Raw genomic sequence first — 141112 nt, 5'->3', positions numbered from 1 at the left:
CCAGGTAGGGGCTCTGGTGACTGCCCTCAGCAGGCAGGAAGTTGCACAATGCTGACCCCACCAGCCTGTTATGGAGCAGGACAAGGGGAATCCAGCCCACCCCTCCTTGCAGCTAGAGGGGGCGGGCATGGGAACCCCTGGGGACTCACAAGAATAGGGAGGGCTCTGGGATGGAGGGCGGGCTCGGAAGGGAGGAGGGAACAAGGAGGCCTGTGCTTCACCCTCAGCTAACTGGTCAGGCTAGTTCAGCTGCAGTGACCTCTACAGGGAGGCCGGGGGCAGAGGCAAGGTTGGGTTAAAAAGCAAAGGGGCTGGCTCCCTGGTCACACTCCTCCGCACACCCTTCTGCTGCCTCCGGGGGGCGATGGAGGGCCGCACGTGGCGCTAGCTCACGGAACGTTCACACTGCGAGAGGGAGGGTGAAGGGGAGAGGAAAGGCTCGCCAAGTAGGTCACAATCTCCCTCACCCTGCAGGACAGTCTAGGCTCTGAAGCGTGTGACTGAGCAGGAGGGCGCAGAGAGCTCCACAGGCCACCTGGCCTGGTTCCTCTCCAGTGCTGCAGCTAGGAGTCAGCCCCAGGGAAGGACAAATGGGCAGCATGTGCTCTGGTGCTCTACTGAGAGCTTGGGAACTGTTGTTCCAGATCAGTGCCAGCAGAGGATATTCCTTCTTCTGACCCCTCTCTGCTCAGTAGACAGTCAAGGGGCTTTTCCTCCTGGGCTGTGAGCCATCTCCATGCTCACTGGCCTCCACAGTGCTGCGCTCCTCTTCAGTGGGGTCCTGGATCAGGGGTCAAACAGCTTGAGGTCAGATTTCCAAGCCAGGATCAGTGCCAGAGGTCAGAACTTGGGTCAGGTTCCAGGTCCAGCGCAAGGAGCAGAATCCGGGGCACAGCCAAAGTGGATGCCCGGAATAGAGTCAGCCATGGCATCTTACAACAGATCCTCATTTTTGCTTAGACACTTCCTGATATGCTCCATGGGCTTTTATGGGGTCAAGGGGCCAATCTGGAGCCTCCAAGGAGACTGCCAATTGAGCCTTTCGGTCAGGACTTCCCATAGCATATATCTGCTATGGTTTGTGAGTCACAGGGAGTTACCAGTTTACAGCTGCAACTGAGTGATGTGGGGGCCTCCATGGCCTGATAGCTCTGCTGACCTGAGTCCTGCCAACCAGGGCTTAAATTCTCAGAGATTATTTCCTGGATCCCCTCTCCCCCATTAGGTGTTGGGGGGACTTGTGGCTTTACCCCACAAGCAGGGAGGTGCCAGGGCTCCCATGGATTTGAAAATATTTACTGGAGGTCTGCTCTAGACGGCTCCCGCTGAATGTAAGCCCTGCTGCCAACCCTTCCAAGGATTGTGTTGCAGACCGTGGGAACTCCTGGTCCCAACGTGCAGGGCTGTCTCCTTATCTTACTGCACACTGGGCCTAGAGCCTGCATGGTGAAGCTGGGGACAGCTATGGATGTGTGGGAAGCTGTGGATGAGCTGAGCCCTGGTGGCATGTCAAGGTGACTGCGAATGAAGCAGGCAAAGGAGTCAGCAGAGATGGTTACCCCGAGGGCCCCCACCCACCCCAAAGTGCACAGCACATGCTCCCTGGCTGCCTACAGAGTCCCACAGTTATTGTGGGTGTCTCAGTACGGTGACCATGCGCCTGCAGGCAAAAAGCTGCCCAGACCCTGCAGCCCTCGGCACCTGTAGGAAGCAGAAGAGGGAGAGCTTTTAAAAGACAAGGAGAATTGTGGCATTGGGTCCTGTGGCAGAGCTGCCCAGGATTTCCTAGGCTGGCCAGGGTGCTCCCTGCAGCCTAGGAAATCCTCCATACCAGACAGATTGTTATTATTATTGTTTGTGTTACCGCAGAGCATGAGAGCCCACCTGAGTCATGCAGGAGGACCCATCGTGCCAGGCGCTGCAGGGCAAACCCAGTGCCCCACGCACGTGTGGGATTCCCTGCGAGCTGGGGACCTGGCACCTGCAGGACATACACCAGCGCTGCACCTGGCTGTGTGCTCTGGTGCCATCTAGTGGACGTCACCACAATCGGGACCTATTGTAATAAGGAGGAGGATATGGAGGTACTGTGGGAGGGAGGGGGCGTTTTTAATTGCATGAGATTTAGAACCATCTGTAAAGGAGACACTGGTTTGCTTTCTGCTCCCTGTGGATGGCCCACTGATGCCCCTAGTAATTGCACACTCCCTCACTGTGTGCCCAGTGCTGTGCTGGTGCTCTGCAAGCAGCAAGTGTTTGGCAGCATTGTTGGTGAGGTGCTTGAAGCAACTGCACCTGTGAACTGAGCCGGGGAGCAGAGCAGGGACCCACTGTGGCCCTAACTGCAGCCTGCCAGGAGCAGCACTGGTGTGTGTTCTGTAGGTGCAAGAGTCAAGGAGCCTGCGGGGAGACTCCTGGGTGGGTCAGCATTAAACGCCTTGGGCTCTTGCTCCTGACTGTCGAATCCCTTCAGAGAGGGAGTTGGGCCCAGATGCAGACAGAGAAGCAGAGGAGAGGAGGTGTGCTGGGGAAATGGGGCTCCCATGGATGACCTGAGAGTCCCAGGATTTCCCCACTGATCCCAGGATATCGGTGGGCTCAGAAGGCCATGTCCCTGGGTTGGCTAACCCCATAGCCTTTCCTTCAGGAGGGTGAGCTAGGAAATCCAGGGCCTTCAATGCAAATTTCCTGCTTATAATGGCCCCTCCTGTGGGTGAGGACATGGGAGTTTCGCTGCCATCATCACCACCGTCATCATCCTTCGGTATCGTCACCTTCAGTCCCCTTCTTCCAGAACAGCTCTGCATGTCAGAGCCAGGCAGGTGTAGCAGGAGGCCCCAGGCCCATTGCACCATGGCTATAGCTGTTACCTAGGACAGTGCTCTCCAGACACCCCAAAAAGCCCAGTGGCCGTTATGTGTGTAACCCTTCTGCCCGTCAGAGTTGGCAGCAACAAGGGCCGGGTTCAATATCTAGGGGATCCATTCCAATAACACAATGCAAACCGGCTCGAGCCCCCACCCAGTGACCTGGGACACATATATACCAGCCCCGCTGGGCGCCTCCAAGAGGCAATACTTCCCCTCTCGCAAGCACAGAGTCTGAGTGTAGCAAAAAGCCTTTTAATAACAGAGAGAAACAATGTGGCATTATGTTGGGGAAACACCACCAATGGCATTCATAACACAACCCATGAGCAAAAAACCCACCCCAAGCAAATTGGGGCATGCCCCTTTCCCTTTGGTTCTTGAGTCCAGCAACCCCAAATCACCCAAAGTCCCAAAAGTCCAATGACCCAAAAGTCTCTGTCCCTGGTCAGGGCAGCCCCAGAGTTCAAAAGTTTATCTGCAGAGCTTTACCTCCCAACCTGGGTGGAGATGGGACGGGGGTAAGAGGCACCTTACATAATCTGAAGCTGACTGCCCCACAGCTCCATAGGCCTTCGCTTCGCCAGCCGCCCCATGAACTCCTTTGCTCAGCTCCACGGCCCACAAGCAGCTCCCACCATCCTATGAACTGCTTCACCAGCCTGTCCACCAGGCACTCCAGCCGTCCCGCAAACTGCTCCACAATCTATCTTCAGGCTCCCCCACTACTTAACACAACACTCAGTGATTTCAGCTCTTAGTCAGTTCAGCTCTTTGGTGAATTCAGCTTGTAGTGGGGGAGTCTCAGTGCTGGTGCACCATTAGCCCAAAGTGAGCTCAGCAGCCTGTAACTAGACTCCTAATGGAATCAAAATTAGCTCTGATATTCCACAGTGGAGAAAGGAGGAAGTGCAATTAGCATGTAAGGCCCTCACCAAGGGGCCCATACCACCAAGTATTAATACTTATCCCTAGCCTCTTTTAATTCACAGAGTTTTAAAACCCATGACCCTTGCCTAGCGAGTGCTACTTAGTTGATGGTGAGTCCCTCCATCATAACAAAAGGCCAAGTACAGTTCTAAGCACAGTTCCCATAATCAGGGTAATAACAGTTTATTCTTCCTGCCCCAATAACAGAGACACTGGGGATCCCACAGCAGCCAAAGTGACCATTTGGGCAGCTATGGCCTCATTCTAGGCAGGGTGGGTGTGCCTATGCAAATGAGATCAGCCCCTCAAGTTCTTTTCCACAACTTGCCACACCTCACCACCAGATATCAGGGTGGAGCTCACCCTGACATTGCTTACATCTGCAAGAACATGGCTGCCTTGGTAGCTCAAGCGTAAGCAGAGACACTGGGCCAAGTTCTGCCCTCAGCTACGTCCGTGGCAGCCGGCAGGAGCAGAGACTGAATATCCCAGGGAAGAATTGGGCTCAGAGGTGTGGGATGTGAGGGGCGCCATTTAAGGAGGATCGGGGGGGAAGATACCCCCCATTTCATACCATATTTGGGTGAAGTTTGCAGCAGGAGTGAAGATGCTGCCCCTTCTCCCCCTGCTGCCCTGCTCCGCTGCTGTCTGCAGCTGCTGCACTGCCTCTTCCCCCCACACCATGGTCCGACACTAGGTACCAAGCGCCTGCCTCCTGATCTGCTGCACAAAGCCGGGCAGGGGCTGATGTTGGGGTGTTCTTCTCCCACTGCCCATCGTGTACCCAGGTGGGCAGAGCGCGCTCCTCACCCAGCCCCTCCCGCACAGAGATGGTGCCATTGAGTCAACTAGGGACAGAGCGTATGGCTGGCCACACAGCAGCAGCATCGCCTCGGACACAGCCCTTCCCTGCACCCTGAGCTACCCACCTCGCTACACACAGCACCTAGCTACCCCCTGCCTGGACCCTGAGCTACCCCCTCTCTGCACACAGCCCCCAGCTACCTTCTGCCTGTACCCTGAGCGGTTTCAAATTTTTTGAGCTGAGTTCCCCCTTGGAGTTATAATTTTGGTTGCACCCCTCCCCTGTTATCTGCAAAACCCCCGAGTTTTCAGGTGCCTAAGTAGCCTGTGGAATCACAGTTAAAATTGCCCCCCCACTCTGATATGCCCCCCCCCCACAGGATGTCTGCCCTGGAGCCCCACAGCTCCATGACAGTGAGGCTGTCCAGTGCGTCTGCTCCCCCTGCCCAAACAGATGAATTCTGCTTGGTGCTGCGGAGTGGGACGGGCCCAAGATCCTGGCTAAAACCCCAGAGGGAGGGAGGGAGGGTTTCATGCCTCAGCCCAGGTTGAGAGTTTAGTGCTGGGCATGTGGCTCAAGTCACTGGTGCTACTTATGCCTCTGATCCCACTAATACCCCACAATGCTGCTGGGGACCAAGTCACTGTCCATGTTTTCCTTGTGTGCCACCTAGGATGGCTCTGCCAGCCCCTCATGGCGGAGGTGGGACTTCCTCCCTCGCCCAGGAAAACGGCCCAGTGGTGCCATCGCTCATAAGTGTATTGCGACTCCCGTTCCTGCTGTGGGAGCTCATGTGATGATCCCTGTGGGCAGCACCCACCTGCACTCAGCTGCCTCCCCCTCTTTGCTCCCTGCAGCACACACCTGCTTCCCCATTCCCCCAACCCCTTCCCTCGCGACTGCCCCCACCCCAGCCCTATTCCTGGCTCCCTTGGGCTCCTGCTTCCCCACCCTCCTGCTGGCTCAGACCTCGCTGATCATCCCCCAAACCTCACCTGATCCCAGTTCCCACCTCTCCTGTACCTCACGCTGACCCGGCCTAGGCAGGCATCTGCCATCTCCTGCAGCAGGAGCCAAAATCTTCTTACTTGCAATAACTGTGCAAGAGCTGGCAGCGTTGTGATTGTGGCCAGTGGCAGATTAATGATTTTGCCGCCCCTAGGCCCTGAAATAATTGCTGCCCCCCTACAGCAGCTCCCCGCCCCAGCTCACCTCCACTCCGATTCCGCCTCCTCCCCTGAGTGGGCCGCCAGGTCCTGCTTCTCCCTGCTCCCTGCCAGTGCTTATGCATGAAACAGGTTTGCGAAGGAGGGGGCAAGAGGGGAGAATGCAGCGCGCTCAGGAGAGGAGGCGGGGCCGGGGCGGTGATTTGGGGAAGGGGACCAATAGGGGCAGGGAGGAGGCGGAGAAGGGGTGGAGTTGGGGCGGGGCCGGGAGCGGAGGGCACGAACTGGCACCGAGGGAAGCAGCCTTTGGCTGCTATTATAAATTTGCCGCCCTTGGCCTAGGGCGTGGGCAAGGCATTCAAACATCCAAAAACAGACTAAAAACCATGGTTTGATTTTTCTCAAGAATCTCAGGATTTGGGGTGGTCCAGCTCTTGGGGCAGGCTGTACTGAAAGCTCCTCTGTGAATCTGGTCTCAGCATCAGGACAGTCTGAGGCCCAAGGGAGTCCATGTTCTCCTGCTGCTTCTCCATCTCCCAGCCTCTGGGATCCTGCCACCCCTTCTCTGCACTGTACAGGCCAATGGCACCTGGGGGTTTCAAAGCCACCACTGGCATTTTCACTCTGCAAGCTCCCATCACTCCACCAGGGATACGCCAGAGAGAGGGCTTGATGGAGGCATCCTACTTAGGGTGACCGGTGTCCCGATTTTATAGGGACAGTCCAGATATTTGGGGCTATTTTTATATGGGCTCCTATTACCCCCACCCCCTGTCCTGGTTTTTCACACTTGCTATCTGATCACCCTAATCCTGCCTCCTTGGGGGGAATCCACCATCATGACAAGATTGACTTGGACTGACTATAAGAGGGGTGTGCTAGGGATGGTGCAGTGAGCTGAGAATGTTATCTACCCCTACCCCCGACACACACTCTGCACTTTGCAGGGAGGAGGGTAACGCAGGACCTGGATCCTACCCGCCCGCCCCCCGGGTTGGTGCCTCTGGTGAGTCTGTGGGGACCATGCCGGGCACACACTCAGTGGTCAGAGGGAGGGAAGCAGCCCTAGTGCCGAGTGCAGGCAGGAAAGTCTCTCAGCTCCTCCATTACTGTGGTTCCATCTACTAACTGCAGCATCTGCATTGAGCCCCCTACCCTGCCAAGGCAGGACGATTCTCCTGGTGCAAGGGGGTGGCTGGCGGTCGGGTTGGCAGGAGCCACGCCACAGTTAAGGCTCTAGGAGTTTCTGTTAAAGCCACATTTTCAGCGGGCACTAAAATCCACACAGCTCAGGGTGAAAATGGCTTGGCCAGGTGATACCCCAGGGTAGAGCTTGGAGCAAAGTTTGAGGTCATTCAGTTAAGCAGTTTCTATGATCCAGCCCCCTCCCAAGGCCTGTTTTTAAAGAGGCCTAGTTTGCACAGAGGTAGGGGGGAAAGCACCAGACCCTGAGAGTTGGCAGCATCACCAGGCAGAACCCTGCTGATTTTGGTGGAAATTGGAAAATCAGAAATGCCCAGTTTTCACGGATCCTGCCCACTGAGTGCCCATTTGGCACAGAGGCTGCAGGGGTTCTGTATCGCCCCCTGCTGACATCTATCCATATCACAGGCAGTCGCTCAATACAGCGCTACCTCTTTTTGGGTGAGTGGCTCGGCAGTTTCCACTGACCGGAGACATTTGTACCAACGGTACAGAGTACTAAGCAACACAGCCTGGGTGGTGGGCAAGGAAGAGACAGAGGGGGCAGGAGGGGATCCAGGCAGCTGGACCTGGCTGAGATGATTCCTGTTGGCCCGGGGGCGGAAGGGTGGGTCCCCTCAGCCCCCACAGACTGGAGACTGCTCTGAACTCTCCAGCTGGCTATGATGCCATAGGGAGTCAGTGGCAGCGGAGATGAGAACACTTTGCATGGGTCGCTCTTCCCCTGCCTGGCCTCCTAGCCCCTGGAACTGAGGGCTAGAGGGAGAGGGGCCGAGCAGCTGTCTACAGCTGGGGAATTACACCAGGGGCAGAACAAGCTAGAGAAACTCACCCTACATTTCTACATTGGATTAAATTGGCATTTAAATAAAACTGCCTTCCCAGCTAATGATAACTCACAGCCTGCCCTCGATGTATTCACAGCTCTGAGCACACCAATAGCACACTGTCACGGGCTACCCTCAGCACTGGGGCGCCTCCTCGTGGCACATCTGGGGATTAGCTCTCGACTGCTCTGATGTCCCCTCCTTCAGTCGCTCGCCCTGTGGTATCTCTCTCTCTGCCACCTGTCTGTCTCCCTGACTCAGCCCTGCAGCTTGGTAACTATATAGCCCCACTTTGGGGGATCAGAGCTATTTTGTAGCTGTTCAGTGCTCTGGGAAGCAATAGTGGAGACAGAGCTGCCGGGATCCAGCCACAGTTGGCGAAGAGCTGCTTCAGAAAGGGAACACACAGTGCCTATTAGATCCCCTTAGTCCCCAGAAATCTCCAGCAGAATGGCCCTTGTGTTCGCCCTCTCCTGTCTGAGATCCCCAGGCCCCTTTCTTTTGCCCAACCTCCTACGACCTCCTCCTCTCCGATCCTGGGCTAGTCTCTGCCTGGATGTGGCTGGTTGGAGCACACAAATTCGCCTCTTCCATGTAGTTAACAGCCTCCTCTTCTCCCTCAGTGATGGTCCCTTCTCTCTCACCTGCAGCTCTGGGCAGCTCTTCAGCACCACCAACCTGTTCGGTCCCCGAACCTGCTTCTGCAGCTAAGTGGTCTTCTCTGGGTCCCTCCTGTCACAATTTTGTGCCTCCCTATTAGCCCTGTCCAAGTCCAAGGCATGGCTTCTCCTCTGGGGCAAGGACCCTTGGCTGTTACACCGCAGAAGGCCCATCCTCGGGCTTCTCTTGTCTTTTATCCCTTGTTGTCACTAGTGCACCAAGGATTCCCCCCTCTACAGCCCTGTCATCACCTTGGTTGACTTGTCTTTTATCTGTATTGACTTCCCCCTGATACCAGAGAAACTCCATCTTCCAGTCCCCAGATCCCTGGCTTCCATTTTCAATAAGCAAGAGTCATTCCACCCCAAGATGGAAGCTGCAGGTCACAAAGCACTAAATACGGAATTGGCAGGATTTTGGGAAAGCCCCATTGGCAGGGAAAAGGTGGTAAGCAATGATTCAGTAGCTTATCCCCCCTACTGTAAATAACGGTCACAGGCTATAAATAGAATTGGCAATTAGAAGCAAGTCTAAAAATAGAATCGACCATTAGGAATAAGGGCTGTGAGTTTAAAAAGAGAATTGGCAATTAGCCAAAGAAGGGAAACAAGGGTGGTGTCATGGATCTAAAAATAGAACTGAGAGACTGGTGTAAAGGTCAGCTGTCAGCGGACAGTTGAGTTGAGTTGGCAGTTGAGAAGAACAGGCAAAGGACTGCAGAGACACAGGCGGCCATGCAGGGAGAGAGGGAGAGAGAAGGAGCAGAGGCCCGAGGAGAGACAGTGCAGCACAGGCAGCATAGGATGTCTATCCGACACAGTTAGAGGTCTAGTATCGTGTTAGCGTGTATGCGTGGGGTAATAAAGATGTGTGGGTGTTAAGTGTGAAAGGAATTTATATACATAAGACCTAAAGACTATTTAAAAACTGCTGTCTGCACCCTGGGACCAACTGATCAGCGTAAGCAGGGTGCATCACTTAGGATCATCTCAACTGCATGTCATTGTGGTCTGGGGTGCTCTTTAACTTGTTGTAAGGGATTTGTGGATCATCAGGGGTTGTTATTTGCACCAATAAAAATGTGCCTTGTTTTGGAAAGAATGCTGCTTGTGTCAGTCATTCCGTGTCATCCACGTATTTCCCTAACAGCCTGGGGACCCATACCTAATGAGAACAGATTAGTTATAGACTGGGAGTACCCTAAATCTGTTTTTGGGGTAACACCCTTTCTCCACCCTCTCCGTCAGCCATGGCCAAATAAACGAATGCCTTCTTCTGACCTTCCTTCAGGATCTGAAGGTCTGCTAGAGAGAAAACGTTCTCCTGTGCACAGAGCCGTCCCTCGGTGCGTGTGGGGCCTGGGACAGATCAGCCTCCCCGTTAGACTCCTCGCCAGCCACCCGGCACACACCCCTGCCCGCCCGCCACTCTCCTCCTTGCCGTCTGCCCACCTGCCTTCCGCTTGCCTCCCCGCTAGTTTCCTCACCTGAATATTGGAACAAATGGCATCCCGATCGTACATCGCTCAGGATGCTGGACAAAGCAATAAATATTGGGACAATCCCGATTTTACCGAAGCATGGGGCCCCCCAATGCACGGGGCTCAGAGCAGTTGCCCCGATTCGCCCTACCCAAGGGACGGCTGTGCCTGTGCATCTCCAGCACATGTACAAGACTTGTCATCAGCATTTTGCAGGTTAAAATGTTAATAGGGAAGCTGTTCTTGGGTTTTGGCATAAGATGGGCCTAGTGACCTGTGATATATCAAAGACAGACAGCTAATATTTAGGGCTCCAGGTTGTGATTAAAAAGATATAAATTAGATGAGATGGAACAGCTAAAATTTAAGAGCAGGGGAGGGGAGTTAATAAATAACTTTCTAGAGAGCCATCTAGGCAGGATTTATGGATGTTCTTTAAAAAGGGAATTAATACCACCTCTGCCCAACATTAGTGCTTGAATGGTTTATCTCGTTTGCCCATCTTTGGAATGTTTTATCTGTTTAGATTGCAAACTCATTAGGGTTGGGCCCATTTCTTCTTATGTACGTTTGGATAGTGCCTAGCAGCTCGATGGGGTGGATTGGAGCCTTTGGGTGTTCCTGAAAAGCATACATCAGTAGCAGTCAGTTGTGCAAGTCTATTTCTGAACTATTAGCTAAATAAGTGAGACAGTCAAACAAAATTTTGGAGTGGTACCTCTATTTATGAGAATGTATTCTCTGCTGAGGGTTGGGGAGAGCAGCTGCACTTCCTCAAAACCCACAGGCGCTAGGGCCTGGAGTCCCAGGCCTCTCCACCTTCCTCGGGGGTGAATGAATAATACCCTCCAGGGTGTTAACAAATTGACTTTTTTTTTAAATTGTAGTAATTGATACTTTATTAATAATTTACTTATATTACAGTAATACCTCAAGGTCCAAGTCAGGTCTGGGTCCACTGTGCTAGGCACTGTACAGATTTGTAGTGATTGACAGTCCCTGCCCCAATTGAGCAGGATCTCTGTTCAACAGAATGCAAAAGGAAAAAGAAAGAAACAGAGCATATGAGGGAGTCACATAAAACAAAAGGGAAAGTGAATTTAAAAAAAACCTAAATAACAATCAAGCCAGAGAGATTTGAGCATGAAAGTGAACAAATAGAAAGGGGAAGTAAATATTCATTGGTGCTAATGATGAACAAAAGGAAACAATACTAAAAAGGATGCAGGGCATATGGAAGTCACCAACAGAGCCATGCAAAACTTTTTGTAACTACAGGAACCTTTCATAAACTAAAGCTGAATTTTTGGCAAACCAGGGTGAGGTTTTGAGTTAATCTATCAGTCCACCTACCTACACACATGGTAAATATGCCTTCGCTTTCATAAGCAATGAACCTCATAGTCTGCAGGTCCTGCCTTGAACTGGGAACTGTGTTGTGGGGGGAGGATAGCTCAAGGGTTTAAGCATTGGCCTGCTAAACCCAGGGTTGTGAGTTCAATCCTTGAGGGGGCCATTTAGGGATCTGGGACAAAAATTGGGGATTGGTCCTGCTTTGAGCAGGGGGTTAGACTAGATGACCTCCTGAGGTCACTTCCAACCCTGATATTCTATGATTCTAACTGGGAAATAACAGGAGCACCCGATGTTCTAGTGGAAACTCCCTAGCCCTTTTATTGTATTGCTGCACCAGAGCCCCCTGAGCCCAGGACAGATTGCTATGTGCTCTACCCTTTCTCTCACCTAGAGAACTTACTGGGGGATACTGGTAGTGCGCATAGGGTGTGCGTCCCAGGATTCCCTAACCAAATCTAGCCCTGGGGCTGTCTCCCAGAAAGGAGCTCAAAAATGAGAGAAACTGGTGGCACCTCCCAATGGCACACAACAGACAGGGGAGCAGTCAGGCCCAGTCTTTAGCCTCTATCCCTGCAAGCACATTTATCATTGGCTTACACATCTTGTTGAACCTTTCCACCACTGTCTGCGCTGCCAGATGGAGCTACGGAGAGGCTTTACTTTCAACTATCAGAGGGGTAGCCGTGTTAGTCTGTATCCACAAAAAAAACCGAGGAGTCCGGTGGCACCTTAAAGACTAACAGATTTATTTGGGCATAAGCTTTCGTGGGTAAAAAATCCCACTTCTTCAGATGCAACATACTTTTAACCTCTCTGAGTATTCGAGATATGAAATTAATTCCCTGGTCGGTGAGGACCTGAGGGAAGGTCAACCCTGGAAAATAGCTGGACTTGTTCCCATGCCACCACGAAAGCTGTGGTATGTTGTTAGAGAACCATCTCAGGATACCAGCTGGCATAGTTCAATGCTTCTCAATCAGAGGTATGTGTACCCCTGGGGATAGGCAGAGCTCTGCCAGGGGGTACCTCAACTCATCTAGAGATTTGCCCAGTTTTACAACAGACTACATAAAAAGCACTAGCAAAGTCAGTACAAACTAACATTTCATACAGACAATGACTTGTTTATACTGCTCTATATACTATACACTGAAAAGTAAGTACAATATTTATATTCCAATCAATTGATTTTATAATTACACGGTAAAAATGAGAAAGTCGACAATTTTTCAATAATAGTGTGCTGAGACACTTTTGTATTTTTATGTCTGTTTTTATAAGCAAGGAGTTTTTAAGTGAGGTGAAACTTGGGGTATGCAAGACAATCAGACTCCTGAAAGGGGTACAGTAGTCTAGAAAGGTTGAGAGCTACTGGCATAGTCAACCAGGACCAGGATGAACTTGTGTCCTTCGGTGCTCTTTGCTAGGGGCCTCCTATATCAATTCCCACCCTCCCAAAGGGGATTGCAAAGAGTGGGTAGGGGCATAGGTGCCGACTCTGCAGGTGCTCTGGGGTTTCCATGGGGAAAAGAAGAGAAGCAGAGGGGCTATGACCAGCTCAGTGACCACCAGAACAGATACCAGTCAGGTTAGCAAAGCCCAGGGTGCAGCAGGCTGACCTTGCACCTAGCACAAGCACTAGTGACAGCACCAGGGGCAAGAGGTGGCCTGTTTGATACTGAGAGACCAGGGTAGGAGGCTGTATGGTCTCTTAAGCAGTCTAGAGAACATTAGCCTATAGGCCTAGGCACTGGGCACTGGGGACTGTGACAGCTGGACAATTTCCTGCAATATCATAATGAAATGTATTGAATTAAGTTCCGTCTTCTTGAATTGGGTTTAATACCTTTGGGGTCCATTGTATTCAAAATGCAGTTGTGAATGTTATGGTGGAATTGTGTGTAATTCCTCTAGGAGGAGGCGCAGGGCTGGATTTCCAGTTAGGCAGAGTAGGCACGTGCTTAGGGGCACTGGCATTCTAGGGGCACCTTACCTCTCTAAAACCGTGTGCAACATGAAGGTCAGCTGTAGGTAGGGGAGGCGCTGAAGATGCTGTGCCTAGGGGCGTGTAAAGTGTAAATCTGACCCTGAGTGGGGGGTTACTAATGTAATTCCTCTGGTTATCAGCCAGGCCCGGAGAAGTTCCCATACTCTAGTTCACACTGGATTCTCCAGGGGCCAACACACAAAGAGGATTTGGGAGAAATAGTGTGAGTTTAAACTGACTCAGGGTCTTCTTTCTGATATAGCAAATAGAGAGAACCCCAGTCCATGGAGGGGCCCCGGGATGAGTTGGAAGGTCTTTGGCCAACAGAAGCCCCAAACAACTGGGTGCTTGTTCTGAACCACAAGGACACCTCTTTGGTGGGGTGCTGGACCGCTCCTCCCAGAGCCCATGTTAGGGCTGGGGTGGACGCTGGGAAGCTTATTAGCATGCGTGTTGGTTTTGATTGTTTCTAACATGTTTTCTCTCTATGTAGTGCTTTAACCTTAGGAATAAAATAGGCTTGCGTAGGAAGAGCTGTGTGGTGTCTGTAACTGCAGGCAGTCACACTGGTAGCGGTCTCTGATGGGAACCAGCAGGTATGCTTGGGTGGACTGTCTCTGCAGGAATAACCCAGTCTAGGCAGGGGATGGTGCAGCCTGGAAATACTCTGCTCAGAAGGGGGAAAGATGCGGGCATCAGAAAAACTGAGACTGGGTTCCTTTGCTGGGCCACTGTGGGGAAATACAGGTGTAGGTGCCCTGAAACCAAGGCCCCTCCATGGTAGAAGGGAACCCCAGCAGGATTTTCGCAGGCCTATGACTTGGGATTTGGGAACCATAGAACCAGATCTGGGGTGCCCTGCCCACAGCTGGATCTCTAGCCCTGTATTAGGGGAGAGGAAAACCCCTTACAAATGAACACAAAACCACACACTGGCACTAGGGGCTGGTCCCTATGACCCAAAACTGTTTCTAACTCATTGACTGGAGTTCAGGTCCAAGCTGAGGGCATCTCATTAGAGTTACCATAAAACAAGGAGAGGGAGAGGAAAGCCCTGGGGTGAAGGCACGGGAAAAGAGGTTTTCTCTGCTGGGACTCAGCACAACCAGAAGAGTGGATGAGGCAGAGGTATCAGAAAGGCTGTCCCGGGCAGCCAGAGCTGCAGATGAGGGTGTCCCAGGCTGGAAAAGGGGTTGGCTCTCCTCTGAGCTCTGCCTCCTAGTGGTGCCTGGGCAGCCACTTGCCCGCCTGGGCAGCCGGCCCATGTGGCTATGATTGAATGTATGTAGTAACTGCTCCGGTGGTTCTCCATAAGATGAACATCCCAATTTGGATGGTGAACCCTCGTTATGATTGGACCAGAGGGAACTGCCCTGGCTAGCTGCCTGGGGACAAGGTGAGGGCCCTATATGCATGCACACACCCTGCCTGCGTCTGGCAACATCTGGGAGTCTGGATGCATTGCATTCTTGCATTGGCCAGTGGCTGCTGTGTTCTCAGCATTGCACCAGGTGGGGCTATTGCTCCAGGCTCTGCTGGTGCCTGCTCCACTCAGTGCCCAAGATATGCCTATGCTGGAGCGGGGAGATGTGTTTGCCACTCGAGGAGATGTGCCTACATGAGCTCACACGGCTGGATGGGCTCACCACCCCAAGTAGATCTCCTGTGAGCCCCTAGGGACACACCCAGAGAACTACCCAAGCAGCCGCCCGTGCCACGCAGCTACGTGTCTACTTTTAGCGCGCGAGCTCACTGAGAGCTTGAATGGGTCTGTCTCCTAGAGCTGGGAATCATACCTCCAGCTCCAGCACAGATGTACCCCAAGGAATGGGGATGCTGGCAGTGCTGAGGAGGCAGCCCCCAAGAGCCCAGCAGGGAGATCCCTGCCGGGGGAAGTGATTGGCATGTCCGTGCCTGGAGGCGGCAGCACGGGGAGGGGAACCTGGGGATGGGTACTGAAGAGGGTTACTCTGCCAAAGGGGAAGGAGAGGCCTGGGTGGGGGCAGCAGCACTGCACTGGGTGCAGGGAACACAGAGCAGGGTTTTGGAGGGAAAGGGGGATCCAGGACTCAGGTGGTGAAGAGGAAAACAGGGATGAAGAGACTCAGAATGACCCCTCCGAAGGGGCAGGGGAGAAGGGAATGGCAGTACCCCGTGGCCTTTCAGAGGGCAATGATGAAGGCAGCTGGCAGGATGATGTACCGTTTTGAGAGCTGAAAACTGTTACCTAGTCGGTGCCCCTTTCCCCTCTGTCAGCCATCCCCTGGACCCGGGGAGAGGTGAGTGCCCTGTACCCTTCTATCACCTGTCCCCTGGGCCAGGGAGAGGTGGGTGCCCTGTGTCCCCCGTCACCCATCCCCTGGGCCAGGGAGAGGTGGGTGCCCTGTGCCCTCCTGTCAGCCGTCCCTGGGCTGGGCAGAGGTGCCTTTCTGTCAACTGTCTCCTGGGCCCAGGGAGAGGTGGGAGTCCTGTGCCTTCCTGACACCCGTCCCCTGTGCCAGGGGGGAGTGGAAGCCCTTTGACCTTCTGTCGCCCATCCCCTGGGCTGGGGAGAGGAGGGAGCTTGTGCCCTCCTGTCACCCGTCCCTGCGCCGGAGGGAGGTGGGTGCCCTGTGCCCTTCTATTACCCGTTACCTGGGCCGGGGAGAGGTGGGTATCATGTGCCCTCCTGTCAGCCATCCCCTAGTCCTGGGGGGAGGTGGATGCCCTGTGCCCTTCTGTCAGCCGTCCCCTAGGCCGGGGAGAGGTGGGTGCCTTGTGAATTTTTCACACCCAGAGCAGCGTAGCTGGGTGCACTTAAGTTTTGAGTGCAAACCTGGCCTAAGTGATGTCAGCTAAACCCACAAATGTGTGGGCACAAACCAGGAGTCCATTTCATTAAAACACAAATCAAGCCCTGAGTATATTATCAATCCACAAATGCTGGTCAGATGCCTCCTAGCTGCAGGGACACTCTCCAGAAGAACAACACCCCAGCAGGTCAGAAACTTTTCCAGTAGTGACTTTTGATTTTACTACCCCTCTCTTTAAGACACAGAATTGGAGAAAAATAATTAATTTGCTGATGGTTGAAGAAGTGTCGCACTGAGTTTCCCAATTGGCCAAGTCACGGCCTTGAGGGAGTTTGAGAGAATTTTGTCTGTAGCCACCATATCTCTCTGCTGGATTCTAGAGGTGACAAGCACTTTGTCCAGAGAACAGGCTTAGGGAGGGGCAGGGAGAAATGACAGGGCATGTGTGAAGAGAGGAGAGGAATTTTTGTAGTGCACTAAGTAACAACTTGACTATACTCAGCTAGGGTGACCAGATGTCCCGATTTTATAGGGACAGTCCTGATTTTTGGGTCTTTTTCTTATATAGACTCCTATAACCCCCGACCCCCTGTCCCAGTTTTTCACATTTGCTGTCTGGTCACCCTATACTCAGCAGAGTAGGAAATATGCAGCCCAAGCCCTAGCACAGTGGGGGACAGCAAATGGGCATACCAATAGTGAGCAGAACACAGCACTAGCAGACAGAAATAAGAGCATTGCAGTGACAGCAAATAAAGCGAGCCGGGGAATTGACTCCCAACACAGAAATTGCCTGTATGCTCTTGAGGCTCTAGCATACCTGTTTAGCATTAGTCTAACCATTACCTTGGTTAACCTCTGATCTAAGATCTGGAAAAGCAGGTGGTCTGGGAGAGAACACACTTAAAGAAGAACATCTGAATTTGCACTGCTCCAGCCCCAGATTAACTTAACTGACTCAGGGCTCCCAAATGATGTGCTGTGTAATGTTTAATACCTGGTCGGTAGCAGGTCTAGAGTTGGTCAAAGTCTCCTTTACAGATAGCAGGCCTGAGTCTCCACTCATGTACACTGGTGTAAATCAGGAGTAACATTACTGAAGTTAATGGAGTAACATTAGTGTCAAATCTGGGATGAAGGCAGAAGCAGACCATAAAATCAATACAAGTGTGGCCCATCTTTTGGTCTGAGAACCTCTCAGGGACGGGGCCTGACGCTTGTAAATACTTGCTGAGCAGTGCGCACCAGTCACTCAGAGCCTGTATGATGTGTGATACAGCATGGCCAGAGGGCAGCAGGAGCGGGCTAGAAGGGAGCCTTATTCCCTGGAGACGGAAGGAAGTTTGCTATAGATTAATTAGAGCACCTGAAGCCAGTCACATAATAAAACCCCCCTGCTTCAATCAGACAAGAGGAGGAGTTGAAGCAGAGTGGATCGGTGTTGGAGCAGAGAGCAGTTTGGAGGAGTTGAAGCAGAGTGGATCGGTGTTGGAGCAGAGAGCAGTTTGGAGGAGTTGAAGCAGAGTGGATCGGTGTTGGAGCAGAGAGCAGTTTGGAGGAGTTGAAGCAGAGTGGATCGGTGTTGGAGCAGAGAGCAGTTTGGAGGAGTTGAAGCAGAGTGGATCGGTGTTGGAGCAGAGAGCAGTTTGGAGGAGTTGAAGCAGAGTGGATCGGTGTTGGAGCAGAGAGCAGTTTGGAGGAGTTGAAGCAGAGTGGATCGGTGTTGGAGCAGAGAGCAGTTTGGAGGAGTTGAAGCAGAGTGGATCGGTGTTGGAGCAGAGAGCAGTTTGGAGGAGTTGAAGCAGAGTGGATCGGTGTTGGAGCAGAGAGCAGTTTGGAGCAGTTGAAGCAGAGTGGATCGGTGTTGGAGCAGAGAGCAGTTTGGAGCAGTTGAAGCAGAGTGGATCGGTGTTGGAGCAGAGAGCAGGTTGGAGCAGTTGAAGCAGAGTGGATCGGTGTTGGAGCAGAGAGCAGTTTGGAGCAGTTGAAGCAGAGTGGATCGGTGTTGGAGCAGAGAGCAGTTTGGAGCAGTTGAAGCAGAGTGGATCGGTGTTGGAGCAGAGAGCAGGTTGGAGCAGTTGAAGCAGAGTGGATCGGTGTTGGAGCAGAGAGCAGGTTGGAGCAGTTGAAGCAGAGTGGATCGGTGTTGGAGCAGAGAGCAGGTTGGAGCAGTTGAAGCAGAGTGGATCGGTGTTGGAGCAGAGAGCAGGTTGGAGCAGTTGAAGCAGAGTGGATCGGTGTTGGAGCAGAGAGCAGTTTGGAGCAGTTGAAGCAGAGTGGATCGGTGTTGGAGCAGAGAGCAGTTTGGAGGAGTTGAAGCAGAGTGGATCGGTGTTGGAGCAGAGAGCAGGTTGGAGCAGTTGAAGCAGAGTGGATCGGTGTTGGAGCAGAGAGCAGTTTGGAGGAGTTGAAGCAGAGTGGATCGGTGTTGGAGCAGAGAGCAGTTTGGAGGAGTTGAAGCAGAGTGGATCGGTGTTGGAGCAGAGAGCAGGTTGGAGCAGTTGAAGCAGAGTGGATCGGTGTTGGAGCAGAGAGCAGTTTGGAGCAGTTGAAGCAGAGTGGATCGGTGTTGGAGCAGAGAGCAGTTTGGAGGAGTTGAAGCAGAGTGGATCGGTGTTGGAGCAGAGAGCAGTTTGGAGCAGTTGAAGCAGAGTGGATGGGTGTTGGAGCAGAGAGCAGTTTGGAGGAGTTGAAGCAGAGTGGATGGGTGTTGGAGCAGAGAGCAGTTTGGAGCAGTTGAAGCAGAGTGGATCGGTGTTGGAGCAGAGAGCAGTTTGGAGGAGTTGAAGCAGAGTGGATCGGTGTTGGAGCAGAGAGCAGGTTGGAGCAGTTGAAGCAGAGTGGATCGGTGTTGGAGCAGAGAGCAGTTTGGAGCAGTTGAAGCAGAGTGGATCGGTGTTGGAGCAGAGAGCAGTTTGGAGGAGTTGAAGCAGAGTGGATCGGTGTTGGAGCAGAGAGCAGGTTGGAGCAGTTGAAGCAGAGTGGATCGGTGTTGGAGCAGAGAGCAGTTTGGAGCAGTTGAAGCAGAGTGGATCGGTGTTGGAGCAGAGAGCAGTTTGGAGCAGTTGAAGCAGAGTGGATCGGTGTTGGAGCAGAGAGCAGTTTGGAGGAGTTGAAGCAGAGTGGATCGGTGTTGGAGCAGAGAGCAGGTTGGAGCAGTTGAAGCAGAGTGGATCGGTGTTGGAGCAGAGAGCAGTTTGGAGCAGTTGAAGCAGAGTGGATCGGTGTTGGAGCAGAGAGCAGGTTGGAGCAGTTGAAGCAGAGTGGATCGGTGTTGGAGCAGAGAGCAGGTTGGAGCAGTTGAAGCAGAGTGGATCGGTGTTGGAGCAGAGACCAGGTTGGAGCAGTTGAAGCAGAGTGGATCGGTGTTGGAGCAGAGAGCAGTTTGGAGCAGTTGAAGCAGAGTGGATCGGTGTTGGAGCAGAGAGCAGGTTGGAGCAGTTGAAGCAGAGTGGATCGGTGTTGGAGCAGAGAGCAGTTTGGAGGAGTTGAAGCAGAGTGGATCGGTGTTGGAGCAGAGAGCAGTTTGGAGCAGTTGAAGCAGAGTGGATCGGTGTTGGAGCAGAGAGCAGGTTGGAGGAGTTGAAGCAGAGTGGATCGGTGTTGGAGCAGAGAGCAGGTTGGAGCAGTTGAAGCAGAGTGGATCGGTGTTGGAGCAGAGAGCAGGTTGGAGCAGTTGAAGCAGAGTGGATCGGTGTTGGAGCAGAGAGCAGTTTGGAGGAGTTGAAGCAGAGTGGATCGGTGTTGGAGCAGAGAGCAGGTTGGAGCAGTTGAAGCAGAGTGGATCGGTGTTGGAGCAGAGAGCAGTTTGGAGCAGTTGAAGCAGAGTGGATCGGTGTTGGAGCAGAGAGCAGTTTGGAGCAGTTGAAGCAGAGTGGATCGGTGTTGGAGCAGAGAGCAGGTTGGAGCAGTTGAAGCAGAGTGGATCGGTGTTGGAGCAGAGAGCAGGTTGGAGCAGTTGAAGCAGAGTGGATCGGTGTTGGAGCAGAGAGCAGGTTGGAGCAGTTGAAGCAGAGTGGATCGGTGTTGGAGCAGAGAGCAGTTTGGAGCAGTTGAAGCAGAGTGGATCGGTGTTGGAGCAGAGAGCAGGTTGGAGCAGTTGAAGCAGAGTGGATCGGTGTTGGAGCAGAGAGCAGTTTGGAGCAGTTGAAGCAGAGTGGATCGGTGTTGGAGCAGAGAGCAGTTTGGAGCAGTTGAAGCAGAGTGGATCGGTGTTGGAGCAGAGAGCAGGTTGGAGGAGTTGAAGCAGAGTGGATCGGTGTTGGAGCAGAGAGCAGGTTGGAGCAGTTGAAGCAGAGTGGATCGGTGTTGGAGCAGAGAGCAGGTTGGAGCAGTTGAAGCAGAGTGGATCGGTGTTGGAGCAGAGAGCAGTTTGGAGGAGTTGAAGCAGAGTGGATCGGTGTTGGAGCAGAGAGCAGGTTGGAGCAGTTGAAGCAGAGTGGATCGGTGTTGGAGCAGAGAGCAGTTTGGAGCAGTTGAAGCAGAGTGGATCGGTGTTGGAGCAGAGAGCAGTTTGGAGCAGTTGAAGCAGAGTGGATCGGTGTTGGAGCAGAGAGCAGGTTGGAGCAGTTGAAGCAGAGTGGATCGGTGTTGGAGCAGAGAGCAGGTTGGAGCAGTTGAAGCAGAGTGGATCGGTGTTGGAGCAGAGAGCAGGTTGGAGCAGTTGAAGCAGAGTGGATCGGTGTTGGAGCAGAGAGCAGTTTGGAGCAGTTGAAGCAGAGTGGATCGGTGTTGGAGCAGAGAGCAGGTTGGAGCAGTTGAAGCAGAGTGGATCGGTGTTGGAGCAGAGAGCAGTTTGGAGCAGTTGAAGCAGAGTGGATCGGTGTTGGAGCAGAGAGCAGTTTGGAGGAGTTGAAGCAGAGTGGATCGGTGTTGGAGCAGAGAGCAGGTTGGAGCAGTTGAAGCAGAGTGGATCGGTGTTGGAGCAGAGAGCAGTTTGGAGGAGTTGAAGCAGAGTGGATCGGTGTTGGAGCAGAGAGCAGTTTGGAGGAGTTGAAGCAGAGTGGATCGGTGTTGGAGCAGAGAGCAGTTTGGAGGAGTTGAAGCAGAGTGGATCGGTGTTGGAGCAGAGAGCAGGTTGGAGCAGTTGAAGCAGAGTGGATCGGTGTTGGAGCAGAGAGCAGTTTGGAGCAGTTGAAGCAGAGTGGATCGGTGTTGGAGCAGAGAGCAGGTTGGAGCAGTTGAAGCAGAGTGGATCGGTGTTGGAGCAGAGAGCAGTTTGGAGCAGTTGAAGCAGAGTGGATCGGTGTTGGAGCAGAGAGCAGTTTGGAGGAGTTGAAGCAGAGTGGATCGGTGTTGGAGCAGAGAGCAGTTTGGAGCAGTTGAAGCAGAGTGGATCGGTGTTGGAGCAGAGAGCAGTTTGGAGGAGTTGAAGCAGAGTGGATCGGTGTTGGAGCAGAGAGCAGGTTGGAGCAGTTGAAGCAGAGTGGATCGGTGTTGGAGCAGAGAGCAGTTTGGAGCAGTTGAAGCAGAGTGGATCGGTGTTGGAGCAGAGAGCAGTTTGGAGCAGTTGAAGCAGAGTGGATCGGTGTTGGAGCAGAGAGCAGTTTGGAGGAGTTGAAGCAGAGTGGATCGGTGTTGGAGCAGAGAGCAGTTTGGAGCAGTTGAAGCAGAGTGGATCGGTGTTGGAGCAGAGAGCAGTTTGGAGGAGTTGAAGCAGAGTGGATCGGTGTTGGAGCAGAGAGCAGTTTGGAGGAGTTGAAGCAGAGTGGATCGGTGTTGGAGCAGAGAGCAGTTTGGAGCAGTTGAAGCAGAGTGGATCGGTGTTGGAGCAGAGAGCAGTTTGGAGGAGTTGAAGCAGAGTGGATCGGTGTTGGAGCAGAGAGCAGTTTGGAGCAGTTGAAGCAGAGTGGATCGGTGTTGGAGCAGAGAGCAGTTTGGAGGAGTTGAAGCAGAGTGGATCGGTGTTGGAGCAGAGAGCAGGTTGGAGCAGTTGAAGCAGAGTGGATCGGTGTTGGAGCAGAGAGCAGGTTGGAGCAGTTGAAGCAGAGTGGATCGGTGTTGGAGCAGAGAGCAGGTTGGAGCAGTTGAAGCAGAGTGGATCGGTGTTGGAGCAGAGAGCAGGTTGGAGCAGTTGAAGCAGAGTGGATCGGTGTTGGAGCAGAGAGCAGGTTGGAGCAGTTGAAGCAGAGTGGATCGGTGTTGGAGCAGAGAGCAGGTTGGAGCAGTTGAAGCAGAGTGGATTGGTGTTGGAGCAGAGAGCAGTTTGGAGGAGTTGAAGCAGAGTGGATTGGTGTTGGAGCAGAGAGCAGTTTGGAGGAGTTGAAGCAGAGTGGATTGGTGTTGGAGCAGAGAGCAGTTTGGAGGAGTTGAAGCAGAGTGGATTGGTGTTGGAGCAGAGAGCAGTTTGGAGGAGTTGAAGCAGAGTGGATGGGTGTTGGAGCAGAGAGCAGTTTGGAGGAGTTGAAGCAGAGTGGATGGGTGTTGGAGCAGAGAGCAGTTTGGAGGAGTTGAAGCAGAGTGGATGGGTGTTGGAGCAGAGAGCAGTTTGGAGCAGTTGAAGCAGAGTGGATTGGTGTTGGAGCAGAGAGCAGTTTGGAGCAGTTGAAGCAGAGTGGATTGGTGTTGGAGCAGAGAGCAGTTTGGAGCAGTTGAAGCAGAGTGGATTGGTGTTGGAGCAGAGAGCAGTTTGGAGCAGTTGAAGCAGAGTGGATTGGTGTTGGAGCAGAGAGCAGTTTGGAGCAGTTGAAGCAGAGTGGATTGGTGTTGGAGCAGAGAGCAGTTTGGAGGGAAGCAGAGGAGAGTTTGGAGAAGTGCTGCGGTGGGCTAAGAAGACCAAGACCCTAGGTAAAGGGACACCTAGTTTGTGCAGAGGGAGGGCAGGAAGCCCCACAAGCTGAAGGGCAGGAGAGGGAAGTAGCCCAGGGGAAGAAATCGCTAGTTCAGGTGGTTTACCGCTATTCCTAGGGCCCCTGGGCTGGGCCCTGGAGTAGAGGGCGAGCCTGGGTCCCTCCCTCTCCACTCCCCTCCTCTAGGACGCTAGTGGGGCAGTTAATACCTCAGTTCAGGGGCAAGAAACGGTGCCCTGAACCCCCCCGCTCCAGAAGAGAAAGCGTGAGACCCATCATAGTAGTGCCAGCAATTTGCCACAGTTGTCTGAGATGTGTTCACGCTGATTAGTGTAGTCACGTTGTGGGTGGAATGTCATTGAAGTCACATGGCCTGGTTTCAACTCCTGGAGGAAAGGAGAAATATTTTATAATATAAGAATAACTCCTACTGTATAACTCTCTTCTAGTCTGAATGTTCAAACTAATAATAATTCATGCTAAAATCTGTGAAAGGGTTCCATTCTTAAATGCTTCCATGAATTCTCAGTGATTGTCCACATATGTGGGAATAACTAATAGCTGATTACATTAGCTGAGGATCTGTCCCATGGCCTGGAGAAATGTGCCAGCTGCATTGTGGGTACATGGTGGTTTGGGCAGTTGGGGCCCACAGTGGCTGTGGTTGTGTAGCTAGAGGCATTTGAAAAAAGGTGTGATGCTGCCACTCAAGTGTTTTAAAAAGGAGCATTTTTAAATGTTGCTTCTACCCAGTCAGTCAGTGCTGTTCCCAGGTGACTTTTCCAATGTTAGAAGATTCAGTTGGAGTCCAAAGCAGAATGTAGAACATGATGCCTCAATTCAGTCGCTCAGCTGTGAACAACAGATTCAAGTGAACAGGTCGGTGCAACCTTAGCTCTGGAACCCCTGCTGTGCCTTACCGGTAAAGCGCTGTGGCCCAAGGAGAGGAACAACCCAGGGGACAGCCTTTCACTTGAAAGCAAGTGTCCTGTCACCATTTTGTCTCCTGTCCCGATATCACTTTCTTTAGCCACAAGCTCTCTCATGGATAAAACGGGAGAGCTTTGGTTGGGCCTGGAAGGCTGCTGAGAAGAGATGGGGTGAAGAGAGGCTGTGGGTGATGTAAGTGCCTAAGTGACATGGGAGCCCAAGTCCCCGAGTGTCAAGGGGACTCGCTCTGGACTAGGGTGGCAAAGGTTCAGCACTCAGTTAAAAACCAGGGCAGAGAGGGTCCTGGCTAGGAACACTACCCGCACTCAGACACAAAAGGTTTCAATTTTGGCTGTGTTTGGAGTGGAGCAGAGAGAGAAGCATCACAGCCAAACCCTTTTTCACTCCACATTCCTACCCAAGGGGAGACTTTGAGTCCTTTTGGGATTTCAGGAACATTGGACAGTGTCATCCCAACAGAAAGCAGAAACCCAAGAGGCGGAGGAGAGATTCATGGTCTGGTTACCACGAGCCAGCCTAACTGCACATGGAATCCAGACCACAGAGCCACAAGGACAATGGGACCAGCCTTGGTGTGGGTACTTTATACGAACACCCCTGTTTGTTTATTTTGCTATTTTGTTTTAAACCAGCCAGCAACCCATCAAAGACTAAGCCTAATCTAGGCAGGCGTTGGGAGGTAGCACAGGGTGGAGGCAAGAGTCAGGGTCAGAGTCAGGCTGGGACTGGAGACCAGGCAAATTCTGGAGTCACAGCAGACCAAAATCTTTGTGGTTGCCCAGACACCTTCCTGGACAACCCCTGGAGTTATGTAGGATGCTAGGCCAATCAGAGGGCTGAAGAGTACTGTCACTCTCGCTCTCTGGCATGGTACTTTCTGCAGCACCTACTCTTCACAGTGCTCCCTGGCTATAGCTTTGTTGATCTCCTAGTGGCACTGTGGGAGCAGCAGCTATCACAGACCCAGGTTCCAGACCACACGCTGTTCTACCACCCAGCTCTAGTCTTGATTTCAAGTCTTTAGTTACAAAAGGTCAGTTAACAGCTAAGACCTCCCACATGCTGCTGCAGATGCTCTATTGAAATGTATAGCTATCCTCCAGACTGCCAAAAGAGGTTGAAAATGCTATAGAAGATCTTCCCTTTGAGCTTTTTTCTTCAAAGACTGATAGTGTCACACATGCCAAAGGACTCATGTACCTATTCTGGCTACCATTTACTTGCTATGTCTTTGGAATGCACCAAACAGATCATCTGAGCTTGCATTTCTCACACAACCACCAATGGTCCATAAAGGACTCAGTCATCAGATCTGTACTGCACTGATGGGGTGCCCCCCTGATTTGTTGGCAAAGAAGTCCAACAAGAAATGCAAGACCTTCTGTTCCAGGGAGATCAGAGTCCCAGTGTTCCAGTTCTCAAGGGAACACTTTCCTAATTCCTTGCCCTATTCTAAATTTATTCACCAATCCCCTTGATCCTAAAAGTATTAAGGAAAATCAAGCAGGACAAAGCTCATGTCATTCTGGTGCTCCAGCTTGGCCCACACAGTATTGTTACCTAGCTCTTAGGAGCCTATCTGTGTCCCCTCCAATCATTTCACTTCTGCTTCTGGACCTCATCAATCAGAGGAACAGGTCCATCCTTCACCCATCATTACATCTCACAGTGAGGTGACTGTCTGGTTAACAGTCTTGGGAAGATTTTGTTCCATAGGTGTGCAGAAGATTTGAGTTCAAATTAGAAAACACTGCCCAGGTATGCTGTGAAATGGAAGCATGTTCCTGTGTGGTCATCTCAGCACAATCTTTCTCGAGCAAAAGGCTTCGATTCCTGACATCCTTGAATATTGGCATTTTTTGCAAACCTCTGGCCTGCCAATACATTCACTGTAGGTTCACCTGCCTGCTAATTCGATGCATCATCCACACCACTACAAGACTACACCATTTTATTCTCATCTGCTGATGAGCAAGGTTTTAAAGGAATTTATCAGTTTTTCCTCTAATTCAAAAACCTCCTCTATCAGGGGATTTCAGTGTGGTCCTTGCCAGGTTGAAGGGTCCTCCGTTTGAACCATTGGCTTCATGTTTACTCCTTCATCTATTTCTTGTAGCAGTTACACCAGTATGCAGAGTCAATAAACTCTGATGGCTGGACCACTATACATAATCTGCCACAGGAGCTCTATCAAAGTTGGGTGATGCACCACAGAAAACTCTCTTGCTCCAGATTTGCAGCTTTGGGGGTTGGTTTTTATTTGCGTACTACTCCTGCCTCATCCTTGCAGACCGTCTGAGATAACAGAAGCCAACTGACTCTGGACTGATGGAAGGCTCAAAAGACAAGATCATCCTGAACACTGGAGGAGTCAGAGATGAGATGTACTGCAGGACCCTCCAAGCCCACCTGGGGGCCAAACTGTGCAGCTCTAACCCCCACACTTTCACCCTGTACAATTACAACCTTAGCACCAAAGAATTCCTTCACAGGAGCGCCCAGCTCTTTGTCTAGGAGGTGAGCTATTATAGGACCAACACTCCCACTGCCCTGTAAACACCTGCAGGTCCATCTTAGAAGAGGAGCTGGCTTTCTGGGAGATGAGTGATGCGTAGCTGGCACCATGCTGCTGGGTTAAGTTGAACAACTAAGAGCCAGCCAGAGTGGTTCAGTGCCTGGCATGAGAATGAGCCTGTTGCAGTCCAGATGGAAAGAAGGGATTTTGGGTGGCAGCCAAAGATCTGGCCTACCTTTGAAAAGACCTAATCTCCCCCATAGTAATTTCCCCCTACTGTTACTCACATCTTCTTGTCAACTGTTTGAAATGGGCACTCTCATTACCACTACAAAAGTGATTTTTCCTCCCTTGGTATCCTACTGTTAATTGAATGGTCTCATTAGACTGATCTCCCACTTGGTAAGGCAACTCCCATCTTTTCATGTGCTGTGTATTTATACAGGCTACTGTATTTTCCACTCCATGCATCTGATGAAGTGGGTTTTAGCCCACGAAAACTTATGCCCAAATAAATTTGTTAGTCTCCAAGGTGCCACAAGGACTCCTCGTTGTTTTTTTTCAGTCTGTGAAAGAAGCTTATTGGAACATCTCTGAGGGTGAGATATTACCTGTAATCACTTTCTTAATTTACGAGGCTTAGACTTGCATGCTTTTGCTTTATTTTGCTTGGTGACTTACTTTGTTCTGTCTGTTATTACTTGAAACCACTTAAATCCTACTTTTTAGAATTAATAAAATCACTTTTATTTATTAATAAACCCAGAATAAATGATTAACCGAATTTATTTGGAGTTTGGATCCCGTTGGGAACTGGGTGTCTGGGTGCTGGAGACAAGTAACCTGCTGAGCTGTTTTCAGATAAGTCTGCAGCTTTGGGGGTGTGGACCCGACCTTGGGTCTGTGCTGCAGCAGACTAGCGTGTCTGGCTCAACAAAGCAGGGTTCTGGAAGTCCCAGGCTGGCAGGGAAAACAGACTCAGAGGTAATTCCAGCACGTCAGATGACAGTCCCAAGGGAATCTCTGTGACCGAACCCGTCACAGAAGATTTTAGAGGCCAATAATAATAACAACAATTTGCATTTCTGTCCTGCCTTTATGGAAACTCCTCATTTATGGAGAGAGCCTCTCTACACACCGCATATTCCCATTTTGCAGCTGGAGAATCCAAGGCACCAAGAGCCACTGACTGGGCATGGTCACACAAATCTCCTGTGTCTCCCCAACAACAACCCCACCCTTCTCCCCTAAAAATCCTCCTGAGCCATGGGAGACACGCACACCCGTATTCTAGCACAGTGCTGCACTCCCACGCTTTCATGCACGCGTACACACACACACGTAATTCTTTACCTCCAGACAAGCAGATGTCATCTTGATTCAACCTTCTACAACCTTCTAATGATGGATAGGGGGCCTGAGAAAGGCAACTAAAACAACAAATCTCTCATTACTTTTCAAATTCTTCTGCTAAAGCTGTTGATATTCCCCAAACCCTTCTCCCCCCCCCCCACCTCAGCAAATTAACCCTTCCAAAATAGACACATTCATGAGCCCAGAGATAAAGCAACAGTGCCCAGGATGTTCTTGGGGGGCTGATTTCCAAAGGAGATGGTATTTACAAGACACTGCAGGGGATCCCCTGGGTGCAGCTGGAGAACTGTGGGATGGGCACTTGGTGGGGTTGAGATGGATAAGTTGCGCCCTCCATTTTGAAAAACATGTCAGTTCTGACTCCACCGTGCTACAGCCCTAGGTCCTGGGACCCCAGAGTTTAGCGGTGCTGTCAGAGGGAACAGAGCAAGCAACTAGAAAAGGGCTTGAAAGTAAGCATCTAAAACAAATACAATTAACTGGCTGTGCTTACCAAAGAGTGCAGCTGCAGGTGTGTGTTGATCTCCAGTGCCTGAAGGTACCTGAGAGCCTGGGACAGGAATTTGTGGATGATCTGGTGGTTATTTTGTATCCAGGAAAAGAAGAGGGAAGAAATGCACAATATGAATGACACGGCACATGCCCCTTCCACAGGCAAGGGTCCAGGAAAATGAAAGCACATGGCCAGGGCTTGGAAACACCCAGTACGTGCCCACATGTGGTACCGGCACCTCTCTGAGGTTACTGCCTTGTTCCCCACAGTCTCAACTTTCATTTTTTTAAAAAAGTCTTCAGGTCTTATGGTTGTGGAGAAAAAGCTTAAAAACCCAATCTGAGTGTAACTGACACAGAAACGAGCCAGCAAACAGCCTGGAAAAACAGCTCTGTGAGATGTGAACTGCCCCATTCCTCTCCACGAGGGGTGAGTCCACGTGCCTAGAGATGATCATTTAAACATCAGCCATGTCCCTGTTTCACTGGTCATGTGTAGAAAGGGAAGCAGAAATCTCAGATCTCCACAATTTGCAGTGAGCCCTGTCTCATTTCTATGCCAGAAGCGGGTGGCGTCCGGAAGATACCATCACTTATTTTCCCCTCACTCTAGCAGAGGCCAAACTCCCAGGAGCCTAGCAGAGCCCAGGGCCTCTCCTTGGCAGACCAAGCAGCCCATGCTACCATATTACGAATAGCGGCACAAGCTACTGGAAGCAGCAATTCATTTTGGCAATTCACTTGGGTGGCACCTATTTGTGGGCGGAGCGTGGAAGGGTCCGACCACCTCCCCCCACTCTGCCCCTGACCGTGGCCCATCTATTTACTGTGGGGTATTATAATAGTCCTGTAAAGGACAGCACAGTTCTTATACCCTGAGGTCAGCTCATGAAGAGCAGCTGGCTGGGGCTGATGTGGAGTAAGACAGGTGATGCTCGTGGGCAGAGGAAAACATTTTGAAGAGTTTGCAGCTGCACTCCTGTCTCCTTTGGTGGTAGACTCACACCCACATTTGGTCAATCCGTCTGAGTTCAAGAGGCTCCTGGATTCCTGGCTGACAGTGAGCTCTCCCGTCTCAGCAACCTCAACCTACACTTCCTCCTGCCTCTGGCTGGCTAGGAGACTCCATCCCATTCTGGCAGAGGATGACCTGGCCTCAGATTTTCATGCCTTCATCACCTCTTGGCTGGACTTCAGCAGCATGATATATTTGTCCATGAAGCCTTTTGCAGTTAAGAAACTCCAGCTAGTGAGAACACTGCAGCGTGTCTCCTCAGCAACACAGGCTACTGCGAGCACATCACGCCTGTCGTCCACTCACTATCCTGGCTTCCAATAGAATACAGAATCAAGTTCAAGGTCTTGGTCTTTATCTTCAAGGTGCTCCACGGCCTGGGCCCTAGGGTGTCTAAAAGAGTCTAAAGATCCGGGATGAGACTGTGGTCAATAAAGTGGAACTCTCTGCAATAACGGTAAAGTTTGTCTGTGCAGGAGACAGAACTTTCTTTGGATTTGGTCCAAGACCATGGAATGAATTCCCCTAGGAATGAAGGACCACCCCAAACCTCCCCACCTTCGGCTCCTAGTACCTGGGGCATTTCTTTGACCTGCCTTCTCTAACGTAAATACAGAGCATCATCCGTATTATGTAGTCCTGCCTTGAGTGCAAGGGACTGGTCTAGATGACCTCTCAAGGTCATTTGCAGTCCTAGACTTCTATGATTCTATGCATATTTTTTTAAAAAAAAACTACCAAAAGAAGACTCTCCACTGCACACACTTCTCTTGGGGAGAGGATGAGAGAACAAACAACATGTGACAGATGCTAGTCACACTACTTACTCATACTGCATAATTGGAAGGTGCTTGGATATTGTGGCGGTGAGAGCGGTATAAGAACCTACAGAGAATAGAATACAATAGAATCTCTAAAAAGACAGCCTGGGTTGGGGAATCAGGCCTCTGAAAGACAGAATAAACAGGAGGAGACAACAAGCCATGTTCACCCCAGAGGTAGCTCCACCAATGTCAGTGAAGTTACATGGGGGAAAGACAGTCCCCAAGACGTTCTATAACCAAAGCAGAGGTTACCTGGTAGTGCTGGGTGAAATGAACAAGGCGAACAGGCAGTGACCAAATGGGGACAAAGCATGTCCCCTGGGTGCTCAGTGTGTGGGCTTAGAAAGGTGGTCTGGGATGGGGATGGATGACAACACCCATCAGCCCTGCAGTCGCCATGCAGTGCTAGCCAGGTACACCCAACTCATGCACAAGGCATGGCCAGACGTGCTGCAAGCACTGCCCATTGTGCCCATACAGGTTGTGGAGCATCTTCAGATGAGCCCACTGGAGAAACACTCTTCAGAGGAACAGGGACAGTTCACATCCCTGAAAAACAAGGGGAGACAAGGAGGGCTCCCCTATGAGAGCGAAGAAAGGTGCTGGGGACAGCTCATCTCCTCCTGGACGTTGTCATCCTTCATTTCCCTTCACAGGAGATGCCTAGAACTTGTTCTGCACTTGTTCTGTGACGAAGTGGGACTATTCTTAATCTTTTCTCTGAATAGTGTGGGGGTGCCTCAGTTTCCCCTATGCAGTTCTTAAATATCTAGGTGGTAGGATAAGGGTGTATGATCATTGCAGAGCCCTAGAGGGCAGGTGTGTGCAGGGGTCTGGACACTGAGAATAGCCAACACCCTGTTTCCTGGCAACTGATGGCCTGAGCCTTTCCCCCCTGCAAGGTGAGAGCTAAAGGGTTGGAGAACAAAAGAATCAGGTGACCTGCTGGCCCGGGAAAGGGACAAAGAGGAGGAGGGGCTGGAAAAAGTTTCATTTGGGGCTGGCTGGGGACGAGGAGTGAAGTGCAGACGCGGTTCTCTGGCTCACTGCCCCCCAAAATGGACCCGGCTGAGGGGTCCTGTTCTCTGTACCTACAAGCTCTGTTTTAGACCATGTTCCTGTCGTCTAATAAACCTCTGTTTTACTGGCTGGCTGAGAGTCACGTCTGACTGCGGAATTGGGGTGCAGGATCCACTGGCTTCCCCAGGAGCCCACCTGGGTGGACTCGCTGTGGGAAGCGCACGGAGGGGCAGAGGATGCTGAATGCTCCGAGGTCAGACCCAGGAAGGTGGAAGCCGTGTGAGCTTTTTGCCCTGAAGACAATCTGCTCACAGAAAGGAGACTTCACCAGAGTCCTGACTGGCTTCATAGGGAGTAGTTCCAGAGCATCGCCCAGGGACTCCGTGACAAGCTGCACATGGAGATGCAACTGAGAACTGGCTATCTCCACTGCTCAGTCCTTCTGCACAGAGAGATAGCATCGGAGGGATATTGCAAACTCTGTGGACTAAAAGGGGCCTCAGGATCATGCTGCCCTCCATGTCCCTGTTTCCCTATCAGAAGACGACAATGTCTGGCTGGGTATTGGGAGTTTGCCCAGGATCTCAAGAGAGGAAAGCAGGGCAGCCCCACCCTATTGCCAGAAGGATGTGAAGAGAGGCCAATATCTGCTGAAGGCACAGCTCAGGTCCCTGCAATAAGTGACAGATACAGGGCCCTGCTAGCTGTTGTTGTGAACTGTTGGGTTATGCAGCCAAACGCCAGTTGGAGGGATTGGCTCTCTGAAATAAATAGCCAGGCCTCTTTCCCAGAAGATGGTTATTTCCCATGTCTCCTGTTGTGTGGGAGAGGGAGTGTGACACTCGGCTTTTCATCCCAATTTGAGATGGGAGGAGGTTTTTATTTATTTATTTATTTATTTATGAAATCGTAACATTTTTTGTGAGATGAAAAATCTGTTCTCCAAACAGCTCTGAAAATAACTTTTGGGAACCCTAATGGGCCAAAGTCACCCTGTGATAGCGGAGCATCTCCACACCTGGCTAATGGGAACGAGTAGCTCAGACAGGTCAGCTCCTTTCCTGGGGAGTGGCTCTGAGCCAGCAAGGACACGGGCCTCCGCACTGCTTTTCTGGCCAAAACATCAGACATGAAGCTCGCTCCCACAATGTCTAGCTGGAAGAAAGCCAGGAAGTTATGCGATGGACTCTTCTATGAAGAGTTTGTTATTATGTCTCTCAGTCTGTAACAGGGAGCAGGGTTTAACCCTGGCTGGCTGGAGGGATGACCCAGCCTCTTAGCAGAACCCTGCAGAACCAAAGCTGCTGAGCGAGTTCTGCTGACTCCCTGGGGCAGGGGCAGTTTGTTATCCCCAGCAGGGTATTAGAGGTGGGTGTGACTCTCTGGTGCCAGGAACTAGAGGCAGGGAGGGCCTGCAGGGAACCCTAAGACCAGCCGGGACTGAGGAGAAAGCTCAGATTGAGGGCCATGTTCATTTCCTATTATTAGTGTGACCAATAAAGCCCCACCCGACCCAACACAGGACTGAGCATGCACTTACACAGCAGCTGTGTACTCTATTTGGAGAAGGGCAGGAATGTCATCTGCTCTCACGCCTTCCCAGGGGCACCAGCCAAAGCTGAAACCAGCCAAAGCTGATTCCTTTCCCTACAGAGCTTGCCTTCCTACAGCATGGATAAATCCTTCTCCCAGCTGAGAGCACCAGGGGAGGCAACGCAGTCAGACTCCCCTCAAGCTCCTGCTGCCTCTACAAGCATAGACTGAGAGCTCTGCTGTGGTCCATTGCTAACCCTGCCACTGACCCCCTGCAGCCTGGGAAAACCACTGATGCCTCTTTGTGTGTCAGTTTCCCCAGCTCTACATTGGATGTCATTCCCATCACACCAGTTGGGAGAGGGGAGATCCCTGTGGGAGCTTCAGGCAAAGGGGATACATCAATGAATTCTGCTAGGGATCTCATTACGCCAACCTCATTAACATGGGTGGTTAGGATCAGGTGGGGATGGGCACCAGCATAAACCCTGAGAGAGAAACGGAGCGTGTGCACATCTCACAAAAGTAGGGTCACAGCCAGCCTGGCTGTAAAGCACTGATGGGGGTTGGGTGAACAATACTCTGCTAGACATGAGGGAGGCTTGGTAGTTTAGTCTAGGCTGGAGAATCCATATTATGATTTTATTTTACCTGTATCCATTTATGTCCAATACTTCGCCTTGAACTCTCTGATCTATTAGATGATCGTATACTTGCTTTGGCTAGAGAGGAATGAAAGTGTTGTGAGTTAAGCGGAGCAATGATCCGAGGTGTAACTGGTATTAGAGTGTGCTCCTTCCTTACGAGCAGCAAATCTGTGACTGGGGGCTGGATGCTCCAGGCAGATGCCTGCGGGAGGGAGTTGGGCCTGCGAGACCGAGAGAGGAGGGCATGTGTTGCCGTGGCCAGTGGAGTGGGGAGCTGACCCATGGCAGGTGCAGACAAGGCTCCCTCTTATAAGGGCAGGTGTAGCCAGGTGCCCAACCGCCCTGGGAAGTGTCACATGCTCCCACGCCAGCTCTGCTGATGCTCCTCAAACCCAACCTGCTATCTCACGCCAGGACTCCCCTGCACCCTACAGGCCTGCTAATCCCTCCTCATTCCTGACCTGCTGGCCTTGTGCTTAGCAGCTTCCCCCCAGAGGTACCCCCTGACTGCGGGTGTGTGATGGGCACCAGGAACTGAGACCTCCAGCTGCACACACAGCCATTTCCTCTCCAGAGGGTTTCACAGGCAATAGGGAATTCCTCTTTCTCACCTAGCCGGGAGCTGGAGCCTGGGCTGAGGAAGACAGGACCCGGTGCCATCTGCCCTGCCCCTGCCCCTGCTGGCCATCCCTCCTGCTGCAGCCCCATGTGTGCATCAGTGCCATTCAGCTCACGACTAGCACAGCACTTCACATGCTACACAGCCACCTCCCCTGGGACGGCTCTGGGGGGTGCGGGAGCAGTGTTTCAGGCAGGGTGTGCCAGGCTTGCAGGGGGAGATGCAACAATGGCACAAGGGCCTGGCACAGTGTGCTGGGTGCAGGTGCTGTGCGGTGGGTCAGGAAACCCCATGCCCATGGGCTGGGCAGCAAGCACCATGTTGAGGCGGTGGCTACGCTGCCCCAGCTCTCACGACCTCCGTGGGGCAGTACCAGGGGTGAGCACCCCCTCCAGCCCCACGTTCTGCTTTCCCACAGAGGGCGGAAAGGGCTCAGTTGCCATGGCAATGCCACAGTGCCCAGCGCTGGAAAGCTCCTTTCCCGGAGGAGAGAGATGGGCTCGTTCGGGGCAGTGCCTAGGGACTGGGGCTCAGCTGCCAGGCTTCCTCCTCTCATTCCCTGTGGCCCGTCATCGCCCCAGGAGTTTTCAGCGCCAGATAGGGACAGGGACCCCCAACCAGCTGCAGGGAGACACCGATTAAAGCCCGAAGAGCTCAGCCTGCACGGGGCATGACAGCTCCACACAGCCTCAGGGCGAAGGCACTCCGTGCCCTGTGAATCACAGTGAGATTTGGGCCCCGAGCTCTGCCCTGCCTCTGCTGAAACCCTCCTGAGGCTGAACATCCCGGGGGCCCTGTGCATGTGTGAGTGACCCAGGGCTTTGCAGTGTCATTCTCCCAGCTGGGGGGCCAGGCCTGCTTTCGTGGGAGTGCCTATTAATCAAAGGTGATCGCTCAATGAGATGAGTTGGGGGGTCTCAGGCCAGACCCTAGACACAAGTGTCTGCCCAAATCCATCACCAAATGGCCCCCACTTGGGCTGTCCCAGCAGAGAGGCCAAGAGCTAAATGGGTCACAGAGACGGAACTCCCTTCTCCGCCCTGCAGCTACCCCTCTGGGGCAGGCCTGCGGCTCAGTGGCGGGCGATGGGCCAGGGGAAGCTGGCCCTGCCAGTGCCTGTGCTGTGTGTGAGTGACGTATGAGTACAGGATTTCAGGCTCCCAGGGAGTAGGTAGTGCCAGTGGTGGGGGAAGTTAGTGTTCCTGGACAATTTCCAGGGTCGCAGACAACATTATCCAGATCGTCACAAACATTCCAGCCCCATCTCGCCCAGACTAGCTGTGGGACAGGAGACTGGACCTCAATAATCAGCTTTGCCTGAGAACATTGCCCAGGCAAGAAGTCCAGCTCCAGCCCTCCTGCTGCTGGGGAAAGGAGGGTGCTGGGTTCTGCTCCTGTTTGGGGGTTCAGCATTTCACACCTATCTAATGAGCCAAAGTGTCACCCAGCTACTAGTAGTGTAAGGATAAGGCCTTTGTGTGCAGCCATATTGTAAGGCTTGTAGCTATATTGTGAGGCCTAAAACCTAAGACCTTTGTCTGCAGCCAGATTAAAAGTGCAGCAGCCATTAGCTGAGAAGCAGGACATCAAATCCTCACATTCCGTCTAAACTACATTAAAACAATGTAATATCAGGCTGTTAAGAAGGAGACCCCATCCTAATGGCACCCACTATCACCGGATAAAGAAACAGATCTTAAGATGGTTAAAGAAAATGTAGTTTGATAGCATCCTGTCTGGCAAGAAATCACTTATCAATAGTGGTGGTTGTGAAATCCTCATTTCTTTATTGTTTTGTCATTATGGTCCCCACTTCCCTATTGTTTATCTGTATGGTCTCTGTCTGGTTCTTTGATGGTTTCTGTCTGTTACATATTAATTTTGCTAGGTGTAAATTAATTAAGGTGGTGGGGTAGGATTGGTTAGAGAGTTTTGTTACACTGTGTTAGGATTGGTTAGTAAAATTTTAGTAAAATGATTGGTTAACGTATAGCTAAGCAGGACTCAAGTTTGACTATATAAACTGGGGTCCAAAAGGAAGTTCTTTGGGAACTAAGTCCAGGACACAGCCCCAAAGATCAGAGCTGCCAGACCTCAACACTCTGCCAATGACAACGTGCAGAAATTGGAGTCCCCCAGATGGACCTGATCCTGACTGGCCAGCACGGAAAAGTTCATCTCTCTTATTGGGAGTAGTGAGCACTGTATGTGTAACATGTGCAGTCTGTTTTGGTAACTGTTAATAAATAGAGGATAAGGCTATTACTGTGTAAGGCTCTTTCACTGGTAAAGGTCTTGCAAACCCGCAGAAGGTTACGCTTGAGCCCTGGGAACAGGGTAAGTGTGTGTGCCCTAGAGTGTAAGGTTATGCCTGAGCTCTAGGAACTGGCATAGACACCGACTTCTACTGGTGCCAGTGGGTGCTTGACCCCCGTATGCTCCCAGCCCCTCCCCGACTCCACCCCTGCCCTGCCCCTCCTGCCTCCATTCCAACCCCTTCCCCAAAGTCCCTGCCCCAACTGCGCCCCCTCCCTGCCCCTATTCCGACTCCTTCCCCAAATCCCCGGCCCTGCCTCTTCCCCTGAGCATGTCACATTCCTGCTCCTCCCCCATCCCTCCCGGAGCTTGCTACAGCTGTTTTGGCGGTGGCAAGCCCTGGGAGGTAGGCGGAGGAGCGGGGACACAGCGTGCTCAGGGGAGGGTGAGGAGGCGGAGGCGGAGGGGAGGTGGGGTGGGGAGCTTGGCTGCCGGTGGGTGTAGAGCACCCACTAATTTTTCCCCGGGGGTGCTCCAGCCCCAGAGCACCCACAGAGTCAGCGCCTGTGGGAACTGGGTAAAGGTGGGTGCCCCTAGAGTGTGAGTATTACAGAGAATTTTGTGTAGGTAACAGTAGGCAGTGTCTTCTCTTCTCTCCTCTCCGGGCTTCTGGCTCTGCAGGGAGGGGAGGGGAACAGTGACTCAGCTCAGCTCTGTGTGATTTTCTGTGCAGTTTCCCCAGGGCTGGTTCGGGCCCCTCATAGTCACACGTCACCCGCAGAAAGCTGGGCTAATCCTCAATCTGCTGCAACTCACCGTTTGTTTGATTTGAAACAGGATCAAGCAAATGTATTGACCTCTCTGCCTTCTCAGGAGCAGTGTCTCCAGCAAGTGGGGAGATCCAGTGCCTTGGAGGCTAGTAGGTTCTCCCCTGGCGGTGCTGGCTCCTCAGGGCTGAGACCGGTCAAGTCGCACACTGAGCATAGTGAAGCAGCTGTGGCTGAGATGCACACAGAGCCAGGCACGACTGCGAGCGTGGTGCTGGTTTCCCCACGCTCCCGTATCAAGGTGGCACAGCCCCACTGTACCCCTAAACTAAGCACTTCTCTAGCACTTCCCTTGCCTGGAGCTCAGTGCCCTTTGCAAGGGTATCTGTTACCGAAGTGAGGTGCCAGGGCTGCACAGAGAGTCAGTGGCAGGGCTTCCTTGGCTCGAGGGTTCCTACACGGAATTAATACATTTATTATGAATAGTTTGTTCCTGCTCTGTTTCTATTTTTGCCGCCTTGGGGGCCTGCTCCTCACAGGCCTCTGTGCCAAGGCATTGCTACGCCACGTTATGGAGCATACAAAAGCAGCAGCTAAGGGCTCAGTGCAGGGTTGGCCCAGACCTTCAAAGTTATTTAGGCTCGTAACTTGAACCAGGTGGACATTAGGGGCCTAAATACCTTTGAGAGCCTGGCTATCTGTGCCTGGTTTCCAGCTTGCCTGAGTGATTTCCCCAGAGAGGAGTGGGCAGGAGTGTCGGGCTCTGATGGACCCTCCTCTTTGCAATGCTCCACCCCAGGGGGGTTCCGGTCACTCACAAGCAGCTGGTTGGTTGCCTCAAAGTGCTGCTGTCTGAGCAGAAACTATTGTGGGGCTTGAGGCTGGCTCAGGCCCCTACCCCAGACCTGCTCCATTTCCCAGGAAAAGAAAATTTGCCTTCACTGAGCCCGCTGTTCTCCCAGCCTGGGATCACTCTCAGTCAGAGCCCTGGTCTACACTAGGACTTTAGGTCGAATTTAGCAGCGTTAAATAGATGTAAACCTGCACCCGTCCACACAATGAAGCCCTTTATTTCGACTTAAAGGGCTCTTAAAATCGATTTCCTTACTCCACCCCTGACAAGTGGATTAGCGCTTAAATCGACGTTGCCGGCTCGAATTTGGGGTACTGTGGACACAATTCGATGGTATTGGCCTCTGAGAGCTATCCCAGAGTGCTCCATTGTGACCGCTCTGGACAGCAGTCTCAACTCAGATGCACTGGCCAGGTAGACAGGAAAAGAACTGCGAACTTTTGAATCTCATTTCCTGTTTGGCCAGTGTGGCAAGCTGCAGGTGCTCATCAACACAGGTGACCATGATGGAGTCCCAGAATCGCAAAAGAGCTCCAGCATGGACCGAACGGGAGGTACGGGATCTAATCGCTGTTTGGGGAGAGGAATCCGTGCTATCAGAACTCCGTTCTAGTTTTCAAAATGCCAAAACCTTTGTCAAAATCTCCCAGGGCATGAAGGACAGAGGCCATAACAGGGACCCGAAGCAGTGCCGTGTGAAACTGAAGGAGCCGAGGCAAGCCTACCAAAAAACCAGAGAGGTGAACAGCCGCTCCGGGTCAGAGCCCCAAACATGCCGCTTCTATGATGAGCTGTATGCCATTTTAGGGGGTTCAGCCACCACTACCCCAGCCGTGTTGTTTGACTCTTTCAATGGCGATGGAGGCAATACGGAAGCAGGTTTTGGGGACGAAGAAGATGATGATGAGGAGGAGGTTGTAGATAGCTCACAGCAAGCAAGCGGAGAAACCGGTTTTCCCGACAGCCAGGAACTGTTTCTCACCCTGGACCTGGAGCCAGTACCCCCCGAACCCACCCAAGGCTGCCTCCTGGACCCAGCAGGTGGAGAAGGGACCTCTGGTGAGTGTACCTTTTAAAATACTATACATGGTTTAAAAGCAAGCATGTGAAAGGATTACTTTGCCCTGGCATTCGCGGTTCTCCTAGATGTAGTCCTAAAGCCTTTGCAAAAGGTTTCTGGGGAGGGCAGCCTTATTGCGTCCTTCATGGTAGGACACTTTACCACTCCAGGCCAGTAACACGTACTCGGGAATCATTGTAGAACAAAGCATTGCAGTGTATGTTTGCTGGCATTCAAACAACATCCGTTCTTTATCTCTCTGTGTTATCCTCAGGAGAGTGAGATATAATTCATGGTCACCTGGTTGAAATAGAGTGCTTTTCTTCAGGGGACACTCAGAGGAGCCCATTCCTGCTGGGCTGTTTGCCTGTGGCTAAACAGAAATGTTCCCTGCTGTTAGCCACAGGGAGGCGGGAAGGTTGAGGGGGTAGTCACGTGGTGGGGGGAGGCAAAATGCGACCTTGTAACGAAAGCACATGTGCTATGTATGTAATGTTAACAGCAAGGTTTACCCTGAAAGAGTGTAGCCACTGTTTTATAAAATGTGTCTTTTTAAATACCGCTGTCCCTTTTTTTTTCTCCACCAGCTGCATGTGTTTCAATGATCACAGGATCTTCTCCTTCCCAGAGGCTAGTGAAGCTTAGAAAGAAAAAAAAACGTACTCGCGATGAAATCTTCTCCGAGCTCATGCTGAACTCCCACACTGACAAAGCACAGACGAATGCGTGGAGGCAAATAATGTCAGAGTGCAGGAAAGCACAAAATGACCAGGAGGAGAGGTGGCGGGCTGAAGAGAGTAAGTGGCGGGCTGAAGAGAGTAAGTGGCGGGCTGAAGACAGGGCTGAAGCTCAAATGTGGCGGCAGCGTGATGAGAGGAGGCAGGATTCAATGCTGAGGCTGCTGCAGGACCAAACCAGTATGCTCCAGTGTATGGTTGAGCTGCAGCAAAGGCAGCTGGAGCACAGACTGCCACTGCAGCCCCTCTGTAACAAACCGCCCTCCTCCCCAAGTTCCATAGCCTCCACACCCAGACGCCCAAGAACGCGGTGGGGGGGCCTCCGGCCAACCAGCCACTCCACCACAGAGGATTGCCCCAAAAAAAGAAGGCTGTCATTCAATAAATTTTAAAGTTGTAAACTTTTAAAGTGCTGTGCTTAAAGTGCTGTGTGGCATTTTCCTTCCCTCCTCCACCACCCCTCCTGGGCTACCTTGGTAGTCATCCCCCTATTTGTGTGATGAATGAATAAAGAATGCATGAATGTGAAGCAACAATGACTTTATTGCCTCTGCAAGAGGTGATTGAAGGGAGGAGGGGAGGGTGGTTAGCTTACAGGGAAGTAGAGTGAACCAAGGGGCGGGGGGTTTCATCAAGGAGAAACAAACAGAACTTTCACACCGTAGCCTGGCCAGTCATGAAACTGGTTTTCAAAGCTTCTCTGATGCGTACCGCGCCCTCCTGTGCTCTTCTAACCGCCCTGGTGTCTGGCTGCGCGTAACCAGCAGCCAGGCGATTTGCCTCAACCTCCCACCCCGCCATAAACGTCTCCCCCTTACTCTCACAGATATTGTGGAGCACACAGCAAGCAGTAATAACAGTGGGAATATTGGTTTCACTGAGGTCTAAGCGAGTCAGTAAACTGCGCCAGCGCGCCTTTAAACGTCCAAATGCACATTCTACCACCATTCTGCACTTGCTCAGCCTGTAGTTGAACAGCTCCTGACTACTGTCCAGGCTGCCTGTGTACGGCTTCATGAGCCATGGCATTAAGGGGTAGGCTGGGTCCCCAAGGATACATATAGGCATTTCAACATCCCCAACAGTTATTTTCTGGTCTGGGAATAAAGTCCCTTCCTGCAGCTTTTGAAACAGACCAGAGTTCCTGAAGATGCGAGCGTCATGCACCTTTCCCGGCCATCCCACGTTGATGTTGGTGAAACGTCCCTTGTGATCCACCAGAGCTTGCAGCACTATCGAAAAGTACCCCTTGCGGTTTATGTACTCGGCGGCTTGGTGCTCCGGTGCCAAGATAGGGATATGGGTTCCGTCTATGGCCCCACCACAGTTAGGGAATCCCATTGCAGCAAAGCCATCCACTATGACCTGCACATTTCCCAGGGTCACTACCCTTGATATCAGCAGATCTTTGATTGCGTGGGCTACTTGCATCACAGCAGCCCCCACAGTAGATTTGCCCACTCCAAATTGATTCCCAACTGACCGGTAGCTGTCTGGAGTTGCAAGCTTCCACAGGGCTATCGCCACTCACTTCTCAACTGTGAGGGCTGCTCTCATCTTGGTATTCATGTGCCTCAGGGCAGGGGAAAGCAAGTCACAAAGTTCCATGAAAGTGCCCTTACGCATGCGAAAGTTTTGCAGCCACTGGGAATTGTCCCAGACCTGCAACACTATGCGGTCCCACCAGTCTGTGCTTGTTTCCCGAGCCCAGAATCGGCGTTCCACAGCATGAACCTGCCCCATTAGCACCATGATGCATGCATTGGCAGGGCCCATGCTTTCAGAGAAATCTGTGTCCATGTCCTGATCACTCACGTGACCGCGCTGACGTCGCCTCCTCGCCCGGTATCGCTTTGCCAGGTTCCGGTGCTGCATATACTGCTTGATAATGCGTGTGGTGTTTAATGTGCTCCTAATTGCCAAAGTGAGCTGAGTGGCCTCCATGCTTGCCTTGGTATGGCGTCCGCACAGAAAAAAGGCGCGGAACGATTGTCTGCCGTTGCTCTGACGGAGGGAGGGGCGACTGACGACACGGCTTACAGGGTTGGCTTCAGGGAGCTAAAATCAACAAAGGGGGTGTCTTTACATCAAGGAGTATTTCAGACAGGACTTCACGGAGGGTTCCAATAAGAAATGGTGCACCTAAGTTATCGTTCTTATTGGAACAAGGAGGTTAGCCTGGCCTCTGATTGATACATGGCTAGATTTACCTCGCTGCACCTTCTCTGTGAGTGACTGCAGTGTGACCTAGAGGAATGAGTCCCCTAGACAGGGGAGGAGGCAAATGAGTACAAAACAAATCTGGTCTATTTCTTGTTTTGACCCACTCCATCTATCTTTTACATCTTTGGCTGGCAGCAGACGGTGCAGAAGGACTGCATGCCATCCACATCTCATGGCTGCTCGGCAGAAGATGGTACAGTACGACTGCTAGCCATCCTCATCTCTTGCCTGCCTGGCAGAAGATGGTACAATATGACTACTAGCAATCCTCATCTCTTGCCTGCCTGGCAGAAGATGGTACAGTACGACTGCTAGCAGTCTGTATCGCCTGCCTGCTCACCATAAGACGGTTCAATAGGACTGACTGCAGGACTAAAGAGAATGACCTGGTCAAGTCACTCCAAATTTAGTCCCTGCACCTATGTCTGCTCAGGCGCTCCCAGCCGACGTGGCCAGGAGCACCTCGGACACGACGAGGACGACTACCAGTCGTATTGCACCGTCTGCTGTCAGAAGGCAATGGGTTGCTGCTACTGTGTAGCAAAGCCGTACCGCATCTGCCAGCACCCAGGAGACATAGGGTGACGGTTACCTGAGCGGGCTCCATGCTTGCCGTGGTATGGCGTCTGCACAGGTAACTCAGGAAAAAAGGCGCGAAACAATTGTCTGCCCTTGCTTTCACGGAGGGAGGGAGGGAACGGGAGCCTAACGATACGTACCCAGAACCACCCGTGACAATGTTTTAGCCCCATCAGAGTGCTCCATTATGACTGCTCTGGACAGCACTCTCAGATGCCCAATTGTTTGCCGTTGCTCTGATGCAGGGAGGGGCGACTGAGGACACGGCTTACAGGGTTGGCTACAGGGAGCTAAAATCAACAAAGGGGGTGTCTTTACATCAAGGAGTATTTCAGGTAGGACTTCACGGAGGGTTCCAATAGGAAATGGTGCACCTAAGTTATCGTTCTTATTGGAACAGGAAGGTTAGCCTGGCCTCTGATTGATACATGGCTAGATTTATCTCGCTGCACTTTGTGAGTGACTGCAGTGTGACCTAGAAGAATGAGTCCCCTAGACGGGGGAGGGGGGGAAACAAATGAATACAGAACAAATCTGGTCTATTTCTTGTTTTGATCCACTCCATCTATCTTTTACATCTTTGGCTGGCAGCAGACGGTGCAGAAGGACTGCATGCCATCCACATCTCATGGCTGCTCGGCAGAAGATGGTACAGTACAACTGCTAGCCATCTTCATCTCTTGCGTACCTGGCAGAAGATGGTACAATACGACTGCTAGCAATCCTCATCTCCTGCCTGCCTGGCAGAAGATGGTACAGTACGACTGCTAGCAGTCCGTATCACCTGCCCGCTCACCATAAGACGGTTCAATAGGACTGACTGCAGGACTAAAGAGAATGACCTGGTCAAGTCACTCCAAATTTAGTCCCTGCGCCCATGTCTGTCCAGGCGCTCCCAGCCGACGTGGCCAGGAGCACCTCGGACATGACGATGACGGCTACCAGTCGTACTGCACCGTCTGCTGCCACAAGGCAAGGGGTTGCTGCTACTGTGTAGCAATGCCATACCGCGTCTGCCAGCACCCAGGAGTCATAGGGTGACGGTTACCTGAGGGGGCTCCATGCTTGCCGTGGTATGGCGTCTGCACAGGTAACTCAGGAAAAAAGGCGCAAAACGATTGTCTGCCCTTGCTTTCACGGAGGGAGGGAGGGAACGGGGGCCTGACGATATGTACCCAGAACCACCCGCGACAATGTTTTAGCCCCATCAGGCATTGGGATCTCAACCCAGAATTCCAATGGGCAGCGGAGACTGCGGAAACTGTGGGATAGCTACCCACAGTGCAACGCTCCGGAAGTCGACTCTAGCCTCGGTACTGTGGAAGCGCTCCGCCGAGTTAATGCACTTAATGCACTTAGAGCATTTTCTGTGGGGACACACACACTCGAATATATAAAACCGATTTCTAAAAAACCGACTTCTATAAATTCGACCTTATTCCGTAGTGTAGACATACCCAGAGTCTGCCCACAGAACTACCGAGCCAAGCCTGGTACCATTCCAGCCCCTGGTCGCTCACTGCCTCCTGCGGTGTGGAGTGATAGAGATACTGTCACCTTATGTGTAGTACCCACATTGGCCTGTAGGAGGCAGTAGGCCACATGCTAGAGCATGCAGGGACCCAGATTTATAGTGGCTCTTAGATAGCTTTGCTCCCAGGCGCTGAAGAGGGTGACCGGGGGGCGGGGGAGGTGGCAGAAGCAGGTGGGTGGGGTGCTCCCTCTGGTTCCCCATGTCCATTTCCCCAGGCTGCTGATCACTACACGAGCTCCCTGCCCAACATCAGGTCACATGCAAGGTCCCTGCACTGAGCTTCAAGGGCCTCAATGGCAGGGACCCCTGAACCCCCTCTTCCACTGGAGATGGCGGAGCAGGGGCAGTTGCTGCGGGGGATGAACATGAGCAGGGTCCCCAGCTTGCCCTGCCCACCCTCTCCATCTCTGCAATGGGGGAAGAGGTGACAGCTGCATCCAGAGCTGCTGATGGGAAGTAAGGCCCTACGAGACCTGAGCCAGGGTATTTCCTGAGGCATGGCTGGGCCAGGGCCAGTGCTGCCCTTTACATGAGCACCCCCAGCCACTGTGTGCATCTCGCTCCATTGCCAAGCCTGGGGTGTGGGGCACGCAGGGTAAAACACTGCCCTTATTGCTGTGAGCACTGGCAGTCTCTCCTGGCTGCAGCCCGGGGCCAGGGCAAGGCAGGCATCAGTGCAGTGAGCTGGGGGGCTGGGGGAAGCAGGAGCTGGGCCCTGGAAGAGCCAGGTGGGCCCTTCCCCCTGAGATGAGCATGGAGGACTCTGATTCACACAGCTACTGGTTCCCCCATACCGAGTGCTCCCAGCCGCTCCTCCTCATCTCCTGCCTCTGCCAAAGCTTCCCGGAGGTCACCCATGCCTGCCCTGGGCTCACCTTACCCAGGGCCCCCTGGAACCTGGGGCTAGCCCTGCGTGCAGCCTCCCCTGCTGCCTGGGTGGGCAAGAAGGGTCACTCACTCCCCAGGGCCACTTGGTGCATGCGTCCCTGCTGAGGCTGCCAGCAGCTATTGCCTGTGGGAGGGCACCCCAGCTCCTCCCCCATGGGCTGCCCAGCAGTTCCCCAAGGTCACTGCCTCCCCTGGAGGTGGGTGGACCCCTGCCCAGTGCCCCTGTCTGCTGGCTTGACAGCTATATTGCCCTCAGGTGCGAGGCTGGGGACAGGGCTGCTGCCGCGAAGTGACACACGAACACAAGATCTCTGGGACCTTGCCATAAATATCAGAGATCTCCAGGGATGGGGAAGAAGGAGCCCACTCTCCCAAAGACCCTGCAGGCCTGGTACCACTCAGGCAGGTCCCAGCCATGCACCTGGGTGGGCTCAGGCACAGGGCTGAGCGCTCTGTGCCACACTGGCTGGGATGGCCCTGAGTGAGAGCGGCAGGAGGCTGAGGGGCTGTGATGGACCCACAGGTGGGAGGCTCCTGGGGGAGGACCTGGGGGCACTTGGTGGGCTGGGCTCATCCCCGTACCACTCACCCCAAGTGAGACCCCGTTGCCGATGGCTGGGCCTGTGGAACTGACTTAGGAGAGGAGTGAGCAGCTTGCTGGGGGAGGTGGCAGGGAGCAGTCAGCGCCGTGGGAGTGTTTCGGTGGCAGGAAGTGCCGGGTACCCAGCTCCGGTGCTCCAATGTCTCAGGACAGCAGAGCCCCATCCCACCTCTGTCGCTGACCTGACTCTGTCCTGCTCCCCCCTGTGCAATGCCTTGGCCCACTGGCATCACCACAATCAGAATTGGGCCCATTGGGCAGGGACATTTGAGGGCTGATCCTGATGACATGCTCCTGGGATAAATCCAGAATGGAGCACCCCAGGTCAGTGGCATGGCCCTGGAGTGCCCCTGAGTGCAGCCTTTGGCCCTAAACTTCTATGGCTTTGACGGGCTCCACTCTCCCTGTTGCTGATCCCCCAATATGCCCCTACTCCCAGGGGCCAATGGAGCTGCCTGGGAGGACAGCCAGAGCCACTGCGGGTGCTGGGGCATCAACAGGCCCTGGGCATGAATGGCACAAAGGCTCAGGAGAGGTGAACTCGTCTTGCCAAGGCTGCAGGCCCTGGCATAATTCCAGTGCAGGGGAGAGAGCTCTCCCATTCTGCCATTTCTGGCAGCACACAAGGCCTGGGCAGTTATCCCGCCCGCTCCTGGCGGGGGCTGATGGATGACGTCAGATGCCTCCTGTGCCCAGAAGGCTGGAGGAGTAGGCAGCAGAGACAGGTGCCTCTAAATATCACGCTACTGACGGCTCCAGTTAATATTAGCAGCCAGTGCAGGCAAAGAGGGGGTTTTCCTGCTTCGCAGCATTGCTAGGATGGGCTCCCCCAGAGCAGATGGCACCATTACACAAACCACACAACAGACGCCCACTTTAAGGGGAGAGCCATGCAGTGGGGATGGGCCAGAAATGCAGCTCCCTCTTGATGCCTGGGGCTGCCGGATCCTTGTACACTCATTGCAGATGTGGGGTGGGTGGGGGTCAACTCCTCAGGCCAGTCCCAATCCCAGCCCGGCCCAGGGAGCTGCTGGGTGTGTGTGGGGGATCACTCTGGATTTACACTGAGGAAGTTGAAAGAAGGATCTGGTTCAAAGGGGATGCCTTAAACACCCCCCTTGTCCTCACAACACCTTGCCCTGCCATTCCAGAGAGGGCTCCCTACTGATGGGTGACCCACAGTGAATGGGATGAGCCCTGTGTAGTGCCCTTCACCATAAAGAAGAGCCAGGACTGAGCTGTGATGCATAGAAAGGGGCTGTGTCCTGAGACTGCTGAACACACACAGGCCCTGTCATTCCTCCAGCACCCAGCTCCCAGCCTGGCATCACCACACTCAGCAGGTCCGGAGCGCGCTGGGGCCTAATGCTACCAACCCGAACCAAACAGCCCTGGGCTGAATGCTTGGGGCCAGGCCTAGAGCTCACTTCTGTGGGGTGGGGGTGAAACTCTCAAGGCGCCCAGAACCCTGAGCCAATGTTACCCCCTTGCCTCAGCAAGAGAGAGCTTTGCTGGAGCTTAACCTGTGTGTCAGATCCCTGCCACGCCTGTCTCTCCACCTCCCCAGCAAACTCCTTGAGACTCTGCCAGGCTTCACCATGCCTTGCAGGGACCAGTCAGCAAAGCCCAGTGCCCGAGCTCCTCCAAGACGTCTGTCTCTCTGCAGCGCCAGCCCCATCACTGGACACTCACAGGAATTCCTATGGCCACTGCACAGCCTCTTAGTCTAGCTGCGAACCCCCGTGGTACTTTAATATACAGCACTGTGACTATTTATAGTAAAACTAAGAACACATTTATTAACCAAGGGCAGAGATGTCAGTGATACTGGGCTGGTTACAAACAAAAGCAACACAGCTCATTTTTTAGCAACTGACCCTTAACTCCAGCAAGCTACAGTTTGCCTCAGCAGCATTCTCACTCATCCAGCTACCAGCAATTCCAGCCCCTCAGGTGGGAGGATCCACCATTCCCAGACCCAGGGGGTGCTGATCCCTTTGTCCCATCAGCGATGGACCCAAGGAGGCCCCATCCTGCCCTTGTATTGCCCAGCAAACCTTTGAAATAGATCCTTTGAAAAGTAACCCCATACAGAGCTACTCTCCCCTACAGCTTGTTCTTTGCAGTGCAGGCGTCAAACCCCTTCTTCAGCATCTCGTCAATTGGCTTGATCACTTTGTTTATCTTAAATGCAAATGTCCCTTCACAGTCCTTTGCTTGTGATCAAGCCCTGCTGTTGTCTCATCCGCCTGTCAGCTCAAGCCAGGCAGGCAAGTAAATCCATAGACCTTTGTCTAGGCCAGGCTTGTTGATCGACTGTTGTAAGAAGATATTTCCACACATACATAACTCTTTGTACACCCCCTGTACATACACCATGCCATGCTATTCATGACCGGCGTGTGACCCGTTCATATGATACCTTACCAGGCACTGTCTGGCTACGTATTCTGACAGCAGTGTGCTGGGTGTGCCCTTTGCCCACTGGCATAAAGGGGCTTCTAGAGGGGCAGTGGATCCAGGCAGTCAGGGAGCAAAGCCTGTGAAGGGCAGGGTCTCAGGAGCTGCTGAACCAGAATGGACCCAGGCCCCACAACAGAGACACAGACATTGTGCTGTATGGCCTCTGCCACTCCAACTGCACCCCCACCACAGCTCGGCCCTGTGCACTGGGGCTGCACTCCTGTCGCTGGTGGGGGCGGTGGCCCCTCTAGCCAAAGTGACTTGCACCAGCACGAGACCTCAGATTTCAGGCCGAAAAAGTGTCACACTGACAGTGGTGCAGGGCATCTGCACACAGGGCGTGTGTGGGTGCAGCTACAGCAGCGTAAACACAGCCAGACCCAGAGTCTCTGTGAGTCAGGCCCAGATCCTCAAAGATATTTAGGTGCCTAACTCCCATTGGGTGAGGCACCTAAATACCTTTTTGGATCTGGCTCTTACTTCCTCCCCCCCTGACAAGCTCATCAGCCTTTCACCTGCATCCTCATCCCACTGCCACAGTGGTGAGCTGGAACCGGTTCTTAAATTTAGAAGCCCTTTTAGAACCGGTTGTCCCTCGCGGGACAACCGGTTCTAAAAGGGCTTCTAAATTGAACAACCAGCCAAAAGTGGCTCCTTAGGTGCCATCTCCGTGGGTGCTCCGGGGCTGAAGCACCCACAGGGAAAATTTGGTGGGTGCAGAGCACACACCGGCAGCGCCCCCCCGTGCCCGGCCCCAGTTCACTTCACCTCCACTCTGCCTCCGTCTCCTCCCCTGAATGCACCGCCCCGCTCTGCTTCTCTGCCCCCCCCAGTCCTGGCTTCCCATGAATCAGCTGTTCGCGCAGGAAGCCTGGGAGGGCTGAGAAGCAGGAGGTGGCTTTGCGCTCAGGCCCAGGGAGGCAGAGGCGGAGTGGAGGTGAGCTGGGGCGGGCGCAAGGAGGGCCGCCCGCGCCGCAGCAGGTAACCTGGGGGGCGCACAGGGGAACCACTCCCCGCCCCAGCTCACCTCCACCTCCCTGGACCTGAGTGCGAAGCCACCGCCTGCTTCTCAGCCCTCCCCGGCTTCCCGCGGGAACAGCTGATTCGCGGGAAGCCGGGGGCGGAGGGGGGTGGAGAAGCAGAGCGGGGGCGGCACATTCAGGGGAGGAGGCGGAGGCGGAGCGGAGGTGAGTTGAGGCCAGGCGCGGGGCGGGGAGCTGCCGGTGGGGGCTCTGCACCCACCAAATTCTCCCCATGGGGGCTCCAGCCCCGGAGCACCCAGGGAGTCGGTGCCTAAGGTGCCACTTTTGATGTGATTGGTGGGGGGAACGGCTGCTCCCCCTGCTCCCCCCCAGCTACGCTCCCCTGCCCCTAGGAGCCAGAGGGACCTGCCGGATGCTTCCTGGGAGCTGCCCCAGGTAAGCACCGCCGGGACTCCCCACCTTGGCCCCCGGCAGGTCCCTCTGGCTCTTAGGGGCGCAGTGGGCACCCACTACGGTTGCCCACGAGACCCTCCTGCCTGGTTCTCGGGGCAGTCAGAGGACAGGGGAGGGGGGTTGATGGGGCAAGGGTCCCGGGGGGGTGTCAAGGAACACAGGGGTTGGATGTGGCAGGAGTCCCGGGGGGCAGGGCAGGACCCCCTCGTGGGGTGAGGAGGGAACTGGTTGTTAAGATTTTGGCAGCTCATCACTGCACTGCCACCTAGGCCAGAGCAGGGCACCGAGTCTCTCAGGCTACTCCAGGCATCAGACGTCGTGTCTCCATCACTGCAGGGAAAGCAGGGACTCCTGAACTCCAGGCATGGCAGAGCAGGGCCGCGGCTGCAGGAACAAAGCTCTCATGCAGGCCTCACTCTCTCTTACCCACTCACACAAGAAATCAGTGCCAGGACCCAGGCCATTGCTGTAGCCACTGAACCATGCTACCTCTACCTGGTATCACACCTCCAACACTGTATCTCACAGAACACACATGCAAGGGGCTTCTAACGCGGCACTGGACCGGATCCTATTATTTCTTTGCAATTGAGCCCATTAGTCTGATTGGAAATCCCCACCAGATGTGATGGTGAGAGTCACCAAAGTGTTTGGACTAACAATTCTCAGACTATTGGTTGTTGGTGAATTCTTTGTGGGTGTTGGTGAATTCTTTATTTCCCGCACATGAGCCTGCGAAGAGTTAACAATGCTTAGAAGGGGGGGGGGCAATTAATCTAATAGGCCACACCTGAGGGGAATTAAACTGGCTAAGCAGCCCCCGATTGGGAATAGAGCCCAGCTGAGAAGGAGCAGGCAGGGTTATAATAAAGCCAGGGTATTGGCAGCAGATGGTGGGCTTGGGCTTACTTTCTGGGCTTTAGAGAGAGAATGGAAGAAACCCTGGGAGAGAGGAGAAGCTGTGGGACCCTGCGCCTGAGGGAATGGCATACTCGGTAGGAGAAAAATTTGAAGGCGCATAGGGAAATAGAAATAGGACTTGGGAACAAGCAGACCATGGGTGCAAGTTTCCCCCTTCCAGGCTATTCAAGTCCTAGGACACATCACTGAAGTTATTCCAACAGAGCCACACAGTTACTTGGGGGGAGCATAGCTATGTTTTCTCCAGCTTGTTTCACATAGAGCTATACCTCCCTGCGCCAGGCTGGGAGGGTGACATGACAGCAAATTCACTGATGATTTAGGGCCAGATGTTCAGCTATTGTAAATCACCATAAACTCTGCTCTGCGTGTCCCTCAGGATTAATGTCTGATGATGGAGCAGAATCTAGACCTTATGATTGGGATTTTTTGAATTTCAGTTTTTCTATTAATTTTTTTCATTAAAAATAAAATGTTTATTGATCTCCCCCCAAAATAACTTTCAATTAAAAATTTCACCAGTTTCTATGGGGTTTTGATACCCTGTAGAGCTGGTGGGAAAATTTCAAGTTTTGAAAAAAAAAAATCAAAATGTTAAAAAACAACAGCAGCAACAACAACAAAAAAACAGTATACTTTCTGAGCTGGGGGTGTGGAAGGGGGTATCTGAACTATTTTCCTGGTTTTCGATCAGCTCTGCTTGCAAGTCCATGTTTCAGATAAGGAGGTAAGAGTAGAAGACCACAATAGTCCCTTCTGGACCTATAATCTATGGAGCAATTACTGGTGTATGGTGGTGGTACAGTGCAGTGATGTGGCCAGGGCTGCATTCATAAGGGAACAGCAGAGGCTGAGGATGCAGAAGTTGCTGGCAGTGCACTCTGACTTGCTGCCCAAGATCAGCTGTCAGAGCAAAATGGTGCTACACCTCGAGCGGCTCTGTGCTTGCCACCCCATCAGCTCCAGGGCTGCAGATGCAGTGTGAGTGCCTGGGCAGTAATGGCGGCTCCTGTCTCTTCTGCCTCATGTCTGAGTGAGAGTCTGTCTACACTACCATCAGATATGTGACTGCAGCATGTGTAGATAGACCCAAGCTACCTTGGATCTAGGTAGCACCAGTAACACTAGCAATGAAGTCATGGCAGCATGGGCTAGCCACCCAAGTACATACTCAGGATCCCAGAAAGCCTGGGACAGCCTGTGGCTTTAGCTTCACTTCTCTTCTTGGAGCTAATGAGGTGAAAGCTAGCTCAGGAATATCCACGGGTGCTGCAGTCACCCCTCTGAGGCAGTGTAGACAGGCTCATCCCTGCTATTGCTGGAGCCTCAGGTCATTATATGTAAGTGTCCTCACATTTTGCTGAAGCATCCAAACTAGGTTCTTACTGGCCTATTTGTGACACTAACTCCACGGCTCCAGCAAGGGACTCCTGTTGGCCTGCCAGACACAGCGTTGGGAGAGCCTAGCCCAGCTTCCCCTCCAGGCCAGCATAATGTCCCAAGTCTGCACCATCATCACAATGATGTGGCAACATGGTGTCATGACAGCAGAAGGCAGAACATGCTGTGCCTGGAGGCGATAGCCCCATGTTCCAGGTATGCTGAACGTTCCTGCTATGCCCAGTCCCAGTGGGGGACTTGACCGCGTCGTTCCCACCCTGCAGATATTCTGTGCCGCTTGCCATGCCCTGGAGGCTCCAGGATCATCCCATCAAAATCAGGAGTCTCCCACGTAACTCAAGGTGAGGGGCAGTCCTGGGGAGCTGCCAAGGGAGCCATGGATGTGGGGTTGCACTGGGGAGGTGATGGGGTTTGAGGCATTTCTTAAGGGGAGTGGAGAACAATAGAGACAGAAAAGAAAGGGGAACACACTGGCCACTCTCAGTAAGCCCCATCCACCTGAGAGCAGCCGCACGGTTACAAACCCTCCCCATTGCCACCCGAACCTGTCCTACCCTCAGATCCAGGACAATGTCATATCAACTCTCTCCCCAAGGTGGCAGCAGCCTCCCAGAACTTCTGCAGGGAATTTGCCTCTGTCCGACACTGGTAAGAACAAGGTGCTCCCTGTGGCCAGAGGGAACCATGCCAGGCTATATACATAGGACATCCCAGAGCAAGTGACCTGAGCAGCGCACAGCCCTAGCCAGGGGCAGTAAATCAGCACCTCTCTCCCCTGTTCCCCCTGCATGACTCTCACAGGCCATTTCCCCTGGTTACAGGAACTGCTTTCCAATGGGAATTAAGATAAAACCACTCGGCTGCTTGTTCTGCTTGGAAGGCCCAGTTTGCCAGCAGCAGACTGGACAATGTGTTCTCAGCACACCCCAGCGCCACGCTCCACATGCAGAATAGGCCCAGGTGGGAGAGAGCAGGGGAGGTGACCCTGAGTTCCTCCAGCATCAGGACCTCTGCAGAGACAGCCACCAGCTTCACTTTATCTAGTGGGACCAAGCTGTCACATCCTGAGTGTGAGTGATGACATGACGTTGCCTCTCATGGAGCCGAAGCACAGATGGGAATTTGTGGAGCAGTGGGCTTTATTTTTTGCAGATGCAAATTCATGTTTAGTCCAGCCTGAGATTCCAGCCTCCCATTGCTATTCCCTGAGCTCCATAGCACCTGAACAGCCCAGCAGGGGGAATGGGACACTGGGATCTGAATCTAAATAGACAAGACAGACCCAGGGATGTGGGTGTGTGTGTTCCACAGGTGCCTGACCCTGTGTGTGTATGGGAATATATAGAATCATAGAGCTGGCAGCAACCTCGAGAAGTCATCTAGTCCAGTCCCCTATGCTCATGGCAGGACTAGGTATTATCTAGACCATCCCTGACAGTGTTTGCCCTGCCTGTTCCTTCTCAGCTGAGCTCTGTTCCCACTAAACATATATAGATTGATTACTTTGTGTGGGTGGGTGTAGACAGCTAAGGCCATGCATGCCAGGGTTCTCCTACCCATTCCGGCCAGGTTTGAGAACACCTGTTCCCCCACACACCCCAGCCTGCAGAGCAGGGAAGACGATCAGGCAGGGTTAAACTTTCATTTACTAGTGCTTTTCTCTCTCTGTGTCCCCCAAACAGTGCATCTGAGGAACATGGCAGGCAGACACCACAAGCAGAGTGTACTTGCTGTACTGGGAGTCACCACAGGAGGTGGGGGAGGGACTGCATGCAAGAATGAGTCTGTACGCGCCCCTAGACAAATGTGTGGCTGTGCATGTGAATGGGTCTTTGTACTGTGTATATATTGGGGGGGTGGGGGGTTGAAAGACTGAATATTTCTATGCTACTTAATGTGGATGGGGTTGGATATTGCTGTGAGTATATGAGGGGGCCGTGTGTGTGAATGGGTATGTAGGGTGCATGTATGGCCATGTATTTAAGTGGGTATATATGGTAAATGTATGGCAATGCATATGAATAGCTGTATAGGGTACATGGCTGGCTCTGGGTGTAGATTAATGGATTTCAAGGCCAAAAGGACCGTTAGATCATCTAGTTTGACCTCCAGCATCACACAGGCCAGAGAATTGAACCCAATTGTTCCTGTGAGGCTCCCCATAACTTGTGTTTGGCTAAAGGAGATCCTGCAGAAAAGCCTCCAGGCTGGCTCTGAAGACAGCAGGAGCTGGAGAAAGCACCACTTCCCTGAGGAGTTTGTTGCAATGTTAATTACCTTCACTGTTAAAAAGTAGTGTCTTGTTTCTAATTTGAATTTGTCCGGCTTTGAATTTTAGCCATTGGTTCTTGTTCTACGTTTTTCCACTCGCTTAAAGACCCCTTTAGCATCCAGTGTATTCGCCTGACAAAGTTCTTTATACACCATAGTCAAGTGATCTTGATCTTTTTAGAATGCTAATAGATTGAGTCTTTAAGTCTCTCACTATCCAGCATTTTCTCCAACCCCTTGAATAATTTTTGTGGCTCTTCTCCGCATACCAAAACTGGACACAGCATTCCAGTTTCAGTTGCACCAGTGCCACATACAGAGGTAAAATCACCTCCCTGCTCCTACTCCCCTATTTGTATATCCCAAGATCACTTTAGGACTCTGTGCCACAGCATCACACTGGGAACTTGTGTTCAGTTTCTTGTCCTGTATGACTCCTAAATCCTGCTTTCCAGCACACAACCACTCATCCTGTAGGAATGGTTTCCATTCTTTGGTCCTGGAGATTTGACCTTGCATTAGGCTGTATTAAGAGATATTATGTTTGAATAGGCCCTAGTTATCCAGAACGCTCTGTGCAACTGCCATGTCCTCATCATTGTTCCCTGCTCTGCCAATCTCTGGGTCAGTCACAAATGTTATTAGCAGAGATTGTACAGTTTACTTCCAGAATAGTCTTGGGCCCATACCTCTCCCTGCAACCCCATAGAAGCACCCTCATTTGATGATGATTCCTTATTGATAGCTACTTTTTGAGATCTGTCCATTAGCCAGCTCTTAATCAATTTTACATGTGTTTTATTGCTAGTTTTTTCATCAAAATGTCATGAAGTACTAAGTCAAATACCTTGCAAAAGTCTAAGTTCATTACATCTACTGGGTTACCTCTATCATCCAGACTTGTTATCTCATCACAGAATGAAATCAGGTTTGTCTGACAAGATGTATTCTCCATGAAACCATGCTAAGTGGCATTAATTATAGTCCCATCCTTCAATTCTTTATTGATTGGGTCCCATATCAGCTCTGCCATTATTTTGCCTGGGGCTGATGTCAGGCTACAGGCTAAGTGTCCTATAGTTACCTGGGTCCTCCTGCATGCTCCTTTTTAAATATTGACACAATGTAAGCACTTTCCCAAGTCAGAATTTCCCCCATATTCTAAGTTTTATTAAAAATTAACATCAGAGACCAGAGGTCCCCTCTGGCAACCCTGTGAGGACTGCTTATCCCTAGCAGATATTGTTTAACATCCTCCTTAGTTACTAATGGACTGGAAAGTATATCATCATCCTCATGTGATATCAGTACATTGTCCTCCCTCTTTCCAAATGCAGAACAGAAATATTTATTGAACACTTCTGCCTTTTCTTTATCATTTGTACAGGTCCTAGCACAATGGCATCCTGTCCCACAACCAGGACTCCTAGCCACTATGGTAATACAAATAATTTGTTTATTATTAACAATTTTACCATAATGATCTAATAATTGGCCTATACCATTTCTAGGATTTCTTTTGTTCGTGATATTCTTTTAAAAATCCCTCTTATTGTCCTTAACCCTGACAGCCATGGATTTTTCCCTGATATCTGTAGCTTCCCTTATCAATTTTCTATACTGCATAACTTTCAGCTTATATTGATTGCCATCTACTTTTTTTTTCTATTTGTTGTATATAGTTTTATATTCCTAATTGCTGCCTTCACTTCCCCCCTTAACCAGGATGGGCTTTGAAACAAAAGGTCATCTTCTTTCATGATTATGAAATTATGGCTTTTTGGCCATCTAATAAGCTCCTCTTAAACAATTTGCCCTCCCATTTTCATATTTTTCTGTCTAAATATTTCCCCTCAATCAATTTTGCTCCAAATTTTCCTCAGCATTGGGAAATTAGCCCTTAATAAGCACCAAGTGCTTATAGTGGTTAGGACTGTCTTCTATTTTCACATAAGAAATCTAATCACATCATGATCAATGGTCCCTAAGTAACCACCAGTAACTTTCAGTTCAGTGATCAGTTCATGCTTATCCCTCATGGTGAGATCCTATTGAGTTACTCCATGCTGGGTGCAATGAGTTTGGTGTTAGAAACTCATCTCTAATTTTTAGAAACTCCAATTATGTTTTACTACCAGCCAAGAAACCTCCAGCATGTCTCTCAGACTGGAGTCGTCCATGATCACAAAATTTCAGGCCCACACATTACAGATTGGTGCTTAAGGAACAACACATCCTCTCCTTTAGTTAGATTCAGTGGTCATTCCAATCCTGGCTTTTCAATAATGCCAATTATAGCTATATTCCCTCAGCAAGGATAATTTCCAATTATTCTTTCCTGTTACCTAGACTCTTATCACTGTACATAAGGAATTAAAAGATGTCTATTCTTCACCTTTGCCACCTTGGTTCAGTATATTCACAACACCCTGAGTTTGGTTCCATTTGTTCCACATTTGCCCCCTTAGCCTCCTTCTATTACACCATTAGTTTAACCCCCTCCTGGTTTCTCCAGCCAGATTACCAACCCCGCATTCTGAGATGCAGGCAGTCCTGTTCGTTCAATCCTGTCCCACTGGAATATGCCCCAGTGTTCCACCAAACCAGAACTTTCACCTTCACACCAGCCTCTTGGCCAGTGGTTCACCTCCAGCATGTTCTGCCTTCTGCTCCTGGGACCGGAAGAATGACCGAGATCACTTGGACTTTCCTCTTCTTCAGCTCCCCTTTGAGATCCCTGAAGTCTCTGGTATCTGTGGAGTTCCCTGTGATGCCCTCTTACTGGTTCCAATGTGCATCACCCTGGTGGAGACTTGCCAGTCACTTGCAGAAACGCACCCAATCTTACAGTGACTCTTGTGTCTTTACTCCAGGGAACATCACACCCTTCTGCTGTCCTTGTGTCTCTTGCTGAATTCTCTGTCATTCTTCTTAACACGGTCCCCAAGGATTGCCTGTCTGCCTAGGGGGTTCCAGGACCTCTCTTGGGCATCCTTGTGGTATAACAGAAGTAGCTGCCCTCTGAGCCCCGCAGTTCTTCATTCTCGGTCGCTGTGTGGCGGTGATTTCACACTTGTAGCCAAGTTCTCTTTCCTCTGGTGATTACAAGCGGGCAGGGAGGGTGTGCCTGTTTGTATGTGAAGTGTGAATTCCCCCTCTGTACCGGGAAGGCGAGACACCCCGCTCCGCGCTGTTACAGTCACTTCCCTGCACAGGGACCAGGGTGGCATTCGCCGCGGCTGGGAGCCTGTCGGTGCCAGGCACGCGGGGGGGGGTCCCAGAACCCCCTCCCTGCTGCCATGCCAACCTGGCTCCATGCAGAGCAGGAGGGACCGTGTCTTCCGGCAGCACCCGGAATGTCTAGCACGCAGCCTGGGGCGGCAGAGGCTGGCGGGCAAGGGCGGGGGGGTGTTTGCCTGGAGGGAGGGGCTGCCCCGGCCAAGGGGAGGCGGGCAGACGGCAGAGCTCAGCCCCATAGATGCGCTGTGTGCCGAGGAAGCCCGGAACCGCCCTGCCTGCTGCCCACCCCTCGTGGGGCCGCTGCCCCGCTCCGCCGGCAGGGCAGGGCGTGGGGGCTCGGCGCAGGGGTTGCCCTGTGCCCCGGCGGAGCTGTCCTTCCCTGCTCCCGGGCGCCCGGCCAGCGGGACTCCCGGCGGGGTGTGCGGGGGGAGGGCTCTCCGGGTGGAGGCGCCTTCGCCAATCAGCTGCCCGGGCGGGGGAGCCGCTCCCGCGGCGGGGCTGGGCGTGTGCACTGGGCTGACTGGAGCCGGGCGCTGATCAGCCGCGGTGGCTATTTTCCTCCCGTGGCGCTCGGGGCAGCAGCGGGGCGGCGCAGGGCCACTGGGGAAGCGCAGCGGGCTCGGGCGCCCAGGGAGCCGCTCCGGGCGGTGGGTGGACGGCCGCGGCCGGCTGGGTGCCCGCGATGGCCTCAGAGGAGTGCCGCTCGCCCGTGGGGCTGGACTGCTGCAGCTGCTGCCTGGACCTGGCCAACCGCAGCGGCCTGGAGGAGGGGGCCGGGGGCGAGAACAACAACCTGGGCAGCCCCACGGTGAGCAACTTCCGGCAGCTGCGGGCGCAGCTAGTGTGCGAGAACCTGAACGCCGACAAGCTGAGCAGCATCATGCGGCAGGACTCGCTGGAGCCCGTGGTGCGGGACCCCTGCTACCTGCTCAACCAGGGCATCTGCAACAGCAACATCGACCAGACCCTGCTCTCCATCCTGCTCCTCTTCCACAGGTGAGGCCGGGCGGGGCGCGCCGGGGTCCCTTCTTTGGCTGGCCAGGACGCACCGCTCCTCCCGGGGTGGGGCCCAAGGAAGCCCTGGGCCCACAGAGATTGGGGACCGCGGGCTTTGGTACATCTCCAGGGCACGGCCTGCCTCGTTAGGCACCTGCATACCTTTCAGAAAGTGCCTCTCCGTGGCCGGTGTCCGCTGAGCTGTCTCGGATCGGGGGCAGGAGCTGATCCAGCGCCCCCAGCCTGGGCTTAGCACTGTGGAAATCACTTCGGGCGGGGGGAACCGCCCAGCAGTGGGGAGGCCGCTGTCCTGGCGAGCCCGGGTGGGGGCTGAGAGTGGCGGATCTGGGCCCAGGGGTGTGAGTTGTTCACTCCGTGTTGTTAGTCGGTCCCTGGGGCGGATGCCCGGCAGCCTGGCGGCTGGGAGCGCTGGGGCATTGCGTGTATGCAGCCTCGGGTTGAGGTTACTGTCCGGCTCCCCCCTACGCACTGGCCACCTGTGTGATTCCCAGGACATGGTGCGCCTGCCTCCAGTCATGCTGCCAGGCCCACCCTGCTCCTCTGAGCTGGGCTTGGCTCTCGGACCCGCCGCTCGCCCTTTCCTAAACCTCCCCTGCGCCGCGCCTCATCACCTGCTGGGGGAGGGGGAACTGAGGCACACGGGGCGACCGCGAGAGTGAGTGGCAGAGTTGGGGGGAGAACCCAGGAGCCCAGGCTATCCCTGGCCTGCTCTGGTAGCTCGCCTGCAGCCTGTCTCTGTGCTCTCTCTGTTCTCTTCTGAAGTGGGTTATATCCCAGGAAAGCTTATGCCCAAATAAATGTGTTAGTCTTAAGGTGCTACAAGGACTCCTCCTTGTTTTCTCTGTGCTCCCTGATCAAACCGCCTTGGCCAGAGTGATGTTTCTGGGGTTTGAAAGGCGAATTCCCAGGCGGCCATGGATCCAGCTGTAGTAACTGTGTCAACCCTGAGCAAAGGTGTTTTACGGCCAGCCTGTGCGCTCCGGGGCACCGGCCTGTTGGTCTGTGATCAGGGCTCCTTGGCTGCGCAGAGATGGGGCTGACCAAGTCCCCTCCCTGTATGCGTATGGGTGCCCTGCACAACCGCATCACTGCCGCACCAGCGCAGTCACGTCACAACCCTAGGAGTTTCATCTGGTCCCATTCACCCGAGAACTGGGTGGCACCTCTGGCCGAGATGATCCTCAGAGACTGGTGTGAGAGAGGAAAATAGCTGGGGGCCGGGGGCGACACTGGGCGGGCTGTGGCTGTTTTGCAGGCTGTGTCTGAAGCCCTAGGGAAGGTGATCTGTCGTGGGGAGGTGGGGGGCAGCATTCCCTGCCATCTCTCTCTGCCAGGAGCGGGGGGAGAGCTATCTGCCCTGACTCAGCACTTCCCTCGCGGAGCATTAGCTCTTTAACCCTCCTGTGCCAGAGTTGGTTTCCTTTATACAGTCTGAGGCACAGGTAGGGCCGGTATTTGTCCGAGGTCCCAGCTGGAGACAGAGCTGGGCTGGCTCCATCAGGCCAGGCTTCTGTAACATTCCTGGGGATCTCACCTGAAGGAAAAAGGAATCAGGGCTGAACCACCTGCTTTGCTGTGTCCCCAGGGGGTGTTTAGGGGTGGACTGGGGGTGCAAGTGTGTGACATGGTGGCGTGTGGGGGGTGTTACAGCTTCCCCTGGAACCCGACAGGCCTGATCACACCCTCATTAGCAGCTGTGTTAAGGGGGGCCTGGCTTTGTGTTCATTATAAGGTCTGGGGGATGTTCCCCTCCCACAGCAACCTGTTGTGGGTAAGTCAGAGTTGGGCAATATGCACATCTGTGCTCCCGCACACCAGCATCTGGGTAGCACCTCTCCCTGCCTCTGCAGCAACCTCCCCCTCACGCCTGCTTACATCTGCATGCATATGCATTCCTGCATGTACACTTACAGGTACACACACACGCAACCCGGCATGCAGGGTTACATGCTTACACAAACACTTGTGTAAGCTTGTATCTTCATATGCACATGTCAATGTACATACGGGTGCACTGGGACACACGTGCCTGCACAACACACGCAAGCAGCCATGTGCCAAGCTGCACGTGCACATGCATGTTTCCACCTCAAACCAGTGTGCACGTGGCTCCTCATGCCTGCGCCAGTGCAGGACCAACATCTCGCTGCTGCCTGGTGGAGTTGACGGGGTTGGCAGCCAGTCAGAGACTGAGGCAGGCTGCTTGTTCAGAGCCACCCTAGTGGAGTCCCTCTTCCTGGGGCTTACATAAGTGGGGCTAGCACTCAGGTGGCAAAGGCAGGAGCTGGGCTGGGAGCCAAGGCGAGAGGCATTCCTGCCCACGCCCTAATGACCATGCCTGCGGGAGGCAGGAGCTGCCTCTCCTCCATCACAAAACCAATCAAGAGGAAAACGGCAGGGAGAAGAGTGAGTTCTCTCTCGGGGGAAACCGCCATCCCATAAACCTGTGGGCATTCTGGCTGGGGAAGGGAAATGAGACACTGCCTGGGCCCTTGGTCCTGGCGGGGCTCAGTGTAGCCCCACCATGTAAGAAGCAGGGTCTGGGCAGTGCCAGCAGCTCCTGGCATCACCTTCCTCACACTGAATATTGCTTCTACTCACTCTGCTTCATGCTCACTGCTGTTTAGATGGGAGGATGGTTGGTGGTTACTACAGGACATGCCTAGGAGCAGGACTCCTGGGTTCCATTGCTGCTCACTTACCAGCAGCCTTGGTCCAGTCCCTTATCCTCACAATACCTCAGCTTCCTCTTCTCTAACACTGGGATGATGATCTTGACTCCTCTCCCAGGGGGCTGCGAGGCTCAGTTTGTTCCTGTGTGCAGCATGTGGATGGCAGGACAAAGCATTCCTAGTGTGCACTGCCTCTCTGACCAGGCTAACATGCCGCTAACATGCCCCTGCATCATCTGAGCCAAGAGGGCTCCCTGCTGCACGCCACCCCGTTGTTCTGTGGGCACCTGGGGGTGATGTGCTTGAACAGGACGGGAACTGCCTGCATGGAGTTGAGGCCCAGTGCCCGGTGCACCACCCTTGGGCATCTAGAACTGTGCAGAGGCCCAATACCTTTGTTTGTGGCTGTTCTGCTTCAGCCTGAACTTTCTCCTCCTGGCTAATGAGCCCAGAGAACTGAGAGCCAGTAGCGTGGCAGGGCTGCCTCGGGGGTGCTGGCTGAGGGCGCGTTGATAAACCACCTGCTAGGGACACACTAGAGTTGAGGCCCACCTCCGTGGCACCTTTGCTCCCTAGAAGCACTGGATGGGTTTATGGCCTTTGGTAATGAGGATTAATTCCCATCCTGGCAGGGGACAAGAAGGCCTGTCAGCAGCAGAATATCCAGGATGATCAGTAAGGTTTATGGATACACGACGCCCACCCTTGGGTAAACTCGGGCAGGAGACAAGGTGGGTGGTGCTCGCCACAGGCACAGGAGTCAGTTGGAGTGGAGTGGAGGGGCTTGAGCAGTGGAGCTGGGATCCAGACCGTGGGGGAGGGGTTGGATCAGCTTGGGATGGAGAGAGCCCCTGCAACTGTGTCTGGAGTGGGGCAGTTCAGTTCTAAGTGTCTGCCCCCATCCATGCTCAGGACACACACACACCACACCCCACCCCGCTTTGTACAGCGCTCCGAGCCTGGCACTGGGATGGCTCTGCGCAGGCCTCTCAGCCCAGATTCTCAAAGGGAGTCTGGCTTCTTCTGGCATTGATTTCAGTGGAAGTTAGGGCCTCAATGAAATCTCTTTGAGCATCAGGGCCTACCAGCCTGGGAGGTACTGGCCAGGCCTCATCGCTCTGTCCTGGGGGTGTTGCTTCCAGAGGAAGCAGGGAAAGGCAGGCCTTCACACCTCCGCCAAGCAGATGGGGAAACCCTCCTGCCTGGAAAGTAAGCAGGGAGCCCTGATATGTTTCACGCCCATGTGCACAGGTGTGTCAGTGAGGGCACGAGGCTGTTCCCTGGCCTGTGGCTCTGAGAATGCAGGAGAAGGGAGCTCAGCAGCCAGTCGCTTCTCTGGTTCTGTGGCTCACCCCAGGATCACCCATCCCAGACCCAGCTGAGTCTGACTGCGTAGGCAGCAGCATGGAGGAGTGGAGGGGCAGCATCACCCCTTGAGACACTTATGACCACATGACTGGTGGTGGACAGTGGAGTCTTGGCCCAGCTCTGACCATTGGCTCTCTGTGAGTTGTTTCAGGTGTTTTGGGGTGAAGGGTTTAAGCTGGAGCCTGGGCGGCGGCATGGAGCTGGAAATGGGGTCCCCAGACCAGCCCTAAGCCCCACCCGATCTTGTCACAAGCCAAGCTAGTGTTTAGCACTTCTTCCCCCAGCCCCTCCGCACAGCATTGGGCTGCTGTGCCCTTTTTACCGGGGTGGGCAAGTGACCTGAGACTGCCTTTGGCCCAGTGCCTGCCCCCACCAGCTCTGCACCTCTAGAGCTCAAGGACTCTGGCAGGCCTGATTGGCTTCCCCTGGCTCTCGCAGAGGCCTGGATATGCTGTGGCTGGCTCCACTGTCTTGGCTTCTGGCTCCCACCCCAGAGCCAGGCTCTGGGCTTGGCTCTCTGAGGGCCCTGGATCTGCTCAGAGCTGTTGCGACACCCTGTTCTCGCTCCAGCTCCTTAGAGTAATTAATGCCACCTGGGCCTTTTGTAAGGAGCTAAGGGGTTGCAATGCAGCAAGAAGCAAGTGGATGCCAGTTTGGGGGCTGCGTGCACACAGTCCTCCTGTCCTGGTGCAGGGAGGGGAGTCCTTGGGGAGACGCCCATCCCAGCAGGATTGTGTGATCAGCTCTGGGCAATATGGAACCTGAAGGATAATGAGAAATGTGAGGGAATTGAGAGAGGAGCAACAAGAATGATCCAGGGGACAGAGGGACTGGAGCAGAAACCTGAAAAGAGCTAAATGCCTCAAACATGTCAAATCAGCCAGGGAGCATGAGCAGGTGTAGGTGAGTGTCTTCAGAGAAGCGGAGCATGTGAAGGTAGAGGTGCTGCCTGGTGAATCCATGGGGCTGTAATAGGATAAAGCTGTGCGAAAGAAATTGTGGCGGGGGCCAGAGTTAGATTGTGGAACTGTCTCCCAAGATCAGGGGTGGAGGCCTCCTCACTGGAGACCATACACTCTGCCCTGAACAGAGCCTGGATGATAGACTGCAGGAGAGACATAACAGGGCGTTGACATCTCCTGAGCCTAGCTTGCAGCTAAGATATAATCATTGTGTGGAGCCATTAGCCCTTAGGTCACTGGCGTTTTCCAGCCCGCCAGCCCTGTGCTAGATTAGGGCGCATTCAGTGCACATCCGCAGTCTCCAAAGGGCCGAACTGTCCATTCATGCAGCAGCACATGGGGTGCCAGTGGGCTGGGGCATCAGGTGCTCCCCTGTTGTGCTCACTGGGTGGCCAGCTGCACCACTTGCTCCCATCGCTTTTCTGCACCTTGGGTCCTACTGAGGGAAGGATGCAGGAGGAGATGGGCAGGGGTAGCAGCGTTTAAAGGGCAGCATAGAGCTGTTAGGACTGGGACAGCTACAGCAAGCACATTCCAGGAAGGCATTGGGGGGTTGGCGAACACGTGTGTGGGAATGAGCTGGAGTCTGCTGCGTTCAGTGAGCGGCGGCTGTTCCTGTTTGCTACCGAACGGCAGGAGTCTCTCCCGGCCTTGGAAAGACCCTGCGCCTCCCTACCCTGCTCCCTAACCCCAGCCCCGCCACTGCTGCGCTCCCAGTAGCCCGGCACAGCCAGCCCACTCCCGCCTCTGATCCGGCTCAGCGCCCGCTGGCAGCGGCAGCGCGGAGGGGATCGCGGGGAGCGGGTCTGGCTAGGGCCGTGCCCAGCCCGTGTGCAGCGCGGGCAGGGCTGGTTCGGGGCGGTGCCAGGCCGGGCTTCCAGACTCCAGAGATGCCAGCCCCGCCCCCCCGGCTCGTGCAGGGGCCTCTTCGGTACGGCCCGGCTGCTGGGGCTGGGCGGGGCTCCGGGCACGTGGGGCGCCAGGCGCGGAGGCTTCTTATTCAACAGGGCGGCCCCTGCCGGAGCCAGGCGCTGATTGGTGGAGGTCGGGCTGCCGGCCGGGGAGGGCGGCACGTGTACAGCATGCGGGGGCGGGGGAGGGGAGCGCTGAGGGGCGGGGCCGGCCAGTGACAGGCAGCTGGTGCTGGGGGGGATGTCAACCGTGGTTAGCGCTGTGCAGACCCCTCTACAGCCCGCTGCACCTAGCAGCACCGTGTGCATGCTGTGCACGCGCCTCCACCCGCTGCAGGGAGCAGAGCACACCGAACATGAGCAGCACACGCCACGCCCATGGCACACATAACGCAAACCACAGGGCAAACACCCCTCCACCCAACACATTATATAGCATCATGCACTGCCCATTCAACACTGCACCCTACGCACACACAGTTACATACATTACACATGCTGCCCATTACATGTGCCACGTTGCACAAAACTGCACATTCTGTGCTACACAGTGTGCCACAACGTGCAGACCCCAGTGCAGACCCAGCACAACCCACTCTGCCCATTCAACCATACCACACTGCACCAAGATACAGGAACAACTCAGGGTATGCCAAACAACACACTGCACAGTGTAAAAACTACACATACCACATTCTGCACCCACCAGGCAACACGAACCACTGGACATGACTGTAGAGACATGCGTGCACACACGCAGGATTTCAGTACACACATCGCACTCTGTACAACAGACCAAAACCAGGCCGGCATTCCACCAGCAGTCAATAGCCCTGTCATTGCAGCGATTCCATACGTACGCATCTCATGGGGCTCATCGCTGGTGGCACCTCTTCCTGGCCAAGCTCTGGTCAGGCATTGCGCCCTCCTCTGGCGACGCTGCAGCCCCTCTCACTCCAAGAACCGCAGCCTCCTCTTTGTGACGCTGCTCACTCTGGTTGGGTCACCATACGTGTTCCCTCCTTCCAGGGTATCTTGACAAACAGGCTCAGGCAGTCTTTCTGCTCACCACCCCATCAGTGCCCCTTCATCAGCAGCTGGTAGGGGGACCCAGACCCGTCCTCTACCCCCGGTCCCGGCTCAGGGGCCCTCTCATTGGCAGCCAGATTTGAGCTACTCCAGACCTTGCTGCTTTTCCCCTGAGCCTTGCCTACTACTCTGGCTCTCCTCCTTCTCTGGACTCGGCAAGCCACACTCCCTCCTCCCAGGGATTGTAGGATACTTGCCTCTAGCCCCAGGCACCCCTCCCTTCTCCCAGGGAGTGACTGAAGACTCCTTCCCTCCAGCCCCTTCTGTTGCCAGCTTCCTGGCTTGTATAGGCCCTGCCTGTTCCTGCCCAGCTGAGCCTGTTCTTCAATCCCTGCTCCCTGACTCCTTCCCCATGTGCAGTCTGGGCAGTTAATTGGCCCCCGTAGCCATCTTAGCCCCTTCAGGCCTTGCGTGGGGTGAACACCCTGTCACAATGCTCACTAAAGCAATGATGGCCCAAGGCACAGCGGGCGTGTGAGACACCTGGCTGGGGAATCTGCCACTTGTCCTTTAAATTGCCCGGGCTGCTGCAGGGGGCACCTAGTGCTCTGCTCCATAGTCCCATTTTCCTGGCCAGTGCTCTCCGGATGGAGATGCCCCTCATAGCTGGCAGAGTTGGGGCTAAGAACCAGGCCCCTGGGTAACGGTGAACAGCTGATCCTGGTTACCTAGAGGTGTGCACTGAGCCCGGCTGTTCCCCAGATCTGGGTTCTGATCTGGCCCATTATAGTCAGACGGCTCCCTGTCCCTTTGCTTAGATGGTTCTAACAATGCGTGATTCACCCTAGGGCTGGCATACACCCCCAAACTGCAGGCTGTATGCTAACGGCACGCTGTGTGCACAGCCCCCTGACACCTCATGTCCGTATGCCTTCCTGGGGCACTGAACCCATCGTGCTGTGAGGGGGAGTTCCCCGGAATAACCCAACTTCCTGTAAGGAACCCCCATCCTAGCAGGACGGGAGGAGTGTTAAAGGGCCAGCACTGTATTTGTTTTATACTTGGAAACCTTACAAAGGCCATTTGTCTCCCACCCCAGCCTGGCATTTTCCTCTGCCAGGATTCAGCTGGTTAGAATGCTGCACTCCTCCCAGCGTAACCCCAACCACTGGGGGTGTGGTGCCTGGGGATCCACGCAACAGCTCCACCAGAGAACCCCACCAACCCCAGGCATGATAGTGGGCACCTAGAGCCGTAACCACTGTGGATCCCTCTGCGAAGGTGAGACCCAGGGCGTGCAGCCAGAAGGCAGAGCGGCACGGACACCTAGGGGGGAGGAGTGATGCAGCTGTGTGCCCCTCTGCACTTGAGCAAAAAAACGACCTTTGCACACCATCCAGGGGGACAAGGGGGCTGCTATAAAGCTTTTATTGGCCCAGATCACCTGGAGGAGCTGTGAGCAAGCCATGCTGGCTAAAGTCACCCTGTCTATTTATACTACCCCTATCAAGACTGTATCTGAGCACACACAGCCATTAACTAACTTATCACCACACCACCCACGCAGCTCGCCCAAGGTCCCCCAAGGAGCCAGGAATGATCACCTCACAGCCTGTGCTGGCACTTTAGCCACAGGGACAGCCTTGTTCTCAGGTGGCCACCCTGCCTCTCCCATGCTGGGTTCCTTGTGTGCAGTTGGTCATTGTGTATTTAGATGTGTATGGGGGGCGGAGGGGGAAGGGATGAGTATACCCAGTGTGTGGGCCCAGCACATGGAGGAAATACATTGAACTAAACTAATAGCCCCTCCCTGCACCACATTGCATGGGTAACCTAGTGACGGGCGGAAGGAGAGCCTGGCACCAGACTCCACCTGGCTGCAAACTTGGGCCCTACTGTGCCCATGCCCTGCAGCTGGAAGGCTGGCCTTGGGGCTAAAGCACTGGGCTGCCATTCAAGAGCCCCAGGTGCAACTGTGGCTCTGCCACTGACTTCCCCAGTGAGTCCCTTCCCACTCTGTGCTCAGCGCCCCATGTTTTGGACATGAGAAGAAGCTGCTTCCCCTGGTGGTGGGTGCTGCGGGCTGGTCAGTGATGTCTGTGGAGAGTTCGGTCATAGAGCCATGGGGGGTCGCAGAAATGCCTAGAGGCTCATGCTGCTCTGTGGGAGCTTTGGAGGTGATGAAGCTGAGCCCTTCTGTGGGGGGCAGTGCTATGGATTCTGGTTGTATCCTCTCCAGGCACTTTGCCCGCACTAATGAACCTTGCCTTGCTGTGGCTGACATTCGGTGTCCGGAGGTCCCAGGCCGACAGCTGTCTTTGTCGCTCACTTGCTGTGAGGCCATGGCTGAGTCACATTCAGCTCCTGCGCCGTGGGCACCCCAGGGTAAGGGTGCTTTGAGATCCCTAAGTGGACAGGTGTTGTGTGTGTGGGGGGGGACATCATTCTACTCAGGTTTCACACAAGGAAATGGAGACCCAGAGAGGAAGTGACTACGATGTGTATGGGGGCATACAGTTCTGTTTCCTTATCAGCTGCGGCAGAAATCCTATCACAAAACTACTGCTGTTTGCCCATTGCCATGGTCTCTGCAGGCTGCCCCTACAGCTGCAAGGACCCATGGAAGAGGGGAATGGAGCTTTGCCAGGACTTGCACCCCGAGACAGCAGCATGCTAAGGAACTGCAGGGAGCACCGTGCAGAGTGGGGGAGTTGTCTCTGCTGCCCCAACCCACCCCTGAGCAATGAGAGGTCCTGAACTGAGCTCCTGGGGAGCCACAGGTCCCCTTCAGCTGTGCCCGGAACACGCCGGAGGAAAGAGCCCCCCAAGTCTGTCTGTCTGTGCTGGAGACATCATGGGCCTAATTCTCCACTGCTTGCATCTCGTGTGTAATGCCAGGTGGGTGTCAGTGCTGCACAGGGCTTCGCTTCCATTTTACGATGGTGCAGGGCACTGGGAAATCCGGTTCAGTACATCTAGGCCCCCCTGGCTCTCAGACTCAGCGAAGATTAATAAGAACTAGTATTTCACCTTTCCATTCCGGTAGGGTCTGGTGCTCCCTCTCAGAATTGGGACCCTATGTGCCAGGCACCGTACAAACACAGATGAAGTTCTGGCAAAGACACTGCAGAGGTCCACCAGAGAGCATGCAGAGCCAAATTCCCACCCTGGCCCATTGTTCCTTTGGCCTTTCTCTGTCTAGTTTACAGGGTTGCTTGTTGCACTTAAAGAAAATGGCTCTGGGATGCAAATCCAGGTGACACTGGTGTAAAAGGAGATCTGCCCCTCCCCCAGATTTGCATGGACGGTGCAGATTTAGGACAAGCCTATGTGATTTTTGGGGAGACATTTGTATAAAGTCAAGCTCCGGCCAGTTTGCTTTAGCTCTACTGAAAATATCCCGGAGGAAAACGGCACTGCCCAGGCCTTATGCATCAGGTTCACAGCCAGAAGGGACTTCACTTACAGGGACCCTCTTGCTTTAACACTTCTTTGTCTATGCAGTCCCTTGGCAAGTCAGGGGTGGGTGGGCTAGAGCCAGGCACAATGTAGATGCCGGTAGTGTCAGCATCTCTGAGACCTGGCAATACACCACAGGACTTGGCAGGTACGCTCCCTGTCCGGGTGCCCCCGACCCCAGCTCTGACCTGTAGCTTCCATGCTGTCCTAGGTGTTCCGCCCAGCTCTGCTGATGTCCCTAAATCCTCACCTGCAGCTCCCGCCCCCCACTATTCCAGCCCTGGCTCCCCACATACAGCTTGGCTTACAACCCTCAATCCTGATCTTCTGCATCCCCTGCTACTACAGTGCTGGGCTCCCCCATGGAGCTCTGCTGATGCTCCTCAGTCCCAGTTCCCACCCACCCCTGGCCCATGCCAGTCCTCAGCAGAGATTGCTGCCCCTGCTCAAGCATGTGGACAAACTGGCAGTTGTAAACTCGGGCGAATGGGATGACATTCGTCAGCGTTTGCAGAGGCTGCGGCCGTGCTAAGTGTTGCTATTAGTACTGGATTTCCATGCTGCTCCCCAGAGAGCTGCCACTCCTCCCAAGTCTGTCATCCTGTGTCCTGCCAACAGGGCCTGCAGCATGTTAGAGCCCTGCACTGTCTGGGACTGGTGGTGCTGTGAGAGCTTCCTAGGAGGGTGTGCCAACCCACAGCTCCACCTCCGCCCCGATGGGTCTAGAACAACACCACCACTCAGCACATCCCCTCCATAGGTGGGAGTCTACTACAGGTCGCTGCCTCTTACAGAGGGGGAAACTGAGGTATGGGGTGGGCAAAGGAACACATGGAAGGTTGCAGATCAGTGGTGGAGCCAGGAACAGAGCCAAGCAAAGCCGGCTGCCAGCCCTGTGCTTTAACTCCTAGACCATGCCTGGAAAACTTTTACTGTGGTGCTGCAAGAACCACCCTGCTGCCCCTATGGCGCAGCTTGGAAATCGCAACATGTTGCCCACCCGCACAGCTGAGACCCCTCAGCAGCAGGCCAGCTTCCGGGGGATTAGGAATTGCAGTGTCACTGAGGCTATGAATAGGGTCTAGCGTGAGCAGCGAGTGAGCCGTGGCAGCAGCCGGGCGGGGGATGTGGCTATAGATGGATCACCTTGTGCTGAGGAGTGGGAAAGTGCCGCCCCATTTGGGATGGATGTGGCTGGTACAGGCGAGTGCTAGCTAATAAATGAGTGGTCGTGTGTTAGCGCAGCTTGTCACCCATGATAGCCACTGCCACCGCCCCTGGTGCTCATCTGTTATCCTGTGAAAGAACCAGGCCACAGGCTCGCTTGGCAAGGGGAGAGGACTCTGCCCAGGAGGGCAGCGGGTGCTGGGCGTGCCGAGAACAGTTCATCTCTCTGACTTTCCGGGGACTTTGCAACTGTTTGGTTTGGCCTGTGTTGGAGGCAGGCCCCGCACAGTGGAGCTGGGCTGTGGATTGGGTACAGAGCTGCCTTCTGGGTCTAGGCATTGGCTCAGTCCCTTCTGCGTGGGGGTGGGGGTTGCTGCTAGATAGGCACAAGCTGCCCTGGTGTTGACTCCCACCTGGTACGGGGCAGGGAAGGTCCCAGACAGCATCTTTGCCTCTCCCCTCTGGGGATCCCCTCCCTGCACGTGCACCCCGGGAACGCCCTGGTCACCATGGAGGAGAGCTGGCTGCACTCCCTGGATCTGGGGCCCACTATGCAGGGGCAAGCAGCTGCCCGGCCCTGAGAACAACAAAGGACCATTTGAACAGCATGGGCCATGAACCAAGGATGGGGACGAGGTGGGGGAGGGAGATAGAGAAACTGAGACAGGCTGGCAAATGTCAGGGCCTAGACAGGGAGCCCAGGGTGTTCTGGAGAGCAGCGTGGGCAGGGCAAACCCTGTCAGGCACAGGAGGGGAAGGGTGGGGGGAGGGCATTGGCTGGGGGCTCTGGAGACTTGGGGTTGATTCCTAGCTCTGCCTCCAGGCTCCCTGTGTGATCTTGAGCCCATTACCTGTGTTGCTCTGGGCCCCAGTCCCATCTGTGCAAGGGGGAGAATGCGGCTTCCAATGCCCGGGGCTGGGTGACTGGGAAAGTCTCCCATGGGCATCAAGTGTCCTCCAACGGCTCGAATCCTGTCCCTGCTCAGGTCCTTCAAGGGAGGCCCAGGACTTGCACGCCTAAGGTGTCCAGGCTGGGAGCGACTCTCACTTCCCCGTTTTCAAGGAGCACTTTCTGTCAGTGGCAGTACACGTGTGTGCAAATGTGCTCTCCCCCAGCTACGCACGCACGCAGCCCTGGACACACGGTCACACGTAGGCACGCCCAGGGGCCTGCTCCCCAAAGGACAGCATGCAGCCTGTGGTCCGAGCTTTCCCACCCAGCCAGTAGCAGGCGTGACTGCACCTGCTCGGTCCCAGACACGTCAGGTCACTGGAGGCTGCTCTGGCAGGACGCACCAGAGATCTGAACACTTTGGCAAACCCTATGTGCCTATAAGAAACCCTTCCATGTTTGTTGGGGTTCCCCCTGACTAGTCAGCAGCGGGGGTGCTAGTCAGTACAGTGCCTTCTCTAAGCAGCTCTGTAAGGTCCATGAACGCTGCTGAAAGTGCCGGCCCCTGTTGTGACCATGGCCGCAAAGCGCCTTAGGGCACCAGCTTTCCTGCTTGGGCTCTGAGCATGGCTGTGCAAAGAGCCTTTGACTTTTGGGGGGTGTGGGTGTATGTATGCGTGCTTGCACTCGCTAGTGCTCACACCTGCAGGTGGAGTCTGTGGAGGGACTGGGGGAACCGTTCTCCGTGAACAGTTGACAGGCTGAAGGCCCCCCCTTTGCTCTGCTGAGTTATCTGCAAGCAGGTTGCATGGTTTGTAAGTTTCTCCTCTCTCCTGGCTAGGAGAGGAACAGGCTGGGTGGGGAACTGCAGCTAGTGGCATTTCTGTGATGAGGCTGCTGGTCGTGTTTGGCCATAGGTTGTTGCTTAGGGCCGCTGGTGTGGACTAAGAAGCTCCCTTTCTCTCTTTGTGATCTACCTGCTCCTAGCCCATTGATAAACCTGTTGTAGATAAATCATTGTGTGAGGGCTTCTGATGGGGTCGCCTGCAAACTTCTCTGCCCTGCTCTGGGGAAATCTCACTGTCTTCATGTGAGTGTTTGTGAATGAACAAACACCAGAGATTATGGACAACAGCGAGGGAAACTGGCAAGGTTCCTCACTTGGCAATTCACGGATACTTTGTGCTGCCTGCTCCTGGCTCTAGTGTGAGAGATACCTGTATGCAGGGTGCATGGTGTGTGCATGTGTCATTGTAGTTGTGCTGGTGCGGGTGTGTTTATGTACATGCCATGTGAATGGTGGGTGTGTATGACGGAGATGGGTGTGCAGGGCACATGTGTATCGTTCTGGTGCTGCTCCTGCAGAAGTGTTGCTCTCCCTGAGGGGCATAGTAGGTAATAAAAGGCCCAGGAGAACAGGCAGCTGTCTAGAGAACAAATAAGACCTTCCTTTATGAGTGTGTTCTATTCTGGAGATCAGAGGCGCCTCCACAGTGTTTGTTCATTAGTCATTGTTCCATGTCCAAGCAGGCGCTCGGAAAATTGCAAATCTGACAACTTCCCGCATTCACAAATCCAGCCCCAAGGAGGAGCCATGGGTAGAAAACCAAAAGCCGATCTCTTTCCGCCCTGTGCCCCTGCATCTCAAGCTGCTGTGCTAGTACATCTGATTGCCTTTCATTGGAGCCGTGGGGGCTCGGGTTTCTGGAGCAAGTCCTCTTTTGGCAGGATTACCCTTTAATCCTGCCTTTATACAGCTTGTGATCTGTCTGGGTCATCACCCATCCTGGAGCCTGCGGCATGGCCCAGAGCTGCATACCTCCTGGGCTGCCGCCCCACAGGACACTCACCGTGTGTGTGTACACGCGCAAGAGTTATTAAAAGGCTGCACGCTGTCCCCGGGCCGTAGCTCGCTGGTCGGCACGGAGGTATATTTGTGCAGAGTAGCACATTGCTGGACGCAGGACAGAAGTTTGTCATTCTCTCTCTCTAAATATATTTCAGGGGATTTTGCTGTCCCGGTAAATGATGACCCAGGGTGGGGCAGTTGAGGGAAATTACTCCACAGGCAGCTCTGAACAGCACAAATCCTGGGGCCGCATGCTGAGCCCCTCGCTCATTTTTTTGCTCTGGGCAGACTCCCACTGCATTCAGTGAGTGCTTGAACCTGAGGCGGGATACAACATTTGCCCTTTGTTTGCGGGTCCCCCAGCCGTTTAAAACACTCGCCTTCGACTGGCAGCCCTGACCTGACCAGAGTCCGTCTTGCTGTCTAGTGGGAGCCTGGAAAGCCGGTTTCCCTCCTGCATTCGTGCTGGCGTGAGGGGGCGTCTATGTCATGCTCCGTGGTTTCAGTGTTAAGTGTAGCGTTCGCCCTGCAACCTTGTGAGTGGAGGGGAAGCTGTTCGTGGGGTGCTCTGACACCGGGACACCCAGGGGTCTCTTGGCAGCTGGATGTTCACCAGTGGCAGGAGGCTTAGAAATGCCAGCGCTCGTTAAACCCGTTAGTGTGATAACCCGGCAGCGAGTGCTTTAGAGCTGTTTAGGACATTGCCCGGGTTGGGGACTGGAGCTTTATGAGGCAGCAGGGATAGAGCTGCAATCCTCTCACTCCAGAAGCTTGAGCAAGGAGAGACTCCCCATTTGCAGCCAGGGCTTGACACATGGTTGTGCAGAACCGATTGTACCCAGCAGAGGGCAGCGGTGCACACACCCTTGTCCAATACAGTTGACCATTTATGGGAAGAAATGCGCCTCGCTGGGTGACATCTGGGAACACGATGCCGAGCGGCTAGACGCAGTGCAAGGCAGCGGGGGCCAGCAGCCCGCCCCATGTGGGCTGGACCGTGGCTCTTTGCCAAGCTTGGGGCTTTCCAACAGACGCTACAGGTACAAGCCCAGCAGATGGCTTGTTGTGTTGTGTTGTTAAATGTCAGCAAGGGAAGAGTTTTAACTCAGTGTCCCAGCTTAAAATACCCAGGATTCTTTGCAAAGGCCAAGCAGGATATTAATAACCGGCTCAGCCCTGGTGCATGCAAAAGGGAAGTTTGTGCGTATCCTTGGCCGACCTCTTGCAAGGAGACTCAGCTGAGCGGGCCAGGACAATGGCCTGCGGCTCTGTCGATAGATCACAGAGCCACCTCCAATTCTGGCCAAGCTCGCTGAAGTGCCTCCAGAGGCTCAGCCTGATGGAGCCCTCAGGTGCTGGGATGAATCTCTTAGCCTGGCTCAGATTGGGCTGGAGAGGTTCTGGGAACAGGCTTTCAGACAACAAGTGAGGCTTTGATGCTGCCCAGTGGCTGGTAGCTGCCATATTGAATCAGACTGTCTCCAGCCAGTGTGGAGTCGCCATGTCCTGCATGCACTGCTGCATGGGGGGAGCCAGAGCTGAGCCTCTTGCATGCTTCATTCCTTATTTGTCCCCGCTTCTCCCTGCACAAAGGGGATTGCTGGCCACGCTGGGTGACTCATCCCCATGCTGGCAGCGGCCCAGGAAGCAGTGAGCCAGACGTTATGCAATGGGAGGACTCGTTAACAACACACCACTGGAAATACACCACTTATGAAGCGGCATGCTCCGCCCTCACACCTGCCGTGAGCCCTTCCATCCTGCTGGCCACTAGGTGCCAAGATGCACCACCTGATGCCTGGAGAGCCTCCAGGATTTGGAATCAGTGTGCTTAGCCACCCAGGGGGAGAGTCTCTTCCAGCAGGCCTCTGACCAGCGAGAGCAGTGGGCATGGCGGCGGGCGCAGGGAGGCAATCCTGAGTGCCCCTGATTAGCACTCTCTCTGCTTGGTGTGCAGCCTGTGAGGGCCCTAGTGAAACACGTCTGGTACTGGGCTGATGTCCTGGTCCGAATGAGTGTCTGCTGGTTCTGGAGAGCCTGCCACTGGGTGCAGGGGGCAGTTCCCAAATTAGAGGCCCAGGCTGGGATTCAGGGGCATCAGTGGGTGTGGGGATCCAAGGATGAAATAGTGGGGCCAGAGGGGGAGCTGTGGGGTTCAGGAACAGTGACAGAGTTGTGTGTATGGGTACCCAGGGGTGGGAACTGCAGGTTGGGATTGAGAGTGTCAGCAGAACAGTGGGGGAGCCCAAGTCTGGAGGAGCAGGGGCTGTGGATCGGGATTGAGGGGAACCAGCAGAGCTGTCTGCTTTTCCGTCCCTTTCTTTGTACAGCCTGGCACTACTGCTCCTATCTCACAGGCACCGATCTTTGCCAGACTGACTAAGAACCCCAGAGCCGCACGAAGCTGTTGCTGGTGCTTTGTGCTTGGCCATAACCTTTGAAGCATCAACAGAGGAAAGAAAGGTTTCAGAGTAGCAGCCGTGTTAGTCTGTATTCGCAAAAAGAAAAGGAGTACTAGTGGCACCTTAGAGACTAACCAATTTATTTGCGCATAAGCTTTCGTGAGCTACATCCAATGCATCCGATGAAGTGAGCTGTAGCTCATGAAAGCTTATGCTCAAATAAATTGGTTAGTCTCTAAGGTGCCACTAGTACTCCTTTTCATTTTAGAGGAAAGAAAAGAGATGGAATTTAAGGGTTTGCTTGAAAGCTGGCTGGCGTGGGCTGGGAACGCAGCAACCTGGGTTTGATCAGTGGGTTTCAGTTCCCTGTTCTCTCCCCGTGCTGGCAGCTTCCTGGCCTCTCTCTTCTCATTATATAACATGCTACCCCTCAATTAATGGCACGACTGCTCCCCGCACGCTGCAGAACAGCAGCTGCCGGCGCTAAGCGTGGCTCTGTGCCTTTGGCTTACTAGTGCAAATTGCTTGGTGGTTCCTTCCTGGGGCACCAAGGGCCCTGCCTGGGGAATGGCTTCCTCTGGGGCATGTCTTCCCTCTGGGGCAAACCAAACAGCTGAGAACCGGCCCTCTGCCTGAGAACCGGCCCTCGGGCTGCTTGGCTAGCGTCTGCTCTGTCCTAGCCCGGGGGCAACACGGGCGTTTCCCCATCACCATGCGGGGCAGGAACCTACCTAGGAATCACTGGGCCTGTAGCCTAGGGCGTGAGCAGCATGGACAGTGCTGGGAGTTTGGATTTGATCTGAGTAACAGCAGGGGGCAGTGCTCGTTCTTCATCCAAGCCTCTCCTAACACGCCACTGCCTCTCTGGATCTGACCAGGCCAGGGGGAGGCGGGTTGGACCAGCCCCCCACCTTGGCTCCCCTGCCACTGCCCCATCTGAGAACCCCTGCTCAGTGCTCCAGGAGAAGGGCCCTGCCAGTGCGGGCGAGTGACTCGCTGAGCATCTGCTCCCATTCGTGCTCCAGCATCCCACTGGGAACAAGCAAACACCCAGTTACCCCTTGGATCCTAGGCTTTCCGTGACCCCCTTGGGCTGCAGGGAGCTCAGGCCTGGGACATCCTCCAGGGAATTGCTCACCAAGCTCTTTAACCCAGGCTTAGCTTAATTTAATTTCCTCCCCATGTTGCTGACCAGCTGTTATTTGCATAAGGCCCTGTCCCTGGTGGGTCGTGGCCAGTGGGGATTGAACCTGGGACCTCCAGATCGGAATATAGGAGGCAGAGGGGGAGGGCTGGGGAAAGCCCCCATCTCAGTGTGTGACACTGTTGTGTGGAGCAGCTCTGACCTTCCCTGTTCTCGTTACATGAGATGACCCGGGTCCGGTGCGCCGCTCTCCAGGACACTGACCTTCGAAAGCAGCCTGTTCTGTTCCAAGAGTGAGATACCCGGAGTGGCGAGGAGGGTTCTGGGCAGGGTGATCCCAGGAATCTAGGGCTTGCCGTGTTCCAACAGGCAGCTGGGCATTGTGGCAGGCAGTGAGGGGGGGCAGGGCATGCTGGGGGTGCCTGGCTGAACAGTCTTGGCCGTGGGATCCCATGGGTTGTGGCCATGCTGCCAGCAGGGCTGGGAGCCCCACTGTTGACTGTGGCTCGGGGGGACATGCCCCATTGTGCTCTGGCACCATCAACCAGCGCTGCAGTGCCTGGAGGGGGCCGCCTGCATGAGACATCAGGGACCTGCTGAGTAGGGCTCACTGGCAGAGCGTGTGCCTGACCCCTGGTCCCCTCACCCGTGGCCTACCTTAATCCCCAGGGCCCTGGAGAGGCCCCAGCAACAGGGACCCTTTCCCAAAGCTCCTGACTCTGTCCCACTTTGCCCTCCTAGGCAGTGCCAGGCCCTTTCTTGAGGCCCTGGGATGAGATTCTGATTCTGTCTGAGTTTGGGCCAAAGGATCGGGTTGGTTCTGATCAGAGCCCCAGGGGTTTGCGACGTTCTGGTCTGGGGTCCCACTGCGGCCAGTATAGAGATTTTGGTATCAAGTTGTGACCCGGATCTGAGCCGCCCTGGGGGCTGGGGTCCGGCGCTCTGCTGCAGGCTCATCTTCTGGCCGGGCCAGTCGGCCTGTCGCTAGGGCCACAGTAGGAGTCAGGGCCTAGGTGTCGATGAGCCTTGGAGGATCTGGGCCTAGATGCCACACCCCTCACCCTGTGGTCCATGCCCAGGACAAACCCTCTGCCATGGGACCCAGCAGCCTCCTCCCATGTGGGATCCCCGATCCTAGGACCGGCTCTCACATGGCAGGACAGGATCCAGTCAGTTGCCTTGGGAGTCCAGTAGATGCAGGCTCAGGCTGGCAGGCGGGCGTGAAACGGCTGTGTGCTAGCAGGGCCATTAACATGCACAGCATGCCCTTCCGTCCCCACCAGGATGCTGTCGGGGGAAGGGGGGGGGAAGGAGGCTGAGGTATGGGGGGCTTCCTAGTTACAGCACCAAGAAAAGGGAAAGAGCTGGGGAGGGGAGGGGGGGTGCTGTGGGGGGAGGGCTCTGGCTGGCACAGCCACTCACCCACACCCTCTGGAGACCTAGTCCTGGAACCTGCCACCTCTCCCAGCCACAGGGGAAGCAGGGACCCCCCCTGCCCAGCAGGGGGCAGCGCGTGCATGGGGGGGCCAGGGGGGCCACTGGGAAAGTGGAAAGCAAGAGAGCAAAGCCGCAGCTCTGTGCAGGCCTGTTCTGCGCGCACATGCCAGAAAACACAGAACTGGGAGTACTGCCAAGTGCTTTATCAAAGGAAGCAGCCTGCCCAACAGCTGGAGAGGGGAGCCTGCCAGCTGTCTCGCTCCCCCTCCCACAGCCTTTCAAACACAACAGGTTGGAGAAGCCCTGGGTCTGCGGTTGGTGCCAGCCCCTTGCGATCCGCTGAGGCCGTTGGTGAGAGCGAGGCTGCCAGACTAGCAGCCCCCGCCAGCCTTGCCTGCCACAGAGCTGCCTCTGTTCCGCCGGGCAGGCGGGGGCCCTTGGCAGCCTCCCGAAGTGCATGGATGCTCTCCAGGGAGTTGCTAGACTCCCCTTGCCTGCAGCGGTGCCTGTCGCTTCAGCCATTGCATGGGTGGGGAGGGGGTGTCATTTCTCCTCCCCCAGGCCTGTACGAAGAGCTACTTAGAGCTCCTTAGCTGGATGGGTTTGCTGGTTTGTGTGTGCCACAGCTGCTTCATCACAGCTGTAAGAGATGTTGGGTAATTAGTTAATTAATTTCAATTTGTTTCTTGAATCCCGGGGGGACAAGAGAACATCACAACCTGGGTTACGGGCACTAGCTCTCCCCATGACTGCTCTGGGTTGGAGAGGCTCCTGGCCCCACTGCAACTCTCAGCAGGAGTGCTGGGGAGTAGGGGGCTCAGATTCCCCAGCCCTGCCCCTTTGCCTATATTCCCACTGAGCTTCCGGAGGCAGCTGTGCAGCACAGCCATGGGGAAGGCTGTCGGCCTGGGATTTGCAGAGGGGCCAGGAGCAGTTTCCAGGGTCTGGTGAGACTTGGACAGATTGCTGACCCAAGTCGCAGCCCGGAGTCTTCCCAATCACCGGAGCAGATGGGGTGCTGCGGGCCAGTGGCAAATGCAAAGCGCCCCCTTGCATCTCACCCGGCTGCTGCAGGCTCCAGGGTTGATGCCAGTCTCCAGGGGTTGTGTGGACACAAAGAGTTGGAGGCATTTTTGAAAATCCCACACCTATCTGGCCCAGACCTATCTGCAGCTTCAGGTGCGTATATCTCTTTAGAAGTGTGGCCCTAAGTGCCTTGCGTTAACAGCACCGCATGGACGCCGCACCCTGCCTGGCCTGCGTGTCTAGGCAGTTTCACTTCCCTACTCTCAGGCATTAGCACAGAGCCGCAGGTCCAGCTGCAGCACTGCCAGAGGTTTTCGTTAGCAGGGGCTCTGGGCTGGAAGTGGGGTTTGGACATGGTCGGGCTGTGCCCCACTGCAGGGATAGGAACACCTCTGGAATTCAGCTCCTGGCTGGACTTGCAGGAGGATCAGGATCAGGCCCTGAATTTGGCAGAGGCGTGAGGGACTCAGCCATGGTATACACTAGGAATTTACATCAGTGTACCTACGACTCTCAGGGGAGTGAAAAATCCACCCTCCCCCACCCACCTAGAAACAGGCTGTACCCACTTGCCCTCCAAGGACAAGTCATGCCTGACTAACCTAATTGCCTTCTATGATGAGATAACTGGCCCTGTGGATGAGGGGAAAGCAGTGGATGTGCTATTCCTTGACTTTAGCAAAGCTTTTGATATGGTCTCCCACAGTATTCTTGCCAGCAAGTTAAAGAAGTATGGGCTGGATGAATGGACTATAAGGTGGATAGAAAGTTGGCTAGATCGTCAGGCTCAATGGGTAGTGATCAATGGCTCCATGTCTAGTTGGCAGCCAGTATCAAGCGGAGTGCCCCAAGGGTCGGTCGTGGTGCCGGTTTTGTTCAATATCTTCATTAATGATCTGGAGGATGGTGTGGATTGCACCGTCAGCAGATTTGCAGATGACACTAAACTGGGAGGATTGGTAGATACGCTGGAGGGTTGGGATAGGATACAGGGGGACCTAGACAAATTAGAGGATTGGGCCAAAAGAAATCTGACGAGGTTCAACAAGGACAAGTGCAGAATCCTGCAGTTAGGACAGAAGAATCCCATGCACCTCTACAGACTAGGGACCAAATGACTAGGCAGCAGTTCTGCCAAAAAGGACCTAGGGGTTACAGTGGAGGAGAAGCTGGATATGAGTCAACAGTGTGCCCTTGTTGCCAAGAAGGCCAATGGCATTTTGGGCTGTATAAGTAGGGGCATTGCCAGCAGATCGAGGGACGTGATTGTTCCCCTCTATTCGGCCTTGATGAAGCCTCACCTGGAGTAGTGTGTCCAGTTTTGGGCCCCACATTACAAGAAGGATATGGAAAAATTGGAAAGAGTCCAGCGGAGGGCAACAAAAATGATTAGGGGACTGGAACACATGGCTTATGAGGAGAGGCTGAGGGAACTGGGATTGTTTAGTCTGCGGAAGAGAAGAATGAGCGGGGATTTGATAGCTGCTTTCAACTACCTGAAAGGGGGTTCCGAAGAGGATGGATCTAGACTGTTTTCAGTGGTAGCAGATGACAGAAGGAGGAGTAATGGTCTCAGGTTGCAGTAAGGGGAGGTTTAGGTTGGATATTACGAACACTATTTCACTAGGAGGGTGGTGAAACACTGGAATGCGTTACCTAGGGAGGTGGTGGAATCTCCTTCCTTAGAAAAAAGAAAAGGAGTATTTGTGCGGATACAGACTAACACGGATGCTACTCCTTCCTCAGAGGTTTTCAAGGTCAGGCTTGACAAAGCCCTGGCTGGGATGATTTAGTTGGGGATTGGTCCTGCTTTGAGCAGGGGGTTAGACTAGATGAACTCCTGAGGTCTCTTCCAACCCTGATATTCTATGATTCTTCCCCCCGGTGTAAACAGTGCTAGGGCAATGGAATAATTATTCCATCAACCTGAGTACCGCCTCTTGGAGAGGTGGAATATCTACAGTGGTGGGTAAGTGTAGACGAACCCTGAGTCTCACACGGGAATTAGAATCATAGAATCATAGAATATCAGGGTTGGAAGGGACCCCAGAAGGTCATCTAGTCCAACCCCCTGCTCAAAGCAGGACCAATTCCCAGTTAAATCATCCCAGCCAGGGCTTTGTCAAGCCTGACCTTAAAAACCTCTAAGGAAGGAGATTCTACCACCTCCCTAGGTAACGCATTCCAGTGTTTCACCACCCTCTTAGTGAAAAAGTTTTTCCTAATATCCAATCTAAACCTCCCCCACTGCAACTTGAGACCATTACTCCTCGTTCTGTCATCTGCTACCATTGAGAACAGTCTAGAGCCATCCTCTTTGGAACCCCCTTTCAGGTAGTTGAAAGCAGCTATCAAATCCCCCCTCATTCTTCTCTTCTGCAGGCTAAACAATCCCAGCTCCCTCAGCCTCTCCTCATAACTCATGTGTTCCAGTCCCCTAATCATTTTTGTTGCCCTTCGCTGGACTCTCTCCAATTTATCCACATCCTTCTTGAAGTGTGGGGCCCAAAACTGGACACAGTACTCCAGATGAGGCCTCACCAATGTCGAATAGAGGGGAACGATCACGTCCCTCGATCTGCTCGCTATGCCCCTACTTATACATCCCAAAATGCCATTGGCCTTCTTGGCAACAAGGGCACACTGCTGACTCATATCCAGCTTCTCGTCCACTGTCACCCCTAGGTCCTTTTCCGCAGAACTGCTGCCTAGCCATTCGGTCCCTAGTCTGTAGCTGTGCATTGGGTTCTTCCGTCCTAAGTGCAGGACCCTGCACTTATCCTTATTGAACCTCATCAGATTCCTTTTGGCCCAATCTTCCAATTGGTCTAGGTCCTTCTGTATCCTATCCCTCCCCTCCAGCGTATCTACCACTCCTCCCAGTTTAGTATCATCTGCAAATTTGCTGAGAGTGCAATCCACACCATCCTCCAGATCATTTATGAAGATATTGAATAAAACCGGCCCCAGGACCGACCCTTGGGGCACTCCACTTGATACCGGCTGCCAACTAGACATGGAGCCATTGATCACTACCCGTTGAGCCCGACAATCTAGCCAGCTTTCTACCCACCTTATAGTGCATTCATCCAGCCCATACTTCCTTAACTTGGTGACAAGAATACTATGGGAGACCGTGTCAAAAGCTTTGCTAAAGTCAAGAAACAATACATCCACTGCTTTCCCTTCATCCACAGAACCAGTAATCTCATCATAAAAGGTGATTAGATTAGTCAGGCATGACCTTCCCTTGGTGAATCCATGCTGGCTGTTCCTGATCACTTTCCTCTCATGCAAGTGCTTCAGGATTGATTCTTTGAGGACCTGCTCCATGATTTTTCCAGGAACTGAGGTTGTCAGCTGGATCTCTAGCCTAGTGTCCTGTTCTGACAGTGCCCATCTCCAGCTGCTTCAGAGGAAGGTACCTGATGCCCGGCATCAGGCCATTGTGGGAGAAGTTGCCCCAGGCCAAGTTCCCTCTGGACCCCTGTGGGGATGTGTCTGTCTGTCTTGAGGCAGGACAATTTGATCCCTCCCCTGGCTCTTGTTGCTGGAATCCTTCCTGTTGCAGGCAGCCCCACTGCGGGCAGGTGAGCAGGAGCCAGCCTCAGGTTGGTGCTTGCGGCTGTGGCTGGGGAGCCCTGAGGCCCATTGGCAGTGGGTAACACATGGCTGATGAGTGGAGATACCAGGCCTGGCTTGGCTCCTGCACCAGCCCCTCAGATACCTGCTGGGAAGCAGTCGCAACAGGCTGAGCACCAAGCAGTGCCAAATCATCAGTAAACAGCCCCTCCAGGACACACTGGCCCTTCAGATGAGGAAACGACAGCCAGCTGGCTTGCAGCTGGCATCCCGGTGTTCTCCCAGCATCCGGCGCCATGAGGCCATGCGCCATGCTCCTCTGCTCGGGCCTGGGCACTGGGCACACAGCCCACACCTGCACTGCAGGGGAAGCCAGGCTGCTGTTGTGCTTGGGGTGAGCTCTCCTTCACACTGGCACCAAACCTGGGCCCTGTCCTGCTGGCTGCTGATGGAGGCCCAGCCTCGTACAGGGTTGGGAGTGCTGATACTGCCGGTGGGGGGGCTCCCCCTTGCAGTCTGGGCCTGTGGGGGTCAGATGTCTGGGAAGCTGTGGGACAGGAGGCTTGTATCTGGGTGGGATGTCGTGGCCTCGGAATGGTGAGCAGATTCGCCGTTTGGAATCCCTGCCCTTCCGGATCATGTGTCCTGGGACCCTGGGGGCTGCTCTGCCCAGCTTGGGCCAGGGGAGCTCCTGCTTGCTTGGCCCTGCTCAGTCCCATCCACTGACCAGCTCTCTCAGGACACCCTTGAGGTGGGGATGGAAGAATTGTCTAGTGGTTATAACAGGGGGCTGGGAGTCAGGACTCCTGGGTTCCATTTCATGCTCTGCTGCTGCCTCAGTGTGGAGCCTTGGGCGAGTCATGAATTCAGCCCAGGTCAGCGGTGCCTGCACATGGGTCTAAGTGTGAGGGAGGCAGAAGGTGTGATGTTTGCATGGGGGGCTGGAGGGGACGGTGAAGCAGCAAAAGCAGCTGGCAGAAGGGGTCAGATGCACTCTGGAGCCTCCCACGTGTTACGGATCCAACGTCGTCTCCCCTGGGCTCCATTAGATTCCCCAGGCAGCCTGCATGCCTCCCCTCCCCCATCCCCTCTGCCTCTCATGGGGGTTCCCAGGGGGGCATCAATGACAGGCCGAAATCCCACTCTTTCAACGTGCTCCCCGTCCTGGTTTGAATTGTTGCAGGACTTTCTGGGTCATAGCACCCTGCAAAGAGAGCAGGGGAGTGCAGCATGGCCCGTGCAGCCAGGGGGGGATCCTGTCACATGGAGGGATCCTTCCCCGCAGTGCATTCCCCAGGGCTGTGGCAGTGCTGATGTTCCCCTCGATGCTCGGGGGATGGGATAATGGCATGACCAGTCAGGTGTTTTAACCATGGTAAGGCAGGGCCCTCGCCCCCCTGCCCCAGCCGCTGCAGGGCGTAGGCTAGTTACGGCTGGGTCAGGGTTCTGTGTGCATTTGTGGCGATTTTCTCCTCCTCCAGCTGCTGGTACAGCCTGTGCTGGGGCCAGGGACCAGAGAAGGCAGGCCAGCGGGTGGACCCACTCCAGTCTGCTCCTACACGCTTTCTAGGATTCAGCAGCAATGTTCCTTAGCTCCATCTTGTCCCATTGCTCCATAGTTCCATCCCCACAGATCGCTCTGAACGGCCCTCTTTGGGCTTCCCCCCTGCCCTGCAGGGCTAGGAGCTGAGTTGTCCCCTCATCAGCACTGAATTCCAGCCACCACTGGCTCGCCCACTTTCCTGCAGCCCTTCTGGTCCTTCTCTGGGCCTGGCTCGTACCCAGCATGTTCTGGCTGCTGCAATCTTCATTCATTACTAGCTAATAATACCACCTTGTCCCCTCCGTGACTCACTGCTGGGCTGAGCTGGTCATGCTCCAGCAACTTGCTGGCAGCAAGCCCGCTTACGGGGTGTGTTACGGTTACCCACAGCCCCTAAGGCGGGGGGCATCATGCTGGGTGCTGCATAGGTCTGGGGAGAGCCACTCTCTACACAGGGAGCTTCCAATCTAATAATGAGATGGAGGAAGGTTTACTGGTCCCGTTTTACAGCCCAGGGAGCTCAAGTGACTTCCCCAGGACCATAAAGGAAATCTGCCCCAGAGGGAGGGCCTGAACCTAGGACTCGTGGGTCCCACCCCAGTGCCCAGATCTCACCATCTTCATTGACCCCCACCCTCCACTGCCATCTCGTTCTCTGCCTGCCGTGAGCTCTCCAACCCACTCTGGCCAGCCAGGCTACAGGCTGCACCATTTCAGGCCATTAAAGGGGAAGTTTTCTTTGGTGGCTTTCCACTCCCCTCCTCTGTGACCCTTTTAAGCTGAAGATTTTGCCTCACTGAGCAGCCAGCATTTGCTTGGCTTAAATTCTTTCCTTTATTGCTCTCCAGTGGCTCAGAGGAAATGCAATAAACATTTCCCATGCCTTGGCCCCTCCAGAGGACCTTCCTGCCATTGAACCGAGCCCTAGGAGGAGAACAACCCAGAGCTGCTACCATGAAGCATTTAAAAGGGCCTCAAGGCAGTGAGGATCCTGCTTAGTGCATCCTTCACCCTGTGGAAAGTTACCATGTCTCCCGGCAGATCCCCCAAAATACCCATGGATCTTGGGGGAGCTGCAGGGCTAGGGCATGGAGCCCTTGGCCTTTTCCATGGAGGGCAGAGAAGTGCTCCTGCACTTGCTGCATTAGAGGCATGCGTGCGTGTACGTGCGCGTATCTATGTACATGCCTGTGCGTGCACCTGTGTTGGTTAACTAACTTGGCCTGAGGTTTGGGCTTTATCTGTATTATTTTCTCTTACAAGTGAAGCGCATGGTCTCTGCAGCCGCCTCTGAGATCTGGCTCATTAGGGAGGCCTTTTCTGGCGGGCGTCAGGCTTGCGTTCTATTCCATCTCAGCTGGTGTTATTGTTCCCAGAATAACTACAAAGTGCCCCAAATGAGCGTGAACGGGCCTCGGCTGACAAACCCAGTCAGGTTTGACACTGCAGACGTGGGCGTGAATTTGTGTTCGCTTCACAAAGCATTTGCAAAGTGACTTCTAGCTCGTCTGTCTGTCCTGCCTCATCTAATCTGTCACCATGGCATCTCGGTGCTGATAACGCAGGCCGGGTGCGCTCTGTGGGAGGCACACCGGCAACCTGCTGCTCACCAGACAGAACCAATTCCACAACCACTCACTTTTTAGGGAGAGGAAAGCAGGGGGTCCCCATAACCTGTGCACAGGGGCAGTGCCCCCCTGCCAGCGATTGCTGTAGCCCAGGAACATGAGGTCTTTGCTGGGAAAGCTGTTTCCCTATGGGGGAAGAGAGAGGGACAGACTCTCAGGGACAGTGGGCAGCATGGGGCACGCGTGGCCAGCTGTCCCCTTGTCTGTGGCAGGAAGGAGACATCTGTGCCTCAAGGCAAGGACTTTGCCCTGGGGGTATTTCCCCGAGGGGCCTCTTTGCACGGAGCCATACAGCACTGATGCATCAGACTCACCATACAGCGTAACTACAGCAGGGTGTCCATTGGACTTGTCCTAACAAATGAGTGATGCTTAGGAATGGCATGGTTCCTCTCCCAAAATGTCACAGCTCCAGCCAGGGCACAACTCAGGCGCTGCTGCTCCCACGGGATGGCCTGCTTGCCCTGGAGCGCAAGGAAAATCGCTATTAGCTCTCGGCAGTACAGGTGCTATGACACACACTCAAACCATTCTGATTCCCTCTGGCTGAGATCAGTAACACATCACAGCGCTGCCTCTGTCTCTGGTATTTGCCTGTGCTGGAAACTTTTGCATCTGAGCACATGCAGCCTGAGCCCCATGCTGGGAGATGGGACTTTTTTCAGGATGATACACCTGGGATGTCCATGGGGTGACTCCTGGAGCCGGAGATGGAAGCTTTGACTGCTCAGCTGCCCCAAAGGGCTGAGACGGCAGCCAGGGGCCAGGCAGTGTGTGGTGTTGGCCAGGGGATCCGGGCAGGAGGCCTCCAGAGCAGCAGGTCGGAAGGAGGAGAGAGGCCTAGGAGTGGGGACAGTTCCAGGAGCAGCGAATGATGGGCTGAAGCCAAGATGTGTGTGTCCTTTAAAGCAACCATGCTGCTGTGTGCTAAGAAGCCCAGCAGGCAGGGGGAGGGCGAGTGTGCTGGAGCACACAGTGGGATGATGGTGCTGGCCCTGTGTGCCCATCTGCTGGGCAGAATGTGGGGGTGTAAGCAGCAGTGGGGTGCAGCGAGTGCAGAGCTGTGGGTGGGAAAGATGAGGGACTGGATCAGAGTTGTTCTAAGCAAAAGGGAGCCAGCAAGGGGCCCGTGGGGGGTTGGAGTGATGGGAGAGGAGCACGACGTTTGCGCAGCCCACAGGGGGCTCAGGCAGTGGCCCTCTCCACTAAGATCAGACCTCTTGGTCCATGCTGGATGTTTTCTTTTCTGGTCCCCTGTGCAAACTCCCCTCCCCAAGTCCTGCCCAGGGCTCCTTCTCTGAGCCTAGCCACAGAGGGGCCCTTCTCCCCAGGGGCTGAGCACTCTGCCTGCGCGGTGCACCCAGCAAGCATCCAATGCTGCGTGCTGAGCCGGGCTCCAGCCCTAGCCAGGGGGCCACCAGGGCTGAGCCAGGCTTGGTTGCCAGTGAATGGAGGCTCCAAAGGGCCCTGTGCAGCTCCTCCAGCACGCAGGGGGCTGTGTTCAGAGAGCAGCCTCCAGCCCCAGCTTCCCTTTGCTCTTCTCCTTTACTGATGCCCCTGGTGCTGTCTGAGAAGCTGACAGGAGAAGGCCAGAGGAGAGTGGGAACCAGCCTTTGGCTGTCTTAGGAGCAGCAGGGTTTGATCCCAGCTGTGTCCTGGGAGGAAGGCGCTTCCAGGGTGCAGAGTAGAGACTCTCAAGGGGGGTGAGGAAGGGCCCCTAGCCTCCTTGCTCTCCTTTCTCCGTCTTTGCCCTCTTGAGGCATCAGCTGCCGTGCTGGGATGGGAGTTCTCCTAGCATCAGGGCTACCCACTCAGGGCCACACCTCCCCCTGGGCACGAGGACCCAGCAGCGCCTCAGCTCTGATCCAAGCCCTGGTTCCGTTCTCTCTGATCGCAGGGCCCCAGGCCAGGAACACTGGGAAGAAGCAGTTGGAAAGCAAGAGAGAAGGCGACTGTTCTCTTGCCCCAGGGCTGAAGCTGAGGGCCAGGAAGGGCTTCCCCTATGTGGGGGGCACAGTTGAGGGTTTCTGGGTGTTGCACACCCTCTTCTGAAGCAACCGGCACCGCCAGGGGCTGGGCTAGCTGAGCCAGCTCCTAGCTAGTGCAATCTGGCCCCTCTCCCTGGGACTGCACAGTCCTACCTGGCAGCAGCAGATGCTGTGCCCACTGCCAGGCAGGGTCTCCACATGACCTGTGTCGGGGAGCAGCTGACCTCACCTGCCTCTCTCTGCTCGTACCTTGCTGCACAAATGCAGCCTGACACATGTCATTCTGTACCCTCTCCCCGTGCCTTTGCTGCCCTGTGCGGGTCATGGGCCAGGCTGTCCCGGCAGGGCTCGTGAGCACGCTGCATTTGTCAGTTCTCAGATATCTCCCACCCCCCAGGTATCACCCTGTAGGCTCCATGAGAGGGAAGCTGGGACTGGGAAACCTCCCCATTGACTACCCCAAAAGGCTTCTGGGGATGGGGAAAGTCAAGGGGAAGAATGAGGAGCTCTTCCCTCAGTCTACGGTAGTACGGTCCTGCCTTTCTCATCCCTCCTGCCTCAAAGCCTTCTCTGTCTTATGGAAGATTGTATTTATCCTTATTGGTGAATATGAAAGTACCCCACATAGGAAGAAATAATCAGTTGCACACATACAACATGGGAAATGACTGCATAGGAAGGAGTACTGCAGAAAGGGATCTGGGGGTCAGAGAAGATCGCAAACTAAATATGAGTCAACAGTGCAACACTTGCAAAAAAAAAAAAAAAAGGGGCAATCCACTCTGGGATGTAGTAGTAGGAGTGTTGTAAGCAAGACAGGGGAAGTAATTCTTCCACCTTACTCCGCAATGATTAGGCCACAAATAGAGTATTGTGTCCAGTTCTGGGCACTGCGCTTCAGGAAAGATGTGGACAAATTGGAGAAAGTGCAGAGCAGAACAACAAAAATGACGAAAGATCTAGAAAACATGGCCTCTGAAGAAAGCTTGAAAAACTGTGTTTGTTTTGCCTGGAGAATAGAAGACTGAGGGGGGACATAACAGTCTTCAAGTCAGTGAAAAGTTATTATAGAGAGGAGGGTGATAAATTGTTCTCCTTAACCTTTGGACCGGACAAGAAGCAATGGGCTTAAATTGCAGGGAAGGAGGTTTAGGTTGGCCATTAGTTAAAACTTCCTAATTGTCAGGGTGGTTAAACACTAGAACATATTGCCTAGGGAGGTTGTGAATTTCTGTCACTGGAGGTTGTTAAGAGCAGGTTAGACAAACACCCATTAATGGTCTAGAACCTAGACGCTAGATAATACTTAGCCCTGTCTCAGTGCAGGGGCCTGGACTAGATGACCGATCGACGTCCCTTCCAGCCCTACACTTCTGTGGTTCTATGCTGCTGCCACCCCTAGGGGAGAGTGAATCAAATACAATGTATAGTGTCATTCCTGCAAATATGGCCAGGGGTTACCCATCCAACTGCAGCCAAGCTAGACACAAGACGTCAACTCCCTGCATTCCCAGGGAAAGCTCAACCCCTGCTAGGCCCCAGGCCCCACCCAACCTCTTCCTGGCCCCGCCCTGCCTCCCCCCATTGCCTCTTCCTGCTCCTGCCCCGCAGCATCTCCTGCACGCCATCTCCTGCACGCACGCCACTGAACAGCTGATCGTGGTGGATGGAAGGGCTGGGGGGAGGGGGAGGAGCTGATCCGCAGGGCTGCCGGTGGGTGCTAAGCACCCACTATTTTTTGCCGGTGGGTGCTCCAGCCGCAGAGCACCCACAGAGACAGTGCCTATGCGGGGCACAGTGTCATGGCAGTTAGACTGGAGGCTTGTAGTCAGGACTCCTGGGTTCTATCCCTGGCTCTGGGAGGGGAGTAGGGTCTAGTTGTTAGAGCCGGGGGGTGGGTGCCAAGGCTTCTGGGTTCTACTCCCAGATCTAGGAGGGAGTGGGGTGTAGTGGGTTAGAGCAGGCAGGCCTGGAAGTCAGAACTCCTGGCTTCTATTTCTGGCTCTGCCACTGAATCTGTGTGACCTCGAGGAGGTCACAGCCCCTGTCCGTGCCTCAGTTTTCCCATCAGTAACATGTAGCTAGAGACGAACCCCCTTTGCAGTATTGTTTCTGCACTCATACAGGGAGACTCTGCTAGGGGCTGGCGGGGCCGGGGGTCTCTGGGAGCTGCAATAGGATGGATCTGGGCAGAACGACATAGAGTGGGTGCTGTGAGACTCAGAATGGGATATGGTTGTTCTTGTTGCGGGATCTGCCTGGCTTTGTGCTTTTGTTTCATCACAGGCCAGGGAGGGTTCCCAGCCATCCCGAACTCTGTGAGATCAGCCTCGCTGCCCTGCAACGCCAGGCCCTCTTGGGAGGGGGCAGGTGCTGCGTGCTCCCACAGGAGCAGGCAGACCATCGCTGATCATCACAGCCTCCCTGCCCTCCCCTGAGCCAGAGTGGTCAGAATCTAGAGTGGGGGGCCCCTTAGGGTGAGAGGCACAGGCTGCGTGGCCGGGTCTGTACCATAGCGCTTTGAAGTGTTCCCCTGGCATGACCTAGCTGCGAAGTGCCTGGCCTTGCAGCCTGCTCTGTGATATTCTGCCAGCCGGGGGCAGCTCTTGGGAGTTGTTTTTTGAAAGTAGTTTCCTTGGGCTGGGTTTGAGGTTAAAAATAAAAATGCAAATTGTGCCCCATACAAGATCCTGCCTGGGGGGAACAGCCAGGCATTGACCTGCCTACCCCGCCAGTTGCTGGCAGAGCTACAAGCTGCTGAAAGCCAAGGGTCATGTTGGGAGGTGCCAGGGAACCTAATACTCTGCACTGCTGTCTCAGTGTGCTGGGTGGCTGGGTGCTGAGAGCTTCTGCCATTGGCTCCAGGGGAGCTGAGAACGCTCGGTCCTGGGTGGGGAATCCAAGAGATCTCCCCACAGTCCAGGAGTCGCTCCCTGGGCCAGGCATCAAGCCAGCCCCATTGAGATCCCTGCGGAGGGGCATTCACAGAAAGCAGGGCAGCCCGGTTGAGGGCGAGGTCACCGAGCGTGGGTGTGAAGCTGGTGGCCCCACAAGGGCATTTTATGTAACCTCCAGGATGTAATCCTCCATGGCTGAGGACTCCGATGTGCTCCAAGCAGCTGTGTCTTGGGAGTGTGTAACCAGGAGCGCTGCATTCCCTGCGACGGCGGCTCCGGCCCAGCAGCAGGGCTGGCCACACAATCCGCAGAGGAGAGGCTGCAGCTGGCAGAGGCAGAGTCTCCCACATGCGGCACTCGATGAATGTGGCTCAGAGGTGTGGGGGTGCTGTGGGGGATGGACTCCCCCAGCCCCCGGCTGGTATTATCCCAGCATGCCATGCTCTCACTAGCCCAAGCCAAAGCCAGACCCTCTTGTTACTGTCCATCCCTGAACACAAGAACGGCCATACTGGGTCAGACCAAAGGTCCATCTAGCCCAGTATCCTGTCTCCCTACAGCAGCCAGTTCCAGGTGCTTTAGGACAAATGAATGCAACAGGCAATCAAGTGATCCATCCCCGTCCTCCACTCCCAGCTTCTGGCAGTCAGAGGCTAGGGACACCCAGAGCATGAGGCTGGATCCCTGCCAATCCTGGCTAATAGCCATTGCTGGCCCCATCCTCCAGGAATTTATCTGTTTTTTTTTTTAACCCAGTTATAGTTTTGGCCTCACAATGTCCCCTGACAGTGAGTTCCACGGGGTGACTGTGCATGGGATAAAGCACTTCCTCTCACTTGTTTGAAGCCTGCTGCCTGTTAATCTCATCGGTTGACCCCTGTGGGCAGCAGTGGATCCTGGGAGTTGCTGGCTTCCTATTCAAAACTGTATCCCCGTTAGTAACAGAGGCTTGTTCTGCCTGATCCCTCTCTCCAGGGCCAATCTCACCTTCTGCAGTGCAGGGACCCTTTCCTGCAACAGCTGGGGCAGGGGAATATCTCTCTCCTCCACCAGCACTATTTGCAGGGCAGCGGTACCCGGTTTGCCTGGCGTGGGGGGGGGCAGCGGTGCCCGGGTTTGCCTGGTGTGGGGGGCAGTGGTGTCTGGGGTTTGCCTGGCTCAGGGAGGGGGGGCACGGGTGCCCTGGGTTTGTCTGGTGTGCGGGAGGCAGGTTTCTGTGCAGTGATCACTCCCTTGTTGGCTCATCAGTCATAGCCCCTGCCTGTGTCACGGCTTGATGGATAGCTGGTCCGGGATGGCCCTGCTCCCAATGGCATCAGGCCAGTGCTCATTAACGGTGATTCATTTCACTACAGTGACTGGCACTGATACTGAGGTGTTTACACTGACCCTGTCCCTGACAGCAACACCTTTACACACAACAGGAGCAGGGCAAATAAGAGGGGAATGGAGCTGGCCAGGTGACCAGCCCACTGGTGTCAGCTCCTACTGGAGCTGGGGGCATAGGACAGGGGAGACCATACCCAGCAGTGGCCAGGCTGGGCTTCTGTGACTCCTGGCGCCTATGCCTATGAGCGCCTATGAGACAGCTGCAGTCCTCTGCAAGAATTGCTGGCCTGCTTTTCCTGCACAGCCTGGGAGCGGGGTCTCGGCCTAGCAGCGGGGAGGCAGGGGGGAGATGGTGGCTCCTAGGAGCTAGGGGAGGGAGGAGGGACCTGTGGTTGAAGCGGGGGGTCGGGGAGACGTCTTAATCAAGCCCTTGGAGAGGGCTGGGATTTGGAGATGAGAGAGGGCTGAGACTGGGGTTGGTTCCCCCCATCCAGGCCCCCAGTGTCAGGCTGGGCTGGGCACCCCAAGGGCACCAGCCACAACGCCTGCCTCCCACTGGGGCAGGCCTGAAACAGTCAGATTTCTTGGGCCAGTGGAGCACGTGGCTCATTCTCCGGGCAGTAGCCGGGAAGGAAAGAAATGTGCGACTGGACAAGCCCCTGGGCTTGGTAACACATCTCAGTGCCGGGGCCCCCTGAGCCCCAAGTTTCACTTCCCAGACTGCTTCTCAGCTGATGTGCTGTTTCAGTCCCCTCAGCAGCAGGGCCTAGTGGATAGAGCAGTGGACCCAAGAAGCGTGGATTCTATTTCAGCTCTGCCACTTGGAGTGAGTCGCTTTGCCTCACCCAGGGGCTCAGACGGTGCCTCAGTTTCCCCATCTGCCACATGGGGATAATGATCCTGGCCTCCTTTGTAAAGTGTGTTGAGATCTCCTGATGCCAGGGCTGATGATTACAGGTGCAGTGTCCTTGTGGGCACTGTGGATGGGTCTGGGTGAGGGGGTCTATCTGGGTCGGTGACATTGACTCCCACTGCTTGCTCTGGTCCCACTGTGGCAGGCAGGGAGTCCAGGGCTGGCAGTGGTACTTGCTCCCGGCCTGAAGCTTCCTGTGTGAGGAAGCTGCTACCTCGGGCTCCCCTCCTGTTCTCTGCCCTGACCACAGCACAGGGAAACCGCGCAGACCACAGGGAGAGACCAGCTGGGCAGCACTCAGCAAAGTGGAATGGCTCTATTATCCAGCCATGAATAAGCAACTAATCAAACAGCATCACATGCTCCTTCCCAGGGTGCCCGGGCTGTGGACAGCAGCAGCCGAGCAGCTATTTAGCTATACCCCACAGAGCGGGGCCACATGAGATTCCTCCTGTTAATAAGCATGCGGGAGGAATGGGCAGTTTAAAACATTTGCTGCTGAATTCCCCCATCCTTCCCCAAGCGCCAGAAGAGGGTCAGGACAGGGCAAGCAGAACCTCCCTGCAGGGGGCTCTCTGTTTCTCAAGGGTCCCTTTGTGGGTCCCCCTGAGCCCAGCAGCACTGCCCCATACTCAGCCACAAAGGAGCTCCCAGTCTGGCTTGCAGGTCCTGTCCCTCTGTGATGGCCAGGTGTGGGGCGCAGTCAGCAGCTGCCCCAGGCTGGATCCAGAGGGAGTCTCCACAGGTGGAGGGGTGGGGTTCCCCAGCCCTCATTTGGGTTGGACCACTGGCACGATGGGCTGGTGTTTACATCGTCCAGGTGTGGGGGAGACAGGCTGTAGGTAGATGGATTGTAGCTCCCTTTGGATCAGGTGGGAAAAGCCCATTGCTCAGGTGGGAATCTCAGGATCATTATCTCCATGTTCCAGATGGGGAAACTGAGGCACGGCAAGGGGCTGCAACTGGACCAAGGTCACCCAACAGGCCAGCAGCAGGGCCGGGAATAGAACCCAGGTCTTCGGACTCCCCGTATGGTGCTCTAGGCACTACGCGCTGCCACTAGTAGAGTAGACAGGATTTGCGTTTGTAACCACTCTCATACAAAGCACAACCTTTTCCACTGCTCCAAATAGCAAAAGCCCCAGACACCCATGTAGACAGGAGCAGTGACACCCCACCCCAGGTACCCCACACCCAGGAGCAGTGACCCCGATGTCCTTGTGCGCACACAGCAGCCTGGTGCATACATCAGTGCAGCCTGTAGGCCAGGAGCTCTCCCTGTCTAGTGGGTGAAAGAACACCACCTCCCCCCCCCCCCCCGCCCTTTGGCAGCTCCCTGACACCCTTCCCCACCCCCCACCCCCCAACACACACACTCCACCTGGCCTCCTGGTGCTAGCTGCTGAGTGTATTGGCTCCAAACCCGGCCGCCATGTTGTGTTTGGCCTGGATAGCTGAGCCGACAGGCCAAGGATCACGCCACTAGCCTGCAGGGCGGCCCCAGCCAAAGGCCCAATAAAGCTCGTTTTAAATTAACACAAATGTTATTGACATTTTTGCTAGCGTGGCCTCATGAGACTGGACTGGAAGCCCAGCTCCCAGCACACATCATGGCCTCCTGAGCAGCCCAGGGCTGGGCAGACAGCCTGGGCACCTAGGGAACAGGAAGGGCTGCAGGGATCTATTTATGGAACTGTTGTCACAAAGCTCCAGGCTGCTGGGGAAAGCATTTGAGGGGGCAGCGCTCATCTGCGTTCTGCACCAGCCTCCCTGCTCTGCCCCGTCTGCGCTGGCTGCGTGGGAAACGACAGGCCGCTCACATCCCTGCTTCCACAGGCAGCTTGTTCACGTTCCTTCCACGTGGCCAAGCAAACAAGCCGCCAGACCTGCGGCATGGCCCAAATCCCAGAGCCGGGGAGACCTGCACGAGAGGTGCTCAGGGTAGGAAAAGGCACATGGCTTGTCTACAGGAGACTGAGTAACCTCTGCAGCTCCCCTCCCCACCTGCCCCGCTCCCCACCTGCTTTAGAAGGTAGCTCAGGATCACTATCCCCCACGTTACAGGTGGGAACAGCGAAACAGAGAAAGGAAGGGACTGGCTAAGGTCAGTGGTGGAGTCAGGAATAGAACCCAGGTGTCCTAGTTCCCAGCAGCGCCAAACGCACTATCAGGAAGCAAAGGTTCTGGTCTGTTCTTACTGTGGCCAAACAGTGTCATCCGTCCTTAGCGCCTTGTGTCCAAGCGTCTTGCTTGTTACTGTGTTTGGGCCACCAGCCCGGCCTGTCGCAGCAGCACTGCTTGTGAGTCCAGTGGTGTCCGTCGCCAGCCACGCTGCTCATCTGGGCGAAGCGTCGCGCCCAGCAGACTCTATCTGGACAGTGAGGGGTGCTCAGGGGTGGAGCTAATGCTGGTGGTTTGTCTCAGGCAGAAGCAGCCATGGTCTCTGGGCTCTCGGGTAGTTTGCTGGAAACAGGCCATATCACAGCAGAGCAGGAAACTCCTCAGCAGAGGGGGAATCGGGTAATCTCCCCTGAGCCTGCCAGAGCCCTTTGCTTTGTGCAGTACCCCCCCTCCCCAACACTGCCCGCTGCCCATGTGTCTCCACCCTGGCCTGGTGGGAAGGGAATTGAGTCCCTGGGGCCTATTCAGCCCTGGACCTCTCTGCTGGGACTGGCAGGCAGCACAGGGGCCAGCTGTGAGTTTAATTAATAGGAGCCCTGTTTCCTTTGTTGATTGAACAAGGGGGCTTAGAAACGGAGACATGAGGAATAATAAAGAAAGGGAGAGAAGAGCCCTCGATACTGGTCCCTGAGTGCTTTACAAAGGTGGCTCTCATTACCCCAAGGTATCAGTGAGGAAATTGAGGCACAGAGAGCCAGGGTCAGGAACAAAGCCCCTCTGCCAGCCTAGTGCTCTATCCGCTGCACAACCCGTGCCCACCTCTCTCTTATGGAGCAATGCTGGCTAAGGACTCATAGCCTGAAGTCTAGACACTTCTGAGTGCATGGCTGAGCGGCAGAGCTGGGAAGGAACGGAGGAGAAAATCCTGGTGCAGTGCTGGGGTTTGTTAAGGTATAAAGTGAATTACAGGGAAAATTGCTTTCAACGCTGGAAATCTTTCTCCCCTCTCCCCGCTCCAGGAGCGGCGCCCCTGCTGCTGTGCTCAGCCACGCACAGGGCATGATGATGGTCTGGGGGCCCCATCTGGCTCTTCCTAAGCACTGTTGCAGCAGGACATTATTGTCTGGACTCTCCTGCTCCTCTGCTGTCAGAATGTTTCAGGTTTACACCGTTTTCAAGCGGCCCAGGAGGAATTATGCCCTGGTGCAGACAAAAGCAGAGGGAGGCTGGCTGTGCCAGATGGGTGATCCCGGAATAAATGCCAGGACTGCAGTGAGCCCGAGCTCTGGGTTCCGGGCAGCATCGACCTCCTTGTCCCCTAGCTGCCCGCATGTGCTGTGCCATGGAAAGCGAGCTGCAAGCAGTGCTCTGGGACGAACCCAGCGAGGCAGCCATGCCCTTAGTGCTGCTCACGGAGGAGCTGATGGTCCAGCGAGAAGCCTGGCCAGCAGTTGGTGCTGGGCATCACCCCACCCAAACCCATGCCCCAGACATGAGTCTGAACTGCATGTTCCTGCAGCGGGGCTGGGATGTCCAGAGGCCACCAGTGTCCTCTGAGGCATCTGGCTGGAGCAGGAGCAGGCGGCCAGGAAACCCACTGAGAACTTATTCCAGGAAGGGGGCCAGGTCTCAGCTAGAGAAGCCAGATGGGGGGCACATCTCTAACCAGATCTCATGAACTTCCCACATCACTGGGTTACAGCAGAGACGAGCATAAACCAAACCCCAAGCTGTGGGGAGGCTCCAATCTGGGGATGGGGAAAGCAAATTGAACACCTAGCACACCTAGCAGTGCTGGGTTCCCAGCCTGTAGCACCTAGGGGTGCCCCGTTTAACTAGCGGTGTGGTTCCAGTTAACACACACTCACTCGCACAAGCTGAACTGCTATGAGCCAGGTTTAATGCAACATTGGAGCAGCCACACAGGGCTTTGCTCTGGTTTTGTTAAATCAGTCTCACTGTTAGGGAAGCGCAGCGTGCGGACCGGGCCTGGGACACTTTGCCCTCCTGCCTGGTGTGGCTGGTTCTCTGGCCTGAGCCTTCCAATGAGCATAAAACCAATGGGGCAAGTGAAGCAGCAGCTTTCTGAGCGTGAGGCTCTCCCAGGAGCAGGGCAGTTCGCTGTGTCCAAGAGCATGGGGCCCAGAGACCTGTAGCAGAGACAGCTGTGAAACAGACCCCTCCTGATTTCAGAGCATAGGCCGCAGTGGGCTCCTGAAATGGACGTTGATTGGATTCTTCTCAGCCACAGCCAATGTCACGATCAGGGTGTGCCGCCAGGGAAGGGTGGGGTGCAGATCCCAGAAGGGATGTGCCCATGAGGTACTTGCTGTTTGCCACCGAGGGGGTGGGCTAGTCGAGCTGGCGATGGTACATCGACGATGGTGCCTACCAAGGAACATTGCACCACGTGTGACATCTGGATACGGGGGTGAAAGACAGCAGGATGGTGACTCCAACACTGGGGACAAAAAGGGTAGGCAGTGGACAGGGTGCTTAGATCTGGGAGGGCATCATGATGGACGTGACTCTGATCCCCGGCTGGGGCTGGCTTTTCCACCACCCAGGACCCTGTGCTCCCCAGCTCTGGCCCGGGATTGGTTCTGACAGGCTGACTGCAGCCTCCCTAACCCCTCGGGTGTTAACAGAACCCGGGAGGCCGGCCTGTCTTCCACTGCTGATGTCGATCGGCTGACAGAGGAGCCAGCTTAGGTTGGCTATGAAGCGTGGAAGCCAGGAGCAGAAAAGGATCAAATATTCTTGGGGGCGGGGGGGCGGTGGTGGAAAAGGCTCTGGGGCGGCACGTAAGACCCTGCCTCCCTGTGATGCCCAGGCCTGGTCACTACAGCGGGCTGCTGCAGACAGAGAGTGTCTTCTCCCTGAGCCAGTGTGGAGGCGGCCTGTGGTATTGGTGCTGGCCCGGCTGGGCAGGTGGCTCACTGCACTGGGAGGGGGGATGTGATGGCAGAGGGCCGCGTGGCCCAGAGTGATAGGGCAGCGGCAGTGGAGTTGCGCCGGTGTATGTCAGAGGTGACATCTGCCTGTGCCTTGCCCTCCCGCCGGCAAAGCTGCTTTTGCTTGGTTTCCTGGCTGCTTTCTCTCATGCTGGGGATGTTTTTCTTTTTCTCGGGTGCCAAATGATCTTGTGACAGCGGAAAGCCAAGAAACATGGCTGGTGCATGACAGCTTGGTAAACTGGGTGCCAGCAAACAGTCCACATTTTAATAGGGCTAAATGTACATGTGTATGTCTGGGAACAAAGAATGTCAGCCATACTTACAGGGGCTCCCCCGAACTTATCCTGCTCCCTCTGAACCCAGCCTGGCCCCCAAAGCAGCTCTGAGCTCCCCCAAACTCTGCCTGCTCCCCCACAGACAGAGGGCTACAGTGGCTATATTTTGGCTAGGCAGTCTGGGATTTGTGTGTGTGTGTGCGGGGGGCACTCAGGCCCACATAATACAGTGCAGATGCTGTTGGTACCCACGGTGCAACAATTCCTAACCTGGGGTTACAAATGAGTGTAGACGCTCAAGCCTTAGGTTACCAAACCCAGGGTCTGTCAACTCGAGTTCTACTAACCCAAGGCTCACATTGCAGTGTAGATAGACCTATAAATGCCCATGCATTCTCCTTGCCTCACCCCCCAGGTGCTGTGGTGGGCCCTGCCCCCACACCAAAGCAAGGCTAAGGAGGGATCATAGAAGAGGCCTGGACCCCAGGAATACTGGAGGAGACAGTGCAGGCCGGGGTTTCAGAGGTCAGTCCCCTGTGAGGGGCAAGGGCAGTGCACAGGCTCCAGCAGCTTTACTTCTTCCCTTCTGCTTTCAGATCACATACAACCAAACCAGAACATCAGCCTGAACTAGGGTGTCCAGGTGTCCGGTTTTCGACTGGAACACCATGTCAAAAAGGGACCTTGGCGGCTCCGGTCAGCACCGCCGACTGGGCTGTTAAAAGTCTGGTCAGTGGTGCTGGGGCGCTAAGGCAGGCTAGTCCCTACCTGTCCCCGAAGTAGCCAGCAGCTCCAACTCCTAGCCACGGGGCTCCACACGCTGCCCCCACCCCAAGCACCAGCTCTAACCTGCGGGTGGTGCCTCCAGGTGAGAGCGGCACCTGGAGCCTCCTGGGCCCCCCCACCTAGGACCCAGACCTGCTGGCAGCTTCCGTGGCGTGCGCAGGATAGGCAGGCAGCCTTCCTTAGCCCCCACGCTGTGCCGCTGACCAGGAGCTGCCTGAGATAAGCCCATGCTCCAACCCCGAGCCCCAATCCCCTGCCCCAGTCCTGAGCCGAGCCCCCCACAACCCAGAGCACCCTCCTGCACCCCAGAGCCCTCACCCCCAGTCCAGAGCTCGTACCCCCTCTTGCACCCCAACCCCCTGCCTCAACACGCAGCCCCCTCCTGCACTCCAAATCACTCGGCACCACCCCCCAGCCTAGAGCCCCCTCCTGCACCCAAAACCCCTCATTCCCAGCCCCAGCCCAGAGCCTACACCTCCAGCCAGAGCCCTCACCTCCTCCCACACCCCAACTCCCTGCCCCAGCCCGGAGCCCCCTACCACACCCTGAACCCCTCATTTCTGGCCCTACCCCAGAGCCAACACCCCCAGCCCAGAGGCCTCATCCTTTCCCGCACCCCAACCCCCTCCCCAGCCCAGTGAAAGTGAGTGAGGGTCGGGGACAGTGAGCCACTGAGGGATGGGGAATGTAGTGAGTGGGGGGTGGGGCTCAGGGAAGGGCTGGGGCCAGGGTGGGGCCTTGGGGAAGGGGCAGGCCTAACCCTAGTTTTGTGTGACTAGAAAGTTGGGGACCCTACCCGGCCCGCCCTCCAGGAGCTAATGGAGCCAATTATTAACATGCCACAGTAGAGCCGACGAGGGTGGAGGGCAGGAGAGATGAGCTGATCCCCACTGATTAGAGGGGGATTCTGGGCATCTGGCAGTGATTCCCATCTCTGAACCCCAGTGGCCTCTGATCCCAAGGCCCCCTCTGATCCCTGACCATCTCCTGTGGAGGGGGATTGGCTGCCTGCAGTCTCTTTGCTGCTCGTCACTGGGTTATTTCTGCCAGCACAGGGATGCTACCAGGAACACCCTGGGCATCTCAAGGAGCAGAGAGCCAGAGTCCTGCTTGGCTTGGGTTAGCTATCTCTGTTCCTGCTGCAGGGCTCATCCTCGGGTACTTATGGCACATCCTCTGACTGTGCTATACAGGAGCTCAGTTAGTGATCACAGTGGTCCCACCTGGCCCTAGAATTGAGGTGACCCTGGGACAGCTAGTTTTGCTGGTGCATGGGCAGGTGGCCCATCCCTGTATCTGGAATCCAGCACTCCTTCCTGGCATTCTTGTCTTGGGATTTCTTCTCTCTTGGTTTCTTGTCCTAGAGCTCCACGGTAACTCCTGCCATTGTCTTTGATTCAAGGAGCACATGCAACGTGGACACTGAATTTGTGCTCCTCTGCCTGTACATCTCTGAACAGCATGCTGCGATCCCCTGACAGTGCTAAGGGCGGGTCACTTGAGACTCCTAACAATATTTTGTTAACATTGGTCATGCCTTTTCAGCTAACCTATTTGACTGTGCGTGGTTAGGGCTTGATTGGGCGGCGGCGGGGGAAGAGGGATAAGAGAGATGAGAACTGATATAGCAAAAGGATATGCTGTGATTGAGAGCCATTATCTGTTAGAATTTACCATTTATGGTGCTAGTTGATGAAAATATCCCTGTAGAGAAGTCCTCTAATAAGTGGCAATCATTCCTGTTTAATGTGCATAGATATGCGTCAGCTCGGCACCAAGGGTGATCAGAAATTGTATGCGGTTTCACTGGTTCTTTTGCATTTGGCTTCCTGCCTTGAGTATGGCTTTCACACTTGGATACCTTATCTTCAATAGCGGCATTCTTGCCGGGCCAGCATAGGACATCTTGGGTCTGTTCTTCCACTTCCCAATTAAACGTTGTGGACTCTGATCGGCATTTCTGTGTGCTAGTCTGACACAGAGACCTCTGTGGAGAACCTCGTCACATACGGTCATTTCTGCTGGATAGTCCCAGGAAGATCCAAGTGTCTGGGTTTCTTCTGCTGACCCGGATCGTCCTGGTCCATCCAGAATTTCTCTCTCGAGCTGTCGGCAGGGTGGAGCATTTTGTGTTTCTTCTTTGAGCATGTCATATTTAGCTTGGGGAATGGATCGCACTTGAGCCAAGTCAGCGTTTCTAGATGCATGTGAAGCATGTCACCGTGAGAAGCTCCTTGCTGGGCCAGTATTTCACATGGTCCAATGAGCACTGTCTGAGTTTTGCACAATAGTTTCCGTGTCCCGGCGTCTAAAGGTTTAGGATCTTGTGGGCACACCGGCTCCACCTCCCTGCCACCTAGTGTCTAGGCCTGATACTGTATGCAAACCCTGCCTTGTTTCCCCTCACCCAGGTCTAGACAGGTGTAAACCAGCCCACCTGAGCGTTAGAGCACCCTGCAGGACCTCACGTATTGATGACAAGATTAACATATCCAGAGGCAGTCCGTGTTCAGGCCCATCTCAGGGGCAATCCAATACTGTGTGGTGCTTCAGCCATGGGTACTCCAGGCCAAGCCCCACGTCGAGGGCCAGGACCCCTAGGCTGCTCCACTCCCTTCCCCTGATGAACAGCCTCTGGTTCCTCCTTTCAGGATATTCTTGGTTCCGTCACATGTTCCTTCTCTTGGGAACCTCCTAGTTCCTTTCCCTGGCCTACTCCTGGGACCACTCTCACTCCAGGGTGGCCCCTCCTGCCCCTTCTCCTCAGAGGCCGCTTCTTCCAGGGGTCCTTCTTGACTGAGCTTGGGCAGCCTGTGTGTAGGGGACAGGTTTCTTCTGGGCCAATCTGTTACCCCAGGATCCAGGGCGGCAGCTCGGCCCTGACCCCCCTCGGAGGGCTGCTGACCCCAGGACCACTCTGATTTTACCTTGAGCCATTTCTGCCCATGCACAGATTCCAGAAGCTGCTCCCAACAGATCCGGAGCCAGCCTTTTCTTCTCATCATGGGGCATTTCAGTCAGTTCTTTGGATGCCCCTGCCACTGGCCAGCCCCAGCACAGAGAATGCCATCTCCTTCAGGTTTTCCGCAGTGCCACTGGCTTCCAGGGAGGTCCAGGCTTGCAGCTGCCTTTCCTTGCCAGGATCCCTTCCAGGGTGACCAGAGATTCAGTAACAAAGGGCTGAGACCCAGGAATGCTGGGAAGGGACTGAGCTTGATCTCCTGGCCCCAGGCCCCTGCTGTGGGTCAGGGTCACCTGGCAAGGGTCAAGAGCTTTTACAGGTGCAGACTGAGCAAAGCCATGGGACCCCACGTGTGCTGTCAGGGTGGTGGAGGGATCTGTGACAGGAAGGCCAGACGATCCCTTCCACTCTCTCCTGCCATGATATGTCTCTGCTGCTCGGGACCTGCCAGGACGTTCCTGGGGCTGGGGTCCAAGGGCTAGATCCAGGCAGCCCCAGGTTCAAGGTGTCCACTGGGGGTTAGTAGGGACAGAATTAGTGCTCACATTTGTCTGAATGGCCTGGTAATGCATTAGCATACGGGAGTCCATCTGAGAGGGACAGAGTGGTCTAGTGGTAAGAGCAGGGGGGTCTAGGTGGCCTGGGTTCCATTCTTAGCTTTGGGAATTGACTTGGATCTAATGGTTAGAGCAGGGTACTGTGAGTCAGGACTCCTGGGTTCTTTTCCTAGCTCTGGGAGGGGTGTGTGGTTGGGTGATGAGAGAAAGGGTTGACCTTTGGAAATCTGGCTTCTATTCCCTGTCCTGGGAGGCAGTGTTTGCCACTGCTTAGAGCAGGGCACTCAGGCTCTATTCTCAGCTTTGCTGCTTGATCGCTCCCCTGCTCTGTGCCTCAGTTTCCCCATTTATAATGTTGGGATTATGGTCCCAGTTCCACTTCGTAAGGTGTAGCATGACCCTTGGGTGGAAGGTGTTCAAGTGATTATTCCATCCCGTGTCAGTGCGCAGCTCCCCAGGGAGGAGAAGGGGCCAGTGAGACAGATCCTGGAGCCTGCTGCATCCCAGACTGCCCTCCAGAAAGGCTGCATCTTGAATGCACCATGACCAGCCACTGGGTGCCCTCAGCTCAGCTCATTCAGAGGCAGAGACCTGGGCTCCTGGAGCCTCGCTGCTCTTCCCTGGCTGCCTTTGAAGCTTTCAAGTTCATCTGGGAATGACTGTGACCAAGCGCTGGGTCTGGAGGCGCCAATGGCAGGTGCTGGCCTGTGGAGGGAGGCAGGGCACAGAAGCTGGGAATAATCCCTAGCTCTCCGGCTGTGGGTGCCCTGAGGTTAATACCTTTCATGGGGAATGGCAGACCAGGTGGTCTCAGTGCTCTGCCAGGAGGCACTAAAAATCCAGTCAGCGGCAGCAGGGCTGCTCCAGGGAGGATTAGGCTGGGGCAGGGCAGTCCGTCTGCCGTGCAGCCTGCTGCCTGTCAGAGCTTTCCAGCCTAGCCACACCCACACTGCAGAGAGCCCTGTGCTGGGCCTGGGCTCCCACACCCCCTGGCCCAGGCTTAGCTGACCCATAGGCACCTTCCCAGCTTACACAGGGCTCTGCCCTGGAGGGCAGCTGCACAGAGAGCAGAGTCAAAGGCCCTCTGAGCATACTATTTGCTGATGCTCTGGCTGTATGTCAGCTGGTGGGGGGCAGCGTTAGGGGTGGCTCTCTGGGCCATGGCAGAGCTGCATGAGTGTCAGGGGAATGCCGGGTTCTCCTTGGAGCAGTATAGGGTCTGCTCTCTGGGCCGTGGGGAAGCTGCATCAGGCCTGGTCTCCAGGCTTTGCCAGAGCCAGCTGGTTTTTGCCCCAGCTCTGCAGAGGACGGCTGCCAAACCCCACACGGTGCTGAGGGCACCGTGCCCCCAATCACAACCTGGTCTCCCTGGCCCACTCCAAGCAGGGTCCGAGATCAGTGTCCACACCTGCTGCCTTCACCCCGATAACTGCCCCACCCTCTGGAATCCAAACAGTGGCCAGCACCCGCACCGGCCCAGCAGGCTGTGCTCACCGGCTGAGCCACCCAGATAAGGAGTCCCCATGTCCAGGAGCTGCAGGGTTGCCCCTCCGCACGAGGGAGATAGCGCCCGGGTTCTCCATGCACTGCCCATGGGGACGCTTATCTCCCCGGGGAGCCAGCAGCACCCACCTCTGCCCACGTGAGTGTGAACTGGGGTGGGGGCTGTACTGCACTGCTGCTGGGGTGTCTGGTGCTCTACTGAACCCATGAGATGTGGCCCCGGCCCTGCTGCCTTTCCCGCTCCTCGTGACCTGCTGTGGCTGTGGGGGGCCTCTGGTGGCTGTGGTAGGGACAGGCTCTTGAGCAGCTCAGGCTTGCTGGCAGCTCTAGTTTATTAGTAGAAGGCTGGCCCTGGCTCCCTGGGTGTCTGTGAAGCGCCTGGCTCCGCGGGGCCTGCTCTGAGCTATTAGGGTAGAGTGACCAGACAGCAAGTGTGAAAAATTGGGACAGGGGGTGGGGGGTATTAGGGGCCTATATAAGAAAAAGACCCAAAAATTGGGACTATCCCTATAAAATCGGGACATCTTGTCACCCTATATTAGGGGGATCCCACAGACATGGGGATAGAGGCACAGCCCTCCTCTGAACTGCAGATACCCCAGCCACTCAGACATCAGCCACTCAGAACCGCTCTAGGAAAACGCACCCATGTGCTAGCACACAGAGGCCTTGCTGGAGTGCCCGAGGAGGCCGGTTCCTGTTGGCTGGGCATGCTGTGGAACAGGGAAAGCAGAGGAGCATCCCTCGGCGCCAGGAGGGCAGAGATCCAGGAGCAGAGTGCACGTTCCCGGAAGGATGGGCTGCTGCATTCGTCCATTGCTGCTCAGGTCACTCGGTGCCGCTGGGTGCCAGAGAGCAGAGAGAAGGGAGCTAACACAGCACTATGGAGTACATGAGCAAACACATCCAAGTATGCAAAGGTCTGAGCCAAAAGCAGCCCTCTCTCCTAGCGAAAGCTGGGCTGGAAACAGCCAGCAGGCCCAGCTCGAGGGACCTCACAGAGAATTGCTGGCTGTCTGGTGAGAGGCCGAGTACCTTGGGGCAGGGACCGTACCTTGCTTGGCATCTCTGAGCCCAGTCAGCCCATTGCTCAGCATTGCTGGGAGGGTAGGGTCCCGCAAGGACACTGGGATGCAACATGTGTTATAAATATCCCCCTCTCCAGTGAGAGCTCCGATTGGGGCCTGCAGTGTAAGGAGCCCCGGGACTGCTGACAGACTGTGTAAATGTCATGCACACGCACACCGCTGAGCCGTAACCCTGCTTCTCCGACTCCACAGCCATGCCAGCTGACACGCAGGTGGTAGTAGCAGTAGTAGGCCTCTTATCCTGGGTGTGGGCCCACTGCACTAGATAGCAGCATCGTGCTCTCAGACACAGACCCACAAAGCCAGGACATTACACACTATATCTGCACAGAGCATGCTACCCTGTGGGTCCCCCACTTTAGCATGGCAGATGGAGGAGCTCAGGGTTTAGTAGCCCTACACCTGTGTTCAATACACAGGTGCAGCCCATGATTCACCACCATGATGCAAGTGTCTGTTCTGCAGGAGGAGTGACCCTATCTCTCCTCTGGCACTCATGGTACCCATCTGGTCATGGTACCCACCCAGCCCTCTTGCATGTGCAGTTCAGGGGCTCCTGGGGAAAACACGCTGGTGACAAGAGCACACTGTGGCCACCAAGGCTCTCGTCCGTTTATGCAGCCCAGAGCCTGCGCCGCTGGCTCGTATGGCCCAGAGCAGCCTGGCACAAAAGCTGCTGCCCACAGGAGCAATAACTCCTGTTGCATCCCCTTGGGGGAGCAGCATCTTCCTAAGGCTCGTCCTCTTAGGCATCTTCGGCCTGCCCATGCAGCTACCAACCGCCGGGGGTCGCTTTGCGCCCGCGAGGAAGGGAGGGAATCACCAGCAGGCGCCGTTGGAAGCTGTTGGACTCGAAAGTCAAAACATGTTTTGGTGGAAGCTTATGTAACTCTGGTTAAGAAGCGACCTACTTCTGGGGTGTAGTAGCTCCTGGGCGCTGCCTCGAGCCTGCCATTCTTCGGGCGTTATTAGCGGGAATTGGTTTGTTTCGCATGCACATTTTTACACTCGCTTTGGCCGCCGGGTTTGGCGCGCTTGCAAGCCCGGAGGGAAAGGCGAAAAGCTGTTTTATTTTCCCGATCAACAAGAGGACGGGTCGGGGCCGGGTTCGTGTGCTTTGCAGCGGGCCCCTTGAACCGGGTCTGACTGAAATATTGGAAGCTGCAGAAATCTCTGGGAGGGGGGCAGGTATTGGAATCCCGGACACTTGCGTGTCCAATGATGCAATGGTTTTGCAACGTGCAAAACGACCCTCAACATCCGTGTGTATTGGGGGTAAAACCCTCGGGGGGGGGGTGGTTAATAGCGCCGGGGGTCTACACACAGCAGCTTCAAGCAGAGAACGAGACTGCTAGCAAAGCCCTTGCAGCGGGCGGAGCTCTCCAGAGCTTGTGTGTAGGGAAAATTCTGCACGGCGGAGTTAACCCCCCTTCCCCGCATACCCTCTCCCGACGCACTGTTTGCAAGGGTGGGGGGGCGCGGAAAGCTCCCTGAGCTCGCCCCAGGGTTCAGGGCGGGGACATGGCAGAGCCGCAGCCTCGCCCCACCCAGCCGCAGCCTGACACCATGTGACGCCAGCAGGAGCCTCCTATATAAGGTGGTGGCGCTCGGAGAGCCCCCACTGGTGGCTTCAGCCCGGCTCGCGCTTGTCGTTGTGCGCTCGTCCGGCCCCTGCCCGCCCCTTGCCCTGCGCCCGGCCCGCGGTCGGCTCCGTCAGCCCCCGAGCGCCCTGCCGATCCCGAGCGGCGAGAGCCCGCTAGCCCTGCCCCTGTGCGCCGTGGCCATGAGCACCGAGCTCTACCAGTCCGCCATGGAGGTGGCCGTGTACCAGCTGCATAACTTCTCCATCTCCTTCTTCTCCTCGCTCCTCGGCGGGGACGTGGTCTCCGTCAAGCTGGACAACAGGTAGGGGCCGGGCTGGGGGGCTCCGCGCGGGGGGTGCCGGGCTGGGGGGGTGCAGCGGGGCTCGCTGCGGATCGGGCTCTGCGGATCGGGCTCGCTGCTAACTGGCCGCCGCCGCCTTGTGTCTTTCAGCGCCTCCGGAGCCAGCGTGGTGGCGATTGACAACAAGATCGAGCAGGCGATGGTGAGCACGGGCTGGGGTCACCCCGCGGCGCAGGGGCAGGGCCCCCTGGGCTGATGCAATACGTGGTCACCCCGCGGGGCAGGGGCAGGGCTCCCTGGGCTGATGCAATAGGGCTCCCGCCTGCCCCCTTCCCCGGGATCGCTGCGGGGCGCACGCCCGCCTTTGTCTGCCGCTAGCGAAGCTCGCTGACCTCTTCAGCACGCCAGGCGGGTCGGGGATCCCAAAGCGCAGGCGGGACCCACGGCGGCGTCCCGGAGCCCCAGGCCCGCGCCCTGCAGCCAGAGAGGCAGGACACGGCACCCTACCCCCCTTTCCCCTAGAGTGCCTGGGAGCTGGCAGGGGCCTTGCTGGAAAAGCAACAAGGTTCTTATCTCAGCGCCGTGGCTTCACTCCAGCCATGCCAAGGGCTGTGGCACATCAGACTCTAAAATTGTTTTTCCTCTTGCGGGGGAAAGAGCGCAGTGATCTTGCCCTGGGCTAGAGGGACGGTGTGCTTGGTAGCAGATCCCAGCCCCCGTGTGGCCGCCGAGCCCTACTGAGAAGGGCAGAGAGCTGGGCTCAGAGACCTGCAGAAGGCGCCAGGGAGTTGTTACAAAATCTGCTGCATGTTGAACGGTGTGCAGTGTCCCTGGTAGACATGCCCCTTGCTAAACTGTGCTAATAGCATCTCCTGCTTCCTGCCTGATGAGAGACCTTTAGCCAGAGCCCCATAACCACTGACCCTGCTGCAGCCAGACAGCTGGATTCAGCCGGCTTAGCTGGGAGCTCAGGCTAGCTCTGAGCATTGGTGACGGCAGCACAGAGCCCAGCTGGTCCTGGACTGCAGCCGGAGTCCATGGCTGAGCTTGGGAGTTGGGGCGGAATAGTTTGGTAACCCTGCCTTTGGTTGTCTCCTAGGATCTAGTGAAAAACCACCTGATGTATGCCGTGAGGGAGGAGGTGGAGATCCTCAAGGAGCAGATCAAAGAACTGGTGGAGAAGAACTCCCAGCTGGAGCGAGAGAACAGCCTCTTGAAAACCCTGGCCAGCCCTGAGCAGCTGGAGAAATTCCAGTCCCGGCTGCCGGCAGAGGGGCTGTCTGCAGAGGAGCAGATGGGCGGGGCAGCTGCCCCGGCCCAGCACACCGGGGGCTCTGCGGTGTAAGGTGGCTCTGTCCTCGGAGTGGGCAGAGCCACTGAACTCTTTCTACTTAATCTCCTTAAAAGTTGTTTCCTCCCTCATCTCATGTGGAGAACTTCCCAAGCTAGCGAGAGCTACGAGATGTGCCAGGGGCGCTGCCCCAGCTGCTGGGACACTGACTGGCTCTGAAGGAGCGAGGTGTCATGTTGGGACACTGCACAGCCAGACGACCCCCATGGGGGGCCTCTTTGCACGTCCGTGAGAGTGCAAGGGGCTGCACATCCGGTCATGTGCCCTTGCTGCACCGTTCAGCAGGGCTCCTGCTGCACTTGACAAAGACTGATCCTTGGAGGAAGCCAGTTGTTGCTGAGGAGAGATACAAATCTGCCCCTCCTGCCACCCTGGAATGGGCCTGGGGTAGGAACCAAAAACTGACCTCGTCAGCACCTTTGTGTTGGCGGCTGTGGACAGTGCATGGCTTGTGCACACCACAGGTTGGGGATTACAAGGAAAGCTTTGTTTCGTTAGTGCAGGGATCTTTATATCCTTAGCTGCATCTAAGGAACGTATACACACAACCACTGCTGGGGATGGCTACCGAAGCCTGGGGCTCGTGGGGGGCTCTATGGATGCTGCTGCCCATAGCTATATGCCTGGGGCCCGCTGGGGATTCCAGCCGAGTGTGGAGGCGGGCCGCTTGGATGGTGTTTGGAAATGGGTGACTGGAGCTGTCTCGCTGTGGGATAGATTTTTATACATAGCTCGGTCTGTGTACAGACCCCTCCAGGAGGGAGATTCCCCGTCCCCCAGTCCGCCCAGAGCAGGGCCACAGGACACCCACAGCAGAGATTTTATAATGAAACATGCCAATGAGACCCGCCTGCCATGGACAGGATGGCCCGGGGCCGAGAGCCGAGGTTATTTGCTCCGTGAGCGTCCCCCCCTCGAGACGGCTCTCGCGGAGGGGACAGGGCGTCACTCTCGATTTAGACTGTCAGAGCATTAACATGACTGTGTGAATCTAACTAGAAATGGCAATAAACTCTACTTTTGATAATACATGCAGAGAGGCGTGTCTTTGTAATGGGGGAGGGGCTGGGTAGTGGGAAGGGTGGGGGTGGAACAGTGTTGATGGGAGAGGATCAGTGCCCCGTGGGGAAGGGGAATGGATGGGGGGGGGACGGACTCCAAAAGCTTTGGTGGGATGTGGGCTGAGGTTCAGGCTGCGCAGGGAGGGACTCCCTGGCCCCTGTGGGCAGTGACCAGATACAGGCCAGCTGGTGACATTTGTGGTGTGGTTCTGTCAGGGAGCTCCCCCTGCCCACACCCACACATTCCTGGGCTGCTCTCCAGTGGGATGCAGCATGGGATGCAGTGCCTTCAGCCGGTCACTGGAAACTCCCTTTAGCGCTGGATGCTGCTGGCTTCCAACGTGAAGCCCCTGAGTCGGGGGATGGGGGGGGTGAGTGGGGGAGTCAGTGATCCCAGCCCCCTCTGCATTTCAGCCTAATGGGCTAAGGCTTAGAGCCTTGTAGGGGGGCCCCATCCTCACTGCAGCCTGCGAGATGAGAGCAGGGGTGAGCCAAGGGGGCCTGGAGTGTGTGGTGGGGGAGGGGACAGGTGTGCAGGGGCATTGGGTGCTGGGCTGTTACAAAAGGGAGATACGGGGGCCTGGAAAGGGACTGAAAGTGAGAGACGAGCACGGATGCATTGGAGTCCTCATTCATAGCTGTGCTGGTGCCCCTCAATCCTGACCTGCACCCTCTAGTGTCCCAGCCCTGGGCTCCCACACAGCTTTATCAGTGCCCCTCAGTCCTGACCCGCAGCCCCTGCTGTCCCAGGCCTGGGCTCCCAAACAGTTCAAATCCAGTTTGAGAGGGATTTTCAAGCCCACAGAAGGGGACTGGTGCCCCTGGAGGAAGATCCTTCAGACGGTGCGGTCAGAAGCCAGACGAGCACTGGGCTGGGCTGCAGGCGCTGCATGGAGCTGGCGTTGGGGAGAGGAGAGGGGGGCTGTATGAGGGCGCAATGAGAGGGTCACAGCTCCTGGGGTAAAACAACGAAGTAAAAGAAGCAGTGAGAGGCAAAAAGGGACCCTTTAAAAAGTGGAAGATAAGTCCTAATGAGGAAAATAGAAAAGAACATAAACATTGGCAAATGAAGTGTAAAAATATAATTGGAAAGACAAAAAAAGAATTTGAAGAACAGCTAGCCAAAGACTCCAAAAGTAATAGCAAAATTTATTTTAAATACATCAGAAGCAGAAAGCCTGCTAAACAGCAAGTTGGGCAACTGGATGATTGAGATGCTAAAGGAGACGATAAGGCCATTGCGGAGAAACTAAGTTAATTCTTTGCATCGGTCTTCACTGTTGAGGATGTGAGAGAGATTCCCAAACCTGAGCCATTCTTTTGGGGTGATAGATCTGAGGAACTGTCCCAAATTGAGGTGTCATTAGAGGAGGTTTTGGAACAAATTGATAAACTAAACAGTAATAAGTCTCCAGGACCTGATGGTATTCACCCAAGAGTTCTGAGGGAACTCAAATGTGAAATTGCAGGACTACTGACTGTAGTCTCTAACCTATCATTTAAATCAGCTTCTGTACCAAATGACTGGAGGATAGCTAATGTGACACCAATTTTTAAAAAAGGGCTCCAGAGGTGATCCCGACAATTACAGGCCAGTAAGCCTCACTTCAGTACTGGGCAAATTGGTTGAAACTATTGTAAAGAACAAAATTGTCAGATACATAGATGAACACAATTTGTTGGGATGTAGTCAACATAGTTTTTGTAAAGGGAAATCATGCCTCACCAATCTACTAGAATTCTTTGTGGGGGTCAACAAGCATGTGAACAAAGGAGATCCAGTGGGTATAGTGTACTTAGATTTTCAGAAAACCTTTGACAAGGTCCCTCACCAAAGGCTCTTAAGCAAAATAAGCAGTCATGGGATAAGAGAGAAGGTCCTCTCATGGATCAGTAACTAGTTAAAAGATAGGAAACAAAGGGTAGGAATAAATGGTCAGTTTTCAGAATGGAGAGAGGTAAATAGTGGTGTCCCCCAGGAATCTGTACTGGGCCCAGTCCTATTTAACATTCATAAAGGATCTGGAAAAAGGGGTAAACAAAATTTGCAGATGATACAAAACTACTCAAGATAGTTAAGTCCAAAGCAGACTGAGAAGAGCTACAAAAGGATCTCTCAAAACTGGGTGACTGGGCAACAAAATGGCAGATGAAATTCAATGTTGATAAATGCAAAGTAATGCACATTGGAAAACATAATCCCAACTATACATAGAAAATGATGGGGTCTAAATTAGCTGTTACCATTCAGTAAAGAGATCTTGGAGTCATTGCGGATAGTTCTCTGAAAACATCCACTCAATGTGCAGCGGCAGTCAAAAAAGCGAACAGAATGTTGGGAATCATTAAGAAAGGGATAGATAATAAGACAGTAAATATGTTGCCTCTGTATAAATCCATGGTACGCCCACCCCTTGAAGACTGCGTGCAGATGTGGTCACCCCATCTCAAAAAAGATATATTGGAATTGGAAAAGGTTCAGAAAAGGGCAACAGAAATTATTAGGGGTATAGATCGGCTTCCGTATGAGGAGAGATTAATAAGACTGGGACTTTTCAGCCTGGAAAAGAGGCGACTAAGGGGGAATATGATAGACGTCTATAAAATCATGAGTGATATAGAGAAAGTAAAAAAGGAAGTGTTATTTACGCTTTCTCATAATACAAGAACAAGGGGCCACCAAATGAAATTAGTAGGTAGCAGGTTTAAAACAAACACAAGAAAGTATTTTTTCATGCAATGCACTGTCAACCTCTGGAACTCCTTGCCAGAGGGTGTTGTGAAGGCCAATATTATAACGGGGTTCAAAAGGGAGCTAGATAGATTCATGGAAGATAGGTCCATCAATGGCTATTAGTCAGGATGGGCAGGAATGGTGTCCCTAGCCTGTTTGCCAGAAGCTGGGATTGGGTGACAGGACATGGATCGCTTGATGATAACCTGTCGGTTTATTCCCTTTGGGGCACCTTCCACTGTCAGAGGACAGGATACTGGGCTTGATGGACCTTTGATCTGACCCAGGATGGCTGTTCTTATGGGGTGAAGAATGTCCCCCTATCATCCCTTATCGGTGCTCCTCTCTAGCTGTGATCATCAGTGGATGTTGCTGGGATGAACCTGGGGGAGCCATGCCAGGATGGGTCCTGCTGGGAAGAAAGCAAAAAGACCATTGTGTGCAGGTTGGAAAGGGCTGGACTGTCCCTGTGCTGGAGCCAGGAGCCCAGGGAGGGCAGCAATCTGGGGATACAAGGGGGTGCAGGGATCAGGATGCACTGCGACTCAGGCTGATTGGGAGGCGCACCCCTGGGCAAGCTCTGAGGGATCCTATCCACCAGGGAACAACCCTGTCCTGGCCCCTGGGTGCCAAATGAGCAGCCAGGGCTTTGCCATTTCCAGAGCCCACCCCCCAACAGCCAAAGCACCCCTTCCCTTCAGTCCCCAGCGGGGGAAGGGCACCTGGCAAAGATGCTGACCCCACTTCTTCTGTTCCCAGCACCTCAGCCTCCAGTGCAGCCTCTGACCTACCTGGGGCGACAGTGCCCCAGGCCCTGCAGTGGGCTGGCTTAGCAGTGTGGTGCCCACCACTCCCCCTCCACCCGCTGCCCAACTTCCCAGCCCATGACCAGCTGGCACCTACCACGCTGCCCAGGGAGCTGCCCAGAAAGGGGCTTTCCAGCCCCAGCCACCTTCCCCCACAGCTGCTCTCAGCTTCAGGGTCAAGACGGCTCTGCTTAGCCAGGTCTGTTCGATCCCATCCCCACCCACCCTCACTCCTGCTTAGAGGCCTGGGACTCCGCACTGGCATCACTCCAGGGCAGGACTGGGCTGCAGCATCCTGCCAGACTGTCACCCAGTTGCCCCCTTCTGCACTCTACCCCCGTCCATGCTGAGCCAAGCCCCCTGCGCCATGCACACGGGGACCTGCCAGGCTGCAGCCGCACGTGGTGCCCAGAGGCTGCAGCTGTCTGTGCAGCCAGTGGCAGCCGTCCCCGCAGGGCTGGAGGGAATGCTTTGGGCACCTTCAGGAGAGCGGCTCCAGGGTAACAAATGCAGGCACGGCCACCTCTGTGCTCAGTGGGGCTTGGCTGCGGGGACACCTGGAGCGATGGGTCATGGAAAGAGGCAAGGCATGGGGTGGTGAGGCTGGGTTGGGGTAGAGGGCGAGCTTCCCAGGGAATGACAAGCAGAAAGAACCAGGGGGTGCTCTGCTGCTCCCCGGGGGGGTCACCTCCCAACGCCTATGCGCTACTCCCCTAGGCCCTCAGGGCGCGAGCCCTTTTCCTGCCACAGTGTTGCATTAGGAGTTTGTGTGCGGGTGCTTGTCCACTAGGTCCCCTAAATCCTTCCCCGTCACTGCTCTCCTGGTCCCCAGCCTAGGGGTGCAGCCTGCGCTCCTTGGTGCATGACTTGGCGTTGCATTTTGTTTGACTGGGCCCAGCTTCCCAGTGATCCTGCACCTGCTATGTGACTCAGTGCTCATTACTGCGCTGCCCAGCTTCATTTCAGCTGCAAATGGCCCATGTTGGCACTGAACACACCGAACACAGAATGGAGCCCTATGTGCCCCACTTCAACACCCTAGTTCATGATGGCTCTGCAGCAAGAACTACATGGTGAGATCTGTCAGGTCCCTAGTTCTTAATCACTACCCCACATGGGTTTAGGGCAAACTTGCAATGATCATTTTGTAAGCTGACCATTGTGCAGTACTAAATCAAATGCATTACAAAGGTCTAGTCCAGCTACATGGTCCGAATGCACCCTAGACAGACAGCAGGTTGGTTTGACAAGTCGCCGCAAAACCCTGGTCCAGCCTTAAGGCTTTTTCGATTGAATCCTATATCAGCTTTGCCATGATTTTGCCCGGGTCTGATGTCCCCTCCACAACAGAGTGACTGTAAGGGTGGGAGGCGTAACGCAGGTGGGAGTTGCAGCCCCATGGGAAACACCCCCTGAAATGCCCCACGAGGCTTGAACCCTGGTTGTGCTCGCCCTAGCGAGTGGCTGATGAAGAGTTGCAGGCATGTGGCTCATGCGTCCTCCTGCCCTTGGGCTCAGCACATGGGCGAGACAGGCTGTGCCTGCTGGAGCTGGGTTTGCAGGTGCCCCAGGGGGGGTCTCACAGACATCCCAGGTGGGTGTGTCACTCCTGATTCTCGGCCAGCCTGCATGTAGTGATGGTGGCAGGCCACACTAGCTCCCACGGCTCAGAGTGTCCCCGGCTCCAGCTGGCTTTGTTACCAGGGCCCATAGCCAGGCTGAGCCCCCCAGCTAAACTCTCCTGGCTCCCAGCTTCCCAGTCCCCTGGCTCCAGGCCTGCAGCCCCTCGAAGTGCATGGCGCTGGGAGGCAGCACATGCTCAGCCCTGCACCTGGCAGGAGGTGCTGGACAATGCAGCTGCAAATGGAGGACCCAACACAGTGGGGATGGTGCTCCCCAAGCAGCTGGTGAGCAGCCAGCCCTGCATGTCCGGGCAGGCTCCCCTTCCACTCACGCTGCGGGACAGAGGTGGCTTTGCCTTCCAGCCAATCCCATGTTCCCCTTTCCCTGTTCATGCCTGAGTGCTGTCACCCCCCATCCCGAGGTGCAGGAGCCAGCACAGCCCTGCTCAGGCTGGAGGCTGACAGCCCAGCCCCAGGTCAGGCAATTTACAGATGCCCCAAAGGTGAGGGGTCCAATGGCAGGGAACCGTAGAGCCCCTGGCTCATGAATGCCAGTCATGCATGCTGGGCACTGCCTGAGGGCTGAGCGCAATGCAGCACAGGGGCAAGTGGGCCTAGAGAGTCCCTTGCAGACAGTTTCTAATGCAAAAACACAGCACAGTGGGGGTGCAGAGGGTGTCAGTCATAGCTTGGGCAAGGCCCAAGGCTAGACTAGGGGTGGGCTGTGGGCCAGGACTGAGGGGCACCAGCAGAGGCTAGAGCTGTGTGGAGCCCAGCGCGGGGATAGCAGAGAGGTTGAGGGGCATCGGCAGAGCTCGGGGGTGCCCAGGGCTGGGTGGGCACTAGGAGTTAGAATTACATCCATTGTTATAAGCAGAGGCTGCATTTCCGAGGCTGGCTGGGGATTCACCTGTGGGGCTGGCAGTGCCCAGGCCTGGGGGCGCTGGTAGGTGGCTGGGCTCTTGCTGGCACCTGGCATCCCCTCTCCTGTTGCTGTTGGGCTCTGATGCCACATCCAGCACAGCTGGGCCCGGGGAGGTTTCAGAGCCAGCCCTGGGGAGTCAGTGATGCCAGGAGGGGAAGTGGCAGAAGAGCCACAGAGCTCCAAGATCATTAGTTCCCTGGGCAATGCTGCGCAAACAGACAAACCCAGGCCCAGCCGCGGGCATTGGGGAGGGGAGCTGCGCTCGCTGCGGATTTGGAGGGGACACTCCCCACCCGCCACTGCTCATGGCTCTGCAGCACCCAGGTGCCACACGCCAATGCAGCCTCTCCCCTGCTGCCCCCGGGCTGGTGCATCCCCGCCTCCACTGCTGCCAGCACACACACGCTGGTACTCGCACTGTGCACAAAGAGGGGTGCTAAGCCGGAGGTGCATTGTTTTGTGGGGGCTGTGGAAAGCCCCTGAACCAACAGGAGCATGGGCTGGGGCTCAGGCCTGGGATCTGCATCCTGGAGTCGTGCTGCTCGCTTGGCCAGCCTGGCCGGTTGGGGAACATGGCACGTTCTGGAGGGGTTGTGGCGCCCTCCCAGCCTGAGACTGTAACCAGCCCCCCCTCGTGTCTCCATGACCTCGAGATTCTCCGTCTGTCCATCCACACACTGTCCGTCTGTCCATCCACCCCCACACTGTCCATCTGTCCATCTACACACACACACTGTCCATCTGTCCATCCACACACACATGCTGTCCATCTGTCCATCCATACTCTTCAACTGTCCAACTGTCCATTGCTAACCCCTCCACCCCCCGCTGTCTGTCTGTCTGTCCATCCACTCACATACAGCCCCCTACAGTGAAGCCATATGGTTTGGGGGATCAGTTCAGTCACCACACTCACCCCATCAGACTTCTCTCCATCTCCCAGCACTCACTTCTTTACCCCACTGCTGCCTGTGCCCCCAACCCCTTCCTGCACCCTGTGTGTCCCTCCCACCCTCCATGCCCTCTGCACTAGCTGTTCCTCTGACTGCCGGTCCTGAGTCCCTTCCCTGCTGGGTGTTCCCAGGGCAGCAGCATCACCAGGCAGGTGCTGGCAGGACAGGACAGCCCCAGGAATGCCCTCACTGGTATTTCCAGCTGAGCCCAACCAGCTGCCTGGCCTGACACTGCCTGACCCTGCCCTGCTGCTGCCTGCGCGTGTCCCCCATGTGGCTGGCAGCTCTGCCCAGCCCCGCTGCACAGCGCTCCTGGCTCAGCCCCAGCAATGCGGCTGCTGCTTCACTGCATGGCAGGAGATGGGTAAGCGGCTGCCAGGCTCTCAGAGGCAGCAGCACTGATCCAGGGTCTAGCGTGGCCCTGCCCTCCACAGATGGAGCGCTAGCCCACAGCCCCAGGGCTGCGCGGGAGGGGGCAGAGGCTTGGCACAACATGGACTACAAGGCTGCCCAGGCTGGCCCCAGGGCTGTCAGCCTGCCCCAGATCACACTTATCTTTGAGTGGCCTCAGGGGAGCATCGGGGGCGGTGGGGGGGTCTGTGGGGGGATCTGCTCACCCCAGGGGATGGCTCCAGCAGAGCAGCCTGCAGGGGGTGTGTCTCTGTAGTGCTGCAAGGCTCTTCCCGCCTGTGCCTGCCCAGCCCGGTTTCCCGCCCCTTTCTGCCCTCTCCCCAGAATGTCCCCTGGAGACCTTGGGCTCTGGTGGTTTAGTGCTGCTCTCCACAGAGGCTGGGATATCAGCAGGCCACGAAGGGTTTACCTGCCGGCTTGGGGATGCTCAGAAGTGGCTTGATTTAGAAAACACAAGATACCCAGAGCCTGGGCAATGTTCTCCAGCCTGGCATGATGTGGCTCCAGCCAATGGTGCATGGCCCACGGAGCAGATGGCCCTCCTGCTGGCTGCACGTGTGCCCACATGCAGGTGTGCGTAGCTGAGCATGGCAGCTAGCCCCGGCTCAGCCGTCGGCTCTGGCTCACCACAGCAGGCCACGGGCAAAACGGATGGGTTTTCAGAGCTGAGCAGTGGCCAAAGCGCAGGGGCCAGGCAGGGCAGCCCTCCACGCCATGGGCAGTGCCCTCTGCCCTGAGCATCACCCCCTGGCCCAGGCGGCACTGCCCAGCTCCCAGCTCGCGCTCTGGGCATTGGCCTTACCAGCCTGCAGGGGGCCAGGACTGCCTACATGTGTCAGGGACTTTGCGTTCTGCTCCCGCCCCCCACTGTCCCATTCACAGAGCCATTGGAGACATCTGTCTGTAGTCCCCAAAATGACATCTGCCCTGTTACCAAGGGACCGCGCTGTCCTGGCACACTAGGCTAGGTAGGGTTAATGGCTGTCCCTGTGTCATTTACCAGCCCAGGCTGCAGCCACCTGTCCCTCCCAGTACCCAGGCAGCGTCCAGGCCCCGAAGGGTTAATCTGCCGTATCTGGATTCTCAGAAACGGCTTGTTTGTGAGAACACATACTTGCAGCTTGGTTGCTATTTTCCAGGCGTGGCATGACTCGGTGCCAGCCAATGGCCCATGGCGCAGCAATCCCGTCACTCTCCTGCTGGCTGCACATGTCCCCACATGAGGGTGCCGCCTGTGTGTAGCCTAGCGCTGGCAGCTGGCCCAGGAACACCACCAGGGCTGGCAACAGGAAACGAGTTCACTAAGGCGGATGCCTAAGCCAGTGCAGCCTGCGACTGCGCTCCCAGCCCTGCTGCACAGCTCCTGCTGGGGACCCGGCCTTTGCTCAGTGTCCTGGCTGTGTCCAGGCCCCCAGGGGTGAAGCAGCTGCATCTGATGTGGCTTGTTTGTGGAAACAAGAAATACCCGCAGCATTGGCGTGAGATTTTCCAGGCGTGACGTAACATGGCACCAGGCGTGGCGCCTGGCATATCAACCACCCTTCCTGCTGGCTGCACATGTCTCCCCATGAGGGTGCCACCCACGTGGAACACCAGGCTGGCTGCTCTTCCTGGCTCAAGGCATGGGCGAGGGAGCTGGAAGGAGCTAGGTTGGGTTGTTGGGACACCCTCCCACTCCCCCAGCCCCTGCACTCGCAGACATCCGTCCCTGTCTTGCCACTTTACAATGCTCCAAGTGCTGGATTCTCCCTGCAGGCACTCCCCCAGTGCTCCCATGCCAGGATGTCCCGCTCACCCCAGGGCCAGCATGTCACACCCACCTCACACGGGTGTGAATGACAACAAAGGGCAGGGCAAGGGTCAAGACAAGTGGGGATCAGGCCCATGATGTACAGGGCATCTCCTCTGCCACCAGTGAAATGCAGCCACCTCTAGGGGAGGGCTGCGGGCTGGGCACACAGTTGGCACATTTGGGGTGGAATGCTGGCACAAGCTCCATGCCTGCTCTCCAGACAGCTTCCTTGATGGGGTCTCGAAGGGCTGTGTTTCCAGCCAAACCCAGCTCTGACCCTGCTCCGGGGATTCTGGCTCAGGGTTGGCTCCATGGTGGGAAGGGGCCCATTCCTCTACCCCTCAGCCTGAGCAGGAGGAGAGCTCCTTGGACAGACTGATGCCCTGAGAGCTCTTGAAAGGCAGTAGCCAAGCTCAGCCCCTCACCACCCCCCGCAACTCCCCCAGCCGGAGCCAGGGCAGGACCCTGGGCCAGCGCTCGGGCACTTTGGAAGGGCAGGTGCTAGTGTAGGGGGAGGGGTGGGGCCAGGACTGGCATAGCAGGGGAGCTGTGGGTCAGGAGTGAGGGGCAGTGCTGAGGGAGCCCAGGGCTAGAATAGCAGTGAGGCTGCAGGTCGGGCTGGACGGGCACAGACAGAGCTGGGGGGGCCGTTGGTGCTGAGCAGGACTTGGCTGCGCCCTAAGGAATGCTTGAAGAGAGCCCAGGGGTTCGTGAACACAGGAGCCAGAGCAGGACCCCAGCCAGGCTAGCAGCTACAGACCCTATCGTACCGTGTGGGCAGGAGAACAACAGGGAGGGGCCTGGGACATGCTAGGGGTTCTGCCCATCCCAGGGCCCTGGATATAGCCCCTTCCCTACCCGGGTACCCCAGGCTGTGAGGCCCAGCAGCCCACAGAACATCCCCAGGACCAGGGGGCAGGTTCAGCAGCAACCAGTGGCAGGAGCAGGGAGCAGCTCGGCCTGAACCTGCTCCTGGCACACTGTGATATTTAACAGGGTGGGGGAGACCCTGGCAGCATGGGTGGCGAGTTCTATGGGCCCGTGGTGCCCGGGCACCAGGAATATTCCTGGCCCAGGGGTCCGCCTGACCCCCCCACTCACACGCACGTCCCCTGGCCCTGCCTGCCACCCCTGGGCTATTTAAAAGAGCCCGGGGGTTCCCGCCCCCCCCGGCAGTGCAGCGGGGCTGAGCGGCTTCCTGCATGCATGTTCCACATTATTGCCGGCACGTCCTTGCAGCCCAGGGGGGGCTGTGCCGCTGCGCGCTGCCCCCACCCTGAACGCCCCTGCAGGAGCACTGCTGGGGGGTGCTCCAGGTCAGCACCGAACTCCCAATCACTTCCAGAGCCTGCACCCACAGCCCCTCCCCCCACACACCCTCCGACCCCCAAATTTCCTCCTGCACCTCCACCCCCCGCACCTTCTCTCACCCCCAAACTCCCTCCCACAGCGTGCACCCCTCACCCCCTCTTCCACTCCCACCCCCTGCCCCAGCCCAGAGCCTGCACCCAGCACCCAAACTACCTCCCAGAGTAGAGGTGGGCAAACTACGGTCCGCGAGACCATCCTGCCCAGCCCTTGAGCTCCCATCCGGGGAGGTTAGCCCCTGGCCCCTCCCCTGCTGCCTCCCCTGCCCTGCAGCCTCACCTTGCCACGCCACCAGCGCTCTGGCCCGCCACTCCTGCCATGAAGCATGGCAGAGTGGCTGCCTCCAGACAGGCAGCGGGGCTGTGAGCTCCTGCTGCTCTGAGCGGCTTGGTAAGTGGGTGAGGGGGGAGTGAGCGAGTGAGTGAGCAAGTGGGAGGGTAGGTGGGGGTTGCATAAGGGACAGGGAGTTCCAGGGGGCAGTCAGGGGACAGAGAGCAGGGGGCGGTTGGATGGGGCAGAGGTTCTGGGGCAGGGGGGCAGTCAGGGGACAGGGAACAGAGGGGGTTGGATAGGCGTGGGAGTCCTGGGGGGCGCTGTCAGGGGAATGGGGGTGTGGACAGGGGTCAGGGCAGTCAGGGGACAGGGAGCAGGGGGGTTGGACAGAGGGTGGGGTCCTGGGGGGACAGATGGGGTGGAGGTCCTGGGAGGGGGCAGTCAGTGGACAGGGAGCAGGGGGGTTGGATGGGTCAGGAGTTCTGAGGGGGGCAGTCAGGTGGTGGGAAGTGGAAGGGGGTGGATAGGGGGCAGAGGCCAGGCTGTTTGGGGAGGCACAGCCTTTCCTACCTGGCCCTCCATACAGTTTTGCAACCCCAATGTGGCCCTCGGACCAAAAGATTTTTCCACCCCTGTCCCAGACCCTGCACCCCAATCCCCTTCCCCAGCCCAGAGCCTGCACACAAACTCCATCCCAGAGCCTGCACCCCTCATGCCCCTGGCACCCAAACTCCCTCCCAGAGTCAGGACCTCTCACCCCTCCTGCACCCAAACTCCCTCTCAGAGCCTGCACCCTACACCCCTCCTGCACCCCAATCCCCTGCCCCAGCCCAGAGCCTCTACCCAAACTCCGTCCCAGAGTCTGAAACCCAGACCCCCTCCTCCACCCAAACTCCCTCCCAGAGCCTTAGGTAGGTGCTGGGGAAGTTTTTGGGGCTGGGTTCTGGGTGTTCTGGGCACCACCAAAATTTTTACAAACCTGCCACCCCTGCCTGGCAACACGCCAGCACTTAGAATGGCACCGGTCCATCTCTGCCTCCTGAGATAGGACCCAGCCCAGACACAAACGCTCTGGCTTAGGCCATTAGAGAGAAGAGCCGAATCTCCTGCTGCCCAGGGGTTCTGACCTGCAGGGCCAGCCCCCATCTGCCCCTAGTTCCCCTCAGAGCTGCGGGCACATATGAGAGGCAGCTGGTTGGCCCAGCGCTCACCTGACATGCCCTCTGAGTGCATATGTTCTGGCATGCCAATGGAACGGGAGGCACCACTGCCAGGGCCGGGGGATGGGCTAATGGAGACACACACACTCCTATCCCCCATCTCTGCTCCCAGGTCCTGGTCTGCCATTGCAGCTGCTCAGTGAATCTGAGATGGGTGCTCCTAGGGGCAGCAGCTGCCTCTGCTCTAGTCTCTGCTGCACTGAGCATCACCTGGACTGGACCTGGATGCAGCCCCATGAATACACCTGGCAGGGCTCGCTCAGGGCATTGCAGCCTGGCCCAATGGGATCCATACATGGCAGGGGACAGTTATACCTGGGACACACCTGTGGGATCAATACCTGTGGGATCAATACATGGCAGGGGGCTATTATATCTGGGACACGCCCCTGGGATCAACACACAGCATGGGGGGCGGTTATACCTGGGGTACACTGTGACTTTATTGACATGAACTGTGACCGTATAGATCATTGTTGCAACCAAGGTCCTATAGCTGCACCAAATCTTGTACAAAGGATGTCAAGTAAGGTGTCTACAGAAAAGTTGTAATTTGCTGGTTATGATTATGCTGACTGTATGTGTGTATCATTTTTGTATTTGAAGTTATTACTATTGGCTAGGTACTTGTATCTCAACGTGTTTGATACTAAGTAGCCTCAGTGAAACATTTGGTCAGTGTCTTGGGAAAGGACTATTCTCAGCAAGTGCCCAATCAAGAAACACTTAACTGACAATGGACTTTGGGAGACGCCAATCCACATCTGAGCTTTCCTGGGAATGTTCAAACTAACATGTAAACAATGGCGTCGGCTTGCAAAAAGCTGAATAATTCATGGACATGTAACTTGTGCAGGTGGCTAAAAACTCCATCTTGTTGCTGTGATTTTGCACAGAAGAGCAAAGGGTTTTCCACCCACAAGAGAGAGAATATAAAAGGCCCTGGAAGTCCCTCCATTTTGTCTTCAGCTGACTCAAGAGATGGCCTCTCCACCCCAAAGAGATGCCTGAAATAAACTGGGACAAAGGACTGTAACTACGGGGGTGTGAGTCATTGCTGGACCCAGGCCATAAACCACAACATTGGTCCAAAAAGGATTGGGCCCAGACTAGGAAGGGGGTCTAGTCTGTGAAAGACACTTATTGGAACATCTCTGAGGGTGAGATTTACCTGTATTCAGTTTCTTACTGTATTAGGCTTAGACTTGCATGTTTTGTTTTATTTTCCTTGGTAACTTACTTTGTTCTGTCTGTTATTACTTGGAACCACTTAAATCCTACTTTTTATACTTAATAAAATACCTTTTTTGCTTATTAATTAACCCAGAGTAAGTAATTAATACCCGGGGGAGCAAACAGCTGTGCATATCTCTCTATCAGTATTATAGAGGGCAGACAATTTATGAGTTTACCCTTCATACAGGGTAAAATGGATTTATTTGGGGTTTGGATCCCATTGGGAGCTGGGTGTCTGGGTGCTGGAGACAGGAGCACTTGCTAAGCCGTTTTCAGTTAAGTCTGCAGCTCAGGGCGTGTGGATCAGACTCTGGGTCTGTGTTGCAGCAGATTAGTGTATCTGGCTCAACAAGGCAGGGTTCTGGAGGCCCAAACTGGCAGAGAAAACGGGCTCAGAGGTAATCTCAGCACACCAGGTAACAGTCCCAAGGGGGACTCATCACACCCCCCCCTGGGATCAATACACGGCGGGGGCGGTTATACCTGGGACACGCCCCTGGGACTAACACACAGCATGGGGGGGCGGTTACACCTGGGACACGCCAGAAGGGAGCAGTTACACCTGGGACACGCCTGCAGGATCAATATCTGGCAGGGGGCCTGGGACCTCCAGGCCCCGGGATCAGTACATGGCGGGGTGCACTTATACCTGGGACATGCCCCCAGGATCAATGCATGGTGGGGGGTGGTTATACCTGGCACACAAACACCCCAGGATCAATACACAGAGAGGGTTTACCCCAGTCCCCTGCACACCTGAGGCGCTGGAATGCGCGGCTGATCCAGGTTCCATCAGCTCCCAGGTGCCAGTGTTTGGAGCCGCGAGCTGTGCCGCTCGCCAGGTACACGCAGTCCTTGCAGTGAGCTGTTGCTTTCATAACACTTTTTGTGTCCCTGGTTTATAATCGCTGGTAACCAGCCCGGGCCTGTGCACTGGCTGCCTCACATCCCTGCACTGCAGGAACCTTCTCCTAGCCCGCCCTGCCAGTGAGAGCGCTGAGAATGCCCCCAGCAGGCAGCCGTGCCACCAGAAGGGCTAATCCTGAATGAGGAGCTCCCAGAGGGAGTCTGGGCAGCATAATGAACAATGCCCTGGCAGAGCATCACCCTCAATCGATCAACCGTCCCCACCCCGCTCTGAGCTAGATCATGTCCTTATCACCGTACTACAGGGGAAACTGAGGCAGGAGACAGGTGTACACATTGTTGGCTGGTCAGGGAGCTAGCCTGGGACTTGTGAGATCCAGGTTCAGATCCCTGCCCTGACAGCAATTTCCTGAGTGAGCTTGGGCAAGTCCTTTAAGCTCAGCTCCCCTAAGGTATTTAGGCTCCTATTGAAATCAGTGGGAGTTTTAGGAGCCTTAATACCTTTGTGGATCTGGGCCTTAGCCTCTCTGTTCCCCACCTGTGCAATAGTCCAGATTAAACCCTGCAGACTGCCGGTGCTCAGATGGGGCCAGAGACGTACTTGTGAAAGGGGCAGCCTGGGAGAAAGGACTTGCTCACGAGCACATGGCAGCAGAGCTGGGAAGAGGCATCCTGGCTCCCAGCCCAATGCTCTAACTACTAGTGACTCTGTCCCTGCTTAGAGTATGTGTTGTCCGGTCAGGTTTCCAGGCCAGCTGCTCTCCGCAGGCAGAGCGCAGGGGCGCTATGGATGATGCAAATGGTCTCACCCCTGCAAGCACAGGCTGCGTCACTGAGTTTACTGTTATCTCGCCTGGCTCCTATGCTGCTGGCGCTGGGATCCCCGCCTCTGCAGATGTGTTTGGCTAAAGCCAGAGCTGATCTTGTGAGGGGAGGGGCGAGCCCTGTTCCAGCAGGGTGGGGGACTCCCCATGCCGGGGCGGAGCATTCACCGCATACATTGTGTGCCTGCTGGCTGAGCAGTTTGAGGTCCCCAGTGTTGTGCCTCACACCCAGGCCACAGAGTCTGCCTCCCTCAGGAAGTGAAAAAAAACCCTGGTTGCTATGCAGCACGCCCGCAGGCAGAGCCTGGCTCCCAGCACTGTACAGAGCTAGGGGTGGCCAGCAGCTCTGTTGTCACAACACGGCGACCAGGCGTTTCAGGGCATCCTCACTCTCAGAAGCAGTAGCTTTCAGTGGGCAGGGTGCCAAGCTGAGAGGCAGGAGGCCTGGGTGACAGTCCTGATGGTGATGTTTGGCAAGTCCCTTCACTGCTCTGTGCCTCAGTTTCTCCATCTGAACCATGAAGCTGATGCTACTGACCTACCTTGGTAAGTGCCTGTGGCTGGAGAGTGCTACCCCTGTGTTAAATGCAGTCCTCTCTCTCTCTCCTTAGGAACTCCCACTCTGCTCCAGTTTCTCCTGCTGGGTGCTGGGCTGATCTCCGGTGTTGGTCTTTAGCCTAGATTCTCAAGGGGACTTGGGGGCCTAACTCTGCCTGATTCCATTCTCCCTGTGGAAAAAAAAGACACAGGTAGAGACCGTCAAATCGTGGAAGTCAACGAATGGCTACGCAGGTGGTGTCGGAGAGAAGGCTTTGGATTCTTTGACCATGGAATGGTGTTCCAAGGAGGAGGAGTGCTAGGCAGAGACGGGCTCCACCTAACGAAGAGAAGGAAGAGCATCTTCGCAAGCAGGCTGGGTAACCTAGTGAGGAGGGCTTTAAACTAGGTTCACCGGGGGAAGGAGACCAAAGCCCTGAGGTAAGTGGGGACATGTGAGATACCGGGAGGAAGCACAAGCAGGAAAGCGTAAGAGAGGAGGACTCCTGACTCATATTGAGAAAGCAGGAGAATCAGCGAGTTATCTTAAGTGCAAGAAATGCACAAATGCAAGAAGCCTGGGAAACAAGCAGGGAGAACTGGAAGTCTTGGCACAGTCAAGGAATTATGATGTGATTGGAATAACAGAGTCTTGGTGGGATAACTCCCATGACTGGAGTACTGTCATGGATGGATACAAACTGTTCAGGAAGGACAGGCAGGGGAGAAAAGGTGGGGGAGTTGCACTGTATGTAAGGGAGCAGTATGACTGCTCAGAGCTCCAGTATGAAACTGCAGAAAAACCTGAGAGTCTCTGGATTAAGTTTAGAAGTGTGAGCAACAAGGGTGATGTCATGGTGGGAGTCTACTATAGACCACCGGACCAGGGGGATGAGGTGGATGAGGCTTTCTTCAGGCAACTAACAGAATTACAGGCCCTGGTTCTCATGGGGGACTTCAATCACCCTGATATCTGCTGGGAGAGCAATACAGCAGTGCACAGACAATTCAAGATGTTTTTAGAAAGTGTAGGGGACAATTTCCTGGTGCAAGTGCTGGAGGAACCAACTAGGGGCAGAGCTCTTCTTGACCTGCTGCTCACAAACTGGGAAGAATTAGTAGGGGAAGCAAAAGTGGGTGGGAACCTTGGAGGCAGTGACCATGAGATGGTCAAGTTCAGGATCCTGACACAGGGAAGAAAGGAGAGCAGCAGAATATGGACCCTGGACTTCCGAAAGCAGACTTTGACTCCCTCAGGGAACGGATGGGCAGGATCCCCTGGGAGAATAACATGAGGGGGAAAGGAATCCAGGAGAGCTGACTGTATTTTAAAGAATCCTTACTGAGGTTGCAGGAACAAACCATCCCGATGTGTAGAAAGAACAGTAAATATGGCAGGCGACCAGCTTGGCTTAACAGTGAAATCCTTACTGATCTTAAACACAAAAAAGAAGCTTACAAGAAGTGGAAGATTGGACAAATGACCAGGGAAGAGTATAAAACTATTGCTCGGGCATGCAGGCGTGAAATCAGGAAGGCCAAATCACACTTGTAGTTGCAGTTAGCAAGGGATGTTAACAGTAACAAGAAAGGTGTCTACAGGTATGTTAGCAACAAGAAGAAGGTCAAGGAAAGTGCGGGCCCCTTACTGAATGAGGGAGGCAACCTAGTGACAGAGAATGTGAAAAGAGCTAATGTACTCAATGCTTTTTTTGCCTCTGTATTAATGAACAGAGGATACTGTGGGCAGCACAACATGGGGAAGAGGTGACCAGCCCTCTGTGGAGAAAGAAGTGGTTCGGGACTATTTAGAAAACCTGGACGAGCACAAGTCCATGGGGCTGGATGCGCTGCATCCAAGGGTGCTAAAGGAGTTGGCGGATGTGATTGCAGAGCCATTGGCCATTATCTTTGAAAACTCATGGAGATTGGGGGAGGTCCCGGATGATTGGAAAAAGGCTAATGCAGTGCCCAACTTTAAAAAAGGGAAGGAGGATCCGGGGAACTACAGTCAGCCTTACCTCAGTCCCTGGAAAAATCATGGAGCATGTCCTCAAGGAATCAATTCTGAAGCACTTAGAGGAGAAGAAAGTGATCAGGAACAGTCAGCATGGATTCAGCAAGGGCAAGTCATGCCTGACTAACCTAATAGCCTTCTATGACGAGATAACTGGCTCTGTGGATGAGGGGAAAGCAGTGAACATGTTTATACAGACAAAACTGCACAGGATCGTTTCAGGAGACAAGACAAGATGTCACATTTATATAATAACACAATTTGATTTAAAACTAATAACTAATATTTAATACCTATGTATACACACAAACACCAAATGTTCTGCAGCTGCTAGATAGTTAGCAGTCCTGAATGTAGCTTGAGTTTGTGGCTTGGGTTTGCAGCTTGTGGCGGCTAACTGGCCAAGAAAGCCGGGCACAAGGAAGAATTGGGTCTCTGTTGGGCATGCACCGATGCCCTTCTATGTTGGCAGCAGAATGTTACCCTCCAAAGTCTTCCATCTCACCCATCCTTTTTGTAGGCTTTAGTTTGAATCCAGAGTCTATAGGTCTTGCTGTGTCACGCTGCCTCTGGGTCCGGTGTGACTGATCACCCGTCAATTGCAGACATGACTTTCAGCCTAGGACCTGGCTTTGATGTTTCTTCAGTTGTACTTTTGTTCTTTTCTTTTGAGGGTGGACTCCTCTTACTTTGTCAGGTCTGTTGTCTGCATCTTCAGCTGTTGGTGTTTACACTTTATTTCATCCCGACAGGCTGGTGCTGGAGGTTGAGTCCATCATCCATACATACCTCCTTCACACATCTAAACTACACTAATCAGATTACAGCAGGGTTTTGCAAAAATGAAGTGAGCATTTTAAAATGGAGTTTGGGACAAGTTAAAATGAAGTTTAGGTTACAACATGGACAAGTGTAAGGAATGGCAAACAGTGAACAGAAGTTACAATGTTGAAGCAGTGCAAGTTTCAGTGATTTAAGCAGCAATTGGATTGAAAGTGAAACTCAATTAGCCAGTTATTGGGGTACCTGGTTTTATGAATGAATGTAGTTTCATTCATAATACTTTACTTATGAAGTTATATTAATAAAGTGAACAATTAAAAACAATTTCATTGATCAGTTCTACACGTGTTATTCCTTGACTTTAGCAAAGCTTTTGATATGGTCTCCCACAGTATTCTTGCCAGCAAGTTAAAGAAGTATGGACTGGATGAATGGACTATAAGGTGGATAGAAAGCTGGCTAGATCGTCAGGCTCAACGGGTAGTGATCAATGGCTCCATGTCTACTTGGCAGTCGGTAGCTTTTGTTCAATATCTTCATTAATGATCTGGAGGATGGCATGGATTGCACCCTCAGCAAGTTTGCAGATGACACTAAACTGGGAGGAGAGGTAGATACACTGGAGGGTAAGGATAGGATACTGAGGAACCTAGACAAATTAGAGGATTGGGCCAAAAGAAATCTGATGAGGTTCAACAAGGACAAGTGCAGAGTCCTGCACTTAGGACGGAAGAATCCCATGCGCTGCTACAGACTAGGGACTGAGTGGCTAGGCAGCAGTTCTGCCGAAAAGGACCTAGGAGTTACAGTGGACTAGAAGCTGGATATGAGTCAGCAGTGTGTCCTTGTTGCCAAGAAGGCTAATGGCATTTTGGGCTGTATAAGTAGGGGCATTGCCAGCAGATCGAGGGACATGATCATTCCCCTCAATTCGACATTGGTGAGGCCTCATCTGGAGTACTGTGTCCAGTTTTGGGCCCCACATTACAAGAAGGATGTGGAAAAATTGGAAAGAGTCCAGCAGAGGACAACAAAAATGATTAGGGGGCTGGAGCACATGAGGAGAGGCTGAGGGAACTGGGATTGTTTAGTCTGCAGAAGAGAAGAATGAGGAGGGATTTGATAGCTGCTTTCAACTACCTGAAAGGGGGTTCCAAAGATGATGGATCTAGACTGTTCTCAGTGGTACCAGATGACAGAACAAGGAGTAATGGTCTCAAGTTGCAGTGAGGGAGGTTTAAGTTGGATATTAGGAAAAACTTTTTCATTAGGAGGGTGGTGAAGCACTGGAATGGGTTATTTAAGGAGGTGGTGGAATCTCCTTCCTTAGAGGTTTTTAAGGTCAGGCTTGACAAAGCCCTGGCTGGGATGATTTAGTTGGGGATTGGTCCTGCTTTGAGCAGGGGGTTGGACTAGAAGACCTCCTGCGGTCCCTTCCAACCCTGATATTCTATGATTCTATGATATAGCACTCACGGTTCAGGTACCTGCTAGGGGCCCTCCTGCCAGACGGTCAAAGGTATTTAGGTGCCTTAAGACGTAACTAGGCACATAACTCCATTTGACTTCAATAGCACCAGGCTGCACATAAAGATGCTGTGCCAAAAGAACCAAAGTATTGGTTACTACTGTGCCCGGGCTTTGCCTACCAGCGTATGCCTCCCCCCTCCCGGGCACATTAGACGTGACCTTTGCATGTGGAGGACATTTCTCATCTCACTAGTCGCACTGTTTTCGTTGCTGCTTCATACCCAATACACCGGCCTGCTCAGGAAGCATTGCATGCTGGGACCTGTGGGATGTGAATCTGCCCTGCCCCTTGTGCCAGGGCTTGTGTCGACCACCCTGTGACAGACCAGGCTGCAGGGCATCAGCCACACACTGGCCACCTCTGCTCCATGTCCTCATTTGTTAGCCTTGCTCCTGCTGGTGCATTCTGAATCCCCACAGCTGCCTGGATCACAGGAGGGGGACATGATGGGCTCTTTGCAGATACAGAGCCAAAGCCTTTGGAAAACACACGGTGCCAGGGCAGGGCCAGCTGGTTAGATCTAAATTCTACACCCACTTCTCACTGCTGCCGGGGGACAAAAATCAGGGCCGCTCATCCCTCTGTCCCCCATTTGAGCACTGGGCTGAATTAGATGGGAACTCCTATGCCCCGAATGAGCTGGGAGGGTGGCTACCTCTCTCTCACCCAGAGATCTTGCTGCAGCTTTATCCTCATCTCCAGCCAGTCCTGAAACAGAGGGTGACTGCTTCCCACCCTTCTCTGGGTGGAGAAGGAGAGATGGATGACTGCATGAATTCAGATCCTCAATGGAGTGAAGAGCTCCAGGGAAGCATGGATCTGTGGGTCTGTCTCTTCCACTGAGTACTGTCTGTTTCCTGCCAGTGTTAGGGGCTGGCAGAGCTGCGCAGGCATAGATACGTTTCTATGTGTCCCAGAGATGAATGGCGAAGGACCCAGGCCGAGGGGGATGTAAGAATGTCAGACCATTCAACAGCCATCTCTCAGCTCATCAGAGAGGGTGGGTAGCAAGAGCCAGCAGAGCTGGGAAGCCCAGAGATTAGCCATGGCAGAGAGGCAGAGAGTGTGTTTGTGTGCCAGTAAGGGGCGGGGGGGGGGGGAGGCAAAGAGTTATTCTCAGTTCAACACTGGCCAGTGCCAAGCTGCTACAAACTGACTCCAGTTGGGCTTGTTTCACAAAGGTCCTGATTTGGCCAGGCTAAGCCGAGTCCATCCCTGCAGTCAGTGCAGTCACATCGCAGTGGCTCTGGCCCATGGCTCTGGAGAACCATGGGGTTAGAAGGCACTGCAAACCCCCTGCCCAGATGCAGGATTTCATTTCAGCCCATGCCGGCTCCGACTGAGGACAGTGGATCTCTCTGATCCGACAGCCCAGGCACAGCCAGCTGGGCACAGCCCACACGCAGCCTAGCAGCCCCTCTGGGATGAGCAGTTCCCCCGCTGCAAGAGGCTGCTCTGAGTACATGCCAGTCTCAGCCCCGTGACTTGGGATGTACCGACTGTATCCAGCTGGTCTGAGGAATAATCCCGCCGGGGGACAGAGAGAAGGTGGCTGGGATTCCAGCGCTGTAGTGCAATGGAGGTTTCCTGACAATATCACCCTAAACCGCAGGAATAAGTCCTGAGCTGCTTAGGGGCGGAAGTGATCGTTCAGTCACAGCCTCAGGAACCTCCATCGACCCTTCACTCTCCATCTCTCTTTCTCCTTCTCTTCATTAAAACTCTCTTTCTTTCTTGCTCTCCACCGTGTCCCAGAGCAGGCAGAGCCCTGCCAAAAAAAGCCAGTGGGCTGCATGCCTCTGTGCAGACAGCCCTGCCTCACACTGCATTCGTCTGCCCCCGCGAGGGATGTGCATGGAGAGAGATTCTTCTCTGGGGCCCGCTTTGCATTTGAGGCCCACGATAATCACACACGTCTGGGAGCCTTATCTGTGACGGCTGCCAAAATAACAACAAAAACTGCTGCCAAGTTTGGCAAAACAAATCTTTGGGATTTTGGCCCAGGCTGGTCTACAGACCAGTGGGGCCAGGCCCAGGGAGAATCTCTGTGCTCCAGCTGCAGCATCATCACTCCCAGGCACAGGGAGCCCCGCTCTCTGCCCCCAGTCGCTGGCCCCCTCCTGGCCTGATGCTGTGTGTGTATGCGCGGGGGAGAGGCATGGAAGGTCTCTGTGACCCCCCTCCCCTCCCACACACACCCAGGGGTGTCCATTCCAAGACAGAAGCTTCCTCCCCCTGAGAATCATCCATGGGCCCCATTGCTGCACAGCCCCATGGAGGTGGGTCTGCAAGGGGTGGAGCCTGTTGTGTCGTCTCCACCCCCGCTATGTCCCACCCCCACTCTCTTTGTTTAATAACACCACAATCAATTTCCCTAGTTCCAAAGCAAGCAAACAGGTCAGCATCCGGCCGCAGGGCTAACCCCACCGCCCCACCCCCTGCCCCAATGGTTGCTGGCCAGGAGCCTGGCACAAGCCAGCAGGGGCTACTGAACCCACCAGGGGGAACGGGAGCAATTCAGAGCCAGCGGGCAGGGTGTATATTGCCGTTTGTCTCCTGGTCTCTCCAAGTCTCAGCTCCAGGCACTGGCAGGGGCTGGGTTTGAGCCCAGGGCTGGGTGAGATGCCGGCTGACCGGATGGGTGTTTTTTCCTGTATGTGTCTGGCAGGACTTTGTTTTGCCCAGTGATTAGTAAACAGATAAGAAGCAGGTGCCTGCGTCACTGGTCCTGGCCGAATGACGCCAGCCTGCCCTCCCACCCACCTCTTGCCTGGTCCCCGGATCCTGGGCTGGCACCCTGTGCTCAGCAGGCCGAGCCCCTGGGGTACCTGGGGAACAAGGAGCAGGGGAGGGCAGGAGGGAGCGGGGGTCCACCTTGTACACACATAAGCAATGGGATGAGTCAAATCCGAGCCCCAGAGCCAACCCCCAGCAGGGCAGGGATGTTTGGACCCAAATCTGGGCCAGAAGTTCACAGCACGCTCTTGGTTCCGTACAAGGCGGAGCCCCACACAAACTCTGGCTTGTGTGGGGATGCAGTGAACTCTGGGGCTTGCTCTCATCCCAAGTGTGTTCAACTGTGTGCCAGGCCAGGCCCATCCCTGCTCTGGAGCCCTGTGCCAGGCTGGGCCCATCTCTGCTCTGGAGTCGTGCCAGGCCGGACCCATCCCCGCTCTGGTGCCCTGTACCAGGCCAGGCCATCCCTGTGAGGTAGTGCAGCCCTGACTATATCCTGGGGAGGAGAACTTGCCTCTATAAAGAGGAGGCATCAAAGCAAAGGGACCTTTGAAGACCTCGTGCATGTCAGCCAGCTGCGAGGTGCCCATGTGTGGCAGGGGCCAGGCAGTGACACTGCCCGCATGCCAGCCTGAGTACTGTGTGCTGTGTGTTCCCCCTGGCTCTGGCAGCTGGCCCCAGGCCGAGGTTTGGAGGGAGCAGGAAGTTCGCGCTGTTCCCTGCCGGCAGACAGGAAGCCGGTGTGAGAGCAGAGCTGTACAGAGCAGGGCCGGGAGTGGCTCCTTGGTGCCAGGTGAGAGCCCTGTTGCCCCTGCAGCCTGAGCCTCGCTGGAGGGACAGCGCTCCCAGCGTGGGGGGACCCCAATCACTCAGCCCTGCTGGGAACAACAGCGCCCAGGCAGGGATCGCTGGGATTGCAGGAGTGACACCCAGGAGACAGAACAGGGGCGGCTGATGGGGCCTGTCTGGGGCACTGCCTCAGGTTACCCTGTAGTGACCCATGCTGAGTGGGGCATGGTGAGGAGTAGATGGGATTCTCAGGGGTCCATCTCCATCTATGCTGTCCAGACTCCAGGGATGGCCCCTGTTTCTTTGCAGCCCGGAGCAGGGTTTGCAGCTCTGTGCAGAGTCATTTGTTCCAGTTCAGAACTCCACGCCCTGGCAGGGCGTCTGCTCTTAGAAATGGCCCAGGTACAAGCTATCTGCAGCCAGCCCAGTCCCTTTCAAAAACCACCATGATTCATCTGTGTTCCCTGCTGCCGGCCCGAGGCAGCTCCCATGCAGTACCAGCCTCTGGCAGGGCCCATGTCAGATCTGCCAGTGAGTCCTGACCTTGCCCAGCATCCCAGCATGTGCTGTGCTCTCCAGGTGGAGAGGAGAACTCGGCTGAGCCCTGCGTGGTCCCACCCCAGAGCAGCTGCTTCTTCAGCATCACCGTTTAGTAACACTCTTCACATTGCACCTCCAGAGCCTCTTCCCCTCCAGGACATTAAGGATCTGAGCCACGCCATGTGAGTAGGGCAAGAGGGAGTCGAACTGAGCCACGCCGTGCAAGTAGGGCAGTAGAGGAGGTCGAATTGAGCCACATCATGTGAGCAGGGCAGGAGCTGGGGTGGAACTGAGCTGCACCGTCTGAGTGGGGCAGGAGCTGGGGTGGAACAGCCTCACTGTGCGAGTGGGGCAAGAGCTGGGGTGGAACGGAGCCTCGCCATGCGAGTGGGGCAGAAGCTGGGGTGGAACTGAGCCTTGCTGTGCAAGTGGGGCAGGAGCTGGGCTGGAACTGAGCTGCACCGTCCAAGTGGGCAGGAGCTGGGGTGGACCGGAGCCTCGCCCTGCAAGTGGGGCAGGAGCTGGGGTGGAACGGAGCCTCGCCATGCGAGTGGGGCAGGAGCTGGGGTGGAACTGAGCCTCACCCTGCGAGTGGGGCAGGAGGTCGGGTGGAACTGAGCCTCGCCCTGCGAATGGGGCAGGAGCTGGGGTGGAACGGAGCCTCGCCCTGCGAGTGGGGCAGGAGCTGGGGTGGAACGGAGCCTCGCCGTGCGAGTGGGGCAGGAGCTGGGGTGGACCGGAGCCTCGCCGTGCGAGTGGGGCAGGAGCTGGGGTGGAACGGAGCCTCGCCGTGCGAGTGTGGCAGGAGCTGGGGTGGAACTGAGCCTCACCCTGCGAGTGGGGCAGGAGGTCGGGTGGAACTGAGCCTCGCCCTGCGAGTGGGGCAGGAGCTGGGGTGGAACTGAGCCTCGCCCTGCGAGTGGGGCAGGAGCTGGGGTGGACCGGAGCCTCGCCCTGCGAGTGGGGCAGGAGCTGGGGTGGAACTGAGCCTCGCCCTGCGAGTGGGGCAGGAGCTGGGGTGGAACGGAGCCTCGCCCTGCGAGTGGGGCAGGAGCTGGGGTGGAACTGAGCCTCACCCTGCGAGTGGGGCAGGAGCTGGGGTGGAACGGAGCCTCGCCGTGCGAGTGGGGCAGGAGCTGGGGTGGACCGGAGCCTCGCCCTGCGAGTGGGGCAGGAGCTGGGGTGGAACTGAGCCTCGCCCTGCGAGTGGGGCAGGAGCTGGGGTGGACCGGAGCCTCGCCCTGCGAGTGGGGCAGGAGCTGGGGTGGAACGGAACCGTACCGTGCAAGCGGGGCAGGAGACGGGGTTGCCGGCCTGGTGGAAGTTCTGAGATTTGGGAATCCGGTTTCTTCCTGAATCAGGATGAAAAGATGAAATCTCAGAAGTTTTTGCAAAATAAAATATTTGCTGTAGCCTCCTGGGAAGGTTTTGGTTCCCCAGCTTCCCACTGGGGACTTAACTAAATGGCTACATTCCTGCCAACTGATTTAGTTTTGTTGCATTAGAATTTTCCACTGGAAAACTCTGCTCTTGGACATTTTTTAATGAGTTCTACACACAGCTTGCTGGGAGGTGCTGCTGTCCCCCATTTGTACGTGGTGGAAGGGGGGGGCAAGGTCACAGTTCAATAGCATAGCTGGGAGTAGCATCCAGGAGTCCTGGAGCCCAGCCCCCTGCTCTAACCACTAACCCACGCTCCCTCCCAGAGCCAGGAATAGAACCCAGGAGTCCGGACTCCCAGCCCCCTGCTGTAGCCACTAGTCAGTACTTCCCTTCAAGCACCAAGTTCCACACACATGTTGTGACAAGGACACATGGATATTGAAGTCATGCCACATCCCCTGTTCTGGGACACCTCTAAGCACTGTCAGGGGGCTCTGCGTGGTACAGGACTCAGGAAATCATGCCCTTGTCGTCTCCCCTTCGCCCCCTCTCCCCTCCCCCGCCCCTCTGAAAACCCACACTAGACAATTCTGCGTAACAAATGGGGGTGTTGTGCCCAGGCATGACCCCTCTAGGTTCAGGCCAATAACACCTCCCTTGTGGTGGGGGATGGGGCTGCAAGGGTTAACTGATTCAGGTTAGTAAAGTTGGGGGACTTCAACTCCCTACGTATAAACTGATCCAATGAGACAATTGTGAGAGATGCACATTCTCGATCTGGTCTGTGAGTGCTTCTGGGGACCACTCACTCTCAAACAGCCCAGAGGAGAGGCACCTTGGGACTCAGTCTTAAGTAACATACAGGAGCTAACTCAAAGGTATTTCAGTGCCTAACTCCATTGGTATTCAGACACCCAACTCCCATGGTGCCTAACCCCTTTGAGGACATGGGCCATGGTGACAATGAACTTTAGGAAGGGAGATGTCAATGCGACGAGGAGATAGAATCATAGAAGATTAGGGTTGGAAGAGACCTCAGGAGGTCATCTAGTCCAACCCCCTGCTCAAAGCAGGACCAACACCAACTAAATCATCCCAGCCAGGGCTTTGTCAAGCCAGGCCTTAAAAACCTCTAAGAATGGAGATTCCACCACCTCTCTAGGTAATCCATTCCAGTGGTTCACCACCCTCATAGTGAAATAGTGTTTCTTAATATCCAACCTAGACCTCTCCCACTGCAACTTGAGACTATTGCTCCTTGTTCTGTCATCTGCCACCATGAGAACAGCCGAACTCCATCCTCTTTGGAACCCCCCTTCAGGTAGTTGAAGGCTGCTATCAAATCCCCCCTCACTCTTCTCTTCTGCAGACTAAATAACCCCAGTTCCCTAGGTCTCTCCTCGTAAGTCATGTGCCCCAGCCCCCTAATCATTTTCATTGCCCTCCGCTGGACTCTCTCCAATTAGTCCACATCCCTTCTGTAGTGGGGGGACCAAAACTGGACACAATACTCCAGGTGTGGCCTCACCAATGCCGAATAGAGGGGAATAATCACTTCCCTCAATCTGCTGGCAATGCTCCTACTAATACAGCCCAATATGCCGTTGGATTTCTTGGCAACAAGAGCACACTGCTGACTCATATCCAGCTTCTCGTCCACTGTAATCCCCATGTCCTTTTCTGCAGAACTGCTGCTTAGCCAGTTAGTCCCCAGCTTGTAGCAGTGCATGGGATTCTTCTGTCCTAAGTGCAGGACTCTGCACTTGTCCTTGTTGAACCTCATCAGATTTCTTTTGGCCCAATCCTCCAATTTGTTTAGGTTATTCTGGACCCTACCCCTACCCTCCCGTGTATCAAACACTCCCCCCAGTTTAGTGTCATCTGTGAACTTGCTGAGGGTGCAATTAATTCCATCATCCAGATCATTAATAAAGATGGTGAAACAAACCAGCCCCAGGACCGATCCCTGGGGCACTCTGCTTGATACGGACTACCAGTTAGACATCAAGCCATTGATCACTAACCATTGAGCCCGACAATCTAGCCAGCTTTCTGTCCACCTTATAGTACATTCATCCAATCCATACTTCTTTAACTTGCTGGCAAGAATACTGTGGGAGATCATATCAAAAGCTTTGCTAATGTCAAGATATATCACATCCGTCACTTTCCCCATATCCACAGAGCCAGCTATTTCATCATAGAAGGCAATCAGGTTGGTCAGGCGTGACTTGCCCCTGGTGAATCCATGTTGACTGTTCCCGATCACCTTCCTGTCCTCCAAGTGCTTCAAAATGGACTCCTTGAGGACCTACTCCATGATTTTGCCGGGGACTGAAGTGAGGCTGATTGGTCTGTAGTTTCCTAGGTTCTCTTTCTTCCCTTTTTAAAATATGGGCACCATATTTGCCTTTTTCCAGTCGTCCAGGACATCCCCTGATCACCACAAATTTTCAAAGATAATGGCCAATGGCTCTGCAATCACATCAGCCAACTCCTTCAGCACCCTTGGATGGATTAGATCTGGACCCATAGACTTGTGCATGTCCAGCTTGGGTCAAAGCTGGGTCAAAAAGGCCCTGGTGTTAAAAGCAGAGGAAGTAAAATCTTTGCAGGGTTCTAAGAGAAACACTTGAGTCCCTGAAGACACGCGTACTGCCGAACAAAAAGGGACCAGGAGGAAAGGGAGGGAACCATTCTGGCTAAGTGGTGGATGGCAGAGGCTTTGGAAACCAAAGAGAAACCTTTCCATAAATGGATATCTGACCCCGGTGAAGCCAACAAATAGCCATACACAACAGGGGATGATATGTAAAATGGAACTCAAAAGGGCCAAATAGAGTCTGAAGAGCAAATAGCTACAGGTGTAAAAACGAAGAAGAGATTCTTTCCATGTTTTGGAAGCAGGAAGCCTGGGAAAGAATTGCTGAGTCTGTGGGATGAGCAGACTCACCAAAGGGCCCAGCTAAGGATATGGATATTTCTGGGATGATAAATGATTTCTTTGCGTCAGTCTTCACTGTTGGGAAGACTGATGCAAAGACATCACTGTTGGAAAGATCCGTACCCTGGATCTGCTTTTTCCTGGTAAGAGGTTCTCTCTGAGCTGAGGTGGCAGAAGAAGAGATGCTGGAGCAAACTGATTATTTAAAAAGCACAAATCACCACCAGGTCCACAGGGGCTACACCCAAAGGTTGTAAAGGAGCTTATGGATGGAACAGCTGAGCTGCTAGCAATAATATGCCATCACTAAAAACTGTCACTCTTCCAGGAGGATTGAAGGGTAGCTAATGCTTTAAAAAGGTTCTAGGGGTAATCTGTAAACCTTATATCTGTACCTGGAAAAATGGTTAAATCAACCATTAAAAACAATAATAAAGCACCTGGAAGATAACGATCTCCTAGGCTTTCTGCAAAGGAAAACTGTCTCACTCATCTCCTAGAATCTTTTGAATGTGTCAGTAAAGTGTGGATAAAAGAGGCCCGGGAGGTGTAGTTTATTTAGGCTCAAGGTCTGGCACAAAAGGCTACTAAAGAAGCTAAGTTGTCATGGGGTGAGAGGCAAAGTATTGTCATAAATCAAAACCTGGCTAGAAGACAGAAAGCAGAGAGCAGGATTAAATGGTTTGCCTCAAGGTTCCAAAGGAGCTCCTGCGTGTTTTATGTATTTATTAATGAACTGGAAAGGTGGGGAGACGTGAAGCAGCAAAATCTGCAGATGACACAAAGTGATTTAGGTTACTCAGCACTGGAGAGGGCCGTGAAGAACTTCAGAGTGATCCAGACGTGCCTGGGGAATGGGCAACATGCTGGCAGATGAAGTTCAATGTTGACAAATGCAAAGTAATGCACATTGGAGGGGAAAAAATAAACTGCTTGCCCATCAGGGTTCTAAATTAACTGTATGGACTCAAGAAAGGGATCTGGCCAGGCATCACTGTAAACAGCTCAGTGGAGGCCTCTGCTCTATACCCAGCTGCAGCTACAAAGGCAACCAAGACGTTAGGATGCATGAGGAATGGGGTGGAGAATAATACAGGAAATATTATAATGCTTTATATGAGTCAGTGGTGCAGGGACGGGTCACCCAATCTTAAGCAGGATAGTGCAGAACTGGATGGGGATCAGAGAAGGGTGATGATCAAGGGCCTGGAAAAACTCTCCTATGATGAGAGATTGAACAGACTGTGGTTGTTACCTTAGAGAGGAGATGGATAAGAGGAGACATGATAAAAGTATATAAATAATGACTGGGCTAGAGAAGGGAGGTGGGAAGCATCTGTTCTCCCCAGCTCCCAACACTAGAACAAGGAGGCATTCAATTAAATTACAAGGGGGGAAATACACAGCTGATCAGAGGAAATACATTTCCACACTGTGTAATTAAACTGTGGAACTCACTGCCACAGGATATTGCTGAGATCAAAAACGTACAAGATTCAAAAGAGGATTGGCATTTCTATGGACAAGAACACCCAGAAATACCCACATTGATGACAACAAAAATGTCAGAAGGGGAGAATGACCCTTGTGCTTCAGGGTTTAATCCAGTCTCAGACTATTAGAAACCTGGGTGAGATCGGGGGAAGGGAGGGGCAGATGACCCACACTTGCTAAAGCAGGGTTCTTATACCTTCCTCTGAAGCATTTGGTGCTGGGCTCTGGCAGAGACGGGGGACTGGACTGGATGGAGCTTGGGTCTGATCCAGACTAGCAGCTCCTGTGTTCCTGTGCTGAACTGCTGGGAGCTGGCTGCCTGGATGATGTGGCAGGTTGCCCCAGGAATTGTTCACATCTCTGTCTCTCCACTCCCATGAGCCCTCAGGGGAGTCACACATGCCCTGTGGTAGGGGAGCTACAAAGTCCCAGCTGTTCTGCAGCATGGGCACATGTTAGAGCTGTTCTAACAGCCTCCCAAGCTGGGCAACGGACCCAGAGCCAGTCCAGTGCTTCACTCCCAAGACCCTCCATCCCCGGCTTTTGCCTTATGAATGTTCTGGGGCTCACAGCCCTGGCCTCCCCTCTTCTTTGGAGTGATGGGTTGACATCACAACCAGCTCCTCCAAACGCCATAACAATTTCCCAAGCTCAGTTCCCAGAATTCACGCCCCATTGCTGCAATACCAAACATGAGCTGCAGCCTTCCCGAGAAGCAGTCAATAATTAACAGAGAACATGTTACCTAACCCGCAATCAAGATTCAAAACAAATCAGAAGGAAACTTCCCCTTATGCAAACACAACAGCCTTGGCCCCTGGAGCAGCTCCAGCTGGCCTTAGGGATTCTTTATGACTTTGTGAGAAGCCTGAGCCATGAGGAAGGTATATTACAACTCCCCCACCATGTACCTTCCAGGATTTGACATTTTCTTCACAGCTGAAGGGCAATAAATGAAGATGATTCTGCAAACTATGGAAACCCAACATACAACTCAAGCTGCAAGGGGCACTGGCATGATTATGCCAGGGAGGAATTTGGCCTGCGCATTACAGCCTTGACATTAAGAAGAACCTTCTATTGGATGCTGCTGTACACAGGTTCCTGGGAAATGGCCCCTTTGGGCAGCTGCCTAGTGCCTGTTTGAATTTTGGATGGAAATGCCTGTCGAATTTCACCTGGGGATTGGAAAATTCCCCTGGCCTGGAGGAGGTGTTTCCCACATGGGGTGGCACACGTTTGCTCTTGTTTTTTGTCAGTACTATTTATTATCAGCATTTCAATTGCACTAGAGACCCCTGCTCTGAAGACTCACCCCTCCAGCACAGCAGCCACGGCATCATCTGAGGGAGAGTTTGTTCTGCGGAGGTTTTTGTACAGCGCTGATTCCTGCTGCAGCTGAGCACCTTGTTGTGACCATCATTGACCATGTACTTGTTCTCTTAGCCTCTCCCCGGAGGAGAAGTGCTTTGTTTGGGCTTTCTGTAGCCTGTATATTCCCGTGTCTATGTTAGAGGACTGTGACGTTATTGACATAATCTGGGACCGTATAGATCATCGTTGCAACCAAGGTCCTGTAGTGGCACCAAATCTTATATAAAGGGGGTCAAATGAGGTGTCTAAGACAAGGTTATGGTTTGCTGATTATGATTATGCTGTCGATATGTATCATTTTTGTAGTTGAAGTTATGAATATTGGCTCTATACTGTCTGTATTTCAAACATATGCTATGCTTCTGGGTGACACCCCAGATAAGTTAGTGTCAGCTCTGCCTAGCCTGCTTGATGGCCCATTAAAGACGATCAGCTATACAACTGACCCACTGAGAGAAGGCAGACACGCCTTGCGACTCAGCAAGGTATGCAGGGACCTTCCTATGGAGAGAACTCTGAGGTTTTTCCAGGCCATGTGCTGGACAGCTTGTCTTTGGAACAAAGAAAGAAAGACCACATGGCAAGAGACTATAAAAAGCTGCTGCAGCTCCTCCATCTTGTCTTCAGTCCTGCTTCATACCTCTGGAGGGACTTTGCTACTGTCGAGGACTCGAACCCCAGACGGCACGGTTCGTTGTCTGACCGGAGAGAGACAGGCAACACCAGCAAGGTCCGAACACAAAGCTCTTTACTGAAGAGTGCACACAACAATAGAGAGCAGCCCGTCTCCAAAGAGAACCAGCAGCCTCTAAGTAAAACTCATAGGTTTTTATAGACAGTCCCGTCGCGTCACAGATTTATTCATAAAGCAGCCCCCCCCATATTAGTTAAAATCCTCTTTCTCTATATGCATGCACATCTACACCCCTTATTGTAGATAACTTTTAGCAAATCGTAGCGCTTCACTAACTTTCTTATCGGTATGGGTGTCAACCAGGAGATGAGGAGTTAAAACAGACATAACACAAGAGCAGGGAGTGGAAAACAGTGCCTCCTATCTCAACAAACTGTTCCCAGCAAATCTGGTACAAAAATGCAGGCCTCTCTTTTTT

General features: G+C 54.6%; 1 protein-coding gene and 1 long non-coding RNA gene across 3 annotated transcripts; one reads left to right on the top strand and one right to left on the bottom strand.

Moving 5' to 3' along the window:
- The first annotated feature begins 57589 nt into the window (after nucleotides 1–57589).
- On the top strand, nucleotides 57590–108809 carry TSC22D3 (TSC22 domain family member 3). 2 transcript variants are annotated; one of them, XM_073360608.1, is made up of 3 exons: nucleotides 57590–58077; nucleotides 106580–106631; nucleotides 107529–108809. In XM_073360608.1, exons 1-3 carry the CDS (start codon nucleotides 57764–57766, stop codon nucleotides 107772–107774), a joined length of 612 nt encoding a protein of 203 aa, XP_073216709.1. In that variant the 5' UTR covers nucleotides 57590–57763; the 3' UTR covers nucleotides 107775–108809. The 2 variants fall into 2 exon arrangements, with proteins under 2 accessions (XP_073216709.1, XP_073216710.1); XM_073360609.1 differs by lacking the exon at nucleotides 57590–58077 and adding an exon at nucleotides 106147–106450.
- Nucleotides 108810–109989: 1180 nt separating this feature from the next.
- LOC140917536 (uncharacterized) lies at nucleotides 109990–119828 on the bottom strand. Its single transcript, XR_012160883.1, has 3 exons — nucleotides 119732–119828; nucleotides 117407–117571; nucleotides 109990–111987 (listed from the first exon to the last, which is right to left on the bottom strand). It is a non-coding gene; the product is annotated as an uncharacterized lncRNA (long non-coding RNA).
- Between the last annotated feature and the right edge of the window lie 21284 nt (nucleotides 119829–141112).

Source organism: Lepidochelys kempii, chromosome 9 (genome assembly GCF_965140265.1).
Source record: "Lepidochelys kempii isolate rLepKem1 chromosome 9, rLepKem1.hap2, whole genome shotgun sequence".
Lineage (NCBI taxonomy): Eukaryota > Metazoa > Chordata > Testudines > Cheloniidae > Lepidochelys > Lepidochelys kempii.
Note: the sequence above shows the minus strand (reverse complement) of the source record. Positions and strands in the feature narration are given on the sequence as shown.

What these genes read in the sequence shown, in the direction of transcription:
- TSC22D3 (XM_073360608.1), top strand. Translation starts at nt 57,764, where the DNA reads ATGGCCTCAGAGGAGTGCCGCTCGCCCGTGGGGCTGGACTGCTGCAGC. An exon ending in ATCCTGCTCCTCTTCCACAG is followed by an intron (nt 58,078 to 106,579) that starts GTGAGGCCGGGC and finishes TGTGTCTTTCAG; the next exon opens with CGCCTCCGGAGCCAGCGTGG. An exon ending in ACAAGATCGAGCAGGCGATG is followed by an intron (nt 106,632 to 107,528) that starts GTGAGCACGGGC and finishes GTTGTCTCCTAG; the next exon opens with GATCTAGTGAAAAACCACCT.